At 37.4% G+C, this 144,179-nt stretch overlaps 1 protein-coding gene across 2 annotated transcripts; it reads left to right on the forward strand.

Annotated features, from left to right (window-relative positions):
* The first annotated feature begins 31,300 nt into the window (after positions 1-31,300).
* MAP3K7 (mitogen-activated protein kinase kinase kinase 7) lies at positions 31,301-100,228 on the forward strand. 2 transcript variants are annotated; one of them, XM_032409256.1, is made up of 17 exons: positions 31,301-31,650; positions 45,035-45,145; positions 47,873-47,938; positions 48,437-48,482; positions 49,593-49,731; positions 58,026-58,150; positions 61,168-61,296; positions 63,085-63,215; positions 65,183-65,264; positions 67,812-67,942; positions 68,603-68,732; positions 72,349-72,429; positions 81,399-81,463; positions 93,347-93,452; positions 96,824-96,885; positions 97,775-97,890; positions 99,989-100,228. In XM_032409256.1, the coding sequence occupies exons 1-17, from the start codon at positions 31,531-31,533 to the stop codon at positions 100,167-100,169; spliced, it is 1,821 nt and encodes a 606-aa protein (XP_032265147.1). In that variant the 5' UTR covers positions 31,301-31,530; the 3' UTR covers positions 100,170-100,228. The 2 variants fall into 2 exon arrangements, with proteins under 2 accessions (XP_032265147.1, XP_032265148.1); XM_032409257.1 differs by lacking the exon at positions 72,349-72,429 and having other exon boundaries at positions 31,305-31,650.
* Positions 100,229-144,179: the final 43,951 nt, after the last annotated feature.

The following is a 144,179-nucleotide window of genomic DNA, read 5'->3' on the forward strand; positions in this document are numbered from 1 at the left end:
ATAAAACAGCTAAAACCAGTTGAGTAAATTGTCAATAAATGAGGTGAATGAATGTATTCTCATATTCTTAAATAAACTTAGAAACAATATGTCAAAGGCTTTAAAAGTATATGTAATAAATATATATTTGCACCAAAATCAATTTGATAATAAATGATTAGAACCAAAGATATCTTGGTTGATAAGAATGGAAATAACTGTCTGAAACCTCAATACAACCCAGAGTGCCTGGGTGGCTCAGTCCATTAAGTGTCTCACTTTTGATTTCGGTTGAGGTCATGATCTCAGGATCGTGGAATCAAGTCCCACATGGAGCCCCAAGATGGGTTCCACACTCAGCACAGAGTCTGCTTGTCCCTCGCCCTCTCTGTCTCCCCCATGATCGTGCTCTCTCTCTCTCTCTCTAATAAATAAAATCTTTAACAAAATTTTTTTAAAAATTAAAAAAATATATCAACACAACCCACATTAGAACTGGCAGTATATTGCTCCCAATGCTTGAATCTCATAATTTCCTACTATAAAGAAGGCTGGAAATCAAGGAATAATGGATCCAGTGGTTTCTCTGTGATTTCTCACACAAACTCAGCATTGTGGAACCTCCTTGTGGTTTTCAGCAGTTTAGTGGTAGCCAGGATTGGAGGCTGTGCCAAGGAGCCTCAGTGCATTGACTGAAAACCTCCCTTTGTCCCTGTTTTCACCAGCTTTCTTTCATTCTTTTATTCCCTGGAAGCAAGAGCAAGTCGTTCCCTTCTACCAACAAAAACCGAAGCCAAGGTTGTGCATATAGCTCATGTATAGACAAAAGAATAGTCAGGAGTCTCCATTCCCTGTCTTTATTCCTCATCTAAGTCAGATATTCCTTTTGCCTCTGATTGTCCTGGGTCTACCGTGTGGTTATCATTCCTGCTTCCTTGAAGCATGCGTTAAGATCCACACCTTAGAAAGCACACCAAGGGTCATCCATAACTGCAGTCTCATTCTATAATTTCTGATTTATAATACCAGGTGTTTTTATTGGTCTCTAAGCATCCACTTCACAACCTCCTACCCTGGATTTCCAATTTTTTATGGCCCCTCGGATTGCAAACCTCTGAGATCTGCTCAGCCCTTCAAAAACTATTGCATTCAAGACCTGCCTCCACAACCATCAGTGCTGGATGCACGAGAGGCAAAATAAAGTGATGATTAAGACATAAACTTTGGAGCCAAAATACCTGACTTTGCATCCCACCTCTTTTAGTAGTAGCTTTGTGGCTTTGGGCAAGTAATTTAACCTCTCTAGACCTCAGTTTCCTCATCTATGAAATAGGAACGAGAATAGCTACCTCAAAGAGTTATCATGAGGCTTAATCATGTTTTTGCAAATAAAATACTCATAATATTGCTTGGTACATAATAAGTGATAAAAAATGTTAGCTATTATTAGAATAGCCAATTTAACTTTTTCCTTGGTCATAATGGCAGAACAATAAAAAAACAAATTAATTTTAATGATTCAATCTTAGCTTCTATTTTTTATAATAAAGGTGCTCATAAATCCTAGTTCCCCAGTTTATACCTGTCATCCTGGGGTAATTATTAATAGCAACCTCTTTTATTTTCAGTGTCCAGATTTGGACAATAAAGTATATAACCACCCTAATTATAATATAGAATACTCAGTGGTTCTCCTGTACAATTAGGAGAATGAATTAGATGGCCTCTGAAGTTAAGTAAAATATGAGGGTTTTCATTAAAATATATAGGTTATAAATGAAAAGAAATATTTGAATGGTTTATAAATAAAGTCTAAAATATTACAAAATGCTATTAACTTTGGTTAAGATGACATACTTTGATGGCTTTTTTCTTTTTTAATAGAGTTTGAACTTACACATGGAGAGCTACTTTCATTTCACTTGTTCAAAAAGCATGAGAACCTCTCTGGAACTATGCCCTCCCTTCCCTTTAATTTTTCCTCTCCTCTTCCCTACTTAGTTTCACTCCCTGTTCTCCCACTAGACATAAGTTGGAATGGGGAGTGGGCAAGAAGAAAGAGGGCTTTACCTCTCTCCTTAAACTCAACTGTTAAATCAGGGTTCTCAAAGAAGCTGGCCAGTCTCTAACCCAAGCCTGGTAAGTAATCACTCCTAAACAAATATTAACTGAACTTCCTTAAATATAGGGAAGGAAAAAATAGATTTGTAAGCATCGTCTGTCACTGCATGATATCTACAGAATGACAATATCGAACCTAAGAAGTAATAACATCTTCATTTAGTTCATTACTAACATTTTAAAGTACTGAAAGCTAGAAATATCTTCTGGAGGATAACAGGACTTTTAAAGGTTAGATTAAAATACAACATATGGGAATTGCTTTTATTTCTTATCTTTTTTTCATCATACAGAGTAGCTTTTCCAATTTGAATATTATACTATTTATGTCCATCTTTAATCACATTGTTTTGTTATAAGCCATTGATTGATAAAAAAAATTTAGGCCAAATAGATATTAGTTATAAAGGATATACTGCAATCAATACTACTTACTTAAAAAGTTGATTGATTATATAAACATAGCTCACAATTATGAAAAATAGAGATTTTTATATACCTCAGTAGACATGCAAAATTTAATCTTAAATATGAATCACACTATAATTGCTTGATTGTTGCAATGAGCTGAAAGAAAAAAAAAACAAAACACAAGGATCCTGCAGAGAACAAGAAATTGTGAAAGCAATCATAGAGGGAAATAATTGTTACATTTATGATTCTTTCAATTATGGATTATGGAGACGACTACACAGCAACCTCTTCAGTTTCAAGACAGCATGGTGTTTTATATAATAAGGCTCTGAATAAAGCAACTATTATCAATAGTGTTTGCAACTTAATTGGCTACCTTTGAAGCTAAAGAGTTCTTTTTGCTTTCTAACTTTGATTCCCAGCTATATTTTAAAACATTTGGCATTCTGTCCAGCTGTTTAACTTCCATTTATGTTCTTAGATTCTCTAGAGGATAGTACATATACGTTTTACTAGAGCTGAGAAACATTTTTCACTAGGGAGGAATAAGCACAGAATCTGTTAAGCATCCATAAATTTGTGTGTTTATCCAACAACATGCCTACTCTACACCTCTACCCTATTATAATTACATTTAATTTTAAAAGGAACATTACCTTAAACCACAAGTAGAATTTATTAAGTTCTCAAATAAAGCCAGCCTCTAATGCCTAGCACATTTGCCAGAATAGTATTAAGAAGGATGCTTTCCCCGTTTAAACGTTTCTATAGAAGAGGCCTTGCCTTAAATAGGCTTCGGCCTGATACAGGCTGATGTTCTCAAAGGTATCTGTACCAAGAGAAATGCCAGTTAATGAGGATGGCAGTTTGAGAAATGACAGTTTCACTGCCCTGGTTTAATCAACCAAAAAAAAAAAAAAAAAAGAGTCTTGGTGTAGCCAAAAAAGGGGAAGGCTTATTAATGTAATACTGTAATGTAATACATTAATTAATGTATTAATGTAATTCAGGAAGAAAAGAGGGTAAAAATGTACACCTCACTATTAAAAGTAGAGATCAAGAATTATATGACCTAAAATCTTGGAAGGTTAAATTTGGGAGAGAGAAACATTCATCTCAGGCTAATTTCAATAATCTGTCCCATTTGATTTTCCTATAGTGAGGTCTCAGCTATTATATGACAACATCCTCTTTAACTTATGCCATTGAAAATAATTGTTTATTTGATGTCTGTTAAGTGTCTTTTGATCAGTAATACTGATGCAGAAAGTGTAAGAGAGTGTATTATTAGAGATAACAATATTTAAAGAACAATATACTGATTCACAAAGTGAGCTTTCCACATCATGATATTACCTCAAATAACTCAGTATTTTGACTCATTCCTCTAAGACTATTGTCTGTTTTTCCTGGATAATCTGTGCTTATATAAAAACATTTGGAAGGAAGTAAATGCAGTTCTGGGCCATAAGGTCCTAGTCCTGGTTCCCACTTCATCAGTCCCTGCAGGAAAGGAGTCCTTCTGTCCCTCCCACAGTTCCTCCTGCTCTTGGCCCTACACCCCGCTGGCCCTGAACAAAGGTATGTTATAATTTCAGGCATTGAAAAGCTCCCAAAATACCTCCCCAAGAAATCCAGTACTGATAAATTCCCACTTTTGTGGCTTTTCCTGTACCTCAAAGGACTGATTCCAGAAAGCCCTTCTTAAAATACAAATATGTTACCTGAAGACCTAACACTTTATCATCCACTATGATAGCAACACCAACTTTGTAAATTCATAAGCTCTTTGTTAGAAAAGGCATTGAAAAAATGAGGTTAGTATTCATTCATTCAAACATATATTGTCAATCTACCACAGCTAGACTAATGGCTGGGATTTCAAGATAAATAAGACAGTATCCCTATCATCAGGGAGTTTACTGTCTAGTGGAGAAGATGGATATATATACAATCATTTTACTGCATATATTAGATGAGTCTTAATAAAGAATCATTTTTAACAAAAAACAGAAACTCAATTGGACAAGTTAAATAAAGAATATACTAGCATAAATAGCTAAGAGTTTCTAAAAGGCAACTACAGTCTCAAGAGGGACTCCAATAAGAACTGATAAACCAATGAGAAACCAAGACAGCTCCCCACTTGTTCTCTTTCTTAGCACATCTTTCATATGTGCTTTTTCCTGCAATTGCTCCCATTTTCCTACCTTTTCCCATAGATCAACTTTCTTGCCTTGCCCATATGACCACACCAACCCTTGAGACCATAAGACCTTACTCATCCAACATGCATAGCCAACTAATTCACTCTCTATCCCCATATCAATACTTGGAAAGAGAATCTGACTTAATCCTACCCTGGTCCAAGGACAGAGTCTCCTAAAAGGAAGTGTGGGAATGAGGAGGAAATAACTGCCACTTTTAATTCAATAAGGTAAATTACAAGGTGAGCCTTGAAGGAAAGGCAGGCATCTTTCAGAGAAACAAAGGGAAAAATGCAAGCCAAGCAGACAGACTGTCATGTTCAAAGGTATGGATGGAGCAAAGCAGCCCTTTTAAAAACACATGTGCAAAGATCCATGGTCAGGTAGCAATTGGTGATGCTGGGAAGATAGTCAGGGACCAGATAACAAAGTACTTTTTATGCTCTGCTAAGGAGTATGATTTTTATCTGAGAGCCAATGCAAGTGGGGTGTCAAAATTTTGAACCAGAGGAGAGACAAAAGCAGACCTGTGTTTTAAGAAAAAAATAGATAAAACAAAACAAAAACTCTAACAGCAGGTGAAGGATGGGCTACAAGAAGATCTGAATGTACCAGTCAAGAAGCTATTGCAGGGGCGCCTGGGTGGCTCAATCTTTAAGCGTCTGCCTTCGGCTCAGGTCATGATCCCAGGGTCCTGGGCTCCCTGCTCGGCAGGAAGCCTGCTTCTCCCTCTCCCACTCCCCCTGCTTGTGTTCCTGCTCTCACTGTCTCTCTCTCTCTCTGTCAAATAAATAAATAAAATAAATTTTTAAAAAAGAAGCTATTGCAGTAATTCAGATAAGAGATGATACAGTCTCAAAATAAGACCGTGGCAAAGAGGATATAGAGGAGTGAAAGGATTCAAAAATATTATGAAAGTCGAATCTAAAATGAAATGGAGTCAGTTTAGAAAAGCAAAGAATAACAAGCTTTGACCCACAGAAGAGAATGAAAGTCTAAACCAAACCCAAGGCAGGTGCTAAACGGTATAAGAGACATAGGAAAAAGAACACACTGGAAGAAAGGATGGGCACAGAAGACACACTTTGCATTCTTTCCGATCTTTCCTTGGGGGTAGCTTTTCCTATGACCTCTGAATATTTTAACCTAAATAAATAAATGCAGACTCTAAATCTTCAGGATGTAAGCACAGGGAGCAACAAAATAATTGGTAATCAAATCTTAATCAAAAGCATACTCTAGTTATCCTGTCATTTTATTACAATGTCTGTCAATTCAGCCTATCACATAGAAGGACAAGAATCCACTCCTGGTGAAGCCTAAACTCACGGGTGCTGGGCCTTGTCTCATTATGTATTTAATTAGAAGTTTTCATGGTGTTGTTTTCCTTTCAATTCCAAGAATAAAAAGTAAAAAATGAGAAATGCGAACTTCTCAGATGATCCTATGACTTTGAAGCCACATATCTGAATATATGATCTCTTGCTTTTGCATTTAGAAGCCCTGGGGAGCAACATTATCAGACTGATTACGAATGCATACATTTTCATAAGAATATGAATCTTAGCCAGCTCAGCACAGGACACTGAAGTGACTAAGTATCAAATTAAAGATTATTCTTTTTTGTGTGGAATTCACTCCAGCAAGAAATTGAACAAGGGGATTTAAAATCCAAAAACAGTAGGACCACCTCCTGAGACATTATTAATTATTAGTGGGCCCAGTCTTCCAGTTTCTTATCTCCCTATACACCCAATGCTCCCATTGCTTTAAATTATTATCATTATTTGTTAAATGCCTTCAATGTGCTTGGTACCCTGGCAGGCACAGAAAAAAAAGGTACCATATCTGCCCAGGGGCTTTCTACCTAAATTGCACAGATATAATTTAAGTTTGAAAATGGGTTGTAGTTGTCAGTTACAGTCTTTTCCAAAAGCTTAGAAGCAATAGAACAAAACTAAAAGTATGTAAGTTCCTGCTCATCCCTTTTTCCCCCTTGGGCCTTCTTTATATTCCACAGCCTGGTCTACTAACCCAGAAAACAATATCGTGGAAACGTGCCACAGGTCAGAGAAGCCATCAAGAGCTCAGAGAAGATTATCAACACTTAGAAACAATCCTGTGTGTCTGACTTCTCACCCCGCTCCCTGCTGTCCTGGTCTGAGGGTGGGCTGCAGGGTGAGGGAACCTGCTGGGCAGCTTGTACTCAGAAGAGAGGTGAGTGGAGAGTAGAGGCCCAGAACTGACTTTTTCCTCCCTATCCTTGACTTTCCCCACCCAGTCCAAGCTGCGACATTGCCAGCAGAGCCCACACCTGCTCCAAGTCTTCACCATCCTCTCCGAAGCCTTGTCCTTCCCTGACGTCTACTCCAACTCCTGTGACAAATTACTAAAGCGAAGTCTGAAACTTAGCCTCTGTTAGATCCTTCTATATATATTTTTCATTCCATTAAAATTAGTTGTATAAAAAGAAAGAAAAAATGGGGATACACTCACACCTCTAGCTGCCCCCTCCTTTCCCATCATTACTAATAAAAACAATCCTTTTTAAAAATAAAAAATGCTGTGTTTGCCTCAAGGTCAGATGGGTCACAGGGCAAAAGCAGTGAATCGGGGCTCTATTCCACCATGGGATGAAGAAAAACCCACACAAAAACCATAGGAAACAGATGTGGAAAAGGAAAGCAGACAGACCAACACTTGGACCAGTGAAGAAAACAACAGGATTGGTGGATGGGAGGGGGTATTAGGAAATGGTCTAAGGCTCTGGAGAGTGACTGGGAGTTTACTAAAAAGTTTCCCACCCTATAACCCCACTGCCACTGCAGTCACCACCAAACCGATAACATCCCCCAAGCCCCACCCCAGCTTCCACTAGTGGCCTTGGGATCTACCACCAATGGTTTGGCATTCGGAAATTCCCTGTTTCCACCATCCAGCAGAGAAGAAAGGGAGGAGCTCTTCCTGATTGCACAGAACCATGAAGTTCAATGACTGAAAGTCATTTCCTGATACATCATTACACATAGTGAATTATCTAAATTCGAAAACATGTTTTTCCTTTAAAATACATATTCCTTGAAGGCAAAGCTCTTATCTGAGCATAAATAAAGTGACCGGTGCATATGTATACATTTCCAAAGGATAAGCACTCATATATCCACAGCATTATTGCCTACCGGCTTTACCCTCTGCTTTAATTCCCAGAGCCAGTTCCTCAGTCATTGCAACCCAGTAAAGTACCACCAATTATGCCCACTTCTACAATTAACAATGTCCAATTCTGCCACCTCCTCTGGCCTTCTCTTTTCTGTTTCTTATCTGTATTCATTCTGTCCTACATTCCCTCCTGCATGCATGTGTTACACAAACATTCATTATTGATATAAAAATTATTCATTGAATGCCTACTATGTACAAGACATTGTGCTGAGTACAAAGCATTGGAGTACCTGGAGTTTTAGCATTCCATTCATGTCTTCTCTAACCCACCAATTTCTAAAATGTCAACCAGGTGTTAGTCCACTGATGCAATATGAACCTGAGTTCTTATTCCTCATACTCCTGGTATTTGTCTAGAGATTGTTGAAGGCATGCATAGTTCTTTTCTTACTGATCCTTGGTAGTCTTATTATGTAGACCACAAAAACCTTAGCTCATTTTTTGAGAAGGAACCTCAGTTGTTCAATCATTTAAATAAATGAAATTGCCTTCAATAGATAGTTCTGTGTTTTACAGAGATTATATAAAAGTAACCTTTTAAATGGTTATATTCAGAGGTAATTCTGAGGAGATAAAGGGAACAAAAGATGAAAACTATAATAAAATTAAAATAACTAAAATCCTGAAAGTAAGAGGTATAACTGTGCCATGTGTACTTGAAAATACAGATTTTTGGAGGTGGGGGGGGAAATTGAAGCAGAGGTGAGTTTTCACTTGACAAAAAAATTTACAGTATCACTTTCCAATATGAATAAAGTATGGTTCAATTAGTAAAAATAGAATACACATGCTTATTTTCTGGTATATATGGATATAGCAAATCTGCAGTTTTTATAACACTTTACTCAACATAAGTTTGTTAAATAATGTATGCCCACCTTCTCAATTTTTAGCTCCTACTTCATCTTCAAAACCTTGCCAAATATCTACAAAAATAAGAATAACCAGGTGAGAGCCATATTCTAAGAACAGGTTAAATGATTTAAGATTGGATCAGTCCTCTGCTTCTTCTCAGCCACCCAGACAAAAGCTAATATATGATTGTCAGATCTGGAATCCATAAATGTCATAAGCACAAAGCTGGATAATCCATATCAGTGTGCAGGGGTTGGGGGAAGGTGTGAAAAACAGAGGATAGAGAGGCAGAGAGATTACATTTAAAAGAAAAAATTTTATAATCATAGTTTCTAAATGTTGGTTAAAGGAACATTTTAATCTGATTATAATGTATTTTTCCTACTTTCTACACTGCCCAAATTCTTTCTATTCAAATTACTGCTTAAATGTTATTCTTCCTTGCTAGTAAATTCCTTTTTCTCCATCTTTTCTATAGATTTTTACGTTTCTCCAGATTTTCTTATCCTTGCTTCTTTTTCCCTTTTCATTAGTCTACATAGTAATCTATTCTTCTCTCAACCATTTTCTCATTTTTTTTCTCATGTTAAATCTGATTTGTATACAATCAGATCTATAGATAACAGTAGTAGCTAATACAGGATGCTACAAATAAGTATAAGAACAAAAGTATCATTCTAGTTTTAAATTTCTTTGTAAATCAACTTTTTGTTTTTCTCAAGGCTTTCTACCTTATTTTCTTTTTATTGTTAGAAGCATCTTTACTTAGTTAAATGTATAAATGTGAACCAGTGTTTCCAACAAGAGCCCAAACCCCAAGCTAGAAACCCAGAGAATTCAGGGTCTGTAAAAATTTGCCATTGCCTCCACTTTTTGATGAGAACAGATTTGGGTCTGGATGAAGTCACCGATGTGTCTCTGAAGAAACAAATGTCAGCACGACCTATTAAAGTCAACCCTGAGCTAGGTAGCAACAATGAGCTGGGGATTAGCATTGACAGCTCCCTTAATGTGATTCTTTTGGACAGGGATTAATTTAATGTGTTGCTGTCAAATGAAACAAAAAACGAGATGGATTTACTAATGACTCTATTCTATACCACACACTTTTCCACCCCTGATCTATGTCAGAATGAATCTGACAGCAAAAGAAAATAATTTTTAAGATGAAAAGAAGACATTGCCTTCTTGACAAACTTCCAAGAAAGGAGTTTTACTGGGCTCCCAAGAGGGAGGATGAGCATAGGGTGGGGGGCCAAGTGAAGGGAGACAATGGGAACAGTTGGCCACCACTCCAACAGAAGCAGCGCACAAGGGCGGGGACCTGGTGTTGGTCCCATGCTTTGGCGCAAACTTACAAGATGCCCTAAACTTCTCCAGGCCTCTTTTACCTCCTGGGTGAAAGTAAAAGGTTGTATGTGCTAGGAGGCTTCTAAATCTCCTCTTACTTCTAAACTGCTAAACTCTGAAAGAGAGGGACCCCAAAACCAACTGGGAGCATTAGCCTTGCAAAGACAACCCTGCACTGAGGCTGTGACAGAGAGGGGGCGAATCAAAGAGCGAAGGTTGATCTTTTAGCAAAACGGTTTGCCTGACTTCAAATGCTAAAGCCTCCTTAAAATAATTTGGATTCTTCTTTGTTCTCCCTAACAAAGAAACTTTAATTCGCAGTTCTCTGCGAAGAAAGACAATGCAGACAAGCCATTTTCAGGTGAAAGGTGTCTCGTCAATTAATAATCATTGAATAATCACTAAGAATTGGCAGGAGCTATTCATCAAATGGGATGCTCATAACATGAAACTGCATTGACTTACAATACAAACTGGGCATTATTCTTCCTTGTGATTGTTTTGTTTTTACCTCCTATGAGGTGCACAGGTCTCTACTCACGTATCTGTGTATACTCTTGTAAGTTACCATGAGGCTAGTAAATACCCCTGGCTTCCCTGTGTCTGAGTCTGGTCTCATTGACAGGTACGCTCCACCACAGTGTGAGCCCAGGCGCTGGGAAACACTGCCCTCGGAGCCCTGCCTGAGGCGTGTCGTTAATTCGGCACCCACCCCGAGCAGCGCCCGTCCGTAGCCCACCAGTCGGTGGGTCCAGGTGGGGGTGGAGGTGCAGGCCGCGAGAGAGAAAGTGGGGGCACCCCCGCGATGGTTTGATTGGGGGACCCAAGTGCAGAACGATAAGAACCTGGATGCGACGGTGAGCGGAGGGATGGGACGCCTCTCCCCTTGCAGGAGCCCAGTGCCGCTCGCCCCCGCTCCTCTGCCCAGACTCCGGCTGGGGAGAGGATGGCTAGAGATGCCCCCGGGCTGCGCCCCTGAAAAGCGCCCTTGCTTCGGGAGTTATTGACCGCTCCCCGCCCGGCCCCCTCCGCTGCTAGCTCCTGGAGCGGCGACTCCAGCACGGCGGGTTCTGCGCTTTGCCCGCCCTGCGCGCCCTTTTCCCTGGACCGCTGGCACGATCCGACCAGACCCTGGATCCGGGTGGAGGAGGAGTGAGAATCCTGCCTCTGGTATTTAACTCGGTGACCTTGAACAGTTATCTAGCCTCTTAAGGTCGATGTTTCCCACCCGTTAAACGGGACCGAAGATGCCTACTCCGCGGGCTGAGAGACTGAGAGAAACGAGAGGACCTATGCACAACCTCGAACTCCTAGTGCCCTGCCCCGTCTTCGTTCAATTCCGCTTCTTCCTCCTTTATGTTCTCCTTCTCTCTTCCCTGGCTTTTGCTGTCATTTTTGATCCCGTGTTTTCCCTTGATTTTGTCTCCCCAATCTCTCCCAGAATCCTTTTACTTCTCTTTTCATTTCTTTTTCTTCCATATTCATTATTGTAGCCAACAAATTCATCAAAGATTTGTTTCCACTTCCTAGACTCTAGGATTCCCAAGGCAAATCCCTATCATCTCCATTGGCGTGCTCCCCGGGCCACCCCAAATAATCAGGCAGTCAAGGAAGAGCTCTGCTTACTATGTAAACGGGGTCTCAAGATACACGTGCCCTCGCCCCACTTCCAACCAGTAATTTTCTGCTATGCAGGACCGCTGACACCAGTGCTGCCCTAAAGGCAAGTGCCACGGTGGCATCTTTGTCATTGTGTCCCCTCTGCCAAGCCCAGAAATCTATGCAAGGGCTCAACAACGACACAAGCTACCAGCAGGCAGAACCGGGAAGCTGAAACTGGAACCCAGTCTTGTACTGACTTGCCCTGATTTCTTACTACAGAGAAAAACATATATGATGTTCCATATTCATATATGAACATATTTTTCAAATCTTCAAATAAGCTGAAAGATAAAGTGTAAAAAGAAATAGCACAAGATCTACTCAAGTGTTTTGTTGTCTTTTTCTAAGCCATGTTCTGTAATTTTTAGCTATAGAACTGAGGTTTAAGATCAAGGTCTTTATTGAGATTGGTTAGAAGAGGGAGAAAATTGAATTGCCTAAAAATGAGGAGTTACATTTATACTCATTTATTGAAACATTTTAAAGATGTCTGATAATGCTATTTTTTGTAACAACAAAAACTGCTACTACATACACTATCATAGTATATATAGCATAAAAAGTATAAATAAAATACCAAAAACTATAACCAAAGTTTGTATATGAACTTTTTTTAAAAAAAGCAAAAACCAAAGGGGAAAAACTCTTCTAGAGAAGGCTAAATAGAGAATTTTTAGTTGCTTGCCATTTACCTCAAGCCTAAAAGTATCAAGTTTCCCTTAAAATTATTTCTCATTTTTATTAGAATCTAATTGTAGATCACCTATAAAATGTTGGGGGAAGGAAGACAAGTGGAGAAATACCATTCTGTGCTTAGATTTTTGAAAGAGTAAAAGAACCACAGTACCACCTTGTGGGGAACTGAGATTTTTTTTCATCTATATTATGGCTGTTTTATTTCCCTTCACTATATAGTCACATACACACACATACAAATTTCAAATAAAAATAAAACCATTTATAGCACAGAACAAAAACTTGGGCCTATGTGAATAAATTATGATACTATGCCTTCTCTATTATTTTAAACACACTAGCATGTTTATGTCAAAATAACTTTCAAGTTTTATTAACAAAGTAGCGTAACAATATATGGCATTAAGAAATTTTGCTTCTAATACTAATCCCAGAAATCAAATGTTAGGCATGAAACACTAAATATAAAATTATGTACACATCCCAAAAGAAGAATAATTCTTTCAAAATTGGTTTAAATTTCGCTATTAAATAGTATTTATGCCTTTTAAATTTAATTTCTTTGTTCAGTTGCTTGGACTTGAAAGAGGGATATTCTTAGACAAATACAAAATAACGTTTTACTTTTTAAAGCTGTTTGTTTCATTACATTTAAGATTGGCAGAGAAGCCAGACATGTATAGAACCTATATTTGTTAGTTTAACAACTCTTCTAGTCATTTAGTGGATATAAAAAGGGCATAGATCATAAAGCTTGCATTTTAAGATTATAAGACTCCAAAGCCAAGAAATGCAAAATAAAAACTGTGTCTCTTCTATTATACATCTGGAACTATCTTACATGACATGAATGTCTCCTGCTTCTAAACGTGTTTTCTGCAAGGCAAGAGAGAATTCTGGGGTTACCTATAGGCATTCTTTATTCTCTGTGCTTTAGAATCACAGAGCTAGTATATCCCTCTGACCTTCAGGAAGGACTAAATCAAAAGCATCCCGGGAAGAGAACAGTGTATTTCAAACTGTGTTCGGCAAGCCCTAGGGTCTGTGAAAAGATTATAAGGGGAGGGGAATACCAACAGAGGCCCCTCACTCCCAGGTTCCACCAACTGACTCTGATTTCATCATTTTCACTCTGATTTTCATCATTTAAACAACAGGCTCCATGGCTTTAAAAATGTTAGAAAATCACTAACCTAACCTACCCTATTTTGTAAGAGATCAGTAAAGAACTGCTACAAGAAATGTCCTGATGCTTCCTGCACATTTATTAACTAATGCATTTTAGGAGCAGTCCACCATGTTTCCATATAAAACATTCTTTTTCTTTAAAAAATAGTTCATTACAAAATGAACTAAAATTTAAAACAGTTTGGCTGTTTTAAAAATTTTTCAATTAAAACATAAGTATATTAAAAAAAAAATCTCTGTATCACCACCTCAACCCACTCACTTCTCAAAGAATAACACAATTAACAATTTGGTTTGAACCCTCCCAGACACTTTATCCCTGTGAGCACAGATACAAATATATGTGGATACACACACACACACACACATACACACACACACACAGTGTTTGTTTAAAAAAACAACAGGATTTTATCATCTGTGTTTTCACCCTAAATAATATAATAAAGAATATCTTTCTGTGTCAGTACCTACAGAACCACCTCATTTCTTATAATTGACTCCATCTTATAATTGACACCATATATACTTAATTTCATCTCAAATGTTGAATATTTGGATTTTTGTTTGTATATCATGTATTTCCACTTGCTCTTCCCTGTATCCAAAATGTTTCCTACACTCCACCTGGCCAACACCTACACACACAGGTTTCAGTTTTTTATGTTACCTCAGAGTAACCACACTACCAACCTCTAAGAAGCAACAATTTCAAAATTTTAAGACATAGTTTCTTAATACAACATACTTATCTTCTCTACCTGAACATTTTAAACACAATAATACAGGATTTTTTTAAAGCATATTAATTTCTTCACATGAAAACAATAAACCTATATCCTTTTTAGATTTTCCTACTACCTCAAGAATGGGATTTATGCTCTTTAGAGAGCAATCTGGCTGCACCTATCAATATTTAAAATGTGGATGTCTGTTCTCATGAAAGAGTGGGAAGAAGAAAAGGAAGAAGGAGGAGGAGTGGGGGAGGGGGTGGGAAGGGGAGGAGAAAGAGACAACAACCCAGGGAGGTTATATGATACTGGGATAAATCTGCACTGGATAAATAATCATATAGTATTGTGTCATTATTAATTTTGATAAATAGTAATAGAAAAAATACATTATGATAAACTATTTTAACATTGGGTTTTCTTCTCAAAGAGCTGCAAAATGTTACAAAACCTCTCATTCTTCTTTACCTTTTAAACCCAATCTTTGGTGGTATATTTCTAAAACATCCCACATATGTTTTTTTTTTAAAGATTTTATTTATTTATTTGACAGAGACACAGCGAGAGAGGGAACACAAGCGGGGGAGTGGGAGAGGGAGAAGCAGGCTTCCCACCCTGGGATCATGACCTGAGCGGAAGGCAGACGCTTAACGACTGAGCCACCCAAGCGTCCCTGTTCTCTTTTTAAAAAAAAAAATATATATATATCTCAACATAAAGACAAGCCACTTTTAAGTCTAATGAATCTTTGAAATTGGTAAATCATTGCTTTCATCTCATTTAATCATTATAGTCTTTGTCCTAAATTTATTATTAAGATACTTAGGCCTTTGTTTTTACCAGCTCATTCATTTTTCTACTGTTAATTCATTTTTCAAATAAAGATAAAATATAATTGGATATTCAACTATTAAATAAATACCACTACTTGGATAAAGCCAAGGAGATAGGCAAAGCTAAATTTTTGGTTGATTTCTAAATCATTGCTGATAAGATGGTGTATAAGAACCCAAATTCAATGTGCAGAAGGTAGTTCAGGTGTGTCAATGTTTAAATGTCTTAAGTCTTCACTTTAATACATGAAAAGGAATGTATGTAAGCTAAAGGCCAACATAAAACATAAAGTGTTTTCCATGGTATTACAGGAGTAACAACTAGAAAAAAGGTGTACCCTTCTCAGTGGTTTAGTTTTCAAGGATATCATTTGTAACAGTAGCAGCAGACACCAAGATAAAGCTAAGCTATGAACCCACAGAAAATTCAGACATGTCTGAGTATATATATCTAGAAGACAAGTGGGATTTGGTTACCAAAGGTCTATTTCTAAAAGAGACCAAGGATGCTCCTGGGAAATACATCTTTAGTTCAGCAGAGACTTTAGGAGTACCAATTTAAACCAAGTGAGGGTAATAAGCTACTGTTAACACAGAGAGATGATTTCAGTCATGTTAGCAAGATTATATATGACATGTATGGAGACTTTTTTTTTTTTAAGATTTTTATTTATTTATTTGACAGAGAGAGACACAGTGAGAGAGGGAACACAAGCAGGGGGAGTGGGAGAGGGAGAAGCAGGCTTCCCGCAGAGCAGGGAGCCCAATGCGGGTCGATCCCAGGACCCCGGGACCATGACCTGAGCTGAAGGCAGACGCCTATCGACTGAGCCACCCAGGCGCCCCTGTATGAAGACTTCTTAAAAGCACTGGTAAGAATTTAAGAGACCAGAATGACCTTGGAGTGGCCTGGGGCAGGGGGTGAGGGGAGGATGCAGGGAGGTGATAACCATAGAAATACTGTTTCCTTTCTATTAAAGTGAACTTGTAACCCTTTATCCTATCTTTATTCTGTATCTGGTGCACCCTGAGACAATGTGAGTTAGATAACACAACACTAGGCCCCAACCGATGAAATTCATTATGAAGCATTATGTGCCAAGTTTTTTCTTTCAAGTTTTGATTGATTTTTAATTTTTGGAAGCAGAATTTTTATTTGAATCATGAGAAGAACAAATAACTACTAAAGAAAGATTATTTAAGGGCTCATTAATGACCCTAACTTGTATAAGCTGATGTCTCCAAACTATGATAGGGAAAAAATAAAAACAAACAAACAAAACCCAAAAAACAGAACAGCCCTGGCCTTTGAACTGGTAAGGGTATAAGAGAATTTACACAGATGATGGCAATGTTTTATACCTGAATAGGGTTTGGATTATATAGGGGTATTCATTTGTCAAAACCCAGGAAATGGATACTAAAGATTTGGACATTTATTATATGTAAAACTTACCTCAAAAGAAAAAAAATGTAAAAAAATACTGAACTCCGGTTAATGATATGAATGTTGAAGCACTTAAAGGAAATTGTACCAATGTCTACAATTACTTTCACCAGTGAATACATCAAAAGTTAAGATATATTAATAGGTGGATAAAGGGCTAAATAGAGATGTAATAAAACAAGGAAAGTAAAAATGTTAATGTTAGACTCTAGGTGGTAAATATTTGGGTTTCACAGTAAAATATTTTCAAGTTTGCTGTACATTTGAAAACTTTCATAATGAAACATCAGGAAGAAAAATTAATACCTTGGCTCTAAGAAGGTTTGAAGTCTAAAAGGGATCAGAGTAGGCTGATAGGATCTGTTTATACCCCATCTAAAACAACCAGTACAGAATGGGAATAGGAAAGAGCAGTATGTCAGCTCATATCATTTCTACTGCCTCCAATTCCCCCAGCATCTCCCAGCACCTCAGATTATTTTGATTCCCCACCTTTGCCTGGTTATCCAGCCATTCTGTGTGTCAGGCAGTCAGTATGTAAGTAGTTACAGCTGTCTTCCACACCACCTCCAACTCACACAAACATCACACTCCAAACAAACAAGTTTAGAAGCTGACACACTTGCCCATATTCCCAGTCTCATCACTGGCTTCCATGTTGTTGCCTGAACCTCTTTAGCCCACAGTCAGGTTTGGGATTCAGTGCTCCCATAATGACCAAATTACCCTGCCCCTTTCAATTCCAACTCTGAAAAACTCTAGTTGAAAGGGCGGGGTTTCTGTTTTGGTTCCAGTTATCTCATCAGGTTTCTGTAGTCACTCTCCCAGTTTGGTGCCTGCAGCCCAGCCTATCACATAAATAGATGATGACTGCTATACCAGAATGACCTCTAGGATAAGCAGCTTAAAGAAGAGGGCTACAAAGGGTCCTTGACTTGGAAAGCATGAGGCTCGAAGAAGGGTTAAGACAGTAAAAGCTACATCTAAAGAGGCTGGGGTCAAGCCACATAGTTATGCAATAAATATATTTAAGTCCCTACAATGTGTTGGGCACTATGCCAGGCACTGAGTAATTCAGTGGTAAACAAAACAAATATAGTCTCTGACCTCACAGAGAGGGAGAGGTAAATAAACACTAAAAAATATATATAAATATAGATACATATTAAGTTTATTATAAATACTATGAAAAAAGAGATCAAATATTAAGGAGACCCACTTTAGGCTGGGTGGGGAGGGAATGTCTCTCTGAAGAAGTGTCATTTAAGCTGTGACCATGTGAAGCGTCAGGGGAAGAGATAGACAAGATGGAGAGAAGATGTGAATGTTTGTGAGAAAGATGAATGTTCAAGGGAGGAAAGAAAGCTTGTTTGCCTGGAGCAGCATGAGTAAGGAAGTGTAAGTTCTTGGATAAGGTTTTAGACAAGTGAACATGGGCCAGATCCATGCAGTACTGGTAAGCTTGTTAAGGCCTCTAGATTTTATTTAAGTACAGTGGGAAACCATTGGGTTTTAGGCAGAGGAATTAAGTCTTCCTGAGTGCCACCTGCCCCTAAAATGGCTCCAGTTCTGGGTACCAAGTCTTCTGAAATAACACAAGAATGTCAGCTCAGAGAGTTCAGAGACTTTTATCTGTATTGCTCATTGCTCTATTCCCATGCCTAAAATAGCAGGAACTTGGTATACATTTGTTGAATAAACAGTGTATCTCTAAGGATAATAGGTCTTCTTTATGATTGCAGATTCAGGTCATACTCAGTTTCAGTAGCTCTGCTCTCCTTCAAGCATCTAACTATGGTTTCAACATCATAGACTCTTCTTATTGCTTCACAGAAAAGAAAGCTTAACTCTAGCATATATCCCAAGAGCCAAAAGATTTTTAAAATATAAGTCCATTTATTTGGTGTTTTTATCACAAAAGTCTTGCTGGAGGAAGGAGAACAATGGCTTCATATAGTGTATATAGTATTACAAAACCTACTGTTGCAAGTGAGAAAAAATGCAAATAGTTCAGGGGTGGAACTCCAGACACCTCTGAACCCAGATGCTCAGGCATTGTCATTAGGATCCCGTCTCTTTCCATCCATGCTCCAATTCCCTTACAGGCTTTGTTCTCAAGCAAGGTCTCCCCAAATGGTCATAGGAACAGTTAGTAGTAGCTCTGGATATACAAACTACCAGTCTAGCAACCCTAGCAGAAAGAGAATGCCTCTTTCCCATAGTTCTAGCCAGAGTCTATTGGTTCTGATTAGCCTGATTTGGTTTACATATCTACTCCTGAACCAATCACTGTGACCAAAGGGAGGTATTTTCTTCGTGGCCACACCTACATGGTTTTCCCACCACTGAAAGTTGGGGGCGGAGGGCGGGGGGGAGTAGTCAACCTCACCTGAAACCCAAGTACAGAGAGGGGTCATTCTCCAAAGGAGAACTAAGATGTTAATGCCAGAAGAAAGGGAAGTATTAGGTGGACATGTAAAAAGCCAACTACAGAGTGTTAAGAATCACTTCTATGTGCAAAAAATATTAAAGGCAGAGAATGACTAATAATTATTTTTTTCAAAGGAACACACATATTATATGAGTACAAACCTTTAAATAACAGACTCTATGTGTATAAACTTCCTGCTATTTCCTCAAGGTTCAGCTGAGCGCAAATTTCAGGTGAACATGCATACACTTGAAAAAAACCACAGCTTTTAATTTATAAATGTTTACCCTGACATGTGACAGGAAAGCAATAACCATTTACAAGAATTTTATGCATTTCTAAGGAAGTTTTAACTTAATATTTTTTAAATTAAGCTAAAATGTGAAAAGCTAAATGTGACACTTATTTCAAACTACTATATGCTATTCTGCATAGTATTAAGAATTACTTGTGTTTTGGACCACTTATTTACTTAATAAAAATGTATTCAGCTGTAAGCATTTTTATACTTTATCAAAAACTTTAAAAAAATCTTAAGTGTAAATATGGCTAAACCAAATATGATAACACTGAAAAATGCTAATTGCAGTAAGACATTACTGGAATAATAAAGACCTCGAAATGGAGTCTACAGTAATGAAGTCGTTCTTGAAAGAGAATTCTTGAAAGAGAAGAATGTCTGAAACTGAAGAGGAAAAAAAAGGACTGATTAAGTAGACCTACCAAATATGCAAAATCAGTAAGCAGGAATCAATATGGAAAAGCATAACAGAGGAAATGTATTACAACTTTGAGTCTTGCAATGCGAGTACTAGGGAAAAGTATTAAACACATTGAGTAAAACCAATAATTTATTAACAACTATTAAGATTTGTAAGAATAGTATGTAAACAACAAAATAAGCTCAACTTTAAGTTTCCATAAAAGGGTGGAGAGTCAAGACTAAGTAATCAAAAAAAAAAAAAAAAAGACTAATCAATAATCTTATTAATTGCTGTATCTCTAAAGCCTCGAAGAGTACCTGACACATAGTGGATGTTCAATGTATTTTGTTCAATTAAAAAAAATGGCATATGTAATCATTCCATTCAGTTACTTCCATTAATTAAAGTGAACAATTTGGTGGATCATTTGGTGAATCCAATACAGCATTTACTTGAATGTGAATTTACAATCAAATATACCCAGTAAGATTCTGCCAGTCATATATTGGGGTATATAAGTTTTCAGTCCTGAAAAAGTAAAAAAAAAAAAATCATACCTACTATTTGAATTTTGTAGACTTGCATGGCTTCAACCAAGATTCTATCTTTATTGTTTAGAGAATACCAAGTTCTTAGTTGGGTTTCCCCTAAAGGCAAATCCTGAGACAAGGATTGAGTGCACATGGTTTATTTGAAATAGTGACCTTGACAGGGAAATGAGAACATAATACAGAAAAGGAAAGGCAGCTAATACACGGTGCATAAGCCAAATACCACAGTGGACACCGTAGGAAAGCTCTAGAATTATTCCAGTAAAGGGGTGAAGAGCCTCGTGTTTATCCCTCTATACCATGTTCACTGGGGTAAGGGCCATTACCTAAGGAATATTACTTTTCATGCATTTTCAGACCACCCAAGCATGTCAACAAAGTGAGTTTTGGTAACCCAAAGTTAGCCCCAATGAAGATGTAATAGCTTGACCTTAAAAATCAAGTTGGCATGCTTGGAAATACTAAAAGAATCTGGGAGGGTATGACTGGCACTCATAGTTCTGCTACAACAGGCAAGAAATGGCAATTGGTATGTGTAACTGAAGAGGCTCTAGAATAAAAAGAGAAGATATGAAAATAAAACTCTTCATAGCACCATGCTAACTAGCCTTTAAGGACACTATAGTATAGTAGCTACTACTGTCTATACTCAGTAAATCACTGCTGCTTGATGGAGGAATGGATTAATGATTTAGGACTGAGCTATCCAGGAAGAGATACACCACAACACTACACACAGCCATAGCAGCCCACTTGCAGTGAGCTCTCAATTTTATTTTTTAATGTTTACTTTTGACCACCTAGCTAAGAGGGGATGGCTTTGACGTAGGACTTTTTCTTCTAAGAGATAGTTATATACACTATTTTAGCCATAAAATATCAAAAATAAAAATAGATTAAACCCCAACAATTTCTCCTAATATAAACACAATTATAAAGTCAATTAAAAATCTAAAGTAAAAAAAGCATCTTGAAAGAAGTGTTGTCATTTAACTTCTTATTCTCTACACGTCCTAAATCTCCCTCATTCTTTCTCAAAATATAATGGCATTTCAAGACTAAATTTTTAACCCAGATTTCACATCTTATTACAGTCCTCCAGCTAAATTTTGCTGCTTTCAGAAATCTTTTGTATGTCAGTTCAATATGATTCAACTGGAGCTGAATTATCAATTTTGATGATAATGCATTTTTTTTGGGGGGGGGGTAAATTAAGCTAGAGACTCAGGAAATAATGTATTCTTTGTTTTCCAAAGGGGATCAGTCTGAGGTTTATTAAAGTTGATAATGAGTCTTTTAGAAAAAGCAGAAATCAATTCTGAGCAAGAAAGTTAAGGTAAGCAATATTATATGAAATTGAAACCAAAGATGACTCCATTTTTGTTAGTTTAATAAAGACCATACGTCAATTCAAATATGCTGTTGTCTCTCTTTTAATGAAGATAGCTTATATTGATTAATAAACTTTTGAATTGTCTGGATATATGAGAAGGTATAAAACTTACTCTCGTTTAGATTGATCAAGAGTTGCTTCATTAGATTTCAGAATGAAATTTCCCTTTAGGCTGTGAATCCAGTTTGATCAGGATAATGACATACTAACCTTAAGCAAGTGCCATTTATCAAGGAAACACAAGTATTTACTAGGAAAGTTTTAAAAAATTAAAGATTTAAAACCCTAACATAAACTGAATGATAATATTTTTCATCATCTCCAAATTACAAATTTCTACATAATGGCCATGCAGTAAAACAACATTATATTTGATATACTCATTACAGTATGACCATATTCCTAAACATCCCTGAAGATTCATTCTTAATGATTAATTGAACTTGCACTCTTTAAAATGTTTTACTCTGCTTAAATTTCAACTTTAATTTCTTCTCCCTGAAACCAAAGAATCTCACCACACCACCACCAAGTTTTAAAGCATAGTTGGCCTTACATCCATAAATGATCAGATAAGAAAAGAAATACTATTAGAAAAATCATAGTGATGCAATCCTAAAGTATAATTATCTCATCAAATAAATAAATAGAAAAGGCTCCATATTTTTCCAGAGAAGGCCCATATTCAAAAAACATCCTGCAAACAAATAAGGTTACAATTAACCTATTTTTCTTAAGGGATCCCAATATACCCAAAAGCAATTTGATCATCTGATAGTTCAATACGCAAAAGCCTAGAACTGGATTGTTAGCAGCTACAAGTAATAGTAGAATCTAATTCAATAGCTCAATAGAAGCTAGGACCAGTAATCTGGCTCTAAACTTTCAGGTAAATAGGTTTTGGTGATTTTACAAAGAACCTCAAGGGTCCATTAAAATGAGAAATCTTTCTACGGTTACAATGCCAGTTACTGTCTTTATAAAAGTATTCAGAGAATGTTGGTAAAATGATTTCATAGGACACTGGTGAGTTCATCACAACTGCACCATAATCTTTAAATACACCACCCCTTTCAAGCTTCTTTTGTTAATCTACTCTATTATTAGAGTCCCCCGCTTTAACTAGGCTCCCTTTCTCCAGCCCCTCACTCAGAAGGACCATACTATAGTACTGGCTTTTAGTTCTTATGGTCACTAGTGGTTTTGACAAGCAGGAATCTAAAGCCTAATCAGCCTCTGAGTGAACCAATAAAATTGATTTATTGAATTTATAAAACCAAAGATTTCAGCCAAGATCAATGTGTCCCCACCAAGGTGAATTGTTCCATAGATGCTACTGGAAACAGTCTTGAACTGTGGCCAAAAGATATGTATTATAAATCAGAACAGAATCACTAACATCAACTTTCTTATTTTCAACAATAGAAAAATAGGCCCAAGATTAAAGTTGTATAATTTTTAGTTCTTCAAAATGAATTATTAAAATACATGCTATTACCTATATGTGACCTTAACTGTTCTCAACTCCAACCAGGCTGGGAAATAGAAACTAAGGCTGCCTCAGTCACATTTTAGACATACCTGATCAGATTCTCCAGGAGTAATACTCACTGACAGAACTGTAGGCTGTGGCTAACTTGTTGTCACATCATGTCATCTACTTCTGTTCCTCTATCTAGTATTTCATTCATATTAACATTGCTGAACACCACATATTTTCTAGGCACTGTACTACATACTTTCACATACCGTTTCATATACATTAAGATTTAGAGATGGATTGACATTTTAATATTTAACAACTTTGATATGATTCATATTCCTAACAACATGAACAAAATGTTGTAATATTAATAGGAATATAGCATAACTTACAAGGTAACTCATTTAGCTCAATATTGACAGCGTGGTCAGTCAGACTTCAAATAATAAAAAATTATTGGATTATTTCTTTAACAATTCAAGCTAAAGCTCCCGGCGTGAATTTAATAATCCATGCTAAAATTGCACTACAAGTAGGAAATTCCATTTAAAGAATAATCGTCATAATTACATTTCCTGAATTTTTCTAATATTTCCAGTATTTCTTCAACTATCTGAGCTTTAAATATTGATTTCCCAAACTTATCAAATATGACAGAACAAGTCAATATTGAATATCAAGCTAAAACACCACTGGGGGATGATTTTCGTTTACACTTATTTCCCTTAACTTTCTGAATGCCTCTGGGCATAATTGAAAGACCCTGTTTCTTTTCCTGTACCATGTGTTAAAGTTTAAGTGCGTTACATAATTGAATTGATTAACAATTTTTAGAAGATTAATTAGCATCCCAACAGAAATTTAACATAACTTTTCATTAATATCTTAATCTTGATAGTACCAATTTTCCTCTCAGAACACTATGAATTCCCAGAGATGGCTTCTAAATACGGATCCTCTATTTACTTAATGGAGATTTGCACCACTGAGAGTAGCTCTGTGGGGTGCTGGGGAACTCAGAGGAAGATGTGAAATGGGCTGTTTACGAATAAGAATGCAAAGTAGGCCCTCTCAGCCTTGCAGGTTTCAAGCACTATATATCCCTTATCCTGATTGCAACTTCAGCAGAGTGGAGTGGTTTGTTTGTTGAAATAATGAACAGTAGATGGCATTCATTTTAGTGGAAAGTTTTAATTTGTGATTCCCTGAGGCTGTGTGAAATAAAACACCCTCATTTATTCCCATAAATGAAGCCAACTTGTTTCTGGAATTTCTTCTGATAGACCATCTAAGAACACTAATTTGACATATTAGTCTGTGAAATAAAATATTTAATGAATGCACTTTTGTAGTGAAGAGCAGTACTTCTATGAAGATTATTTTTATTTCTGAAGTATGTTCTTATCTGATTAAGTTTTTGCTTTTAAAAACGAATGCTAAAATATATCATGATGTTTAAGCTTGCCTCAGAAGCTCAAAAAATAAAAATCTGCCTATTCTGTTTGATTCTACATCTGTTTTATTTATTTATTTTTTTTTTTAAGTAAGCTCTATGTCCAACATAGGGCTTGAACTCAGGACCCTGAGATCAAGAGTCTCATGCTCTACCGACTGAGTCAGTCAAGCACCCCTGATTTTATATCTATTTTAGTTAAAATATCAGTTATTTCTGAAAGCAATCATTAGCATCACAGTAATATTTCAATTTCAATAAGCAATTTAAATGCATTAAATAGTAATGAGTATTTGGAAAGAAGAGGAACTAAAGTTTATCCTTGCAAAATCTAGAAAGTGAAATATCTTAAAAATGAATAATTTTAAGATTGGAGAAAGATTTAAATTGACCAGGAAAACAAAGCATTTTCAAAACTCTCAAATACTTAAGAAATCTCCATGATAAATAATTGAAACGATACTTGTATATCAATTTAGCCGTTTACTAAATCTTCTCTCGATGATACTATAAAAAATATGTGATTAAATCATTCCTTATACCTGAAATAAATTAAACAGTATTTACTTAGAATTAAAGATACTCATTTACATTTTAGAAAATTTTTAAATGTCTACTACATTTCAGGTGTTGTTCTAAATCCTGAGACAGTGGTGAGCACAATGCTTATAATCCCTGTCCCAAGTGGAACTAACATCCAGTGAGCAGGAATGGGGAGGGGTGGGAGGACAGAAAATAAACAAGGAGGCAAATAATTAAATAAGATGATGTCAGATAGGTAAAGGGCTGGAAATGAAACTGAGTAATGGATAGAAAGTGAAGGGGTATGTTGCTGAAGGGAGGCTAACATCACTACCTCTGGGATGGTGACTGAGTTGAGACATTGTGGGAAATTTGGGAAATTGCAAATCCAAGTTGAGAACAGCTTACCTGTAGACTAGTATGTAGGAATAGAAACCTAACACACAAAAAACAGACCTTCTCCTAATATTTGTGGGTCCAGGGCAAGAATACAAATAAAGGCTCACATACTACATGTCTAAATATTTATAAGTTCTAACTCAAGACAACAAGCTGGTAAAGGAAATATATTCCATCCTCCTACTTTGATATTACCTTCACTAGAATGTGGTAATATGAGCAAAGCCTGTGTTCAGCTCCTGACCTAGACCCCTCTTCTCCTATTTTGGACTCAAGTCCATACTGCAAGGAATCTTACACACCCACATGTGGACACCTCATGTTTAACTTCCTGGAAGTATTGAGCACTGAAACATCCTTTTATCTTAGTTCCCACAACATCATAATTTTTAGTTTTCCACAGATTTCTTTAACAATTCCTCTGCATCCACCCACGCCTTAAATATTTTATTCCTTAAGGCTCTGTTTTAAGTCCTATTCTTTCTCACTTGACACATCTTCCCTAGGTGACCTTATTCATTTCCATGACTTAAATTATTGTCAGCAGGCCAGGATCTGTTTCCCTAGTGCCATGTTTTTCCCTAAAACTGTCTGATAATTCCACTTAGAAGTCTCTCAGGTACCTCTAGCTCAATATGTCTAAAACTGATTTCTTTATTCTTTTCTCCCCCAACCTTGTCCTAGTCTTCTCTGCTTCTGTAAATAGCATCCTTCCTATCCAAGTTGTACAAGTGAAAAGTTTGGGAATCATTCTTTATTTTGCTCTTTTCTTTCCCTCTTTCCTCCACATCCAGTCAATCACTAATTCCACCAATTCCATTTCCTCAGTATCTCTCAAATCTATCCATTTATCTATAACTCTTATGGCCACTATCTATACTGTTCAAACTACTTATTTCTTGCTTTAACTACTTTAACAGCCTCTTAGTGCTTCTTCAAATTTTTCATGTAGAGAATAACACTGTAAGATACTCTGAGATGAACTGTGAAGAATTTGGAGGTATCTATTTGGGGCATAATAAAAGAATGTAATTGCTTTTCTCATACTATGTAATTTTAAAAAATAAACAAAACATTAGAGATGATGTTAAGCATTGAATTTATATAAATATCAAATATTTTTCAAAATTTTAATAGGAATTTTTAATATATTTTTCTTCATAAATTTCACTTTTTAATGTAAGATTTTCTGCTTAAAATGCCCACTATCAATTCCTGATCAAGACCTTTAAGGATGTCCCTTTCAAACTCTTGATAGTCATCATCAAAGAGAAACTTTATTCTCTTTGATGAAAAGAAATGAAAAAAATGTTTAAATATTTTTAGAACCATTTTAAAATTTGCAACAGTTGAAATCATATTTAAGACTCTAACAGCTCTTCCTCTTCTTTAAATGCAAATGTAATGTTCAAATTTCTTGTGATAATATGAATGAATTTTGAAACCAGTTGAACTTTTTCTTATCAAATATTCAAAAACAACAGAGATTCTATCTGTAGGACATAAAGGCACCATCAAGGCAGTTGCCTTGCAGCCAGCTTAGCTGAGGGAGTAAAAACTAAAACATTAGTTAGCTACAAACAGAAATGTCCATTATATGTAATGTCGAGAATGCTTTGGAACTATACCCGCCTCTACTCCCCCCGCGCCTTCACAGGCCTAACTTTACCATCCACATTATGGGCATCTGAAACACAAACCCCTTCAGCAGCCCCATGGGCTGCAAAAGACCTAGGATAAAGATGTGGGGAGTAGCAAATATGGAATAAATTCAAATATTTGAGAAATACATGAATTTGGGGAGCTGCTCTCCAGCTGTGTCACTGAATTGCTAAGGAGTTGGCTATCCTTCATGTATTGCAGTTTTGAATATTTGAACAGAAAACTATTTCTGAACTTCCTGGAAAGAATAATATTTGATCAGGTTGGGCTAGTTTGGTTCTAGAACAGGCAGTAAAGATAATACTTTCTAGATACACAGCTCAACCAGAATAGACATATGAATAATGAACATTTGTTGGTTGCCAACCAAACAAACATTCCCTGCTTTGCTCCTCCTAGGAGTCTTCAGATTTTTCTTCTGGTTGGGAGTTCCTCCTTCTCAAAGCCCATGATTCCTGGAGTCCTCAGTCTAAGTTATACAAGATATTTTCAACCTCAAACCTCCTGTCTCCTATTGCTCACTCAAGGTACAGTTGCCAAGGGCTTTTTGAAAATGGAAGTTCCTTGCTCTTCTGAAATAGCTACCAAAAGAGACACTCTCTGTCATTGTACTGGAGAGTGTGTATGTCACATGAAAAGCGAAACTGCTAGAGCCTACATTCTCAATGGGGGTGAAAATTGGGGAGAGAAAAAAAAATCTTACTTTTTTATGTATAAAGCACAAAACAGGCATAAAGTCCATAAACAGATATGTACCATATCTGTGGTATTAAAACTGGGGGGGGGGGGCGTTGAGAAAAAAAATCTTAAAAGGCTCTTAGGGAAGCAATAAAGAAAAAAGGGTTGAGAAACACTGTTCTAGAGCAATGGCAAATACCACAAAAGGCAGAAGACAATAATGGAAACTAAATTATTGATACCATTAAGTTTATGAATCAGTTTCTGACACCTAAAATCTGTCCTAGCTCTTGACTTTCCACTTAACTAGGCAAATAAATTCCTTTTAATGTTTAAGCCATTATGTGTTGAGCTCCTGTTATTCATAACAAACGTCATATTAACTGACAAAATATGGAACTCGTTATCTGATGTATTATACATGCCGATGCAACAGAATATTAAAGTGTAACTATTTTAGTCTGTTTCTGCTAAGTCTCCATGAAAATAGGTGCCAGATATCCTCATATCCAAAATGAGCCAAGTAAGATGAGATCCCACTTAAAACATTCAAAGAGATAGTGGGAAATTGGTATCAAAACTCTTGGTCCTCATCCCATGGATAGTGCAGAAGAGTTAAAATTGAAGACAGGGTTGAAGGTTAAAGAGTAGTTATTAGGACACTGACACGAGGGTGGTTGGTGGAGAGTGCTCAAATTGGGAGGGACTTCACGAAGACTCTTTAAAAGCCTTGTTTGTATCTCTGGAAATTTGTGTAGACACAACAGACTGGTAACCAAAGTTTAAATTGTGAGGTTCAACCTTCCATTCTTAACTCATTAAAGTTAAAGAAGTTAAAGGGAATACAAAGTAAAAGTTAAGGTGAATTAAGATAAGTTCAGCCCCCTTCCCTCATTTCTCTGGATTCAAACTGAATTACTTAGGAATCTTTGATTGCAAGTGACAAAAATACAACTTGACTCAGCTTAAATGAAAACTGGGAATTGACATAATCAAATCACAGGAGGTGAACTGGACTTTGGGGATGACTGCATCCAGACATGAATAATGCTGGGACTTTATCACGAGCTAGTGAAAAGGTTCCAGGCAGACCTCCCTGCCCCCCCCCCCAAAAAGGCAGTCTGCAAGCACATTGGAGAACTGACTTTAGTATCAGTCTCATAAGTCCAAATCAATGGATAAAATATAGAAGCAGAAATATTGGAGATTTCAAAATCATGTAGGAAGTTCACTTTGAAATGCATCCAACAAAAAAATGATAGAAGTATGTGTGCATGGGTAAATAGATGGACAAATATAGAATAAAGCAAGTATAGTAAAATGTTAATGTTAGAATCTTCATGGTAAGTATATAGGAGTTCACTGGAAAATTCTTTCAACTTTTCTGTGTTTGATTTTTTTCCTAACAATATGTTGGGGGCGGGGAGAGGAAGTCAAACAGAATAGCATCATGGCTGTAAGGATTAGTCTCTTGTCAGCAGGATATTAGTTCTAAACTGAAGGTACAGAAAACAGACCTTACACTCCAGGCAAAGGGAGAACTAGCAAAAGCTATTCATTTAACCAGAACATGGAACAAACATTTCTTGAGCTTCCACTTGGTAGACCCACTGAATTAAGATCAAGGTGTTAACAGAGTAATGACCTGCAGAGTGATAGCATGAGGTAAGAGGTGACTATCTTAATTTGAGAAATCCAGAAATGACAGGTGAAAATGACAGTTATCCTATTGACTTAATCTGCTTCTGTTTAGTTATTAGTGCACTAAACATCATTTTAAATGTTGAAATAAAGCCCTGATTTCGCACTTGGACAAATGAGTAGATGGAGGGTATCCTTCACAGAGATAGAAAATGCACACGGAAAAACATTTGTAGTGGCTAACATTTGCATTTGCTTTTGGAATCTTGAGTTTAGGTGCTCAAGTTACACCTAAATAGAGATGTTCAATAGGCTGGGAATTCAGGTAATATTTGAGCATTGGGAGATTGGGAGTCATCATAAAAGTGGTCTAGGTATTCAAGACACTGTGTATCATCCAGGGTGTATATGGAGAAGAAATTCTTTCATTCTTTTTATAGCCATTCACCAAACTATGATTATTACCAGAACTACAAAAAAATGACAGATGTTTTTCAGTTCAAAACTTAATTTCCAAATCCAATGACCCATTTGCTATCCCAAATGTGTTTAACCTACTTCTGTACAGCATTTATTGGGTTGGCTACTCTTTAATTGGAAAGCTCTCCTCCAGTGATATTCCCATCACCATTCCTCTCACTTCCCCCTGACTGTTCCTTTTCTGTCTCTTACCCTACTGAGTCTTAGAATTTGACATTTATAGGGTTTCATCTTTGGTCCTTAAGCCTTCATTTCTAACTCCAATTTCCCCAGTTAGGCTTTAGGTCAAATCGACTAAATAAAGTTTAAAGGCTAGTTTAAACTAAAAATTGTATTGATAGCACAACACAGGCAACACTATTCACCTTGGAGCTACACTGACCTAGCTTCTACTAGCCTGTGAGGTTCATAATCTTTTTCATCTCTCTGAGCTTATTTTCTCATGTCCTTAAAATGGTAGCCAACATATTTAATTTGCAAGGATATTGATGATTAAATTATAAACGTAAAGCACCTGAGTGCTCCGCACTCTATAAGTACAATTAATACAACCCACAACTTCAGATGAATACAAGTTATGCCAAGTTATAAATATCTACCTTACCTAATAATAACTTCTGTTCGTGTGCACTCAGCCTACACAGTGTTACTCAGGTTACATGCGTTGGCTCGCTCTGTATTATTCTCTTTAGAATCTCTCATAGCATCAGGGACTGGCTCAAAGTAACAGTAGCAACTGCTTACTTCCATACACCGCATTGAGGGAAACACATTTCCCAAGGCTTCTTAAATAGTTCAGTTTAGCTTAGAGGTTAAACTAAAAAGCTTCGTCACAAAAACTTAGTCCAACACTAACCCATCCGTCCGCAGGTCTCTGAGACAAAAGGGAGCGGAGCCCTAACACAGTTTACCAGAGTTGAAACCTTAGTTTTTATCTTTCCCGCTGGTCTCTGAACGACCAACCGCATTAATATTCCGTCGTACTCCGCGCCACTTCCGTTCGCGCATTTTAATTACGTCAGCGCATCAGCTCTCGCGGTATCACCCGATGCTGAGGCCCTTTAATAAAGATCTCGCGAAATTTGTTCTGCAGTTCCAAGCCCGCCACTCACTCTCACCCACCCCACCCCCAATCTGTCCTTCCTTTCCCTGTCTCAGTCACAAAATTCTCCCCTCCCCTTTCTTGAGCTCACAGCCCTCCTCCAATTTCCGATTTCAGGCCGGAACCGGAAGTTCAGTGGGCGGGGCCCGGCGGCGGAAAACGCAGCGGAGCCGGAGCCGGGACTCGGCTGTGGCCACTGTCCGTGTACCCGCCACGGATAGCCGTGGCTTCAGTCTGAAGGTCGGTCCGGAGGCGGGTGGGCGCGGGGCTCCCCCGGAGTGTCCGGGTGGCAGCCTCCCCGGGCCCCCCGGGCTTCGCGAGGGATCATGTCTACAGCCTCCGCTGCTTCCTCCTCTTCTTCGTCTTCGGCTGGTGAGATGATCGAAGCCCCCTCCCAAGTCCTCAACTTTGAAGAGATCGACTACAAGGAGATCGAGGTGGAAGAGGTGAGTGAGGCCCGGCACGGGGGCACGGGAACCGGCCTTTGCGTGGTCCCGACTCTTAAGGTGCCTCCCCCGGCCCGTCTGATTCTCTGGGCCCCGTTGGGTCCACCCGGGAGTCCCCACACAGGCTGAGTATAGAGGAGATTTTGCCTTCAGATGCTCTGGGAAAGCTTACTTTTTCCTCGCTTCGGCACTTTTGTGTTTGGTCCGGTGCCTGGAGTTCGATCATCTGAAACAGCAGGATGAACTGGTGAGATGGTGTGGTCCACCAGTTCTTAAATATATGTATGTGGTAAATTCATCGAAGACCATGGTCGTTTTGGAGTTGCAGTTCACTGAGATTTGGTGTTCTTAAGGGGCAGCGATTGTATTATGTTCGACTTATAGCTCAGTGCCTGGTACGTAATGTGTGTTCAATAAATGCTTGATAAATAAATATATCATCATGTCTAAATAAAGTGTTTCCCCAACTACCGAATGGTTCTGTTTCGCCGATTCTATAGAGCAGTAGTCATAATATTAAATGGTCTGCCTTCACTTGGACTAATTTGGATAAATTTTACCATTAGTAATGTAAACTACGATGAAAAAATGTTTCAAGGTAGCATATTCCGAAGAGATAATGATTTCGGTGACAACCACAATATAACACCAAACCAGAAATCGCTGTTAGAAAATCCAAATCATTTTTTATTCTGTATTAAGTTATCTTAGAGAAAGATAGTAATGTGCTTTTAACATGTTGTTTGTTTTCAAATATACAGAGTAGATTGGTTCTAAGGACCACAAAATTTAGAAAAGTAAAAACTATATATATTTTAAAGATACACTTTAGAAAGTGTTAAAGCTTTAGTTGAACATAGTATCAGTTACCATTTATTCTTCATTTTTAAAATTTATTAAATACTTTGCAGTATATATGCCATAAAGAATACTGTGTATCCTATGTTATAGACTTTCAACGAGTTATCTCTACTTTAAAAATCCAAAATTATTTTTAGGCAGTGGCAAGCTAAAGTGGTGAGATAATTATCATTCAACAAATAATTTTTTTTTTCTATGCATGTTTTGGAAGAAAATGGATTCCTTAATCATATCTTTTTATGGCATAAAGTAATCATTGAGAACAGCCTCATTTTACAAGGTAGCATAAACAAGGCCTTTGGAGTTAGAAGGTTCAATATATCAGGTATACTACTTATTAGCAGTGTGATTTGAAGCAAGTTTCCTAACTAATCCCTTTGAGCATTATAGCTTTATTCCTTAACTATAAAACAGGGATAATAATTTCTATTTAATTTTATCTGTATACTTCCTTATTAGGCAATAAAATCAAAACACCCAACATGGTACCTGACACTTACTACTAGAAAACTGAGTTCCAGAGAGGAACAGTGACCCTCTTTAAGGTCACATGGCTAAAAGAAGGACCCATATTTTGGAAAGAGGAGGGAATTTATTTGTGTGTATGGGGTGTGTGTTTTCTATTGAGGCTATGATAAATTCCTTTTTCAGAAGTGGATAGTTGATCCACTTTCATGGCTAACTTTCTTTTTTAAGAAAAATTCAATGAGTCAGTATAAAAGAATTGCAGTTTTTAAATAAGCATTTACGTCTACTCTGTGGCAAACTGCTGTACTTGTAGACTACAAATTGTTATATAATAATAACTTGTACTACTAAATGCTTTCACAGACTTACATCATTTGATTCTTACAACCTTCATTTTCTCACACTACTTTCTAAAGCATTTTACATTATTGCCTTTTGGAAGAATGGAAGTTACTGAGGGGACATTCATCATTTTACTGCTCTTTGCGGAAAGCTATTTAACTTCTGATGAAGTTTTATGTTTCTAAAGATTTTTCTTTCAGTTTAGATATTGTTTCAACCTTTCTTTATGAGTATACTTAGGACATTCCTGAGGAGTAAATTTTTGTTTTCAGATGAAAATTTCTAAAATTAGCTGGTTATTTAGTTTAGTTTTCATTTTTTAATACCCCATTTATTTTCACTTTAAAGATTGAATTTGGACCTTTCTAATGTTGAAAACATTACATAATTCCCATTACATTTACTTGCACACATTAAAACAGTGTTATATAATCCAGAGTACTATAGGCATTCAGTTAATAACTATTTCTCAACTTAGATTTTGCTTCTAGATTAAAATCAAAAATAAGAGAACAAAGAAAATGACCAGAAACAGAAAGTATTTTACATTGCTTTTAGTATTTTAAATAGTACAAATACATTGTCTATAAATAAAATTATATTCTGTATTTCTTAAATGACAATGTAATTGAAGCAGCATTATGTTGATTCAGTTAGAAACTGTGTAAGAAAAATACTCCAACCACAGACCAAATATGCAGTCATTTAGTAGATATTTTAGTGCATATTTTTAAGGCATCAGCTGATTGTAATCCTTACATTCCTAATCTTATGACTCAGTAATACCAGGGCTGCACTTCCTAAATTCAGTTCTGATATCAAATTATGTGAGGTCTCAGCCTCAGAAACCAGAGACCTCAAATTATGTGAGGTCTCAGCCTCAGAAACCTTAAAAACTTTTTTTTTAAGCCACCTAGTTTTTACCATTCTGGAAGAGAATGTTAGAATAAATTGTGAGGTATGTACATTGAAGACTAGGTTGCAAAAAATGGTAAAGGCAGTGCGGTGTGGTAAAAAGTGTATTGGGCTGGGTATTTTAAAAAATTGAATGCCATACTGATTCTACCATAATATATTTCTGTAGCCTTGAGCAGGTAACCTAGTTTTTCTGGGTGTCTGACTTCTCATGTGAAATGAAGGATTAAACATGATCATTTAAGGTCTCTTCCAGTTCTAAAATGAAAACACATTCATTATTTCCAGTATTTTTGCTCTGTTTCCACAGTAAGCTCTACATGATCTCTTGTGGAATGTAGTTGGTGACCAACCAACCCTGGTTAGGCAGGACAAATATCCCCATTTTACAGATATTGACAAATGGTCATAGAGTTTGATTTACTAGAAACCTCATGTCTAAGTAAATGGTAGAGCTGGGAATCGAATTTGAGATTTCTCACTCATGAGTTAGTTGCTCTTTCTTCTAGATATACAGTGTTGCTTTACTTCTTTTTGAAGCGCTCTGACCAAACCTTATTCTGGGAATGGAGAAACAAAATACTGATTTTCTTTACAGTGGTTGGTCCTACACATTTAATGAGCATTCTCTTCTGTGTAGAATACAGCTAAGATACTGTGGAAGATGAATAGAAGAATGCTAGGATTCTCTTGAAATTTTTGACTTATTGTGAGACTAGAATAAACACAGAACAGTTAATAATTAACATTTTCAGAACCATGAATTTAAAACTGTGGCTATAGATAACTGTGCATTGAAGCCATAATTTGAAAGTAGGGTTAATCACAGAAGACTTCATTGAATGGAAAGTAGTTTGAAACCAGATTTTGAATAAGGTAAGCATCATAGATTGGTAAAGGCACAAAGGTGAATTGTCTTTGCACTTGTTCCTCTGCCTAGAATGCTCTTCCCCCAAGAACTTCACATGGCTGGCTCCTCTCACCAAGTCCCACCTCAAATGTTTATTCCTTAGGGAAACTTGCCCTGAGTAACCTAGATCTTCGTCAGTTCTGTTATCCTTTGTGGCACTTAACCAGTAAGCAAAATTGTGTATCCCCCAGCAAAATGTAAGGTGCCTTATTCACACTTGTAAACACCAATGTGTAGAGAACCTAGTTTTTCTATAAATATTTGTTGAATGAGTAGTTGAAGTTATCACTGCATAATCATGTGGATTTAGTGCTCATCCAGTTCTTTTATACTGCATGTGATAAAACCAGAGGTTACAGTAAGTATGTGATTTGGCTAAGGCAGCATTTAAACTAGAAATCTGATTCTCTATCCAAATGTTGATTCCGTTATACTCCATTATACCTAGCAAATAAGTTTGTTTAGCAGGGGTTTTAAAAATGCTGTAAAGGGTAGATGCTATAAGTAAACCATGTATTAGTGTGCTTTCACTAAAATCCTAAAAAGACCCTCTTTGGCGTGGCTGCTTTTTAAAAGGGAGACCTACAGTGCTGACATAAAGTATAATATGAGCAAGGCACATATAATCAGTACAGTATTTATATGTTGTTAAGCTTCATTATAGAGACCCAAACGTTTTGTTTTAAAGGGAAGTGTAGAAAGAACTTTGGCAACGATGTATATTTTGTAGTTTTAGAAGTATATGGGCAACTGATAATGGAGAAAAACCTTGTTTATAGTGGCGTGAAAAAACTGAGTCTATAAATGTGTTAGTATTTAATTGTGGATATCCAGAATTATTAATAAACTCTTCCATATGAAACTTAATGATCATTGGTTTCATTAGAAATCTGAAATTGTTAGCAGTGAAGAGAGAAGCACACGATAACTTATATTGTGTGTGTGTGGCTTAAAAGATGACATGGGCATATTATTTGAAAGAAAGGCCTACTAACTGGGTCAGATGTCTATGGCAGGTTTTAAAAGACTGCGTGAAAATTCAAAAGTAAGTTTGAATAATCAAAGCTTTACTTTTATGTTATCAACCCTGTCTTGTCAGCAGATGGGAGTTCTGCTCTGCCACAGTTTATTAATAGATATTGAAGTTCTAAGTTCTGAAATAGTTGGAGGCTCTAAGTTCTAATGAATAAACGTAAGATCTATGCTTGTTCTGTCATGTTCCATATTTCTAGCCAGAGCAGTGGCAGCATAGCCAGGGTCCATTCACATAGTCCACCAAGCAGGGCCAAATCAAAGTGACAACTATAGTCACTGAACTAAAAATAACATGAATTGGGGACAATTAAGAAGAATTACTTCATAGTAAATTAAGAGCATATGGGCATCCTTTTCCATTTTGTATAACTTAGGTGGGTTTTTTGTTCATTTGTTTTTATTTTTTAAAGATTTATTTATTTGAGAGAGCGAGAATGAGAGAGAGAGACAGAGTACATGAGAGGGGGGAGGGTTAGAGGGAGAAGCAGGCTCCTCGCGAGCAGGGAGCCTGATGCGTGGCTCGATCCAGGGACTCCAGGATCATGACCTGAGCCGAAGGCAGTCGCTCAACCAACTGAGCCACCCAGGCGCTCTGTTCATTTGTTTTTAATAACATGACTTGGATGAAGGAATAGTCTTCCATCCTAAAGAAATTAGTTATTAAAGGAGTTGCTTTCTTTAAACACACACACAGAATGAATTCTGATTTTGATATTTATGTTTTTTAATATTAATTGCATGGAAATATTCACACTTTCTCTCATATTCTTCTGTTCTATTTTTTACTTAAAAATTACATTTAAATCTGCTTTACTATATGAAACTAAAGTTTTGGACCCAGAACCTAGAAGACTACACCACAGGGGGAAAGATGCATATCATAAGAGAATTAATCTAACAACATTTTAATTTAGAAAACATTCATAAATTTAGGAGGAAATATTTCTAAATTAACTTCCCTTTTAAAACCAAAGTCCTCTTTGCATTCCTCTGTTCTATTTTTACAGATGAGGGATTGTGAAAAATATCTAATATTTATTTCTGGGTTTGCCGTTTTGTATGGATGTGTGTGATGGGGGAGATAACTTGTAATTTGGATGTGTGCCCTTTTTTACACACTTGCTGAAAATTGGTCTTTGGGGAAAGCAGTCATTCAAAATAATTGTTAATGATAATGTGTTAAAGAAACTTATGTTATTTGGATATGAATGCAATCCAAAAAGCATATTTGATTTGTCAACTTGAATTAGAAATTTGGTAGTAAGTAAAAAGTGACTTCCTTTCCTTGTTTTGTAATTTGAATATTAGGTTTTTCATTGTTTACCTCAGTTGCCAATGTGTATCAATTTGACATCTGTGCCACTCATTTATACTGACCTACTGTATGTCAAGAAGAACATTGGGTTGCTCACAAGAATTCCCCTTTTCCTTTCTTCATGCCCAAGATGGCCTCTTAGTGCTCTGGACAACTTTCATAGATAATATCAACTGGTCTCTGATGGCTTCCACCAGAGTATTTTGTTTCACTGTTAATTATGTTTTTAATATAACCTAAAGTTGTTCTCAAACCAGAATCACTTGAAGAGCTTATTAAAACACAGATTGCTGGACCCTACCCTCAGACTCAGCACTTCTGGGTTGGAACCTTAGAATTTATATTTCTCACAAATACCCAAGTGATGCTGATGCTTTTGATCCAGAGACCACACTTTGAGAGCCATTGAAGTAATGCTTTTGCTGTTTTCGCATTTGCTTTCTTTTTAGAAGTCTTCCCTTGGCTTCTTGTGACACTCTTCTGGTTTGCCTGCTACATTATTGACTGTTCCTTCCCAGTTTTTGCTGGTTCTATCTCCTCTGTGTTCTAGATGTTGAAGTTCTTCAGAACTCAGTTCCGAGGCCCCATTATTTAGATACTATTTTTTGGTAATCTGACCCAGTTGATTGACTAGAAATAACCAACTAAATGCTGTTATTTAGTTGCTAAATGTGTTATCTTAAAAAAAAAAAATCTGCTTGCTCCATTCTTTGTTTTTCTTCATTAAGCTGTTGCCTAATCTAGACATTATCCTTGATTCATCCCTTCTCTCCACCCATCTTGCTTTGTGCAGACCATCAGCAAGCTCTTTGTTTTTTTTCTTTTTAATTTGAGACAGAGAGAGAGAAAGAAGCGTAAGTGGGGAAGGAGGAGCAGAGGGAGAGGGAGAAGCAAACTCTCCACTGAGCAAGGAGCCTGATGAGGGGCTCAATCCCAGGACCCTGAGATCATGACCTGAGCTGAAGGCAGGCGCTTAACCACCTGAGCTCCCCACTCACGTGCTCACGAGCTCATTTAACCCTAACTATCAAACATATCCCAGATCCGCCCATTTTTCTGCACTACCATCAGTCTTGTCCTCACAGCTACTCTCTCTGGCTTAAGCTGCGATAATAGCCTCCTATCTAGTCTCTCGATATATTCTAGCTTCCCTACAATCCATTTTTCATGTAAGAGCTAGAATGATTTTTTTAATAAAAATCATATCACATCTTTCCTTCTTAAATTCCTCCTGTTGCTTCCCATTGCACTTAGACTGAAATCCAAACTCCTTTTTGTGATGCAGAGAGCCATTCAGGATCCAGACTGTGCCTGTCTCTCCAGCCTTATCTTGCATCACTCTTCCCTTCTCCCACTATGCACTGCCCACACCAAACCCTCCAAGTGTTTCTCTAGGTCATCACTAAAATGTTACCTTTCTCAGTGCAGCTTTACAGGACTACCCTGTTTAAAATTGGCAGGGTGGGTAGTGCATACATGTGTGTACACACAAGATTTTTCTCCTTTTCTTCTTAGCACACTTGTTATTTACTAAAATATATGTGTTTTCTTGTATATCTTGCTTCCTCTTTGTTTGTCTCTCTCCACAAGAATATAAGCAGTAGGAACAAGGATTATGGTTTATTTCGTTCACTTCTGTATCTTGAGTGTCTAGGATACCACCTAGTCTATAGATGGAGTTCAAATATTGTTGAATAGGGAGTCAGGGATTATTTCCACCCCTCCTTAGGGCCTTCACATTACTTGTTTCTTCTTCTTTGATTGGTTCCTTGTATCATTCAGATATCAAGTTAGTAACCTCCTCAGATGGCCTTGCATACTGTCCATCCCAAAGTTTCCACTAGTCTCTTTGTCCTATCATCCTCATTTTTTGTTTTCTACATGGCATTTTTTTGCAATCTGATATTTTTCTCATTCATCTTTTTGTCTATTGACTGTCTTCCCCCCCCCCCCACCTCCCTTCATTAAAAGCACATTCCATGTAGATCAGAGCCTTTGTCTTATTTATTGCTGTATCTCTGGTATCCTAAATCATAGCTGGATATAGTAGACATTCAAAAACTACTGGTGTAAGGAGTAAACAAATGAAGTTCATTATTCTCTTGGCATGAACCTCACCATTACCCATTTTGAAAGGAGAACTTACCTATTTCTCTCTTGTTTACTGACTAGGCCTTCCCCCTTGGCTTTCATTGATTCTCCAAAACTCAGCTGAGCTCTGCATTTAGCTCCCGGTGTTTGAGTTATCTACCATCCCACAGCCTGTGATGATAGGTTCCAACAGTTTGCTCTACAATAGCCTCCTTCCAACAGTTCAGAAAACTCTAATTTTCAGTTGCCTCACTTCTCTCTTGGCAAGAGTTTTTTGTATCATTTCCATGTTCTCTTGGGGCTGAGAGAACCTGAGTAGGGCCTCCCTTTGTCTGTCTGCCTTGCATTCTCAATCATCTGTAGCTTCCCTTGTTAGCTAAGCTGCATGAGGCTGCCCTCTCTTAGGGATCTCTTTGAGAAGTGGGAGGGATAAGTCCTTTCTGCCCTCAAATCCCTAAACCTATCCTGAATCCCTAAGCCTATCCCTGAAGGGGAGGGGGTGTTTCTTCAACCACTATCACAGACTCACCTTTGGCTCACTTCAGCTGTTAAGTATTTAAAAAATTATTTTAACACTGTTGTTTTGTCTTATTATTTCTCTATCTCACAAGGTCAGTTCTTTATTTTTATTTCTTGTTACTCCTAATGTCTCTACATTTATGCCTTTTGAGAAGATGGGAGGTTTTTTTGATACTGCATTCTGAATGACCAAATAGTATATTTCTTATATATATTTGGCCTTTTTCACAGTTCCTGGCTCACAGCTCCCAAAACCCTCAGAAGTTCCTAAGTGAAGAGAGATATAAAAATGTTTCTCTCTCTATCTCTCTCTCTCTTTCTGTTATGTTAATGAGGCTACTTTTGAACCCTACCAAAGGATGGGAGCTGGTGCTAGGAGAACCTACTTTGTGATTAGAAGGTTGGAACTTTCAGTTCCATACCCCTGACCTCCAAGGAGGGGAGAGGAGATAAAAGGAGAGAGGCTGGAGGTCAGATCACTTGCCAGTGACCAAAGATTTAATCAATCATACCTGTCTAATGAAGCCTCTATAAAAATCCAAAAGAACAGTGTTTAGAGAACTTCCAGGTTGGTGAACACGTAGAGGTGCTAGGAGAGTGGCTTGCCTGGAGAGCTCACGGAAGCTCTGCACCCTTTCCGCATACCTTACCCTATGGTTCTCTTCATCTGGCGGTTCCCGAGTTATATCCTTTTATAATAAACTGGTAATCTAGTAAGTAAAATGTTTTTTTATGAGCCATTCTAGCAAATTAAGTGACCCCAAGGAGGGAGTCATTGGAACCTCCAATCTGTAACCATTGGTCAGAAGCACAAGTGACACCTGGGCTTGTGACTGGCATCTGAAGTTTGTGGGAGGAAGGGGCAGTCTTATAGAACTGAGCCCTTAACCTGCAGGATCTGATGCTATGTCCAGGTAGGTAGTGTCAGAATTGAACTGAATTGTAAGATACGCAGCTGGTATCTGAGCATTGCTTGGTGGTGTGGAGAAAGTCCCCTTCATTCACTGGAATTGGCGATCAGAATCATTAGATACACAGAAATTTAATTCTTTAAGCATTGACTCTGTGCTTCTAACGTCACTCCTTTGAATTCATAGCAGTTATTTTTTTTTATCATGCATTTCAGTTTATGTATACAACCTTTAGATATCTTATACTTCCTTTACTATCATTTTGTATCTGTTGTTTCACTATATATGTGAAGTATCTTATAGCCCTAACATGAGTGGAGGCTTCTTAAAGCCATGGGCCCTCATCTTACATATATATGCCTGTTTTATATTTCAAAGTATTCCCAAAAATTGCTTCCTTAAGCAAATGGAGGAAAGTTTATCATGTCCTCATTTGTCCACATTATGTTCCCATGATTTTAAGTTGAAAATTCAGACTCAGCCATTATCTCAGCACTAGATGGCACTTGTGGATCACAACTAGTCATACAACACCTAACAGTTTTTGTGACAAGTGAATGATCCACAAATGTAATGTTTGGAATTCCTGCATGGACGTTCCTGAGAATAGGAAAATGAAACAGGAGGAGACCTACTAAGTACCAGTTGCTGTGAGGTATTTTTAAATACATGGTTGAAGAATATTTTAAATTCATAATCATTATCTCATAGTAATATCAATAGATAGTCTGGTCTCCATCCATACCTTCTTAGCCTAATGTTGCCATAAAGTTGAAATTTGTTTCAGGACCTGTTTGCTATTTATTATGGCTAATTGTGAGAGAAATGAATAATATAGCTCCTTACACTGATTCATACCTAACTCTAAGCACTTATTCTTTTGTAGGATTTAAGAAAATGCATGGCTTTGGCTTTCTTATGAACCCTATAAATATCACGGAGGACACTGTAAGCATCTTCCTTTTACTGTTGAGAAAACAGAAGCGCAGAGATGTTAATCTCCCCAGCATTAATAGGTAATAGGTAGACAGAACCTATATTCAAACTCAAGTCTGTTGGGGTTTAGAGCCCAGATGTGCTCTTTCCCTTACTCTGATGGTGCCAGGTTTAGCCAGTACCCATTCATGTTAAAGTAACTGGATGACTAGTGCAAATGACTGATGTTGGTTTCTTTCTCTTACAAGAGGTATAACTCACCACCCAAAAACAACCCAATTAAAAAATGGGCCAAAGACATGAACAGACATTTCTCCAAAGAAGACATACAGATGGCCAAACAGACACATGAAAATATGATCAACATGACTCATCATCAGAGAAATGCAGTTCAAAACTATAATGAGATATCACCTCACATCTGTCAGAGTGGCTAAAATCAAAAACAACAAGAAAGAGCAAGTATTGGTGAGGATGTGGAGAAAAAGGAACCCTCATGCACTGTTGGTGGGAATGCAAACTGGTATAGCCACTGTGGAAAACAGTACAGAAGTTCTTTAAAAAGTTAAAAATAGAACTACCCTGTGATTCAGTAATTGCACTACTGGGTATTTACCCAAAAAATATGAAAACACTAATTCAAAGGGATACATGCCCCCTCCAGGTTTATTGCAGCATTATTTACAATAGCCAAGATATGGAAGTAGCCTAAGTGTCTATCGACTGACAAATGGATAAAGATGATGTGTGTGTACGTATACACACACACACACACTGGAATATTATTCAGCCATAAAAAAGAATGAAATCTTGCCATTTGCAACAACCTGGATATAGCCAGAGAGTATTCTGCCAAGCTAATCAGTCAAAGACAAATATCATATGGTTTCACTCATATGTGGAATTTAAGAAACAAAACAAACGAACCAAGGAAAAATAAAAAGACAAACGAAGAAACAGACTCTTTTTTTTTTTTTAAGATTTTTATTTATTTGACAGAGAGCGAGACGGAACACAAGCAGGGGGAGTGGGAGTGGGAGAAGGAGGCTTCCCGCCGAGCAGGGAGCCAGATGCGGGGCTCAATTCCATGACCCTGGGATCATGACCTGAGCCGAAGGCAGACGCTTAACGACTGAGCCACCCAGGTGCCCCCAAGAAACATACTCTTAACTGTAGAGAACAAACATGGTTACCAGAGGGGATGGGTGAAATAGGTGACAGGGATTAAAGAGTACACTTACCATGATGAGCACTGAATAATGTGTAGGATTGTTGAATCACTATATTGTACACCTGAAACTAATATAACAGTGTATGTTAACTATTCTGGAATTAAAATTAAAAACTTAAAAAAATACTTAGAGATGACAAAATAAAATAGAGAAGAATGTGTTAATGCATGAAAAGTGCATAGACTAGTACCTGGTACATGGTTAACCATTTGGGTAGTTTTATACATTATTTAACATGAGAAATATCCATACTGCTTTGTGTAATGTATGAAATAGAATTTGAGCTATGGCTAGAGTAGCCATACATCCCAGTTTCAAGCTACTGTCCTGGTAGTTATTAGCACTTTCTTCTTACTCTAAAAAGAGTTCTGATGTAAGTATAGCCAGCTTTGTTACAGAAGAGCTTTGTGCCCAGGGATTTGTTCTTGTAAGTTTGTCTAAAGTGAAAATTTCTCCGAGGAAAGATAACTGGTACTTTTCTGACATAGAATAGAGATATATGTGTGTATATTAGGATCCTTAACATTCTGGTGTTAAACTGTCTGGCATCAAACTGCTCTTTACTTGGACAAGTTAGTTTACTTTAAAACTAGGTTACTTTATCTGTAAAATAAGAATAGCATTAGTACCTATCTCCTGTGGTTGTGTAAATGAGGTAATGTATGTAAAGCACTACATAGAAAGTACATCATAAATGAGAGATGTACGGAGAGGTAGATATTTCACTTAAGGAAAAACATTGACACAAAGTACTTAGATACATTGGAAGCTGAAAAATTGGAGTAGATGACACTTAACTAAGATCCTTTACAGTGATAAAAATCTAATGATTTTGTTTTACAAGGATCAAAACTGTTCTTTTGTTGATTTTATTTTATGGCAAATTTCAAACATATGTGAAAGTAGAAAACATAGTGTGAGAGAGCAATGAACCCATGAGGTACCCATCACTTAGCTGTCAATAGTAATACAACATATGGCCAATCTTTACTTTAGAACTTTCAAAAATAACTTTAATGAGATATTTTACATATCATAAAATTCATTCACTTGACCTGTTTAGCCATTTGTACAAATTTACCAAGTTATGCAACTATCACCATAAATCAGTTTTCAGACATTTTCATCCCCTTAATTCATATTCATCCTACCCATTTACAGTTAATCCCAGTTTTCACTGTCAGTACCAAGCAACCACTGATCTACTTTCTGTTTCTGTGGATTTGTCTTTTCATGTCAATGGAATCATACAGTATGTGGTTTCTTATGTCTAGCTTCTTTCACTTAGCATAGTGTGTTCATCCACATTGTAGCATGTATCAATTAGTAGTTCATTTATTTCTCTTGACGAATGTATTCTGTTGTATAGGTGATACCATGATTTGTTTTCCTTCACAGTGGCCAGTCTTTTATCATCTGTATTTTTATCCTTTCACCTCCATTTCATACCCCTACTGAATTATTCAAAAGCTGTTTTTAAATAGCTTAAAAACATTGATTATATGTTCTTGCTTTTTATATTTATTTTCCCAAATATCATCTTTCTATCCTCTCCCTCATCTTGCCTGTTTTAATTTGTTTCCTTGCTCCAGGAGTCTTTGTTGTTTGTTTGGTTTTACCTGACAGTGAAGAGCTGTCTAAACCATAAACTTTCAAAAAGATAGAGATAAGTTCATTTCATTATTTCTTCACTTTATTGAAACTTTATACTTGCTCGGTGGCAAATCCAGATAGTGATGATTTCTAAATCTTTTAATAAGTCTTTCACGTCGGCTTCAGTGTTTATATGTTGAGCAGGATCTATTTATTTCTGATTCTCATGGGTATTTTTGTTTTTGTTTTAACTCAGGTTGTTGGAAGAGGAGCCTTTGGAGTGGTTTGCAAAGCTAAGTGGAGAGCAAAAGATGTTGCTATTAAACAAATAGAAAGTGAATCTGAGAGGAAAGCTTTTATTGTAGAGGTAAGTTGAATTGTTGTTTCTAATATATAATTCTTTACCTAAGATACTCTGTGAATTTAATATTATGAAAAAGTTGTTTCCCAGTTGTCATTTCTCTGTATACTTGAACCTCAGCAATTTGGTTGAACCAAAGATAATGCTGTAGAAACATTTTTCATTCACACTCTTAATTCTGATTAAAAATTGGGGGGCGAAGACTCTTAACTACATAAATGAATTCATCCCTGAATTAAAATACAGTCTCATCCGTGTAATTCAGATCTATTTCAAGGCATAGGATTTAAATTTTAAAATAGAAAGGAAATGGTATTCTCTCCCATTATCTAAAATTAAGAAGGGAAATTTTATGCATTCATTTTTGACTGAATATTTTTAGAAATTCAAATGAGATCACTTTACAGGGAAATAATTTCAAATTTAATTTTTTTCTCATTTAGCATGAAAATCTAGAACTCTGTTCTCTTACAGATTTGATGATGAAGGAGAATTCAATAATCAATAGTAATTGTATTGTCAGATTTATTCTTTATTAATTTTATACTATTCTGTATAATAGATGATGGCAGTTCCTTAAATTTGTGGGTTTTTTTCCTCATTGGCCAATGGATAAGTGGTCTTTACCTTACAAACCTTTCTGAATTTATATCTGTGATTGTATTTAATTATAACTTGCAAATATACTTTATGATATTTTTAAATGTATAATATGGAGAATGAAAACTTAGGATACGATAAAGTGGATTTTTGTAATTAAGTGAATGAGTTGAGAAATGCTGATAGTTTGGGGTCCTCATGAAGAAAAGATGATCTCTGGTACTATGCTCCAAGAGTGGCCTCAGCCTTGCCTTATTCATGATTTTTGTTTATGGTTTAGATAAGGTTTAAAAGTGCATTGGCACTTTCACAAAACTAGCTAAAAGCATATGTGTTAAATGCTAAGAATTAGGAGTCAAAAAGATTATAATAGCTTGGATGAAAAAAATTTTATCGAGGTTATATGTACAGGTAATTCAGATTGTCAAATAGTTCTCCACATAGTCTTATTTTAAAAACTTTAATCCCCTAGACCTCCTCCCATCAAGTTTTCTGCTTCTCAGAGGCAACTACTTTGAGCTCATCCCTTAGTTTTGTTTGGTGTCCCCCAATCCAGAGACTCTTTGTTATACCAAAGAATCAACCTCTAATTGTTGGGATGATAAAGAGGCAGTCACTAAACTGAAGTCAGGAAGGAAGAGAATCTCGTCTGCCTTTCAACTAATCTCTCTGTTCCTTTGTTGGCTTATTTGCATAGGTACCTGGTACTACCACCAGTCCCAACCCTTTGGAGGTTTTATGAGCTTAATCTAGTTTCTGCTCACTTCTCATTTTTTTTAAGTCTGCTGTGTCAGTTATTGCTAGTCATTTGCTTTCCAACTTCCAAAAATGTGTGCTATTTTCTCATTTCACATTCTTTTCATCCTTCTGAATTTGTGCCTTGAAAAAATGCCTTTAATATCTTGGTGGGATTTGGGGAAGGAGCAGAAATAAATGCTTACATAATCTGCTATCCAAAGCTCAGTGCTAAACCTTTAGAAGATGAAATATAATAAATATATGTTTGTGTATAATAAATGAATATAATAAATAGTGATATTAATTGTTGTGTTAGGACTGAAAATACACAAATGTTCACTGTAGAGAAATACAGCTTTCTAGTAGCATATAGTAAAAAGGTTTACCTTAGTGGACTTCATATGAGCCAGCAGTATAGTGTGGATAATAGAGAAGAAGAGGAAGAGAGGGGAAAAGACAGAAAAGAGAGGAGAAGAAAGAGAGTAAGGTGCAGTTTGGAGGGACACATTAATAGAAGTTTCAGGTGTAGAGCAAGAGAGAAACAGTACAGCCAAACCTCTCACTGACCTCGGTGTGATTCTTTGGATTGGGGAGGACTATTTGCATAGGTACCTGGTACTACCACAAGGAAGTAGGGAATACAGCTAGGAAAATACCCTAGTAATTACTGCCGCAGTTCATGTTGGAAGAATTACTAAGGCAGTGATCGTGGGAATGGACAGAAGGCAGTTAATTCAAGAGATGGGAGAAGGACATAGAGAAGACAATACACATATGCAGAAAGAGTGCAGATTTTAAGTCAGATGGACCAAAGTTCAAAGCCTGGCGGTAGCTGTAGGATATTTAGCCGCTCACTTAACCCTCTCTGAGCCTTATCTTAAAGGTCCGTTTTTCTTAAAGGTAGAAATGACAATACCGCTCTTGCAGAGTTGTGAGAATTAAACAGAATCTATCAAGTGCCCACCAGGGCCTGGCACAGAGTTAGGTAGACTATGCAGCCATAGCTCTGAAGGTGATGACAGTGACATAGATTCTTCTGCCTTGGATAACTAAGTTCAGTGCCATCTCTGAGATGGTGTCCTAATGTTTCTTGTTAAAGTTTATTTTTTCTTATTTGTACTTACCGTGGCTTGTTCATAACTCCTGTTACAGCACTTTGCATTTGGGCTTAATTATTTATTTACATGCCTGTCTCCCAAGTAAAGTGTGAGAGCTCTAGGGCAGGGAATCTTTGCCATTCTGGGCAGCCATTTATACCACAGTGCCTGCTACATAGTAAATAATGATTGTTGAATGATTAAACTGATGTTTTGTACACCCTGAAATTGTAATGATGTAATGTAATCAGTTCCTCAAAAGCTAGCATCTTTTAAAAGAAACCTTAATTTGTTACAGCTTCGACAGTTATCCCGTGTGAACCATCCTAATATTGTAAAGCTATATGGAGCCTGCTTGAATCCCGTAAGTTTGTCACTTTTTCATTGTCACCTGTTTATAACCATTGACATAGTAAATGTTTGCAGGTGTGTAGTTTATGAAACTATTTTGATCTGCTATGTTATTTTTTTAAAAAATTAGATTTTATATATTTGTTTCTAGTCTGTTAGCAACACAGTATATTGGAGGGGAGTTATCTTGGGTGGTCTTATCCAATAACCTCATCTTATGAGGCTTATGATGTTCTGCGACAGCATCTACTCAGCACTGGAGAAAGTTCTCAGAGGACTTGCAATTATGTTTTTACATACACCCCCACTCTTAGACAGTGGGCCCCTACAAGACAAGGCCTTAGATCATAGATCCCCTTCTTTTTCCGTTAGTACCATTCACATAGTGGGGACCAAAAGAATAATTTTTAATGCATTTATAAAATTAAAGATTGAACTCAGTTATCTCTCAAGTCACCTAAGATGTTACAGCCCTGTGGTTAATTATTATACTGACATATGTTTCTTTTAGGTGTGTCTTGTGATGGAATATGCTGAAGGGGGCTCTTTATATAATGGTGAGTGTCATTAGACCTGTCTTTATCTAGCAGAGTAAAATCATTGAAGAGCTTTTAATACAAACCGTTAGTTACTTAATGTTCTTCACAGTTTACCTTCAGAATCTCAAAAGGAGGTAATTTAAAAAAAATCTAAAATTAGAAATGAAAAAATGAGATGCTACAACATTAGTATGTGAAGTTTAGAAGTCTAAGTATATCAATCTTTTCAATTGATGGTACTTTTCATGATGTTAAAAGCATTTAAGTAAAGTAAAATTTGCTTTTTAAATAGATTTTAAAATCTCTTCATACTTTTAATGTTTTTCTTTTTGCCCTCTCTTAGCTTTGAGCCTCCTCATTTGAGAACTCTTTAGCCATACTTTCTTCCATTTCATTTTGCTTAAATTGCTGTCTTTACAAAAAATAAAATTGTGAAAACTCACTTCACAAAACATTTTAATTATAACAATGAAAGAAACTAGGTCATTTAGTTATTTTTATAGAACAGAACTAACTTTTTCACTCTTAAGAAACACCAGCCATATAGTAAATATATTAATTGTTGCCTTTATATGAAATAAATGGTTGTATTTTATTTTTTAAATTAACATTTTACTTAAATTTTTATTTATATTTACTGCTCATGTGTTCATCATTGTTAATGGGTATCTCTAATACTCCATTGTCTTACTTGGTTGAACTATTTCTAGTTTTTAGCTATTGTAGAAAGCATAATTGTAAACATCTTGATACACTTTGTTTTATTTCTTTTTGTACTACTTCTCTGTATCTCTCCTACAGTAGCATGCCATCACATTGCTTATAATTTATATTATTGTGTGAAAGACTGTCAATGTGGAAAAGTGTGGTAATTCATATTAATTTTGCTAGAGTGTATGTATAACATTTAATAGAAGTACTATTACATTTTAGGTACTTATGTGGTAGTTACCCATTTGAAATTATTAGATATTTCCATCTTTGTATTTAGAAAAGAATTAAAAGCAGGACTGATGGGAGCATGTGTAGAAAAATACCCAGTCATGTGTTCCAATAGTGCTCACATTCACCTTGTGTCTTTTGTTATATGCAATAAAGTTCTTTTTAGTTTGTGCCTTTCTTTTGCAGTGCTGCATGGTGCTGAACCATTGCCATATTACACTGCTGCCCATGCAATGAGTTGGTGTTTACAGTGTTCCCAAGGAGTGGCTTATCTTCACAGCATGCAACCCAAAGCTCTAATTCACAGGGACCTGAAACCACCAAAGTAAGTTCTAATAGTGTGGTGTCTATCTCTGTCTCTCCCACCCCCTCCAAGCCCCCCCGCCCACTTCCTAATTCAAGCTAATTGTTGCACTTGACTTTCTCTTTTCTCTTCCCTTTTGGCTTGTTTGAGAGTGTTTATTTTTAACTCACCTTCATTATTTAGTCATTTATCTAAGCTTGTATTTTAAAATGTTGTCTTTAGTAGGATTTTAATTTTAGTCAGATTTTTATTTTAATAACTCCTGCTGTAGATTAGCATACTTCTACAATTGGTTAGCCTATAAATCTTATTTTGTGCCTGCTGTATATATTGTTGCCCCCAGACAGTTCCGTAAGAGCAGAAACAAATTTGTCTTATTCCCCACTATATTCCTAATAGCTAGTACAATGTCCACATGTAGTAGACATTCTTCACAGAATGGTTAAAATTTACAGAGTGGTTATTATTTGCCATTTTAGAGGAAGGCAAAAGGATATTTCCGGCATCTGGGTAGAAATTGAAATATTCTGGATTTCCTCATATTAAGGATCCTAGGACTTTGAAAGAACTTCAAAACTCCCTAAATAAGTACTTTAAAAGGCTGAAACTTTGGGGGTTTTTTGTTTGCATGGGTACTCAATTAAAGGAAACATACATGTGGTATTGTCCCCTTTTCTCTCTGATTTTATTTCTTCTTTATCCACTTGTGACAGTAAAAAAAAAAAAAGTCCACATGCCATTCTCTCTCTCCCCACTCCCCCGTCACCACATCAGTCCTCATATAAGAGGTTTCCCGTAGGAAATCAGTCTCAAGTATTGCATTCTCTTGATACAGGTAGCTTTAAAGTATCCCTTCTGGGTACAACTTGTCACTCTCATGTCTAATCTGATACATTCTACATAGGTTTCAGCTCTTGGAATGACTGTTCTCACTAGTGTACCGTATTTCTACTCTCAGGCTTAAACTGATTTCTCTTTCCCCAGGTCCCTGGTCAAATAATGTTTAAGACCCAGATTCATGACACTTTTATTTTTTTAACTTGACTCCTTGAGGCTATTGGCTTAGCTACCTATCTTGGCTAGTGAAGAAGAAATCACTTTGTCTTTTTTTCCTTTTTATGAAGATTCAGTCCTCTTTTGCTCCTCTTAATAACACACAGCTGAATTATCAAAACAAATTCATGAGAATCATAGCTCTTATCCAGCAACAAATTGACCAGTAGCATCAGGTACAAAGCATCTTTTTCCTGGAAGAGCCAGAAAACTATCAGATGGGACTCTCAGAAGTATCCTTTTTCTTCTGCATTATGTCATATCTTGGCTTTGGAATAACTGACTATTGTTAAACAATATACATGAAAATATCTCACAAAAGGAGGTCTTTTCAGTTTTCCAACATCTTTTCTATTCATAATTATACAACTAAAATGACTACCTTCATTCTCCCTCTACCCATACCCCATAAATCCATAAATATTAGATTTATTTAACCAACCTAATTGGACCAGTTATGTCCTACTAAAATCATTTGTAGATACAGACTCTTCCTTTTGCTAATAAATACCATCAGTATATTTACAGAAAGTCTGGCTTAGGTCATTCATTCCTCTTGGGCATCCTTATGGTTGCACTCATCCTATAGTATTGCAGATTGTCTTTGGGACATCCAGTATACAAACTGGGCTTTAGGGTTAGAATTGATTTTTCAGAATGTACTGGAAAAAAAATTCTTTGAAATGACTATGTTTTCATATATAATTATATATATACAAGCACACGTATTATGTTATTGTCACTAGAAAACCTGTGGATTCTGTGGTCAGGAAGAATTCCTCATAGTGGCATATAAAGAAGGCACCTGATGATTTGGTTGGGTATTTTACATAATATCAACTTGTGCTTGTGCCCCTATTTTATTCATCTTTTGCAGGTTCATTCGCATGTACTTCGGAAATAAAAGTGTGTTTTTGGTTCCAGCCCTGTGAACATAAGCCTACAAAGATCATTTAGGTTCATATTTCAGTGAGCCTTGAATGTCATGCTCATGGCTGGTGACCTATTAAAATCTTAGTGAAGGAGTACTAATTCTGAAATAATAATAATATAAAAGTCATTCAGAAAATTATCTTGAATCTACCAAGATGAAACAAGGAAAACCAGTTACAGTTCTTTTCTTGGGTAAAGAGTAGTTAGAGCTGGAACAAGAACAGTAAAACAGGATATTTTTTGTTGCAGTGCATATAAAGGTAAATTGCATTTAGCATTCTTTACTTTTTTTTTTTTTTAAGATTTTATTTATTTATTTGACAGAGACAGACAGCAAGAGAGGGAATACAGGCAGGGGGAGTGGGAGAGGGAAAAGCAGGCTTTTCAGGGAGCCCGATGCGGGGCTGAGCAGGGAGCCCAATGCAGGGCTCGATCCCAGGATCCTGGGATCATGACCTGAGCTGAAGGCAGACGCTTAACGACTGAGCCACCCAGATACCCCTAGCATTCTTTCCACTTCAGTTATCATAGGAGTATTTGTCACATTATGGAGATGTGTATAGCACTTTATCTGGTTTATCATAGTCATGTTGGACTAAAAAGAAACTAATTTCTAAATAATCTCTCCAGTTAGCATTTTAGTATAAAATTATATACAAAGACTTTATTAAAATTTTAATTTCAGTGGACCCCATATACCGCTGTTGAATATTACTACAGTGTGATGGTACAACTTATCTTTATTTCTGTTTGTCATCGAGAGGAAAACCTAAATAAGGGTATAATACTTGGTGATTTTAAGGACTATTTTTTTCCTTCTTCCTTATAGGTTTATTTTACTTTTTTCTTCAATAATTATATGTTGTTATTTTCAAATAATATATGTTTGTGATTAAAAACAAATTCAAATAGTTAGAAAAATATAAAGCAAGTCTTCCCTGCCTCCTATTCCTCAAAAGTAACCACTATTTTGTTTTGTTTTTTAACCATGTATGGGTTATACTGTATATAATGTTGCTTTTTTTTCACTTACATGGACATCTTTTCATATCACTGTATTCAAATACTTACCTCTTTATTTTTTTAACCTCTTTATTTTTAATAAATAATACTCCCTATTACCTCTTAAGTAAGTACTTGAAACTATTCTTGGTCTTATAAGCAATCTTAGACTTGGAAGACTTGATTTATAGAGCTGTTTTTAGAAAATACAATGCTACTGAATCATTTTATGTTTTGAGAATCTGAAAAGTTTTTAATGTCCTAAGTTGGTGCTTCTCAAACTTTCCTACCCCCCAGAACAAAGTTATGATATAATACAACCTCAGCAGTTCTAAGACTAGGAAAGAGCCCAAATAACCCTCCTTTAGGAATGTTGCATGTAAATTTTGCATTCAACTTCATATATTATGTAATTTGTTTTAAAGTCAATGTTAAGATGTTGAAAATACTTAAAACTTAGTAAAAGTGATGGCCCAGGGAGAACTGCGAGCTTTAACCTAGGACTCTGTAGGCTTCCTGCCACTTATCCTGGCATACACTGATACAGTGCCAAGGTTTCATAACCTAGTTTGAAAAGCACATAAAGTTAAGCCATGCTATCTATGCATTTAAATCCTAACAATATGTGTTTGTTGGTAGAGATTGTATAGAAATGTGGCTTTGATTCTTAGGCTCACATGATAAGAATTTTGACACAGCATTATGGCGAACCAGATCAACTGAAAAACCATCCTACAACAAACACCCAGAGATACTGCATATGACAACAAATATCCTTTTACATGAATTAGGTGATTTTACAAGAAAATAAGGGAAATCACCAGGACAAAAAAATGGAAAGCACTGAATCCTGAGAGAATTTAATCCAAGCATGGAAGCTAAGGGACTCTACTGTGAGCTTCTGTCTTTATCAAAAATGTAGAGCCCCCGTGTTAATGGCTCTTATGTAATTGGAGATAGGTCCTTTGTTCTGCACCAGGTGAAGTAGCAGAACTGAGATCTCCATAAATTTAGGATCCCTGGAGGGAACAACTTAAAAGTGGGCTAGAGGGGCACCTGGGTGGCTCAGATGGTTAAGTGTCTGCCTTCCGCTCAGGTCATGATCCCAGGGGCCTGGGATCGAGCCCTGCATCAGGCTCCCTGCTCAGTGCAGAGCCTGCTTATCCCTCTCCCTCTGCTTGTGCTCTCTGGCTCTCTCTCTCTCTGTCAAATAAATAAAATCTTTAAAAAAAAAGTGGGCTAGAAACATTATCAGTTTTCTGACTTGGCAAACGTTTATTTCTTAACAGAGGCCTCCCCACATGTTGTTGTGAGTTTGAATTTGCCCTACTTGCACAATCAAGAAAAATCCCAACAAAACAGATTAAAAAGGTTTGGGATTGGTAGTGTCCCAGGGCATCTAATAGTAAGTGAAACTCCATTTTAAAGTCCTGTGTTTTCAGTTCAGGCCTTTAATTATTCCAGATTAAAATCAATCCGATATAAAGCCACAATAAAAATTACCACATCCATAAGGGTCCAAGTTACCATGAGTAAAAGTCAGCAGAAATAACACAAAGCAGAATTAAGCCCTCAAATATTAAGACTCCCGTTATTTGGAATTATCAATATGGAATATAATGTAAATATGCTTATATTATTTACTCAAAAAAAGAATTAAAATGTGCAAGGAATAAACTATTTAAAATGACCAAAAGAATGAAATACAACATTTAGGAATAATTAAAAATTTTAAACAGCAGATCTGAAATAGGTACCAAGAGAATTGGTGAGCTGTGAGGTAGATCTGTAGTTACCCAGAATGCAACACAAACAAATGAGAAAAATGATAGATTAAGGATCACAGGGAAAGGAAAGACAGGACAGACAACACAGAACTCCAGTAGAAGAAAATAGGATGGAGAGAGTTTATAATTCAAGAGGGATTGGCCAGGGATTTTCTGAACAAAGGTATGATTTCTAAACAGGATAAATGAAAAGAAGTCTACCCTATGACACACCTTAGGATACAGAACAACAAAAACAAAAGGGAGATTTTTAAATCAGCTAATCAGAAAAGAGATTATCTACAAAGGATTGACAGACTGAAGTATAGTTTCCAGCACCATTAGTGGAAGCTAGAAAACTGGAATCATAACTTCACAGAGCTGAGAGAAAATAGTGTACTGGCCCTAAATTAGTTTTTAAGGAGGAGGGTGTGAGTTAAAGATGTTTTGAAACAAAACCCGAGAGAATTCACTATAAATGGACCTTAATTGAAGGTATTTGGGGAAGAAAGAAAATGATTACATAAGACAAGTATAAGATTCAAGAAGGAATGGTGAAACAAAATAAACATACATTAAAATAAATGTTGGCTATATAAAACAAAAATACCTTTTTGCATGTAAGAGAAGGTGGTTGAAGGGGATTCAAAATAAAGAATTATTTCTACTTGTTTACAGAAAACAAGTAGAATTACTTCTACTTGTTTACACATGACTGTAAGCTTTTTAGGTAATCATATAGAAAGTGTTTTACACATTTATTTTTAAATGTTTAACTCTTTAATAAGCTAATAAAATCGTCTTTTACTTTCATAGTTCTTTTTACACTTTTAAAATGCCTTATATTGATTTCAGTTTTTATAGGAGTAATAAGTTACATTGGGATATAAAAAACTAAGACTCTGAGTATCAGTTCCTTTAAAGGAATCATAATAGGAATATTAGTTGTTTTAACACCAGCTGCTGTAGCTAATACTGGGCTTATCACAATAGAAATTTATTGCTCATGCATGTGAAATCCAAAACAGGTGTTCCTGTTTGGCAGATGATCTTCCATATTGTCATTCAGGGACCCAGTTAAGCTCCCTCCGTCTTGTATTTCTGCCATCCTCCAGGACTTTGGGAACTTATGTATTCAGCCAGCAGATAAAGAGAATGGAGATCACATACGAGAGGTTTTTTGAGCCAGGCCTAGAAGTGCCCCTCCCGCTACCCACATATCAGTGGCCACAACTCAGTCTTAGGTATAATTACCTACAAGACAGGTTGGGAAATGTCTTGTATGCCCCAGAGGAAGAAGGGGATGGCTTTTATGAGCAACTGGCCAGTCCCAGTCACCCAGAGTATTTACTACTCTAACCACAGGTTAGAACCACGCACTGCTCTTTGCCAGTTAAATATCCCAAAGGCTCTTGTAGTCACCATCCAGTTCACCATCCAGGATGAACATCTCAGGATGACATGTGGTCCTCCAGCTGGTCTGGATGTGGCCTCTCATAGTTTGGAAACAAATGAATTAAAAGGACAAGTTATCTGTCACCTCTCTCCCAACTCACACAGTACATAATAGCAGAAAGACAGGACAATCAGTTAAAGTTTCCACTGGGAACAGGGAAGCATGGAGGCATACAGCAGTTACTAGTCTGTAGGGTTGACTTCTTGGCATTGTCTGGTCCCTCTGCCCTGGATTTATGAGAGGGGTCTTGATCAGACCTTCCTTTGGCCCTTGAAAAGGAACTCCCTTATCCATTGTTCATGACTCCAAGCTTCACCCTTTTGTAGGTTTCTCTTTGTGCATTCTTCATACCATGTCAGATGTGGGTATTGGCATATACTCTCCTCCGAAGCTGTGCAGTTTTCACAGCTGCACCTTGCTTATGTAGATCGGGGGTCCTGAGGATTGTTGTGAGGACTCAAAACAGTCAAAAGTCTTTTAATTAGAAATTTGTGGTTCCTTTGGCAATATTAATTTCCTCAAAAGTAGGCTTGTGATCTCCCTGTTCAGTCAGTTTCATGTGCCTGTGACTATTACCAGAATTCATTCTTAGACAAAATCTTGAACCTGGTTTATTTGATTTCTGGCCACATTGCCTTTTCTCAACTGAACAGAGGCACCGTGAAATCATCAAGTGTAGGTGGGAAGTACTTTCTCTTAATTTGTTCTTTGCTGCAGTACTGAGTCTTAAGGGCCTTTGTCAGTCTTATTTCCTGCTATTTGGAGTTTAGAAGCAGTCAGTTTTTCCAGTCCTTCAAGGCCACAAATTATCATGGGAGACAAATTTTACCAGACGTTTTGCCATGTCATTACATGGATCTCTATCTTTCCAGCGTCCAGTTTTAGCGTTCTTGTTCCCTACTGCTAAGCTAATATAAAATATATTAGATTTTTGTTATAGCAGCATCCACTTCTATACCAATTTCTTACATTGGTTAGAGTGGCAGTGTTATAATAGGTAAGCTCTGAAATCTCATGGCTTTACAAAATACAAGTTTATTTTTTTTACTCATATGAAGTCCATTTTTTTACTCATAGGAAGTCCAATTTTTTACTCATATGAAGTCCATTTTTTTACTCATATGAGTTTCTCACATGGTGGCTCAGGATCCCAGGCTCCTTGTAGTTTCAAAATCCTCTGCATTCAGTGGCATATGAGGAAAGGAAAGGAATATATGTATGTGGGAGATTTTTATGGCCAGGCTTGAAAGTGAAGTACATCACTTCTATCTACAACCCATTGGCTAGAATGGTCATATAGCCATCTAACTACTCAGAAGTCTGGAAAGGGTAATCTTTTATGCCCAGGAGGGAAAGGAAATGGGGTCAGTGAACAGCTAACCAGTCTGGCAACAGTAGGCTAAAGACTTATCTCTGTTCACCGTAAGGTTAATAAGAACAAAACAGGTTTGCAAACATTTGGACCATGATCCACAATAAGAAATACTTCACAGTCTATCATGTGTGCATATTAATGTGTATAAAACTGAAACAACATACATCAAACAGTATTTAATTTTACTAGTTGTGATGCACTTTGATATTTTCTATTCTATTTTTTTAAATGCTGTTATAGTCTACTGAATGAGTTTTGTGACTTAGGTTTCCAGATCTCTGATCTAGATTTTTATGATTTAAATTTTATGACTAGGTTTCTGCCTGCAGCTTGAAAAACACTGCAATAGGTAGATTGAGTTTAGGGGACAAGTGATTTACGAAGGTATTGATATCCATTTACTTCCATTTTAGGACACGTAATGTTGACCTACTAGGACTTTTTTAAACCCTATGTTTTATTTTGGCCCAGGGAGATGTATGGTCAGGAAAGATTATGGAGATAGAGATGGAGACATCAAAATGTGGATCTAGCAGTCTCCCTAAGAGAACTAGGTTAAGGTCATTTATTTTTTGCTAATATTCCTTTGAACCATTGAGCTATTTGGGTGACCAGGAAGCATTTGACAAAAGTTGAATGATGACCTTTTGCTTAACCACAAATGTCTCTTCTTTTACTGTAGATATCAAGTATTGGTCTTACAACCTTTGTTTTTGTTTTTTGTAAATAGCTTGCTGCTGGTTGCAGGCGGGACAGTATTAAAAATCTGTGACTTTGGTACAGCCTGTGATATTCAGACTCATATGACCAATAACAAGGGGAGTGCTGCTTGGATGGCACCTGAAGTTTTTGAAGGTAAATGACAAAAGCATGTTGTGATTGATAATCTGCCTTCTTACTCCATGTACATCCAGTGTGTGTTTATGGCTTTATCCTGTTTCAGTGGTTTTATTTCTGCATAGTACATATTAGAAAAAGGATATACAGTTGACCCTTGAACAATGCTGAGGTTAGTGGAGCTGACTGTACCATGCAGTTGGAAATCCACATGTAACTTTTGACTCCCCCAAACCTAACTACTAATAGACAGCTGTTGACCAGAAGCATTAGTGATAACATAAATGATCTTTTAACACATATTTTATAGATGTATTACTGTATTCTTACAATAAAATAAACTGAAAGAAGAAAATGTTATTAAGAAAATAGTAAGGGAACTACATTTATAGTATTGTACTGTATTTCTCAAAAAAAAAAATGTGCATTTAAGTGGACCTCTGCATTTCAAATCAATATTCACAGGTCAACTGTATTAAAGTCTAATAAGGAGGTAGTAAATAAGTACAGCCCTAGACTTAAATCTCATAGCAGGATTTGTATTGTGTCACATAGCAGTGTCCTATGCAAGTTCAAGTGTATGTACAATCAAGCCTTATTTTCATATTCTGCCTATTACAGCTGTAAAACGTGCCTCTTTTTAACCCTAAAATCAGTATTCATGGTGCTTTCATGGTTATTTGCAGGCATGTACAGAGCAGGGGAAAATTTTGAGTCATCCAACACATGTTCCCAGCTGAGGAACAAGACCACACACTGCCTTCTTATTTCAGCTCTCATACTATGTCATTTTAATGATCTACTTAGTGCCATGTTTGTTTGTTTGTTTTTCACTTTTTATGTGCTTTTTGTTGGTGATTTCACTGTTTAAGATGGTCTCCAAGGGCAGCATTGAAGTGCTTTCTAGTGTTCCTAAGTATAACAAGACTGTGATATATCTTAACAGAGAAAATACATGTGCTAGCTAATCTTTATTCAAGCATGAGTTATAGTGGTGGTCCATGAGTTCAATGTTAATGACCCTATAATATATATTAAATAAGGTGTCTTAAACAGAAACACATATAAAACAAGGTTATGTACTGATCAGTTGACACTAAGAGGTCCACAGGAACCTAACCCTGTTTGCCCCTACGAGCAAATGACTGCATTCACTAGTCCAGTCTTCACAGAAACTTTATAGAACATAAATACCAAGAATAACTGTGCTTTGTATTGGTTTCCTAGCAATTAAAAATTGACAGTGTAAATGAGCATGCCTTAGAAGGAATGCAAGTTATTTGGCAGAAATACAATACTAAGAAAGACAAGTAAAGGATAAGCTTATGTTTAATTTCTTTTACATCTCCGTATCTCTCTCAAGTTCTAAAAGAATGATCCACAAATTTCATAATAGGTTTCTATATGAAAACATCAAATTATCTTTTAAATGAGAAAAGTTGAACTGAAGATGTGTGATTTGTAAGGAAATATGACTGTCCATAAAATTCAGATATGTTTAGTAATCAGATTCTGATTATGGCTTATTTCTTTTATTTTTGATGAATTTAAAGTTTTTTTGTTTCTTTGTTTTTAGCCACCTGCGAGAAAAATTTGCCATGTAGTTGGTCACTTGAGTGGAGCTGTTTTGCCATAAAATTCAATTAAAAAATGAATGAAACCAGCAAATGTTAAATTATACAAAATTAAATAATGCTTCCTGTTTTTAAGTTCATACAGAATACATTGGTTTAAAACTGTTTTTTTTTAAGATTTTATTTGACAGAGAGAGAGTGCGTGCGTGCACGCACAAGCAGGGGGAGTGGCAGGCAGAGGGAGAATCAGGCTCCCCATGGAGCAGGGAGCCTGATGTGGGACTTGATCCCAGAACCATGGGATGGTGACCTGAGCTGGTCAGACACTTAACCGACTGAGCCACCCAGGCACCCCTAAAACAATTCATTTAAAATGCTTCTCTGTGAGTTAAAATCACATAGTATTACTGTAGTGTAAAGAGCAAAAAGATTTATTTTATACAAAAGAGGCCAGAAATAAAGGTTACTTTTAAAATTTAGAGTAATAAAGTTCATACTATAAGACTATGCAGATTTCTTCATTTCTGAAAGATGTCAGCCCCTATAACCCAAATTCGATTGTAATATCATTTTCGTGCTTACAGTGCACTGCTTAGTGCCTGTGTGGTACACATGCTAAGTACATGTGTGATTATCACTATAATCATTCATACAGTGGGTTTTGGGGGTTTGGGGGTTTTTTTTGGCTGTTTATTGTGCTGATTCACCCAATTTAGTGATCCTGTAAATTTTGCAGCATAATTTGTTCACTATAAATTTGTTATCCATAATTTTCATTGCTTACAACTTTTAAGTTTGCAAATTAAGAATTTTTGTTTTTTTAAAGATTTTATTTATTTATTTGACAGAGAGACACAGTGAGAGAGGGAACACAAGCAGGGGGAGTGGGAGAGGGGAGAAGCAGGCCTCCCGCGGAGCAGGGAGCCTGATTCGGGGCTCGATCCCAGGACCCTGGGATCATGACCTGAGCCGAAGGCAGACGCTTAATGACTGAGCCACCCAGGCGCCCCGCAAATTAAGAATTTTATCTTGCCAGATATTGAAAAGAAAGTCTTGTCATTAAATTAGAAATCTCTTCTGCTGTGATAGTAGAGTAGTTCTAGCAAGAGAATGAATGGGGGAAGAAAATTTAAGATTTAAAAATCACAGAAAGGGAAGTACAAATGTTTCATATTCTGCCCCATGGAAAGTGTAAGTCAGAATAAATAAAAGAGAAATCCTGTGCCTCTCGATGAAAAGGTAGAAAATGACCCACTTTCTAAAGTTAATCATTAATACTTAATTCATAAATAAGTGTTTTGTTGCAGAGACTTAAGGTACTTTAGAAAGTAATTTCTCAGTTCTACATGCTGCATCTTCCTGTTTTTGTACACAGTGCTCATTCTTAAAAATTTATGTAGGCATTTGTTCCTGTAATTCATGTGGAAAAGAATCTTAAAATTATACCACCTTTTTCTCTAGGTAGCAATTACAGTGAAAAATGTGATGTCTTCAGCTGGGGTATTATCCTTTGGGAAGTGATAACACGTCGGAAACCCTTTGATGAGATTGGTGGCCCAGCTTTCCGTATTATGTGGGCTGTTCATAACGGTTCGTAAAAAGAAATTTTTCTTTAATATATTTTCTGTACTTTCTGTCTGGACAATTGTATCTACCTTAAACAAGACCATTTATCCCTAACATTAAAATGTCCAGTTCTTTGTTAACAGAATACTTTGCTGTCATCAATCACCTACCGTCCCCCCTCACCCCCAAAATCAGGTAGGGCAGGGCTGAGAGTGGTCCTGTCCTTTGCCCAAGGCTGAGGAGGTCTGCTGATCCTGCTAGTTAGGGAAAGGCCATCAGTAGACAGCCAGAGCCAACTACCTAGGTTGGCTTTCTCTAGGGGATAGAGAAGCCTCAGATTGGACTCTGTGGAGAAAATAAAATTTAAAAAATAAATAAATAAAATCTTTCTCAAGGTTCTTAAGGTTAATTGAGGAGGTATAGCCTTTTCTCCTGAGGGAGCAAATAATAATAATAAGAATTGTTAGTTCAGCTATTCATAAAGGCAAAACACAGAATGCTTCACATATGCTTTCTTTTTATCTTTTCATTCATCCTTATAAGGGGTGTACTGTTATTGCTTCATTTAACAATTTTACAGAAACCGAGACTTAAGAGAGGGAAAGGAAGTTGTCCAAGGTCATCAGATTAGTAGGTGGTATTGCTGGGATTCCCATCCAGATCTTTCTGACTCCCAGTGTCCATATTTTTAAGTTATATTGACTTATGAACTCAGTGTCCTTTATCCCTCCTGCTTCTTTTAAACATGTAGCTGTATGTTTCTAACCACTCAGGATGTTAGAATACATGTTCTTCATTAATCAAGTTATTTCACATTTGATTTGGGAAAATAAACTCTTCATGGAGGGAAATTGCTTAACCTTCCTAATTTTTATATCATTCTCTATTATTTAATTTCTATCAATTGGTTATAATCATTCTGATTATGGCATTTTAATACACTATTCCACAGATCATACAAATACCTGCCTAACTAGGTGATTCATAGACTTGTCAAACAGTCCCATCATCTGAGTAATCCTAAGTGGTTTTTTTTGTTTGTTTGTTTCCTGTACTACTTTTCATTTTACTACCTTTAATGTCATTGTAGAGAATGCTAGAGCATTGACTAAGACAGTGTGTTTTGTTTTTCTGTCAATTGTCAGTAAATAATCGACTGTTAGTGAAGTACAGAATAAAAGAACTAACTTGTTAGTTGGTAGAATTACAAAGATTTCATTATATTTGAGGCTTTCTTTAAGTTAGGGACCTCACTATATTAGTCTTGTTAATTACACAAAGGTTGACAGTTTTCAGTTGGGGAAGTGATGGATTCACAGCAGCCAAAAAGGTCTGCCATTGACAAAAGAGTCATTTAGAGGTCAGTGAGTATAACACCGTAGTTGATGACTTTTCCAATATGGAAGGTGATTTTTCAAATACATTTGAAATTTTTACAGTGAATCTGAAAATCTAGTTCAAGTAAGATTACCTCAAACCATCATTTTATTTTACTTAATAAAGCACCCACTAAGCCATTATTATTTGTTAAAAGAACAATGTTTAGAACAAATGAGATATTATTTCTCAGTCTTATTTTTACTATAATGAATATAAAAATTTTAATTTGACTTCGCAAAAGGTGTACCATCCCCTTTATGAAAATGTAATGTAAACCTAATAGACAAAAAAAAGTACTTTTATTATTCCAAAATAAATCTTAAATTACAAGATCTATAAAATAAATACTGTATTGGAAATACATATAAAAAGCTTACACCATTCTTTGGGTAAATACATTCTTTCCCCCCCTCCTCTAATTTTCAATTATAGGTACTCGACCACCACTGATCAAAAATTTACCTAAGCCCATTGAGAGCCTGATGACTCGTTGTTGGTCTAAAGATCCTTCTCAGCGCCCTTCAATGGAGGAAATTGTGAAAATAATGACTCACTTGATGCGGGTATAATCCTTCTTTTGAGGGGCTTTGGATTTAGGGGAATTTGATATATACTGAGTTTGAATGGGGTTTTAAAGTAAAAAGACATTATTGCTATTTTTTGCTTTATACTTTTCTGTATTGTCCTAATTAGAATGGGCATTTATTACTCATAATCAGAGGAGGAAACGTTATTTTGGGGGATAAAATCTAGTTCTTTAGAATGGAAAGATAGCTAGACTAGGTTTCTGAACTTGCTTTTTCCTCCTGCTTAACTTAGTGGACAGATGTGTTTTGGGGCCTGTTGCCTCATCTATAATGTGAGAGAAGCTAAATTAGATGTCTTTATACAGGACTTAGGTATTTTCTGACTCTAATACTTGCCAAACTAAATTTTAAATTTTCTTGAGTACAGATCTTCATCAAGCAGTCATTTATGCAAGGCAATAGAATGGTTGTATTCCCAGACACGTTTATTTAATGATTTTTACCTTCTGTTGTTTCACTGCATATTTTTAGCTTTTTATTTACCATTAAAAAGTTAAACTTCTAGGATTTATAGATAGAATTTTTTAATTTAGAAAAACCCTTTCAAATGATTATCAAAATTTCTTAGTCTATAAACAAACAGTTTTAGAATTATTTGAATAATTTTTTTTAATTTTTTATTGTTATGTTAATTTTAGGCTTCTAGTTTTTGGTGCATTAACAAAATCTCCCAAGTGGTACTTTGACTTTAAAAGTTCACATACTTACGAAAGTGTGTGAATTTTAGAACAGTAGAACAATTTTGCTCAGTAGAAGAACCTTTCAGTCTCCTTAAATATAGACTTCCTAAATGGCCAAAGATTTGTTTATTCTATTGAAAATGATTTAGGGAAACCAAGATTGAACTAATCTGATTAAAACTTACCATCATATGTGGGTACCAGCTATATTTAGAATCCTAGGCCCTAAAGATGTGCCCATAAGAAAACAACTTAGTCTCCATAGTGAGATACCCTAAAACATTGGGATATATAAATTGTTCAAATTATAATTATATGTGCTTTGTCTGATTTGAAAAGAAAGCCTTTATTTTTTTCCCTAAATTCTAATTTTTGTCCACCAAAAGTTTCCAATATTGTATCTCCGTTTTATAGAGGAACAGCCATAATCTATCTTTGATATTCAAAATATTGGTTCTAACAATTATTCTATGGCATACCAGCCTCAGTTGTCAGACTGACAATAATTTCTGCAATTTGGAAGTTTGTATCAGTGCTATGAGAACATAAATCCATTTTACATAATTACAAGGAATACTATTATATTTGATATGTTCCTCTAGAAAAATAAAGCTGTTTTCTTGAGGACTATCTAGGCTCTGTGTAAAATAGATACTTAAGTACATACACAGCATTGATCACAGTTGAAATTTAAGAGTAGCACATTATCTTCATCTTTGTAAAATCAAAAACTTAAGGCATCTGTGAATTGTGTAAGACTGATGAATCACACAGACCTGTACCTCTGAAACAAATAATACATTGTATGTTAAAAAAAAAAAAGATAGTAGGAAGGGAAAAATGAAGGTGGGGGAATAGGAGGGGGAGACGAACCATGAGAGACTATGGACTCTGAGAAACAAACTGAGGGTTCTAGAGGGGAGGGGGTTGGGGGGTTGGGTTAGCCTGGTGATGGGTATTAAAGAGGGCATGTATTGAATGGAGCATTGGGTGTTATATGCAGACAATCACGGAACACTACATCAAAAACTAATGATGTGTAATATATGGTGATTAACATAATAAAATTTAAAAAAAACTTAAGGCATATACTGAGTTTAGACATCTATAAATTCAGTATATGCCTTAGGGAAAATAAAGCACCATCTCTGCTACTTTCACATCCCAGGACAAGTAAATAATGTGTATTCTTCAAGTTAATTCTTGCAGGATTTATTTTGTATTAAAGAAATTTTAAATTGTGATTTACTTTTTCATATATAGTACTTTCCAGGAGCAGATGAGCCATTACAGTATCCTTGTCAGTATTCAGATGAAGGACAGAGCAACTCTGCCACCAGTACAGGTAAGTGGGTAGATTGGAAGAGTAATAACCCTAATTTTTTGTGTGTCTGTTCCCATGAAATTATAATCAAGAGGCAATGAATGATGTCTCCATTTGCATTTTAATTTCTTTATTTCATATGATTGACTGCAATTTGGGTTTCCAGGTGCATCATTCTTCATGAAGGTACCCAGATTAAAGAGTTACTAAAGACCTGCTTCCAAGTCTTAGAATTCTTGCATAGTTAAATATAAAAAGATATGGGATATTGTATTGCTGGGAATGTCATTCTTTACTTGAAAAATAAAATCGTTTTTTACACAGATACAGGTAGATCACATAATATTAGGAATCATTGTAAATGTAAAAAACAGCATATTTCTTCATCATGAACACTCTACTTTTTGGTCCTTGTAGAAGAGTCTATAGAAACTCTTATTTAAGAACTCTTATTTTTAGTTCAAAGTTCATTAGTTTTCTAAATACAGAGTAGTAGTGGAATCTGTAGTTTGTGGTCATCAAAAAGCAGAAATAAGTCTCTAAGAAAAATTGTGCTTTTCAAAATATATGGCATTTTAAGCATTCATTATTAATTTAATTACAACTAAAAGGTACATTGTATGTGTACACATATATTTATCTGGTACTTAAAATTTTATTTTTACTGACAAATTTTTTTGCTCATCTGTTTCCCCCACCTCAAAAATAATTACATTTATTTTAAGCTGATTTAATAGTTACTCCCAAATTCTATTTTTACTGAAAATCTTTAAGTTGCTCTGAATTCTAAAGTGAACTTCTCCATTATTTGTTTCTACCACCACCTCCAAACTGTTTAAGTACTGTGACCTTCAGGCCTTTGATCCTTCCATCTTTTCACTGAGCCACAGTTCTCAGATCTTTGCTTTCATCCTCCCTTCACTTAATTCCAGATAGTTATTATAATTTCTTGTCTTAGGCTTATTTGGCTAAACCACAGGTGGTTAAATCTGACACTTGGCTTGCCCTTGCCTGTACCAGTGCAGCTGAATGTGGCTGGAAACAACACATGTTTACTCTCTTCAAATGCCTTAGTGATTTAGTGATGCTGGATGGTTGTACTATAGTTTAGTCTATCTCCTCTCGCCTAGATGACTTAATTTTATACTTTAGCCTCTCTCCTCAAACTTCAAATATCTCCTCTTCACTCCTCACTTTCTGCTGATCCTATTTGCCTATTTCTTAGAAAAATTGGAGCGATCAGAAGATAGCTTCCAGAAACTCCCCTACCTTCTTCCCATCTACCTGTATCTGTGCCCATCTTCCCATCTACCTGTATCTGTGCCCATCTGCTCTCCATTCTTTTCTGTTACTACGGCTGAGCTCTCCATGCTCCTCACCAGAGGCAAGTTTGTCTCCTTGTGCACTGTATCCCACCTGCTCTTCCCAGCAGTTCTTCCCTCAGTCTCTTGCATCATCAGCCTTTCCATTGGAATCATTCCCAGGGCATATATAGTCTGTATTTGCATCCTCTTAGCTTCTCTCTTCCTCATTCTCTCTAGTGCCCAGTCCATTCAGGCTTTTATTATACCACTACTCCAGCATTGCTCTTATCAAGGTCACCAGTTGTCTCCACATGACTAAATTGAAATGATTTTCAGTTCTCATTATTTTTAAGATTTATTTATTTGAGAGGGAGGGAGGGAGAGCATGCACAAGTAGGGCGGGGCAGGGGGGCAGAGGGAGACAGAGAAAGAATCTTAAACAGACTCCCTGATGAGCACAGAGCCTGACTTGGGGCTCGATCTCATGACCCTGAGATCATGACCTGAGCCAAAACCAAGAGTCGGACGCTTAACCAACTGCGCCACCAAAGCGCCCCTAGTTATCATCTTTTTTGGCTTTTAGTAACATTTGACACAGTTCATTACTTTCTTTTTATATGTAGCACTTTCTTTAGTTGGTCTCTAGGATACCATACTAGCCTGGGTTTCCATTTTCTATCTCTGGCCACTTTCTCTGATAGTTTCCTTTGCTGGTAATTTTTTTTATCTTCCCAACCTATTCATGTCAGCATGCTTAGGGCTCAGTCATTAAGGCTCTTTTGCTTATCTCTCTACACTCATTTGCTCAGTAATCTTATCTAATATCATAACTGTGTATACTTCTATTTGCTGATACTTTGCTCACACCTGACCTGAACCTCGTACTCCTGTATCCAGCTACTTACTTGATATCTAATAGGAACTCAAACTTACTATTTTCCAAAAACTAAGCTCCTGACATTCCCCTCAAACTTAATTCTCCCATGGTCTTCCTCATCTTAATTAAGGATTTAATCCCTAAACTGTGATTTACTAGCTCAGGCTGAAAACCTTACAGTCATCCTTGACTATTCGGAGACTAAACATTTTGGTTCCCTTTTTGTACTATCCTTAAATGAGTTTGGTTATCTTCATTGGCTCAAAAAGTCTTATTTTGTTTCTATTCATGTCTTGTTAGTTTCAAAAAGAATTTGAGTTACGTATTATTGAATGAAGGATCTGTATCATTCCCAACCTGTAATCATAAATATTTCTGCTTTCCTAGGCTCATTCATGGACATCGCTTCTACAAATACCAGTAATAAAAGTGACACTAATATGGAGCAAGTTCCTGCCACAAATGATACTATTAAACGCTTAGAATCAAAATTGTTGAAAAATCAGGCAAAGCAACAGGTTTGTTTTGTTACTAAAAGTAAAATCATATGATGACCTTACTAGTAGTCATAACTTTATACTAACTGAAATTATTTGTCATCTTCCATTATACAAATGCTGAATCTTGTTCCTAAAGCAGACAAAATAGAGACATAAAATGAGATTTTCCTACCGTTTATCACCAAATTGTTTTCCCTCCTAATGATTGCTGCCTTTGCCACAGTGCAGCTCCATCCCTGTGAGGTTCCCTAACTTTAATGTTGATGATTAAAAATGTAAAATACTAAAAAAAAAAAAAAGTAAAATGGTTATTTCTTGGTTCTACTACCCAGTTAAAGGAGTTTGTCCTAAGTCTATCATTTCGTATTGTTCAGATTTATTATATTTTTGCTGTTGTTGATTTAAAAGTATTTTAAGTGATTTTATTCATCTTACCTGAGGCATTTAGGTTAACTAATAATTGTAGCCTTTAACTCCCAGCTCCAGTGACTGCCCTTTCCTAAAGGCAGCGTCTGTAGCTTTCTCTCCCTTACCCCTGCAGCGCCCTCTCCCTAAAACTTCCCTTTTCAGAACAGAATCCATTAAGAATCTCAGGTGATATCTTCCTCCTCCTAGGCTGCCCAGGATTTTTCAATTTAAAGAGCTTCAGTAATTCAAATTGACCTATAATTTTAACAGAGTGAATCGGGACGTTTAAGCTTGGGAGCTTCCCGTGGGAGCAGTGTGGAGAGCTTGCCCCCAACCTCTGAGGGCAAGAGGATGAGTGCTGACATGTCTGAAATAGAAGCCAGGATTGCTGCGACCACAGGTAAAAAGGAAATAAAAATCTGAAGAGGAGTGGAAAGAGTAGTTTTAATTGTTTCAGTAGTGGGAATGTCAGGTTTTTTATGTCATAAATTTTTTTAAAGCAGGAAGTAGGCTTACAATATACTTTCTAAGCTTCTAGCAAATAATTTGTATGTTTTTCTCCAGTTCCAAATAAAGCAGGTATGACTTGTAAAATTATTTGGATCATAAAATATATTTTTATCAAATGTAATTCTTTCAGCTCAAACGTGAACTGAAAATTTAAGTGGGAAATTGAAATTTTGCCAAAACCAGAATGTTTTAGAGGATTTTTAGTGATTCTACTAGAATTTGTGCTGACTTCAAATAATAGCAAATATTTTGTTTTGAAATTAGCAGAAAAATGTACTCTAGATCCAAATATGATTTGGCCTTACTGTCTGCCCCTCTTCCTTCCAGTAGCAAAAACAGCTAAGTTGGGTGTAGCTAGTTCTTTTAATTGTTATATAAAAGATCATGGTAATTTTATTCAATCTTGAAAAAGCCAGCATTTGAATTCCATTTTTTCAGTTCTTAAAATGATTAATTACAGAAGGACTGGTTAGCACAAAAACAATTACAGTTGACCCTTGAACATCGCCCAGGTTCAGGGCATCGACCCACCATGCAGTTGAAAATCCACATGTAGGGGCGCCTGTCTGGGTGGCTTAGTCAGTCGAGCGTCTGACAGGGAATCTGCTTGAGATTCTCACTCTCCCTCTCTCTCTGCCCCTCCCTCGGCTCGTTCTCTCTAAATAAATAAATAAGTCAAACCTAAAAAAATTAAATCAAAGAAAGAAGAAAGGAAGGAAGAAAAGAAGAAAGAGGAAGGAAGGAAAGAAAGAGAAAGAACATCAATCAGTCAATCCAGGGGTGCCTGGGTGACTCAGTCAGTTAAGGGTCTGCCTTCAGCTCAGGTCATGATGTCAGGGTCCTGGGATCAAGCCCCGTGTCAGGCTCTCTGCTCATTGGAGAGCCTGCTTCTCCCTCTGCTCACCCCCTTCCCCCCCCGCCATGCTCTCTTGCTCTCTTTCTCTCGCTTTATCTCAAATAAAGAAAATCTTAAAAAAAAAAGAAAGAAAATCCATATGTAACTTTTGACTCCCCCAGAACTTAACTACTACTATTGATCTGAAGCCTTACCAATAACAAATAGTTAACACATGTTTTGTATATTATATGTATTATATACTGTATTCTTAAAATAAAGTAAACTACAGAAAAGAAAATGTTATTAAGAATATTGTAAGGAAACTAGGGGCACCTGGGTGGCTCAGTCGGTTAAGTGTCTGCCTTTGGCTCAGGTCATGACCTTAGGGTCCTGGGATCCAGCCCCACATCTGGCTCCCTGCTCAGCAGGGAGTCCGCGTCTCCCTCTCCCGCTGCTGCTCCCCCTGCTTATACTGTCTCTCTCTCAAATAAATAAAATCTTTAAAAAAAAAAAAAGAATATTATAAGGAAAACACATTTGCAGTACTATACTGTATTTTTTTTTAAATCACATATAATTGGACCCACGCAATTGAAACCCATATTGTTCAAGGGTCAATTGTATATGTTTTATTATCTGAGTGAACATGTAACCTTCTTTCTAACCAGGTTTGAGCTTAGTAATGCTGGTTTGTTTTCTTTCCAGTTCTTCCAGGGGTAGAGGGGAGCTAATTATAAAAGTAAATACATTTCTTTTATGGAAAATGTGAAAATGGAAACAACCAAAAAAAAACAGTTTTCCATAATTGTCCCACTTAAGAGATAAACACTTAACAATTTTGTGTATTTACCTCTGGTCTCTTAACCATATATGTGTATACATGTGTATTTTCATGTATATTAGTATATATATTTTTTAACTTAGCTAACCAGGTTTGTTTGTTTTTTTTGTTTTGTTTTTTTTTAAGGTCTTTTTTCTCATTCATTTGTTGTTTTTCTTTTTTTCTAAATAGAAATTCTCATTTTTTGTGGAGCTCTTTTCAGAAGTTTTCCAGAGGACCAACATATTGTACTTGTCTTCATCTACTAATGAACACTGATTATATCAGCACTAGAATCGGCTAGCTATAACAGAATATTCAAAATAGCAGTGTCTTTAACACATAAGCTTTCTTGTTCACACATAAAGAAATTTGAAGGTAGGCTCTATGATCATTAGGCAACTGAGCTCCTCTGTTTCTGGGTCACAATCCTATTGTGTGGCTTCCATCCTTAAGGTAACTTTGTGCTCCAGAATAGCTATCATAATTGCAGTTGTCACATCCACAGTCCAGGCAGCAAGAAAGGAAAATTAGGGGAAGGCCAAAGGGCCCATGCCCAAGCTCTTTCAAGGATCTTTACCAGAAGTTCCCCCTAACAACTTCCATATAGATGCCTTTGGCCACAGTAATATGGTCAAATGACTACACCTGGCTGCAAGGGAAAAAAGGATCTGTGATCTTTTATCTGGGGACATTGCTGTCCTGAGTAAAGTCAGGGTTCTGTTGCTAGAAAGAGGGGAAGAATAGAGATTGGCAGGGGACTGGAAGTCTTTACCACACAGATGGATCTTTATAAATGATCAGGTTGAATGGAGCTCATCAGCCACTAATAAGCCCTCCTGGTCTCTGAGTCGCAAGTGTTTTCCTGTGGAGTGAGGGCATCTCAGTGTAGTGGCAGATGAATAGTGCACACAGTGACATATCTTCACACTTGGAGAACCTTTCCACTTCAAGGATATCATTCAAGTTAGATGTGCTAAATAATGACTACTACTCTAAAATAAGAAGTGGTGTTATAACAGTTTTATATCTTTGCTAGTGTCAATTTTCTAGTCAGGTACTGGTTTATAATTATTCCTTACAGAAGTGATATTTCACTAGGTTAAAAACAACCACACACATTTAAATTATCCCACCCTCTCTAAATGTAGAACAGATGCCATTGAACATCACTGAATTTTATACAGTTCAGATTTTTTTTATGAATTGTCTTTGAAAAACTCATATTCTCCAGCTTTTAATACTGTTCACATTTAATGGAAATGTACCTTGAACTTTGGAAACTACAGTAAATATTCAGTGTAATAGAAGTATGTGTAAATACTTATTTTAAAAAGCATATACATTTCACACTTTGATTCAATAATTATCATTTAATCACAAATTTTATTTATAGCACACTTCAAGAAACACCTAATTTGAACATATATTCCTGTGTTTGTGTGATTAAAACAAATATGGCAGCTTATTTCGTTTTAACTCCTCTCTCCCTTCCCACTTTCATCCTAGCCCTTCATTGCTTATCAGCGATTTCACTTAGGTAGATTGTTTCTCTGAACATGTTTGAAATTTAGCTTCCTCATTACCCTGCAGCTTTGTTTGTCTCTGTCCTTTTTATTTTTTTTCCTGCTAATTAAAACCAGTATGTGAGACATCTTTATTGATATTTTTCTCCTAAATCACGCCTTTTCTAAGCATGTATGAAAAGTTAGATAGTTCTGCATGCCATACTGCATGAAGTATTATTAACATAACTATTTGAAAAGTATTCTGTTTTTGTAGTTAATCGTTTTCTGTGTTACTGTTTGTGGTTGTTTGCATGTATACTGTATATATATGTTTTTGCAGCCTATTCCAAGCCTAAACGGGGCCACCGTAAAACTGCTTCATTTGGCAACATTCTGGATGTCCCTGAGATCGTCATATCAGGTATCATAGACCACCTGAGTTGGTCTAATAGCTGTGGGACCGGAATAATGATCCCTGGTACTTATAAAATGCTTCTTGCTCCAATTTGTTTAGGACATAAAAAGAGATACCTTGCATGCAGAGATTAGGAAGACAGATTGAAAACTATACATTTATATATACTGAAGCAGACTTGACAGGATACCTTAAATCTCCAAAAATGAGGGTAGAATAGAAGGCAAAGTAAACCTTTTCCCAGAAGGGAGAATACTAGCCTAGAATTTTACCAACTTCCTCCCTGCTTTTAAGTGAGCAGATGAGCTGAACCAAGACTTTATTTGCACCCAGCAGAAAGAGGAAACAACTATTTAAAAATATTTGTTGACCTTGGCTCCTTTCCTTCCTTAGTTTCTACTTCTGGGGTTCCCTCTAGGCTTCCTATCCAAGCCTCTTTCTGTTGGTAGCAAGTGAAATTTGAAGTTGAAAAAAGAGAATTGCTAAATACCATTTTGCCTTAACTAGAAAATAGAAACAAAACTAAATGAGATTTGCTGTTTTGCATGGTATCTTGCCAAAGAATCATGGTCAATTCTGATTCTTGTATGTTATCAAGAGAATCTTCTTGCAAATTACATGTTTTTATACCTAACTCACACATGGTACTTCAGTCTTAATTGGTAAATTGCTTTTATTTGTTATAGTAATAATTTCATAGATGACTCTAAATCACCATATTAGGCAGAAGCTTAAGTGGCATATGTGATCTTCATTATTGGTTAATATATGTCATCAAAATTATCATTTATTTCTCCATCTGCTTTGGGTTTTCCTCCACCTCTTCCCCAAAAAGAAATACACAGTTTTTCCCACACACATTCATGGGTGTGATTTGGGTAAATTCCTCAGCACTCTATACACTGCCTGTGATTGTGCTTTTAGCATAGTATTGTATCGTAGTTGAATACCTAGAGGTCATTTTCTCCTCTAGTAAAATGAAAACAGAATATAGAGACCATGTCTTTGTTACTTATGGTTGACAGTATCAGCAGTTATCTGACAGTGCCTCACACATAGTGTGTAATAAATATGTACCTCTTAAATGAACAAACTATTATTACCTCCCATGGCCAGGAACTAGGATACATATAAAATCTGTATAAATTATAAATATGCATAAAACATAAATAATATAATTCTTAGGCATTTTATCTGTAGAAAACCATTTTATATTAAAGTAATTAATTTTTATTCTTTCAAAGTGCTTTATTCTATAACATCATCATTGCTGTTCAGAGAAAAGAGTTAACCCATTTCTCACATAGTAATTTCATTTATTAAGTCATGGCGTGCTTACAGAATTAACAAAGTACTTGAGATCATTTTACCTCCATGCTGAAAGGTACAGTGTTTAAGAGAATAATATTTTGACTAAAGAAGTGGGAACACTTAAACATGCATACTGTTAAGTGTGATTACTTTCAATGTTTGAGTGAATCAGGAGAATTTAGGCAAATGGCAGTATAATCTTAATCCATGTCTATGAGTAAGCATTAAGAACACATACAGACACGTACTGAATGCTGTAGCCAGTACTGTACAAAATAATGAGGGAGAGAAAAGAGAAAGAATAGTCTTAATGGTTCTCAACCAGGATGAATTTGCCTTCCAGGGGATATTTGGCAACATCTGGAAACACGTTTGGTTGTCACAAGTGGCAGATGGCATATATATGGTGGGCAGGAGCCCAGGATGCTGCTAAACATCCTGCAGTGTACCAGACAATCTTCCAAAAGCCAAGAATTACCCAGCCTTAAATGTCAACAGTACCGATGTTGAGAAACCCTGCTTAGATGCTCTTGTGTGGCCTATAAAGTAGTTCAGAGTACACATTCTTAATTGACCTCTATAGCAGTCTTATAAATGGGTTACCAGATAAAATTATGGCTATTTTATGAATGAGGAACTTAGATCTAATGGGTTTTGAGTGGTTTTCCCAGAGGCACATAGCCAGGATCCCAACCTAGATCTGACTCCAAATCACGTCCATTTTCTCCTCTTTTGTTTGAGTCAGAGAAGATAGAGTAATTCTGCCTTGCTCCTCTTTAGTGTTCACATTAAAGAGAGCTCTTTGGCCAGAAGACCCTCTCTTGACACTGGGTCCTTATTGGAGTCAGGAAACCTTAAGTCTGCTCTTAATTGCCAGAGCAACAATGCTATTCAAATAGAAATGGTATTCAATAACACATTTTATTAAATATTCTTGATGACTTCCCCCCCAGATATCCAAACATTAACCTAATCAGTTTTGCTTTCTTTAATAAAAGAATACAAGCACTGAAATTAACAACAGTTGGACATAAAAGCCAGACATTAATGTGTTCTTAAGTTGTATTTTTAAAAATTAAATATAAAAATATAACCCATACTTTGAGACTATTTCAAATGGTCTTACATGGCCATTTTAAATTATAAAGGAAGATGATACTTAATTCCCAAAATTTCTTAGTACCTTTTAGAATTTGTTTCTTCAAAGTCCCATTTCCCACAAGTTCTGTGGTATTACAGAACCTCTTGATACACCCAAACAGGTACTCATTAATATTGGATCCCATTTGTAAGTATTTTTTTAAATATAGCAATTTTTTTTTATCTTACTGTAATGAATAAGTATTTTGAATAATACTTTCCTTTGGCCAAGTCCAGTATACTGGGTCTAATGTACTTCTTGGAATGAACTGCCTCTTGTAATAAAAAAGAGTGTTCCTTTAAGCATCACAAAACTTTTATGTGTACTTATTGGCAATGTACAAATATATCTTTTTGAAGGTGTGTCTTGCTTGAATTTTTTAAAATTTACCAAGTTGTTTAAATTGTAAAATGACTGAAATGCCTAGTCTAGTCACAGGTGGACAAATTCAAGTCTTGTTTTTTGCTTGCTCTTTGCACTGTTTTATATTCTGCCATCATTCAGATGAGGAAGAGCAAGCAATCTAAGGCTTACAATGACATTCATTAATGTAATAGTCACTCAGGTCATGCAAAAATAGACCTTTAATACCTCAGGAGTTCCTATGGATCAAGCTACACAATTTTTTATACCTCTTGTACATTGACGGTGGCTCTGAAGAAGTATTGGCAAAGTTTGCTGCTGATGACTCCCTTCTACTTTTCACTGCCCACAAAGAGTGGCTATAGATCAATGTGGCTTTTTATTACAAAGCAACACGTAGTTAATAGGAGATTGCCAGTAGAGTATGACATTTTGCTAATTCTTCATTTGTGGAGAGGGCCCTGTCAAGTAACAGGGTTCTATCTAAGCAAAGTAAATGTAAATGTAGAAGTTTCTTGCTCAGGATTTAAACTGTTTGACCTACCATTTTCTAATCTATTTGTTTATTGAACATGATAAACTGATAAATTGAAATGAACTTTGAGAAGAGGAAATAGACTTTCTTAAATATTTTCCAAGTTTTAAAAGCATAATCATTTCTCCCTTTTAGCCAGTTCCTTTTTTTAATTTGTTTTACTTTTATTTAAAGAAAAGGTGAATGAGTGGCATATTATTAGATTGCTTTAAATTTACTAATTTTTTTCCTCCAAGATTTTAATAAGAATACGAATTTTTGTTTATTTCGTTCTTCTACTTGGATTTTCTTGACTTTCTCACATTCGTTTTTGTTATATCCAGGCTTCCAAGGTTCCTGTTTTTCCCCCATCTTCATCTCATATACTCAAATGAAATAGGGATTATGAATTATGAAACTGTATAATACATTCTGATAATATTTACTGGTGTTAGAATACCTAAATTTTACATTACTTTCAAAAATCCCAATATAAAAGATAAACAGGTAAAATGTCAAAAATTAACAAAACAGGAGCAACAGCCTTTTCCCGTTTAAAGCATGGAGTAAGAGACTGAGTAGTTAATGCAGATTTTGTTCATGGCTTTAGTTTCAGTAATCGAAAAAGATTAGCAGTTCTGCTCTGGAGTCCTTGTGTGAATAGTTACAGCACTTAAGGAAATCAACTGCAATAATAATGCATTTTGAAATCCACTGAAAAGCTACTATCAAATACATATATACCACTTGTAAAAGATTTAATGGAAACATTAGTCTTCTGTAGTTCCTTACTTTCTAAAATGAAATTCCTTACACACAATTTAGACCAGATTGATTACTATCCTAAAATGATATATATTTCCAAATATTGCAAAAGTAAATTTTTCCAAATACTGATATTGTAGGACTACTGTAATTATATTATAAATACATCTTTAAAAAAATAACCTACAAAGTTTTATAGAATATTTAGTTTAAACAGTTTTTTTGCTGTTATACTCAGTTCTGAATTTCTTAGTTCAGACTAAATTATAATGCTTGAGTTCATTTAAAACACTTGAAAATTCTCATTTATTCCGTAGATAAAAATTGCCTTAATGTGCTTCTATTTGAGAGCCTTGAACAGTGGTGCTTTAGTATACCTTTTGTAAGGCAAAAATAATATGGCATAGCATTTTAAAATCATAGAATGCTTTAACCAAAGATGATTTTCCGTCTTACATACAGTTCTTAAGGATATAATAAAGATTGAATATGCAAATGTTTTATAGTCAGTCATATAAAATGTTTTTGCCCAGGTCCCTGAAGAGCCTGAATTTAACTGCTATTTTTTGTTTGTAATACTGTTCTTTTTTTTTTTTCTTTTTTTATTGTTATGTTAATCACCATACATTACATCATTAGTTTTTGATATAGTGTTCCATGATTCATTGTGTACAACATGCAATGCTCCATGCAGAACATGGCCTCTTCAATACCCATCACCAGGCTAACCCATCCCATCACCCCCCTCCCTCCAGAACCCCCAGCTTGCCCCTCAGAGTCCATCGTCTCTCATCGTTCATCTCCCCCTCCGATTTTGTAATACTGTTCTTAAAGCTGAAAGAAACTTCAGGTGTCCTTATGATTTCAGCTGCAGTTAGATATCTTAACTGAGAAAAATTTAATGAATATTCACTTTTAATTTCAGTCAGACACATTTAGCTCTATATTAGTTGTTTTCAAGAGTATGATGAATAGTTAGAGTAAGTAGAGTATGGGAGAGCCCAAGCATATTTAACAAAAATAAATGGGTAGTTGAGTTTCTCATACTTAAGTCTTTTCCTCCTTCGAAGTTTCAAATACCTGAAGTAATTGGCAAACAGATTGGGCTGGTGGGGGGGCAGTGCAGTGAGGGCTTTGTAGAATGCTGGACAGCTGGAGGCTGCAATACTGTTCAGAGACACTTGGGCACTATTTGGCTTTCTCCTGTCAGGACAAGAATACAACCTTTTAATACTATATTTGGTTCAAGAACCAGTAGATACTATTTATAAACATTACTTTAACTGTAAGTACATAAATTACTGGTGCAGTTTTTTCCCCCTGAATAGTGCAGTGCTGGTGTGAAGAGACAGATAAGAAGGAAACTCCTAGATCTGGCAAGTTCCTACCTTGGACACATTGTGTCATTAGCAGCTATAAACCTTTGAATTAGGGACTCTGAGGCCCAAGGAGAGCTATGCTGAAATATTTCTGTTTCTGCTGTGTGTAGCCACCTCACCTTACTAAAATTCTGTATTTGTGGCTAATTAAATAGGGAAGTTCATCTAACCAACATTAAAGAGAATGTTTAGTAGTCTTTACATATCGTAGCCTATCAAGATCACATTTTGCAATCGAAAAAACTGAACTCTAACCTAATGAAAGCTAGTTTGTTAGAAAACAAAACATCAATAATAATTACTTTCCTTTGATAGGAGGAAAAAAAAACTCACCCTGAAGGGCCTTCTAAGGAATGAGGTAGGATTTGTTGAAATAAATAAAAGAATATGAAATTTGTGGCAGCCTAAATGAGAACATATATTTTTTAAATTGCACAGTTTACTATGAAGCAGTGATATAATACTACAGTGTATAGTGCTGTACAAATTTTTTTAATCTTATGTATTTTACACATGAAAACAATTTTTAATATTTTTAATATTAAAAATTTTAATATCCAGTTTTTTATATTAAAAATATTATTTTAAGGAATATTTTAATATTAATATTTTATTTTCTATATAGTTTGTATTATTCATTTTTATATAATATATTAATATTCATTGATATTATTTTAATGAATATTTTAATATTCAAAACTTATGAATCTCAAATTTTTCAATATTTGTTAAGAGATGTCTCTAGGAAAATGTAGTGTTGATTTTTACATGAAAAGACTCTTCAGGAAGTTTGGAAAATAGAAAAATAAGAGTAATTAAGTTTGGAAGATAGAAAAATAAGTAATAAAAATGAGCTTACTTAAACCAATAAGAAAAGCCACAGGAGTGACTAGGAAGGACTCTGTTCAAATACCAGTTCAGTAAATAAGTTGTACTTAAAAGAACAGCTTTTTGAAGAGATGGATTCTGTTTTTGTGACATTATTGTAAGAACAATTGAATTGGCCTATAAGCTGCTATTTCAACCATACTTTCTTTTTGGAGGGAAAGGGGGTATGTGGGGGGTTATGATGGGCTAGGGATATAGTATATTCCTTTTGTTGCTCTTAGAGAAGTTGTTCTAAAAAATATCACTTGTTCCCTATCGTAAGTCCTGAAAGCTCCAGAATTTATTACAAAATGAAATACTCAGGACGTCATTTGCAGGTTTCAGATTCCTTGATCAGGCATCGGTAGACGTCGTATTGGCCCTTGATTCTACTTTTTTCATTTACACTACCATGTGTAGTATAGGTATGCACATATCAAAGAACCATGAAAAAATGTAAAATAAGTGAGTTTCTAAATTAGTATTCAGTTGCAAAAAAAGTCCAGACTCAAGCTAAATTTACTGAGAACACACCCAGTAATTTTCATTTGCAATAATAGGAGTTTTATTTTTTTTTACATTCACATTTCTAAATTATGACTTAAAACTTAATATTGGAGCAACAAGTATTTGTTGATTGCAGTCCTTTTTTGCTTTGTCTAAACTATTTGCCAGATGGTTTCTGCCATGGTTATGCTAATTAAAATGCATTGCCTAATATTGCTTGCTTTGATTCATGTTGTAGCTTGAAGATTTCTCATTTTATGGCATTTGTTAACTGTGTCACCTCTTATTTACCCTACTTCCTTAAAAGTTTTTATTCCCCTTCCTTCTACCCCACTTAGATTTTAGTGTTTTTGTTGTTATTGCAGTGGTGATGTAATGATTTTTAGACACATGTGCTGGGTGGTTCCCCAGATTCACAAATGTTGCTAATCTGAAAAGAGAATTCCAGACACTTTTATAAGCCTGTCTCATCTAAGCTAATTTTAGAATGATTGTGTTGAATGAAGTGTGCCTAAAATTGCTTATTAGTCATGGTGGTAGGGATCTTTTTGTTCTCAGGAAACAGCGATAGTTAAAAATTTTCATAAAAGTATCTTAGTGTGCCTGATTCAACAAATGTGTGTTATTTGTGTTATTTTAATTTGTATCCAAAAGTTGGAACTTGCGGGGCGCCTGGGTGGCTCAGTCCATTAAGCGTCTGCCTTTAGCACACTTCATGATCCCAGGGTCCTGGGATCGAGTCCCGCATTGGGCTCCCTGCTCAGCAGGGAGCCTGCTTCTCCTTCTTCCTCTGCCGCTCCCTCTGCTTGTGCTCTCTCTCACTCTCTCTCTCTCTCTCCAATAAATAAAATCTTTAAAAAAAAAAAAAGTTGGAACTTGGAATGAAATGAAATTTGAAGTAAATTTGAGCTAAAATTATGCAGAGAATTCTAAAACATAGCTTAAAATGAAAAAAAGCGATGATGTCTTATAAATTTGAGTGTGGCTATAAACTTGAATTTTTATATTTACTACATGTATTACTGCATTAAACATTATTCTGTTGTAAGGTCCTTTGAGTTTACATACAAAATAATAATGGGGTCACATGGATTAAGATGCTAAGGTATATTGCTGATTGGTTTAAAATAAGATCTGAGGATTATAGAAATATAAAATTTTAAGAATGAATTGTCTGCTAATCGGGCCAAAACTGTTAAAGTGCATGTTCTGAGTGCTACCTACTAGTTGAAAAATTATATAACATGGCTTTCAGAGTCAAAAGAATTTTGAGTATTGTATCAGCTGTTTCTCACAATATTTTGGTGTTTCCTTTTAGACAGCTGATCTCTCATCTTAGAAGATACCATACAACCAATTCTGTGCCCAAATAAAAGTATTGAGTGATACTCTTGCTTAATTCATTCTATTTTGTTTATATTTGTAGAAATTTTTCGTAAACTGATTTTTAGATTAAATTATTATTAGCATTGATGTTCCTAAAGCAGGATTAACACAATAGCCCATTTCAGCAAGCTCTACATTTGAGAATGGAATGAGAATCATTCATCTTCAGTAGGAAATTAAAATAGTTGTTCACCAGTAATAATTTACTAGATTCTGACAAAAACTAATGGGATTAAGTAAGTGTGACTCAGTATAATAAATTTAAGCCTAAGCATCCTTTTAGGCCCTGAATGAACAAGGTACTGTTGTTGGTTAAAGGCAGTCATGTCAGTACTACCTGCTGGCTAGCTGTCTTGCTGAAGAAACTGTAACGTAAGGCCCTTGAAATAGATGCCATCATCAGCCCCAGCCCACAAATATTCATCTATTTAAATACATGACAGAAGATGGTGCAAGAGAGTTCAACAGCTATTCATGTGGGGTAGGAGTAGGACCTACTTTGTTGTAGGCCAGCAGCTTTTGAGTTAAAATTCTGCAGCTGTTTCTCTTCCTTTCAACATTCTCTTCTTCTTCTTCTTCTTTTTTTTTTTTTTTTAACAATAAACTGACTTAACTATTTTTCCCACAAACATTTTGTGTAGATCCAAGGAGGAACAAATTCCAGCTTCCTACTGTAGCAGTAACAACTTTGTTGTCTGTCTGAAGAGATCTCAGTATTCTACTTTTTTTTATCTTTTAAAAGGCAACGGACAGCCAAGACGTAGATCCATCCAAGACTTGACTGTTACTGGAACAGAACCTGGTCAGGTAAGACTTAACATTTGAATTCCCTGTCTTTGAAGAATAATAAGGGGCAGAAATCAAGAATTAACTATAACATATATACTCTGCAGAATTAGTTTCATGAGTTGACCTAAAATTGTGGTAGAGGGGTTCATTGGCATTTGAATTTAAATACTTTGGAAAAAAAGTATAGATGCCATTATTAGTTTAACTTGAAGGATAATTTATTATAGTAGGTTGATTAATTCAGTAGTGCTCCATGTGCATTACATGGTTTTTATATATGATTTAATAAAGAAATATCAACTTTGTAATTTAACAATTTGTTGGTATCCTTATCCTCTAAAGTGAATCCTTAGTGCTGCCTCCTTTTTACTAATGAGGTAAAGAAAAAATTTTTTACTAATTATTTTACTGATTACTAATATTTACTAATAAATATTTTCCCAAGAAAATGTCACTCCTGTGCCATCACATAAGGCACTAACATACCTAGATGTCTCTAACATCTTTTAATTTGTCATATCTTACTGGATTTATATTTTTGTGAAATATGCTTAAGACAATATTTACTAAGCAGATGGATAAATTCTGGAAAGGCTTCTATCACAGTTGCTAAGGTTTTCTTCATCTTATATTTCTGGATGTTCTTCTAAACTCCTCTTATCTCTTTATCACTTTCTTTATAAATGATCCAGACAGTGTTATAATTTTAGCCATTACTGACTAGTACAGAGTTTTAACAAGTATATAAAAGTAGAAGCTCAGCCAGTGTTTTTTTTTCTGTTATTCAGATCAGTATACTGGACGTATATAATTCATATGATATCTTTAAAATGAATGAGAACTAATTGTGAGGTATTTGTTGATTTATTTTCACTTGTGTTGCAATAAGTGTTATGAGTATAGCATACATCTGAAGTAATAAAAATGTCACATTATGGTCCATATTCATGTAAAATTATAGGATTATGTATTAGAAACAAAGTGATTTAATTCATGATGAAATGTACTAGTACTTTTAGAAAGGTATTTTATTATTTCATATTTAAAAAAATTTTTTTTTAATTTATTTTATTTGAGAGAGCACAAGCAGGGGGCATGGCAGAGGGAGAGGCAGAAGCAGGGAGCCTGACACAGGGCTCCATCCAAGGACCCCAGGATCATGACCTGAGCTGAAGGCAGACGCTTAACCAACTGAGCCACCCAGGCGCCCCCCCTTTTTTAAATAATATTTTAAATTTTAGAGAATCTTTGTAGTTGTTAATAAAAATTTGAAAGCCTTTTATAGCTATCAGCTTAACAAAAAGCACTTGAAATATTTATGATAAATATCCTTGATCTTCATTTATGTCTGGATATATTTTTATTTCTCACAATGCCTAATCATTCACTTAAATGCATACACACACATACATACATTATACGTATAAATTTATTGTATATGGTATTAAGTAACCCTAAATCTGAAGGTATTATAAATGAATACAATCATTTTATTTCATTTATTTTAATGGCTTTTTCAGCATATCTGCTTTTGTGAAGCCCCGGAACTTTTGAATGAAATTTCCCACTTTCTTCCCCTCAAATACTTCAAGTGTTAATGAGGGCATTTAGTAACAGATAGTTTAGCATCTGGTATTTGCTTTGATTCCTTAGAGGCTTGATGAGCTCAGCCTTTTTAACACTGTTTACTATTGCCATTGATATTCCAGTCATGAGAAACTCTAGCCAAGTGTTCTCCCTTTGACTGGGAATGCGAAGCCTGCTCTAAGGCAGTTCAGAAGCATCTGCTAGTGGAAGTGCTTTTCTTTGTACTCTGTAGTAAAGGCATTGCTGTCATTCAGGACTGACCTCACCGTACCAGCCTTCCTTATTTCATCACAAATTCTGTATTACTTGAGATTATGATTTTAATTTATAATACCTTCTGTAGGAAAACATTGGAACTGAGGCAGACTGTGGTTGTGTGATAGTCATTTGCATGAATTGTCATGGACTACTACAAAAGATTCGGAGTGAGGGGGAATTTGGTGTGGCAGTACAACCTTTTCTAAAACAGGTGATAGATAGCCATTGTGTAGCCAGTTTTTAACACTGATCCACCCTTTCAAAATTACTTAAGTATTATAAACTTAAAATGCCAGTTTGGGATGAGGATGGTAAATAGTAATTCTGATACACTGGGAAAACATTTTCCTTCTGAAAGTGTTAAGATAAATGACCATTAAATCTTTTTAATACTCATGAAAATAACATTATTTGAGAAAGAAAATTATGCACAGTATGGATTTTCAAAATTGAAGGTATAGTTCTTTTTAAAGTCTGGCTAAGCAATGATAAAACAGATGTATGGGTTTTTTTTTTTTTTTTTTTTTTTGGTTGGTTGGTTGGTTGGTTGGTTGGTTTTGGCCATGGAAATTGAGAAAGAACATAAAGAAAAGAATTTGCCCACCCAGTACAGTCCTCAGAGGAAGACAGAAAACTTACTAATGAAGCTTAATAATACATCTCATAGAGGAAAGTGAACTGATTGGAGTTTATACTTTGGCTCTTGATTCAAGACCGACCTTAAAATCACTTAGACTTTATATCTTTAAATTAAAATTAGGTTGTTTTTATACTGCCATTGCTGTTGAGCGGAATAGTGAATGAAGCAAACATCTGAATTAACAGTAGTTGTGATTTGTCTGAAATATTGCATCCTTACAACATACAACTCACTTTTAAATTAATTCAGGTTTTTATTAAGCCAGGAAGCTTATTAAGCACACGTAGTGAATCTGGCCTCTTAGGTACTTTGAAAACATACTGAGAAAGAAAAAAGTTGCCCCAGGATGTCCAGGAACTGATCTGACGCTGAGGCCTCAAGTACTGTTAGAAGCTGGACATAAACAATTTCTCAGAACACCAATAGACAAGATTATACTGAGACCATGATAAGATGAGACAAAACAAGAACATTTTATAATGTCTCAGCACAGACAAAACAGGGTCACTGTGCCACACACAAAATACCAGACATTGCCTTTTCCCAGCTGATGTGAGTGACTGTGCTTCTTTACCAGCTGCAGCTTTATCCTTATCCGAGTTTATCTTCCCTGGAGAATTGCCTCTGTTTTCTGGCAGTAGCCAATCTAGAGTGAACCCCTCCTTCCTTAGAACCTCCCCAAAATCATTCAACAAAAGCTCCAAATCTACAGTAAGCTCTAAAATCTCTTCAGAGAGACCCCACATTATCCCATAGCGAGCACTCTGCCTCACTGCAATGAGTGTTAAACTCATCTCATCCCACTGTGGGTATGTTCCTGGTGGTCTTTGGCTAGGGAGCACTGACAGTGCCAAGAAGGCCCAGCTTCCCCTGATGTATTTGAGCACATCAGACTTAGGCCCAGATCAATTAGAGAATTGCAGTAATATCTGTTGTGCACCAACGTTGTGCCAGTCAGGCCTTTATTTTTTTAAAAGATTTTTATTCATTTGAGAGAGAAAGCATGCGAGAACAGGAGCGGGGGGGGGCAGAGGGAGAGGGAGAAGCAGACTCCCCGATGAGGGAGCCCAGTGCGGGACTTGATCCCAGGACCCTGGGATCATGACCTGAGCGGAAGGCAGACGCTTAACCAGCTGAGCTACCCAGGCGCCCCACTAATGTATGTTATTTAAATCATAACCCTGTAAATTTGGTACTTTTATTTTCCTCATTTGCAGATGAATAAACTGAGGGTTAGAGAAACTTTCCAAAGTCATCTTCCCTTGTACTACCAGTAATTGCTATAACCAAGTTATTAATCCAGATCTGATTCCAAAGCGCACAAACTACACTCTGTCATTCTGTGTTGCGTGTGAAACTGAGTGTATTGCATGCTAAAGTAGTCCTAGATCTCTTCAATTTCAAGTGTTTTGACTTCTGATAGTCTGCATCATCATTAAGTATTTAAGTAGTTTTCAATGATGATGAGTTTTAGCTGTATCATATTATTGAGCAAGGCTAATTCACCTTGATAATAAATTTCCATAGATGGCTGCACAGGTTTATTTTTTATACATCTGGGTAGCCTTTCTGTGTTTCACTAAAATTACACATTTTCGTGTATGTCTGCATGCCCCTTCTGGAGTTGTATCCAATATAGATCTGTTTTCATGTCTCTTGGGGGGGGGGCGGACAGCAGTCAGTGAAAATCACAACTGCAAGATAGATGATGTGATTATGATTGTTTAGAGAACGAGGCATACTATATTTTTAAATGGACTTTAGAATCTAGTTTTATTAGTTAGATATGTGACTCTAGGTGAGTTCTTTAATTTCCCTGAGCTTCAGCAATCTTATGTACCAGTGGGGACCGTAACACCCACTCCTTGGGGTTCTTAGAACATGTAAAAGTACCAGACAGACTGTAGATGCTTAATAATGTATACCTGCCTCCCCGTAGTGTACCTCCCAAGGTTCTTACTACTTCCTTGCTCTCATTATAGTTTATTACTATCCAGAAAATAAAAATAGCACTGGGAAAGAAGTAAAATCCCTTTGGCATTCGGTTCCTGTATTATAAGACAAGTTTGTTTTAGGGATCATAGAAAATATTGGCCTTAAAGGCCTTTTATATATCAGTTGTTATTTATTTAAGGGATATAATTTATTATACTACTACTTCTGTCTGTCCTCAGTCTGCACCTCCTTCAGTATAAATAATTTTCTGTTAAAGCTCTAAATCAGAGGCTTATATAATAGTTTTAAAAAATTCCTGGTTCATAGTTTACCTTTCTGTGGAGAACTTAAAAACCATGTAAGAATAATAAAATTCTAAAATTTCCTTATAATGAACTATAGTGAAGCTAGAATTAGATTGATCCTATACCTTCAGATTAGAAAGAATGTTTTCAGTATTACCTGTCATGTATAGACTTAATTGAATTATCTGTGACTATCATAATGGAGGAAGTACCCTTATAGATGCACATCACTAACTTGATACCCATTTCTTTTTAATGTTTGCATTATTCAGATGTTACTTCAGCAAAATTATCATATAAATCAACATTTAATCTCTGTGTTTTGTGCTTGTATAATTTTAGCAACTGAAGGTTTTAAATAGCTTTTAAATGTCAGTATAAATGGTAGCACTGGCCATAAATCTTTTACTTACGAAAATATTTTCCCAGTCATTCAGGTGAGACATAAAAAGCAAAGCTTTATTTTTGTCTGTAAAATAACTCCCAATTCCTTTTTATAAATGTAGAGATAAAGTTCTGGGCAAAGTCCAGTTCTGTTTCATGTCTACCGACGGTTAATTTGCCCTCTGGTTTAAATTTGGCTTAGTATTCTTCTGCCTTAAATTTCAGTGTGGCTTTTCTGTACTCTTTATAACCACTTTCATATCCAACCTTGTGGTAAGTCAAGTTTCTCTATCTCTCTTAAACTTTACAATTTGTATAAGAATAGAATAAAGTAATTGTAAATGTCTTGAAGAAGGATCAACCCAAATGAAGGGTTTTTTTTGTTTTTTTTTTTTTTTTACGTAGCTTGACATTTATTCTTTTCTTTTAATTTTATTTTATTATGTTATGTTAATCACCATACATTACATCATTAGTTTTTGATGTAGTGTTCCATGATTCATTTTTTGCGTATAACACCCAGTGCTCCATTCAATACGTGCCCTCTTTAATACCCATCACCAGGCTAACCCATCCCCCCACCCCCCTCCCCTCGAGAACCCTCAGTTTGTTTCTCAGAGTCCATAGTCTCTCATGGCTCGTCTCCCCCTCCCAGTTTTGAGAGCATACATGATCATAAGAATTTGACCAATGATTTTTTTTTAAATAGCTACTATAAAATAAAACTTCTTCCGTAGTAGTTTGCAAGCAGTAACATAAATTTAAACCATAAACGAGTTTGACTTTTTTCTTAATTGTCAAATATTACCTGATCCTCTTATTTATACCCTAATTTTTCAGGTGTTCAAGAAATTTGATTATGGCTTGTTTTTAAATATTTCTTTAGCTTTTTTTTTTATACGAACATTTTAGCATATTGTTACTTAATCGAAAAACCAATTTCTTGAAATATGAAGACTTTTTTTTTTTTTTTTTTTTTTTTTTTTTTTTTTAAGATTTTATTTATTTATTTGAGAGAGAGAATGAGAGAGAGAGAGCACGAGAGGGAAGAGGGTCAGAGGGAGAAGCAGACCCCCCGCCGAGCAGGGAGCCAGATGCGGGACTCGATCCCAGGACTCCAGGATCATGACCTGAGCCGAAGGCAGTCGCTTAACCAACTGAGCCACCCAGGCACCCGAAATATGAAGACTTATTTAGTTAATTTATGGATGTAAATTTAGCTCATGATGGCTTTTCTTGTAGTTTTAAGGAAAAACTAGTTTTGAAACTTGACTTAAAAATATTAGCCTTGGGGCGCCTAGGTGGCTCAGTTAGGTAAACATCCGACTCTTGATTTCAGCTCAGGTCATGATCTCAGGGTTGTGAGATCGAGCCCCGTATCAGGCTCTAAGTTAGGCATAGAGCCTGCTTAAGATTCTCTCTCTGCCACTCCCTCTCTTCCTTCCCCCCTCCCTCTCTAAAAAAAAAAAAACGAAGAAGAAGAAGGTTTAAAGGACTCAGGAATAATGTCATAGTATCTGTACTTTTTTTTGCCAAGGGTAGCATCATCTGAAAGAAAGAGTTAGGAATTTCATCACTGGTTCTTTTTGGTACATATTCTTTCTTGTATACAAAAGGTAAATAAGCCAAGCACCAGTCTTCTATCTGAGTGCCAAGAGTTTATGTTACATTTTATTCAATGAGTATTTATTTTACAGTTATTATATATTCAGTAATTTCCTAAATACTGGAGAGTATAATATAAAAGTACACATGATCTCTGCCCTTAGTATATTACAGTATTTTTGAGGAATAACAAACATTGAGAGTAATATAAACTATTACAGTATCAAGTTGAGGTTTATGTAGTAGCAGACTATAGATACAGCCAAAAGGAAAAAAGTATCTTTGTGATAGGGTTTAGTCACTATGTTTTATTAAAAGAACTGTAATTTTGATCTTGAGAGGGAACTGTTAGGTGCTGCAAGTTCATTCATATATTCCCATCTTAGATTTACAGCCTAATAATCAGCCATTTAGTGAACATTTTTATTGTGTCAAAAAACACTTTGGGTACTTCATTTCATTTGATTTTTTTACAAACTGATGAGGCAGGTAATACTGTCCTCATTTTACTTATTGAGGCTTAGAGGTTAAATAACTTACATAAAGCCACACTGCTAATAAATAGCAGACAAGAGATTCAAATTCTGGATTGTATTGTTTCTAGTGCCTGACTTCTTAACTATTACTACTGCTCAACCACACTTGATAAATGAGGAGCTTAAGACTCCAAAAGGCAACTTATTCAAGTTCACACAGCCAAAAATGGCAGAACTGAGATTTAAACCCAGGTCTCCACAAAGTATTAGACTAAATCGTGTGAATTTGCTGATATTCAACTGTTTTGATGTATAAAAAGGTCAGTTTCATATAGTTCAGTTGTCATACTTGCTCTTTGCACTAGACCATATAATCCTTGAGTGAATATGGGGTCTAGATTAAAAGCAGGAAGAGAAAGAGGGGCATAAGGAATTGTCAGAGGAGAGATAATCTGGATAGGTAAGGTAACACCTGCCAGTGGAGGGTCAGGAATGCCAGGGTGGGAATTTCAGGAATGATCCATTAAACAACCAGTAAATGAACATTTGTATTCTACAAACTGCTGCTAGAATAAAGCAGTCTTCAAACACAGGGTCTGGCTTTATGCCCAAAGAACCAAGGATGTAGCAAGAATGAACATATGATATTGAAGGGAATCTCAGCAGGGCCCTAAAGGATGAAGAAGAATTAGGAAGGAGGAGAGAAGAACAGAATGAGCATTGTTATACACAGGGCACCTTTCTAAGCGTGGCATGAATAAACTAAGGTTTTAGAAAGACCAGTCAGATATGGAGTTGAAAATTGTTTATGGTGTAGGAAAGCTTTTTGGAATTTCTGAAGCAATTTCAATAGGTACCCAAGATGAAAGTAATATTCCATCAGTCTTTTCTTCACAATTATATTATGATTAATTTCCAAAATTGTTATAAAAGTGCCTTTTACTTTTTAGTATCCTCAATCCATTGTGAGTTTTCAAGGCTTAAAATAATAGAACTCTGGCAGTGAGTGGATAAAATACTAAAAGTTACCACATCTTTAACCCAGCCCCACCCCCTCTCTAGATAAAGAAAGCAAGACTTCTTGAAGTAAACTAAATCAGACATTGTACCATAATTAGAACTCACATCTGCTAATTTCTACTCAAGGGAACTTTCTACTACTATTGCCCCTCATTTTACTTGATGCAGTCTTTGAGTGTTTCTGTTGAAGATTTTTTTGAATTTATGTACTTTTTATATTCTTAATGCCATATTCTTTTTTGAGTCTCCTACAGAGTGTTCAGTAACACTTTAAGGAAAAAAAGGTGCTTTTTTAAGAAAGAATCTTACAAAATCCATTTAACTCATATGTCCTTTGAGAGTTTTTAATATATGAAATATTAATACATAGAGCATATGTAATATGTAAGTTATGAAGCCTGATAATAAAACGAACACTCATGAATCCGTCCACCCAGCTTAAGAAATGGAACATGATCAATTCCCATGAGTCTCCCTGTGTGCTTCTTGCCTGTGACTTCTGTCATCCACCAGCCTACAGTGCCATTTTCTGTGCTACCACATTTCTAGACTTTTTATAAATACCATTTCTCTGGTTAAGAAACTATCTTCTCTTAAATGGAATTCAAGTTTGTTAAATGTAGTTTCATAAATGGTTGTTAAATGTTGTCAAATGCTTTTTTATGCATCTATTGAGATTTTTCTCCTTTTATCTGTTAATATGATGAATTGGATTAATAGAATTCCTAGCATCCTCAACTTTTCAAATTATCTTTGTTGTTTTTACACTGCCAAATTCCGTTTGCTAATACAATATTTAGGACTTTGACTTTTGCATCTATTTTCATCAGTGAAGTTGGCTAGCAGTTTTTCTTACTCTGTCCTTGTTTCTTAATCAGGTTTACTGCCTTTACAGAATGAGTCAGGAAGTGTTTCTTTTTTCTAGAGTAATTTCTTTAAGTTGGAAAGTGTTTTATAGAACTCACCTGTAAAATTCTCTGGGCTTGGTATTTTCTATAATGTGTAGAAACTTCAGTGATCTAGGGGCGCCTGGGGGGCTCAGTCGGTTAAGCGGCTGCCTTCGGCTCGGGTCATGATTCCAGGGTCCTGGGATCGAGCCCCATGTCGGGCTCCCTGCTCAGCGGGGAGTCTGCTTCTCCCTTTGCCTCTGCCTCTCCCCCTGTTTGTGCTCTCTGTCAAATAAAGAAATAAAATCTTAAAAAAAAGAAAAAGAAACTTTAGTGATTTATATATTTTTTGGAATTTGTCTATTTCACTTTATGAATTTTTTGTTTTATTTTTAATTTACTAACCACTAAATTATAGTATTTTCTCATTCTTATTTTGTTATTTTTGAGGGGAGGCTGATGACTTTGTTCCTTTTCTAATTTTATAAGTTAAATCCCTATCTTGTAAATTGTCACTGCTTCTAATTTTTTTCATCTAAATACTTGGAATTAAGTATTTTTTCTCCAAGTGCCTCTGTAGTTGCATCCCACAGGTTTTACTGAGTTTCATGGTAAAAATCAGTTCAAATACTTTCTCATTTCCACTTTGTTTTCTTTGAACAATGAGTTATTTAGAAGTGTTTTTAAATGCCCAAATATATGAGACTTTTAAGGTTAATTTTGAGTCAATACAAAAATATATGGTTTATATAATACTAAATTTTTTTTAACTTTTTTGAGATTTGCCTTATAGCTAATACATGATCAGTTTTCATAAATGTTCCATGGTGCTTAAAAAGAATGCATATTCTCCAGTTTTTAGGTATAGGGTTCATTGATATGTTTAGATCAAGCTTTCTCCTTACGGAGTTCAGGTTTTACTGGTGTTGTATTTTGTTTTTTTGGTCTGCTTTTATAAATTATTTACAGAGGAGTATTAAAATACCGCACTATGGTAGTGAATATGTCCCTTTCTCCTTGCAGTTTTATTGCTGTATCTGTTTGGAAGCTATGTATTGATATAGTGTATCTTGTAATAGGTAGAGCATATAAATTTTGAATTGTTGTTACATAATGAATTGACTCACTAATCATTTTATCTCTTTCTCTAGTAATTTTTTTTTACCCGAAAATGTATTCTCTCTCATATTAATATAGCTACATAACTTTATTTTGGGTAGGTTTACCTGACTATCTTTTTTCATCCTTTAACTTCCTGTTTACTCTGTGAACTAGGTCTGTCTCTTAAAAGAGCATTTAATCCAGCCTGACAGTCTGATTTTTTAAATATCTTAACTGAAGAATTTAATCCATTTATATTATGGTTACTGATAAATGTGTTCCTTCTTATTTTATGTTTTCTCTTATTTCCCTTTTTTGCTCCTTTTTTGCCTTCCTTTGAATTGAACAAATATATTTTTCATTCCATTATTTGTCTTTCTAATTTGGGAATCATATATATTATTACTTTTAGTAACTACCTGTGAAATTTTAACACTCATACTCAACCTAAAGTTAATATCTTTACCCTCATCTTCAACAATATAAGGATTTTTAAATCAGTGCTTCTCTTGCTTATGCTATTGTTATTCAGGCTGTAATACTGTCTTATTTATTTGTTTGCTTGGTAGTTTTGTAAATTAGTCATGTTTCCATTGTTTAATATTTTCTGTGTATAGATTCATCCTCATGTTTACCAGTATTCCTGATTGCAACTTGGCCCTTCAATCAGGGAAAATTTTTTCTTATCCCTAAAGTACATGCTTCAGAAATTGTTATGATAAGAGCTTATGGACGGTAGAATCCGTTTTTGCTTGTCTAAGATTGTTATTTTGACCTTATTTTGACCTCATTCTTTACGTTTTTGTTGGCCAAACAATTCTAGGATGGTAGTTATTTTCTTTTAGCAGTTTAAAGATATTCCAATTTCTTCTGGCTCCCTTTTTGCTATTGAGAACCTAACTGGTATGGTTTTGTGGGTAATCTGTCTTTGGCTGCTTTCTGCCATCTTCTATTTGTCTTTGTTTTCTAGAATTTGGCTATAATATGATCCATGTTTAATTCATTATTGTAGTTTTTCTGTTATTTTTTCTGCTTGGGATTGGTTGTGGTTAAGATTTGTTGTATTGTCCAGCAATTATGGAAATATTTTATGAATTCACAGTGGATAACATTTCTCCCCTCCACCCAGAGCCACTCCCAACACAGACAAATTTATTTGCTATCTGCTTTTATAGGATAGATCTTTCTTCCTAGTTCACTCTTCCCCCAAGACTGAAGCCTTTCTTAGGTTTTAGCTTTAAGCACAGCAGTTCTCCACTCTCATTCCCATCCTACAAACGCCCAAGACTTTATGCCTATTCCTCTGAGTGCAGAATGTAGTCAAAACAAAAGCTCTAAGTCATTGGTGTTCAGTTGAAATTCCCAGGGCTAACAGTTTAAGCACTTACTGGACTCCTAATCCTTTATTTCTGGTCTCAGAGCATTTCTCTTACTTTCTTGAAAGCTCATCAAATTTTAAGAGGTATTATGCATGAGTGCATATAAATTTTATATGTGTGTGTATACATATATGTATACACACGTTGTGTGTGTGTGTAAAAATCTTAAGAGGATTTATTTATTTTTTGCAAGAGTATTTCAGGACCTCTAGTGATAGAAATGGAAGGCTATCCTTTGCTTTGTAATAAAAATTTTCTCTTATCTTTTTTTTTTTTTCACTTTTAAAAATCACATTTTGTTCCTCCAATCACTTCTTCCTATAGGTAAGCAGTAGGTCATCCAGTCCTAGCGTCAGAATGATCACTACCTCAGGACCAACTTCAGAAAAGCCAGCTCGAAGTCATCCATGGACTCCTGATGATTCCACAGGTGACCAGTGTATTTCCTCACTATAATTAAGAAGTTGAATTCATCATATTTGTTTTCATTTATTTGTGTCATGACTCTGATCTTTATAAAGGAAGGCATTTTACAGTAGTTTAGATTTTCATATTAATAAAATCAAATATTTAGCAATAAACTTAAAGATGAGTTTTTGAGTACTGAGATAGATTGTCTTGCCTTCTGCATTTTTTCCCCCCAGATACTAAACATGTGTATTGAAGATGGTTTGGTTTGGGGTCACTACAGACAGGAAGATACTGTATTCTTGATACTTAAGTCTCTGATTTTCCTATTTTTGGTCCATCCTACGGATGATAGTAGTAAAGTTCATTATCTTTTAGATAACTAAAATCAGAATGATAAAAATAATCATCGTAATCTCAGTCTTTTGTTTTAAAGACACAAGATACCATGTACTTCAGTGAAAAAAAAAATTTCTGACCATTAACTTTTTGAATCATTTTTAACTGGTAGGGAGACTTCATTTCGGTTACATAAATTTCTGTTAACTAGACCTTAAAAAGCCTGTTAAATTACAACTCCCTAACATGAATGACTAACTGGTCAAAATACTAGTATTAAAATCTAATGATGGAATAGTTTTATTATGGGCAAGCAGGAAATTACATGCCATAGTGGAATTAACTTTCCCTTAGCATTAAGAGAATTTCCTGATAAATACTCATCAGTATGGTTCTGTAAAAATTTATTATTTATATGTTAATATGTCAGGGAAAGATGATCTCTTAGACCTTGGAAGATTAAACCATTTGGGATTTTATTTAAGATCAACTATGTTATTAATAGTGGCAATTAAATTGAAATTAAAAAGTCAGCTTTCTCCCTTTACAAACTAAAACACTACTTATAAGTATTTACAGATATCTGGCATGGCTTAGTCAAGTCCATAATTTAATTTAAAAAATTAACTGAGTAGCTTTTCTCAGTTTCACGTAAGATACAACTATGTTTAGCCAGTGGCGTACTCTCTAGTTTTAGTAAGTTTAAATTTAGTGGTGGCAAAAAACTCCTCCAAGTTTCACCCCTAGCATAGCCCAACCTAAGATTGTCCAGAACACTACTCAGCACATACGCAGAATTCATCACAATGTGCTTTCTCCTCAGAGGTAGATAGGGAAATGCTCTTGACAGATTTGATCATTAACATTCAGATAAGATTAGCTCTTTTTGGTTCTTCAACCCTCTGGTGAGGGAGTACTTGCCCTGACATTACAGCATTTGCTGAGACCTAGTGCTCAACTTGGCGGGGCCTCCTGACTTCAGCCTAAACTAGTCTAGCCATGCCAGTCAACATAATTGTGAATTCGTGAAAGTAAAATAAAAATTCTCTTATGTCCTTCTCACTTAACTGCTTTTTTTTTTCGACTTCATGTGTTCTTCCAGCCTTTCAACCCCAATCTCATTTTTTTATTTTCTGGGACCTAAAATACCAATAGCTGGAAATCATGCCTAGGTCCAAAATTCAACTGAATTTTGCCTTTGCCTTAAAATATGGCAAGTATGTGGTTATCATTTTTAGATAATTTTGAATATAGTTTTAGAAGTTGAGACAGGTTTAAGCTTATATTTAATGAAGTTCAGCTTTGTACTGTTTCTAAGAAAAGTACTGATACTCAAGCTAATACAATAAATTACAGGGAAGAGATATTGGTAAAGCCTTTTTCTTTGAAGGCCCCCTGAATCAGGAAAAAATTAGAAGTGCATACATAAGTTTAAATAACCTAATTAATTAGGTAGTTTTATTTTAAAAGAGGAGGAATTTCTATGCATTTTCAGAGAAAAATAAAAAGCGTATCAATTTAATAATCATAGCATATAATGAGTGTTCTTGGATTTCTATTTATAATATACTGTGGATAAAGAAAGACATACATACCCAAAAGCAGTTAGTGAGAGGGATGACTAGACATAGTAGAGGGAGCCACAGAGAGGGAAAAACCCACCAAAGAGTTTTTCTTATTTGCAAAGATAGAAGTATAAGACATGGCCCACTGCTTACAGTCTTATTAGAGTCATAATACTGACACATTAAAAATAAAAATAAACTCATCATGCTTCATGTAATAAATTTAAGAAACTGCTAAATTTGCAGTGCATAGCTGAGTGTTTTAATAGTTAATAGAACAATCCTTGGATTTTTTTTTCCATTCCCTGAATACTGTGAAACACTGATATACTTAATTTTAAAATACATATCAGAGGGGCACCTGGGTGGCTCAGTCGGTTAAGCATCTGCCTTTAGCTCAGATCATGATGCCAGGATCGAGCCCGGCATTGGGCTCCCTGCTCTGCAGGAAGCCTGCTTCTCCCTCTCCCACTCCCCCTGGTTGTGTGCGCTCTCTCACTTACTCTTTCTCTCTCTCAAATAAATAAATGAAATCTTAAAAAAAATAAATAAATAAAAATAAAATACATATCAGATACAGGGTGTTTATTTAATAAGATCTATCAAGTGTGAGAGATTTAAGAAAGAGTAATAAGAAAAATGTTGAAAGAGTTCAAGATACTTAATTTTTCCTATAAAGTCAGGAGGCATAAATGTTAATCCCATGTGACTCATGCAAGTTGTTATGTCAGTTTATCTCTTTTGAAATACAAGCAAAAGCTGTCTGTTCAAATACTTTGGTAAAATCGACTGGTTGGTTGATTTAACCCATTTAACTGTTCCACGCATGACATTGCGCTACAGTTTCCATACTCTTCATTACACCTGTGTTCAGTATACTCCCCTCAAAAGCATCTTTCATTTTCTGCAGTGATTCTCATTAGGAGAGGTGGGAAGGGGTTCACACTAGAATCTATATATAAATTGAAGATAATCCACTGGAAGAGAATGTGTCTCTCCCCCCCCCCCTTTTTTTTTCATTAAAGAACACTAATGTTCAGGAAATTGACACAGCATTATAGTAAACAACATGATCAAGGAAAGAAAGAGATAGGAGGTTTGAATAGGTAGGGTCAGTGAAGACTGAATTTGAAGTACAAAGGTCCCATACCACTGTTTTGGGTTTTGTTTTCTTTCAGGATTTTATTTAAATTCAAGTTGGTTAACATATAATGTAGTATTAGTCTCAGTGGTAGATGTTTTTGTTTTTAATTGAACAAGGGCTTATACCCTTTAATGTACGAGAGTATGGTTGCATTCTGATTATCTGGTGATTGGATATTCTCTTTTTACCTTTAGAATTCAGAAATAGACTTTCTTCATTACCAATAGAAATAATTTTAATGTATTATTTACTTTAGGAAAAAAAATGCCAATATTCATGCATGCTTTCTTGCTTTTTGCTTGTAATTATTTATGATAGAAAATAAAATACATACTTGAATTCCAGATACCAATGGATCAGATAACTCTATCCCAATGGCTTATCTTACACTGGATCACCAACTACAGGTAAAAGAGTACTTTCTCCGTGAATGTTTACTTTTTCCTTAGAAAAAGTTTAGAGAATCATCTAGAAAGCAGACAGTTATGTTCATATCTGTCATCATATATTCATTTACTTATGCTTTTAGTTGGCCTCCTTAAACTTTCTAAAATCAAGTTAAAATGATTCGTTCAGCTAAGTTAATCAAATCTAAAATTGGTAAAATCATATGTTCTTAACAGTTATCTTAAAATACTTTCATATCTTTGTTTAAGAATGCCAAGAATGGGTGAGGGAGGCACCTGGGTGGCTCAGTCGGTTAAGCGTCCGACTCTTGATTTTGGCTCAGGTCATGATCTGAGGGTCATGAGATCAAGCCCCACATCGGGCTTTCCACTGGGTGTGGAGCCTGCTTGAGATTCTCTCTCTCACTCTCTCTCTCAAAAAAAAAAAAAAAAGGAATGCCAAGAATAGCATTTCTGCTCTTTAATTTTAGTGCTATAGTATAAAATTTACGTGAGCTCATTTCTACTTAATAGATTTCATGATAACTGTAATGTTCATAGTGACTGAAAATATAAGTAATACACTTCAGTGTCTCCTCATGAGTATGAGAGCCATAAACTTCTTTTTGTATAATATGGTTTGACAACCTGAAATGTAAAGCCAGAGGCCAGTGATACTCTGGTCATGATTCTCTGTAATAGCAAAAGTGTTAAAACAGCAAGGTGAATTTAAGCTCTGAGTTAACTCTGACAAAAGGACACTGAAATTTTCTAGGCCATGGTTTAACACTTATTTTTAAAAGACCATTGCTTTAGTGCTATAAAAACATATCACAGTCACTGTCTTAACTCTCAGCTTGATATTAAGATTTGATTTAATTATGTGTTAACAGTCCTGATTTATTTTCAGCCTCTAGCACCGTGCCCAAACTCCAAAGAATCTATGGCAGTGTTTGAACAGCATTGTAAAATGGCACAAGAATATATGAAAGTTCAAACAGAAATTGCATTGTTATTACAGAGAAAGTAAGTTATCTTTTATGAATAAAAGACATTAGTATTTTGAGTTTAAAATATGTTAAGGTGAAATATTGTTGGGAGACATGAAAACTTTGTAATTTTTAGAACTAATCGTTAAGCATACAGTTGACCCTTGAACAGCTTGGGGGTTGGGGTGCTGAACCCCCACTCATTCAAAAATCCAGGTGTAACTTTTGACTCCCCAAAAATGCTAATGGCCTACTGTTGACCAGAATTCTTACCAATAACATAAACAGTCAGTTAACACATATTTTATATGTTATATGTATTATGTACTGTATTCTTAGAATAAAGTAAGCTAGAGAAAAAGTTTTATTAAGGAAATCCTAAGGAAAAGAAAATACATTTACAGTACTGTACAAAAATCCCTGTATAAGTGGATCCATGTAGTTCAGACCCATGTTGTTCCAGGGTCAGCTATATTTCCAAGTTGGAGGTTTTATGTGTATTCATCTTTAAGTTTGAAGCAACTTTTGGCTATTTTTCATGTAAAACTCAACCCTTTGACTACATATATTACAATTAAGGAAAATAAACTGTGTTATATAAACATGTTTTATGTTCTAAGAATTTTAAAGCTAAAAGCTGTTTAGATTTATAGTTATAAAGATTTATTATTTCCTTGGACATAGACAAAATAATTTGATTTACTAATATTCAGCTGTGCTTTATCTTAAAAGTATTTTATAGATATATTTTTTCTAGGTATATGTTTAGGAGAGTAGAATTACTTTATTTTATACCTGTGAGTGTTTTTCTGGGGAGTTTTATACTCACATGTGTTTTTCTGAGAGTTATAAAGAGGCTGCCTTCCTCCTCCCTTTTTTAAGAAAGCCAATTTTCATGCTCCTTTATTTGAAATTCTTAAAAAACAGAGCAAAAACTTCAGTTTTCTTAAGCATGATCGTCATGAAATTTTATACCTCTGAAGCTGAATTATTGTGGTAACTGAAATGAAGTGCTATAGGACAAAATCATGGCAACTATATGTGTATATGGTAATAGGATTCTCTCTGTTAATTTTAATCTAAATAAATGAAAATTTCTTGTTTCCTGAAGTAATTTGTGGGAAGTTTTGTTTGTTTGTACTTAAAAAAAAAAAAAAAAGCTCCTTAACAGTTTACTGTTAAAGTGATTTCAACTCAGTACTTTAAAGGCTATATAGGAAATAAATATTAGAGTCTGCAAATTGTGAAGCTAATTGTGGAACTGTTGACACTTTATGTTAAAAAAAAAACAAAACACCTCTTTCTTTCACATATTTAATCTGTACTTTTTTCATATTTGTTCATTTGAAAGAGGAGTTCTTTGCTGGAAAAAATAAATGATGGATTGAGGAAATGTGATAACTGTGACAGTTTTATTCAATTTTAAATACTTTAAATGAGAAATATGAGAAAATCATGTAGAGGCTTTTCATTAATTATTCAGTTATATCCAGTAACTTCACTTTAGGAGTAAGTATTGAACATCTCCCAAAGTTTATCAGGCTATAAAAGTCTCTAATGGTCTTTCTTGAAAATGTTCAGAAAAGTGAATAACTCATTTGAAAGTGGTACTTTGTATTGTTCTCACTTTTAAAATAGGAAATAGATTTAAGTTGATAGCATCTATTTTAATTAGCTTGCACATGTTTTATGAAGCCCCCACTTTGCACTGTAGTTAAAGAAGACTGTGACTTCAAAACATGAATAAAAAGTTCAAGAGTTAAAAGTGGAATGTGAATGAATGATAAAACATCATGTTATTTTCCTGTGGTCAGAGCCCTTCCCCAGCCTTTTTTCTTCTTCCTGCACAAAAGGGATACCAAATAAAATGTTTTGAAACTTTTATTATACCATTTTATCTGCATTCACTAATTGTCTAAGTACAGTTACTTAGAAAAAGATTTTGGTGTTTGTATGGGTACACAGAAGAGTGAGTGATAGTTTCCATTCTAGCCTACAAGTGTGTTTGAGTAGTGTATGTAAGATGCATAATGATCAACCCAGAATAAAAGTCCTAATAAGTTGAGCTCATCAGTTACTAAGGTATGAATTTTTCTATCATGTACAATATTTTATTATGTGGTATTTGTTTTTAGGCAAGAACTAGTTGCAGAACTGGACCAGGATGAAAAGGACCAGCAAAATACATCTCGTCTGGTACAGGAACATAAAAAGCTTTTAGATGAAAACAAAAGTCTTTCTACTTATTACCAGCAATGCAAAAAACAACTAGAGGTCATCAGAAGTCAGCAGCAAAAACGACAAGGCACTTCATGATTCTCTGGGACCTTTAAATTTTAAAATATGCAAAGAAAGACTTTTTTTTTTTTTTTTTTAAGCAAACAAAAGCCCTTATAATGACAATTCATGAGTGTTAGCTTTTGGGCGTGTTCTGAATGCCAACTGCCTATATTTGCTGCATTTTGTTTCATCGTTTATTTTCTTTTTCTCATGGTGGACATGCAATTCAACTGTCTCCTTGCATAACATGGGGGCATCTGTGACTTGAATAAGCAGCAGTTCTCAACTTCAGAACAGATGCAGTGAACCATGGCTGTATATGCATGCTCATTGTGTGAAGGCTGGCCTAACAAAAACAGGGGGTATCAAACTAGCTGCTATGTGCAAACATCGTCTTTTTTTCGAGGTGGAACCTCAAGAATGATTTTGTTCTTGTATCTCATCTCAAAAAACAATTTTTTTTTCCAAAAGATGGTATATACCAAGTTAAAGACAGGGTATTATAAATCTAGAATAATCAGTGGTACATTAATAGAAATGCAGAACATTTAGAGATAGTTGCAGGTGAGGGCTCTGATGCCAGCATCCTTCAATCAGTACTGAACTTAGTTCCATCCATAAAATATTGAAAGGTAAGTGGCGGCTGCTGTATTTAATAAAAGCATATTTCATTGGACTAAAATTTGACTATGATACACTGAACAAAATGGAACCCTTTTTTTTAAGATAAAAAGATTTTTAATTTTGTGATTGCGTGTATGTGTGTTGAAACTGTAAAGATTTTATCACTCTAATATTATTATCTCTTAAATGAAATTAAAAGGTAAATGAACACGATCCAGCTTAAATGATCATTCCTTCCTGCAATGATTATTGGATTGTTTTAGTGTATATTTGAAAAACTAAAGAGAAATAATGGAAAATGGAAATAATTGCTCCAGCTAAAAGGCTTGGGCTTAGATTTCTTTTATGATACCAAAAGAGTAAAAAACCTGGCAAATCAGGAGAAGTTAGTAAGGAAATTAAAAAAGTAAATATAAATTCTTCAAGTATACTATTTATCAACATTGGAAAATTGATTTTCCTTGCAAGCCCATCCTAGAATGCCTGCTGCCTTTCAACACTTTCAAGGGAATTTCGACACTTATAAAGAGAAAATTTATATTGTTAACAATAACTTTGCTACCAACTTACTTTGAAAATAAAAGTAATAAAAAAACTTCATTGAAATAATAGACTATATAAGCTCTATTTTTTCAGTTGGTATTAAAATAAATCACATTTTGATACCAGTACAAGGTGTCTTTTAAACAAGGATGTCATCAACCTCATTTTTTATAGCATTAATGTTTTATGAAGAGAAAATTAAAAATGAAAGCATAATTGCTGTGATTATTAGAATTATATCATGATTGTATTGTAGTTTTGCTCTGTTTCAGATAAGCAAGTTGATCTAAGAAGTTATCAAAACTATTCTTAAAAATGCTAAAGCAGGTAACTTTTTCTTCTGTTATTTTTTTCCTCCTCCCACTGAGTTTTATAATGTATTCCTGTGTATACAAGCAATAAAGGTAAAAGACAGTTTGTACTAAACTGTGTCATTTTTAGCTTCCTCAGAATCTATTATTAGAAAGTTTTCAGTAAATAAATGTCTACCATTACTTTATTTAAATAAAAGAAGGGCTATCATTCCCAAATAATTTGATTACATAATTGAAAGTATACTGGTCTCAACACATCAGTAGTAAAATAAAATTGGCATAAAAAATAACTGTAGACTAAGGAAAGGTATAACTCATTCATAACATTGCTGCTTGTGATATGTATGTGTCACTCCACCAAAAGGGACCTAGTCAGTGTTCATAGACTTTTCTGATTATCTCAGAGCATGAGATATTCAAGTGTGGATGCTAATGCTCGACCTTTCCATTAGGATTTAGCATTATAGATTTCAGATTTTATTCCTAGTCATTAATGTGTTTTTGCTATGTATTACATACTTAAAGGGAAAATATTATTATTACATGTAATCACTTCATAAAAATCTCCAGTAGGAAAATGGAAGAAAATAGTAGTGTTAAGTCATGGTGCCAAGTGCAAAAAAAGGCTGTTGAGCACTTGCTTGTTTGTTTACAGTAAGTTCCTGGGGATTCTCATACTGTGTCCTAGACAGAGTGTACTTCAGCCTACCTGGTTTTAAAGTAGTTGTGTTGCAAAGCTCATAGTTTTTAAGTCCTGATTATCCTTAATGGGAGAAAAGGGCAGCAGGGATAATTAAAATCCACAGCCAGTTTTATCCAGCATCCTCACCCATCAAACCTTCAAACAGATTTTAACAAGGAGCCAAATTTTTTATTTGTAAAAAAGTTTTACTTTTTATTCTAACCCTCATTTTTGGGTAGAAATGGTGAACCAGACAAGCAAGTGGATTAAAGGCCCTCATGTAAGAAATTCACAAACAATCCCTAATTACATTTCATTTTTTCCTCGAGGGAAAGATAACAAAGTCTAGAGAGAGACACTCCTTAGCATTAAAAAATAACTTTTTTTGAGTCAAATGAAAATCATTTAACATTACTTTATAGCAATACCACCTATTGAAGAGATTTGCTTAAAAGTTGTTTACAAATGTTTGACTCTTTTACTCAACCATTTTAGAGTATTTAATATGTGTTTTTTCCTCCCAAGTTTCTTCCGTGTTCCTAGTTTCAGCTCCTGCTTGTAGCCAGATATCACAGGCCTTGCCTGTGAAACACTTTTCTTTCTGTAAGTGTGTGGTTTTCAGCAGTCAGCTCCTCTCCAAATGGTAGGAAGTTCTACTTCTGTCATTCGGAACATTTTATGTAAAACAATGTAATGCAGAAATCCTTGTGCATACTGTATACTTGAAGGAAGCTTTTTAGATTTATTTTTGTTTGTAATAAAATTCAGATTGTTATTCTAAACTTGTTTATAAAAATGGTTAATGATTTATATCAGCAAATGAGCTATGAGGTATTCTGCTGTAGCAGTGTGTTTACCTTACACAAAATCAAATAAAAACTGAAAAGTGAGTATTCTTAAAATACTCAACACAGTTGTAACGTAATCATGATTTTTGAGAGGCTAAGTGACAGGCCAATTAACATATCCATCTATAACAATTCACATTTTTTTGTTAAATGGGTACTCTTCACAGTTTCATTAAATAATGATTTATATGAAGTACAACATGGTATATACATTACTGAGTGATTCTTCTCATTAGAAAATTGATTTCCTGTAATATATCTACATTACGTTAAGTATTTCATTCCTTTATCAACCTCCTAGCCTCCCAACCATCACATATGCACACACACATACACTCACAAACTCGACCTTCACTTTAGTAAATCAGCCCATTCATCATTCACTCATTCCTTTAACAAATATTTATTGAGCACCTATTACTATAAGTGAAGCTTCTGTGGCTAATGCCAAGTTACATGTTCTCTTTAGTCACATGGTAGTTAGCTCGTATTCGCATTTCACAGATGGAAAATTAGGCTCCTAAAGGTTAAGACTTTTTCCTGAGTCTGCTTTTCCCCCATCATCTGTTTTAGGCAGAATCTCATGCAAGGGGACTCTGTGGCCACTATCAGCCCATGATGTGAAGAGGAGCATGAGAAATGCAAATGATGGGGGGAAGATATGAGGTCACTTGCAGGCACAGAGGCTTTGTGACCACTCTATAGATCACAACAAAGCCAACACTGAGACCCACTCATGTCTTCTAAACCCAAGTCTGTGCTCTAAACCACTCTGCCATACTGTAATTTAAAACTTGCTGAGTGCTTCAGCTTTCACATCCATTTATTCGATGAGTGGGGTGTCTTCTTCACCCTTCTACTCCCCTCAGCTGAAAAACATGCTAAAAATGGAAATACAAATAATGATATTGTGAGACTTGGCCTAGAAAGAAGACTTGTTCCCCACTCTCAGGAAAGGCTTACTCCAGGCTTTTTCATTTTTGGTTTGTTTTTAATATTTTTGTTTTTACCTTTTTGTTTTGTTTTGTTTTGTTTTTAATTGGGATACAATTTTTATACAAGAAACTGCATCCATTTAATGATGTTTAATGCAGTTTATTGAGTTTTGACATGCTCTTACACTTGGGAAGCCATCCAACAAGCAAAATACATACTGAACATTTCCTTCCCCCCTCCCCAAGGTCCCCTATGCTCCTTTGCAGTCCTTCCCTCCCTTTACTCCATGCCCCAGACAACAGTGCTTTCTAACAATAAAAATTTGTTTGCATGTTCTACAGTTTTAAACAATGAAATCATTCAGTATGTACTTTTATTTTTAAGCTTTTTTTCTCCCTCTTGAATAGTTGTTTTAATTCCTTTGACAGGAATTTTAATTAAACCATTCCTAGTGATACTTGAGAATCTTTCAGTATCAGTGTTCAAGAGAAAATGGGTTTGAAGAGGCAATCGATGCATCCATTGTGGCCAGCTTGTGTCGTGTCATCTTCTGAAACACTTAAGATCACTTAATTTTTACATTTTTACAGAACCCTAATACTTTGCTTACAAAATCCCTTAGGTTGTTTGTTAAAGTAAGCCTGTTCCTCTCTGCATTTAGGTGTTAGAAATGCAACACGGACGTGGACCGTGGTAGGTTCATGGTAGGTTCATGGTAGTTTTCAGCAAATACGGTTGATCAGTGTAAATTTTTAAAAGTTCTACTTTTCATTTTCATTTCGGTTGCGGCTGCTGTTTTGCTTGCTCAGAAACCTGGGAAACTATATGTTAAGTAACCAAACAGTCTTCTGTATATAGTATTTGATATGGATATCTCCTACCAATGCTGTCGGTGGTCCTGTCTGCTATAGAGGTGCCCATGGAAATAAGTAAGATTACACTGGTAGCTCATGTACTGCTTACTGCCAGGGCCTGTGTTCCTTTTCTGTCAGTAATTAGTAACTGCTCTCAGAGTTTCTCATCCCTACTGCCATGAGGTCCCACCAAAACTGAGTTTGTGAAATGAACTGCGCTTCATGTCAGTTCTCAGTGAAGTCTTTGAGAATCAAATGCTTGTTTAACTTTGTCTGAGTTTCCTGGTGCTTTTTTAAAGGTTTTATTTATTTGAGAGAGAGAGTGCATAAGAGGGAGGGCAAGGTGAGGAGGGGCAGAAGGAGAAGGGGAAGCGGACTCCCCGCTGAGCAAGGAGCCCGAGGTGGGGAAGGCAGACGCTTAACCATCTGAGCCACCCAGGCACCTCCATGGTGCTTTTATATTTCCAAGTAATGAAATGCATTTTTTATCCTGTAGTTTAGTGGTCAGTGATCTCTTATAGATGCCATATGACATCAGGATAATTGCTTTGAATACACCAGAAATCACTGAGCAAATGCTGGATATTTATCTTCTGAAAAACAAAAGTAATGTACAAAATGCAGTTAACTCCTCAGACTTGTTTTTTGTTTCTCCTTGTGGATACCTCTTCTTTAGTTATTATAGGAAAAACTGCATTAATCATTGATTGATAAATTTACTAAATTCAAATTAGAGCCTGAAGAAACCTGAAAATGGGTGTAACTTTTTTTATGGTTGAAGAAAAAATGGTGATATTACCTCACACACCTTTTTGACTTTTAATTCATTTCCTACAAAGATACTACCTAATATCCATCTAAAATGTCATGAGCATATTACTTGCAAAAATCGATACCGCTCTTGTTTCTTCCATGAGAACCTTTTAACAGATACTGTTTCTTTGAGGATTGGAAACATGTCTTTATTCTCTAAGCTGCATATGAAATTGATAATCTATATGCTTACAATCTATTTCAGTACATTTGGGCTATTATATATTAGTACATTGCCTCACAATAGTCTTAAAAATTCATACTAAAACTCATGTCTGACTACATAATTCTGTCTTCCCATTCATGATTCCACATTTTATGTACAGGAGACTTTAGGAAGTGGTACAAAGTTCCTTGGCCTAAGCTGAGTATTTCTTCCCTTTTTACTTTCTTTTGCAGCCATATCAGAAAAGTCTCTAGTCTCTGTGCTCCATGTACCCTGTGATTCATAAGGACATAAGTTTGGCTGCTGCCCAGAATAATAGCTTAAACAAGATAGCAGTTTCTTCTTTCTCACAGAAAAAGTTTAAAGTAATATAGTAGCTTTGCTCATTTGCCTCATAGCCAAAGAGGAGAGGGAAAGGGCAAGAGCAGCGAAGGTGCAGTCACTCACGCTCCCATCCATTTGCCAGAACTTCGGCACATGCATTTACCCTACCTGCAAGGAGGCTGCGAATGTCTGTATAAATGGACAGCCATATACATAACTAGAAGGTAGGAATTCGGTTACAAATGAAGGATCAAAAAGATTTAGAGGACAAGTAGCCTTCACCACACCCTCATAAGGAAACTAGACCACGGCCGCCTCTACGTCCTCTGTCCTCCCCTCTCTCTGTAATATGGGAAGTAGGCAAAGCTGGCCCCTCACAAGAATGCACAGTAGTGTCAAAATCCAATCAGTATGGTGTGCTTAAAGATTTCCCTGTATTTGTAATTGGTGCAGCTTAGAAAAATAAAACTTCAAAATGTGAAGTTAGAGCACTAGTAAAATGGACAGCAGTTCAAACCCAGTTCTTCTTAGCTTCAAGGCTTACAAAAATCTCCTTTTTATTAGTTTAGAATTTAGAATACATTTTCTGATAGACTTAATAAAGGGGAGGAGAACTAGGTTCCTAAGCATTATTTTATAAAAGTCGATTTGATCTTTAATGGATATGAAATAATGTCATTGAATGGAATAGTTCCAACAAAGACTGTGCGAGAAAACAAAAATGATGTGGTTGTTGTCTTCAGATATTGACATTGTAGTAATTTTTCCCTTTTAAAAGTTCTTTACCTTTTTACTGTTTTCTGCACAGTAAAAATTAAAACGAGGACACCACCTTACACATCACTCTAACCATGTTTCTTCGGCAGGAACTCAGGGCCCTTTGCCATGGGCACAACCATTGGAGCCCTTGCATGAATCCCACAGGGGCAGGAACTTCCTTTCTGCTACTGGCCCCAACCTGGATCCTTGCAGGTAGGGGTGGACCCAAAGGGTGGGGATTCCAAAGGTTCGCCTATGGATTTTGGTGAGGATGAAGCACAGTCTCAATAAGAGGAGTAAAAAAAATAAGTCAGAACTTGAATGGCTTTAAATTGTTTTCTTATTAATACACATTCTAGGGACCCCAGCCTCTGAAATTCTGCTTAACAATGACAGGCTATTATTCAGGGATATAAACTTTTTTTTCCAGTTCCTGAAGTGATTCTGTTACACTGGCAGATTGTAGAATTACCTACACCATAGAGCAGATAGAAGGAGTGTTGCCATTGTAAATTTTCTAGATTCTAACCCATCTAGTGTTGTGAAAGCTAAGAGAAAGAATATGATATTGTGATGTATAATAAATCTATATTCTCTCTTCCTGTTCTGGCACACAGCTGGAATTTCTTAGGTGGTGAGAACAATAAAGATGTCTTGCTTTGTTAATGAGGTGATTTTTTGGAAAGCCCCTAGGTGGTAGGGATGGAAGTTCGTTGCCAGGGGGGCCAACGACCTGGTTAGAAGGTGGTAACTTTCTTTCATCCCCCCGCCCCCCACTTCGGGGGGGAAAGGAGGGCTGGAGATGGAATTCAGTCACCAAAGGCCAGTATTTTAATTGGTCATGCCTGTGTAATGGAGCTCCCATAAAAACCCCAAAAGAACAGGATTCAGGTTGCTCCTGGGTTGGTAAACACACGAAGATTGGAGAAGAGTGATGCACACGGAAGGCATGGAAACTCTGCGCCTTTTCCAGATACCTTGCCCTGTGCATCTGTTCCATTCAGCTGTTCCTGGGTTATATTCTTTTATAACAAACTGGTGATCTAGTAAGTAAAATGTTTCTCCCAAGTTCTATGAGCCACTCCAGCAAATTAATCAAATCCAAGGAAGAGATTGTTGAGACCTCTGATTTATATAGCCAGTCAGGTCAGAACAACAGATGACAACTTGGACTTGGAATTGGCGCCTGAAATGGGGGCAGGAGGTAGTCTTGTAGGACTGAACCCTTAACCTGTGGAATCTCATACTTACTGTATCTGAGTAGACAGTGTCAGAATGGAGTTGAATTATAGGACACCCAGCTGGTGTCGAATGGCTTGGTATGGGGGGGAAACACCCACACATTGTAACTGCAGTCAGAATCATGAATGAGTCAGTGAAAGATAAAATCTACCATTTCCCTGAGATTCACAAAACATAGGAGCATGGAGGTAAGGATAAGATTAGGAAAGATGCAGAGCTAGAGCTTCAAAAACTATAGGAGGGCAACTCAGTCTTCAGGTAAGTAGAGCCTGGGAGAGAAACTGCCTTTGTATACAAGGAGTGATACCTGAACATCAGAACTTCAAGAAGTTTTGAATATACAAACTTTGTCTTTTCCACCACTCCCATCTCTATGGAGGAAGCATAGAAAATAAAGGTGATGGGCGCCTGGGTAGCTCAGTTAAGCATCTGCCTTCAGCTCAGGTCAGAACCCCAGCATCCTGGGATCAAGCCCCGCATCAGGCTCCCTGCTCAGCAGGAAGCCTGCTTCTCCTTCTCGCTCTGCCTGCTGCTCTGCCTACTTACGCTCTCTCTCTGTCAAATAAATAAATAAAATCTTTAAAAAAAAAAGTAAAGGTGAAATCAGAAATCATTTTACAGGTATACTGCTACACAATTAATGTTTATCACAGCATTGAGTTGTTTTTAAGATTTTATTTGAGAGAGAGCAAAGGGAGCAGCAGAGGGAGAGGGACAAGCAGACTCCAAGCTGAGGGCAGAGCCCAATGTGGGGCTTGATGCAGGGCTCAGTCCCGGGACCCCAAGATCATGACCAGAGCCAAAACCAAGTCAGACACTCAACCGACTGAGTCACCCAGGCAGCCCAGCATTGAGTTTTTAAAAAGCAATCTAAATAGCCATTAATCCGTGTTAAGTAAATTATAGTAGATCGACACCAGGTAATACTATATGTCCATTAAAAAGTATTATGAAACTGAATAAAGGAAACCTCATTTAAAATGGGAGGGGCACTTGGCAGGCTCAGTCAGTGGAGCATGCAACTCTCAATATCAGGGTTGTGAGTTCAAGCCCCATGTTGGGTGTAGAGATTACTTAAAATCTTAAAAAAATAAAAATAAAATAGAGTCAGGAAGCCAGAAGGGGGAGTTTTCGTTCACTCATCACCAGTGCAGACCCCAAAAGGAAGAGACATACCTTGTATTCCCAATTGGAAGAAACCTCCTTGACTACTCCAGCAGAAGGAAGAAAAAATTTCTCCATGCCCAACAACTAGCCCAGCCATAAGAAAATACCACAATTCAGCCAATGAGAAACCCTCACCACCCTGAGCTCTCACTTTCCCCCAATAGACTGGTTCAAAATAGCCCCTCCCAACTTCCTCCTTTTCTCTAAATAAAGTACCGTTCCTCTCCTTTGATCTGATTTGGCTGTGGTTTGCCATAGCTTACATGTTCTGAATTGCAATTCCTCTGCTATTTCCAACTCCATTTTTCTGGTAAAATAACTTTTAAGGTTGACAGTGTGATATAGTTCTACACTTGATAATATAAATCTGTCTGAATTGAGTGCTTCAAAATATTAAAAGATTGACACATGAAGTAGTGTTTATAACAAAAATGCAACATTTTAAAAAAATCAGTATAATTCAACTGTACAGTTCTATCAATAGATGCCTAAAGGACATTTGATAATATTTACAAATAAAAGAAGGATTAAAATGGAATTTCCCAAACTTGATAAAGATAACACATTTAAACCAACAGCATATTAAATAGTTAAATGACTATCATTTTCACTAAATCTGAAACATTTTAATTAAAATCTGACAGCAAAGGTGCACTGTCATTCAACACTTTTTTTAAGTTCTAGCTGATGAAAAGACCCCAAAACAATAATGAATATAAACACTGGAAATAAAGAAACAAGATTATCTTTACTTGCAGAATGTAAAATTATATCGAAAGCCCACAAGACTACTTAAATTCTAAAAATTAGGGAATTTGCTAGAGTGACTATATGTGATATGTATCAAAATTAGTTTTTTCTCTATAAACAATCAGAAGTAGAAATTAGATTTTTTTTTACTCCAACTGAAATGGCAATAATACTATAAAATACCAAAGAAAACATTAAACAGGAAATAGGGCTGATGAACACCATAGCCTTAATAAATAATATAAAACAAGACATGAACTTAACATTTTCCAAAATGAGAAAACAACATAAAATTGTTATGTAGGGGCGCCTGGGTGGCTCAGTCGTTAAGCGTCTGCCTTCGGCTCAGGTCATAATCCCAGGGTCCTGGGATCGAGCCCCATATCGGGCTCCCTGCTCAGCGGGAAGCCTGCTTCTCCCTCTCCCACTACCCCTGCTTGTGTTCCTGCTCTCGCTCTCTCTCTCTCTGTCAAATAAATAAATAAAATCTTTAAAAAAATAAATAAAAAATTGTTATGTAGCTACATATATGTATAGATTATTTGTTTAATGTAATTTCAGTCAGAAACCCAGTGGAGTTGGGAGTAGGTTTGTTTTGAACTGGACAAAGTGATTTTAAAGTTCTTAGGAAACAGATGCTCAACAGTTAATGTATAATTTTCATGCAAATTGCACATACTTGGGTGTACAATTTGATAAGTTTGCAAGACGTATACATCTGTGAAACCACCACAGTCACGATACTGAGACTTTCCCCAATTCCAAAAGTTTCCTTGTACCACTTGATAATGCGTCCATCCTCCACTCCCTTTCCCAGACAACCGCTAATCTGCTTTCTATAACTAATTATTTGTCATTTTCTAGAATTTAATCCTATAGAATGTAATCTCTTCTGGTTGGTTTTTTACTTAGCATAATGATTTTGATATTCACCTAAGTTGCTGCATATATGACTAGTTTGTCCCTTTATTATTTTTCAGCAGGGTTGTTGTATAGATGCAGCAAAGTTTGGTGATGCATTCAACTACTGATGGATATTTGGGGTTTCCAGTTTTTGACTCTGAACAAATAAAGCTCCTATGAACATTTGTGTGCAAGTCTTCACATAGACATGTGTCTTCATTTCTTTGGGGTAAATACTTGGAAGTGGAACAGCTGAGTTTTATGGTAGGTATATACTTAACTTGTTAAGAAACTGCCAAACTTCTCCAGAGCAGCTATATAATTCTACATTCCCACCAGCAGTACTAGAGCAGTATCAGAATTACAGTTGCTCCACATCCTTGTCAACATTTGGTGTGATCAATCTAATTTTAGCCATCCTAATAGGTGTGTAGTGGTAACCTACAGCAGTTTTAATTTGAATGTTTCCCTGACAACTAATGATTTTCAGCATATTGGCATGTGCTTAGACGGCTTTCGTATCATTTATTTTGTATAGTGTCAAAATCCTTTGTCCATTTTTTAATTGGGTTATTTCTCTTAATACTGAGTTGTAAGATTTCTATATACTTTTGTTACAGTTTTTTGTCTGATATTTGTGCTGTGAATGTTTTGTCCCAGTCTGTGGCTTGCCTTTTTCATTTTCTTAATCATATTTGTCAAAGAGAAAAAGCTTTTTTTTTTTTCCTACGAAATTGTTTAATATTCTTTATTCAAGTGTAATTAACATACAGTGTAATGTTGCACTGTTACGTTACTCTACAGTGTTATATATTAGTTTCAGGTATACAATATAATGATTGAACAATTCTGTGTATTTCTCAGTGCTCATCAAGGTAGGTGTACTCCTAGTCCCTTTCATCTATTTCTCTCATCCTTTCACCCATTTCTCTCATCCTTTCACCCATCTCCCCTCTGGCAACCACCAGTTTACTCTCTGTATTTAAAAGTCTTTTTCATTGTCTCTTTTTCTTTATTCATTTGTTTCTATTCTAAAATTCCACATATGAGTGAAATCATATGGTATTTTTCTTTCTGTGACTTTATTTCACTTAGCATTATACACTCTAGGTGAAATTCCCTGAATTAATCTGCATGATAGACCCCCACCCTTCCCCCATAGGAAAGTGACCTTGCCTGAAATAATCCTTTTTTTTTTTTTTTTTTAATGACTTCCTTGCCCATATCCCATTCTGGCTATAAAAGCCTTCCATTTTGTACAGCTCCTCAGAGCTCCTTTCTATTTGCTAGATGTGATGTTGCTCAATTCATGAATTGCTGAATAAAGCCAATTAGATCTTCAGATCTACTCACTTGAAAATGGTTTTTAACAGGGCAAATTGAAGAAGTGGACTGAGAGCGGGGGGGCGGGGGGCGTAAGTTGTTCATTTTGCTAGAAGATACATTGGATTTTAAAACTAAATGCACATATCTCCTTAAAAAATAAAATGCATCTTTAAAATGCATATACGAAGTCAGGCAAATTGTCCATTTACTTGCGGAGGTGTCTTCTGCTTCTTTGCTCTGAAGCTCCTGCCCCCAGCCTGTTGTCAGGCCGCCATGGCTGTGCTATACAATCAAGACCCTTAATGAGCTGACCCAGCAGGCGGAAGTGGAGGAGGCGTCAGCATTTCAGGGCTTGTGTGGCCCTCTAGTTAGCAGAGCCAAGTTCTGAGGAGTTTTAATTAAGTTCAAATTGGGAATGAAGGAAGGGGAGGGATTGGGAGAAGAGGAAAACCCTACCCCTTGTTCCAGCTTGCCTTGTCATACATTATTGCTTACATAGCAATGATCAGCCCTACTCAGCTACCACCAGGGAAATTATCATATGTAAATAAGAAACTCGGGATTACAAAAGGTCCTTGCATGTTCAAAGTGATTAATGTTCAACTTAATCTTCAGGGATTAGTATTTATGCGAAGTTAATAACTGAAAGGATATTCTGTAAATGACTCATTTAGTCATAGCATATACTTAGGGTTTTACACAAATAATCACTACAATTTATGGTGATTAGAGTATTAAGTTCAATTTCCACTTATGTTTGGAGGCAGCCGTTTCCCTCAGCGTCCCTCAGGTTTAATACAGCAAGACTTAAAATGGGTCATATGTTGTATCAGGCAACGCTACCCTGCCATTTTATCGGAGAGAGACTCTTTCCATTATGCTCGTCTTGCAAGCACATCTCTTGTGCAGAGGAGCAATAATTTGGCCCAAATCCAGGACTCTCCCTACATTCTTAAAGATCTATGGGGGGCTTGACTTTTACATTCATTCACAGAACATGATTCCTAAATCAAGGTAACATTTTTAAAAGCACTATAAAGAATTTATGTTAATGTCGTTACTGTAAACGAGAGGACTTAGAATCTTTCCTGAAAAGAGTCAACAAATACACATTCAATTCTCTTTCCCGTCCCAATATTTTGATTCATTCTTTCTAATCATCAACATCTTAAGTATATGTGACAGAAGAAATGAATTTGCCCTAGCGGGGAAGGGGGAAGGTAACATTAACAATACCGAGATAATAGGCATGTAGAATTGGATCTAGGCCATCCTCTGTACTCAGCATAGAAACTGGCTGGGCCTCCTGACTCCCAACAGTAAGGTGGCATCTAACCAGGCCCAGAACCAGTCTTCTTCCTCCAAGGAATTGCTTTTCCTTCACACAGTCAGCTATAACCCTCTCGTTTTCAGGCTCCAAAGCAAAGCTCATTGATGACTGCACCTCCTTCCCCAGGTCCAGGAGCAATTTGATAGATGGTGATCTAGGAGAAAGCGGAAATGTACTTGTTACCATTACATCTATAGGTGGCATGCCTAGCCTGGAATTACAAATAATAAAAACTGGAGATTGTCATGTCAGTGAATAGTCTGACCTTGTCCTCGCTACTGTGGTTCTTTTCTTTTTCCTTCTTTATATATTTAAAAAAAAAAAAATCAGTAAAAAAACAAGACGGCTATCCACCAAAGGAAAGTGAAGAAGTATATCCACATGTTCTTGAAATCAGTTTGTAGGGGATAGTCCTATGAGATGAAATGTCACATTCTAATAGATAATAATATGCCCCATTCCTACCAGCCAGCAGAATAAGAGAATTTGGAACAAAGGTGGTAAAGGAAATCTTTAACATATTTAATACTTCTAAGCCCCATTTGACTATTTTTAAGTATAAAATAAGACATCTTACCCAAAAATAACCAAAGCACTGTGTCTCAGTAGGAACAAGTTTTATTCTTTCATTTTAATGAACCTGACTGTTGCTCGTACGTGGAACAGTCTGCTGAAACAGACTACTTTTGCATTGCGGACCAACCACCTCCGCATTTGTCACTGTGACAGGCTGTTATTTAAGGGAAATGGCAGGTTGTTCAGATCCTAAGTGAAGTTCTAAGGAACAATTATAGCAATGTTTAAACATTTCAGGCAGCAGAACTGGCTCAGGTACTAGCTTGTTTAGGCAAGGAAAAATATAAAAGCTGATTTCCTGTATGTTTCAATCTATCAACCTACCAAAGAATGCGTGCTTCCTTTCTGTTCCTTTTAGGATAGTCACTTATGGGGACGCCTGGGTGGCTCAGTTGGTTAAGAGTCCGACTCTTGATTTCAGCTCAGGTCATGATCTCAGGGTTGTGAGGTTGAGCCCGCATCTGACTCCACACTGGGCACTGGCTTGGAACCTGCTTAAGATTCTCTCTCCCTCTCTCCCTCTGCCGCTCCCCCCCCCAAAAAAAAGTCACTTTTGTTAATAGCACGTAGTTTTAACTGTGATAGTTGGCATAGCTAATGTTGGAAAAAGTAGACTCATCTGAGGCTTCCTAAGTATGAGAATAAGCTAAAGTAGCTTTAAAACTAAAGTATCTCTCTTCAGTATTTTCTCTAGTCTTTTGTCACGACCCCAAGTGATTGACAGTTTTGGCAAGGCCTGGATAGAAGCACAGCAGGAAACCCCCTTTATCCACTTTAAAGGAATGAGTAAGCAAAGTTAAAGGACATTTCATTGCTAGTAAAGGTATATGATCATGAAAAGGACCCAACTCCTTTGGTTCCTGGTTTCAGTCTGATCACATAGGCACAAAGGTGCTTTGCTTTGTCTATGCAGAGTTTCTGTCTACATACGTATTCTGTTGATGGGAGTTTACTCACAACTGTCTAAGCTGAGTGTCTCAGTGAGATTGGGATTTGTTCCTCATTGATTTTTGAATTCACCTTCATTTCTTTCCCTCAAGGAAGACAATACAACTTGAAGCTTTCCTTGTGTGCTTCAGATCAAAAATCTTATTGGGGTGCAGAGAGATTTAGGATTCATTATGTGTGGCTGCAGTGTACTCTGAAAAACTGCTAGTTGCAATTTGTTCTCTTCTAGATGGTTATAGACCAATTCATTATGCTGTGCTCTTGTGTTTTCCCTCCTTCCCTCCTCATTTATTAGTCTTTGTCACTATTTACAGACTGCGGTAATCACAGAAGATCAATTTAAAAAGAAAAGAATATTCTTGATTATCTAAAAACAATTATCTTTGCAGGCCTTCATCAGGTTAGTTACATTAGGTATGCTATAAATGCCTATAAATTTTATGAAGCCTTATTCATCTGATACAACTACTTTTAAAAATATATAATTTTTAAAAACATTTATTTTAAAAATGTAAATCACTTTTTTGTAAACCAAGAAATTCATATTCTTATGCAGAATCTTTTAGCAAATGCACAAATACAAATCTGTAATTCCCACCATCCTACAGCAACCTGTGTCCCCATAGACCACCGTACCTTCAGTGCATGACTTCCCACTGTTCTGTCTCCACTTCTGCCTCCTCCTTCTTCAAACTTAGATTTTCAAATTACAAAGTTATCTATTCTCATTAAACATGCCGAACAATTCACAATTACATAAAAAAGGTAATAATCTGTTAAGAGTATCCTTCCCTACTGTTTTCAAAATACATGCAGGCTTTTTTCTTTTGCTTTAAATTTTTTTTTTACCAAACAGCATTATATATCTGCTATTTCATGTAGCAATAGATCACGGACATCAATCCAGATCAGCATATATAGACTTAATTCAGTCCTTTAAAAAAACTACATAATTTACATAATTTAATCTTTTCCCTATTAGTAGACATTTTTGAGGTTTAGGGTATTTTTTTAATTAAATATTTTTGGTCATTATGCAGTATTTGAAGTAACTTCTTTGTATATATCCTTCTATACAGGTGCTCTTAATCCTTAGATTCCTCAAAAGGAATGTTCTATCCAAGAATATGATTTTACTTTTTATAGAGGCTCCCAGACTATTCTGGAATAAGTTTAACAGAACATGAGAAATAATAAGTATTGGTGAGGATGTGGAGAAAAAGGAACCCCTTGTTATGCATAGTTGGTGAGAATGTAAACTGGTATAGCTACTGTGGGAAACAGTATGGAGGTTCCTCAAAAAATTAAAAATAGAATTCCCCTATGATTCAATAATTCTGCTACTGGATATTTACCCAAAGAAAATGAAAACATTAATTCAAAAAGATATATGCACCCATATATTTATTGCAGCATTATTTACAATAGCCAAGATGTGGAAGCAGCCTAAGTGTCCATTGGTAGGTGAATGGATAAAGAAAATGTGGTATACACACACACACACACACACACACACACACACACACACACACAATGAAATATTACTCAGCCATAAAAAGGAATGAAGGCTTGCCATTTGCCACAACATGGATGGACCTAAAGTGGCTAAACAAGCCCTGAAATGCTGACGCCTCCTCCACTTCCGCCTGCTGGGTCAGCTCATTAAGGGTCTTGATTGTATAGCACAGCCATGGCGGCCTGACAACAGGCTGGGGGCAGGAGCTTCAGAGCAAAGAAGCAGAAGACACCTCCGCAAGTAAATGGACAATTTGCCTGACTTCGTATATGCATTTTAAAGATGCATTTTATTTTTTAAGGAGATATGTGCATTTAGTTTTAAAATCCAATGTATCTTCTAGCAAAATGAACAACTTACGCCCCCCGCCCCCCCGCTCTCAGTCCACTTCTTCAATTTGCCCTGTTAAAAACCATTTTCAAGTGAGTAGATCTGAAGATCTAATTGGCTTTATTCAGCAATTCATGAATTGAGCAACATCACATCTAGCAAATAGAAAGGAGCTCTGAGGAGCTGTACAAAATGGAAGGCTTTTATAGCCAGAATGGGATATGGGCAAGGAAGTCATCAAAAAAAAAAAAAAGGATTATTTCAGGCAAGGTCTGTTTTCTTTTTTTTTTTTTTCAAGATGGATTTATTTATTTTAGACCAAGAGAGCACGAGCCGGGGGAAGGAGGGGCAAAGGGAGAGGAAGAGAAATCCTCAAGCAGACTCCCTGCAGAGCAGGAAGCCTGATTCAGGGCTCCATCCCAAGACCCTGAGATTATGACCTGAGCCAAAATCAAGAGGCGGACGCCCAGCTGACTGAGCCACCCAGGCGCACCAGCCACTTTCCTTTGGGGGAAGGGCAGGATTCTGTCATGCAGATTAACTCACTAGTGTTGATAAGGATATTTCAGATGGGTTCCAAATTCCATTCCTGAAGGAGGCTAGAACTTCAGTTAGGTATTAAGTCTTGGTCTGCTGGAATGGGGATTAGTACAGGTGACTCCATTTGGGGCCTGTTGTTTCTTTTTAACAACTCAATACTTGTAAATAATATGTACTGCTATTACGAATTTTGCATGCCAAAATTTTGACCTCATTTTATGGTAGTGGAAGATTTAGCCAGTTTGTGCACACCTCTCCCATTTTCCTTAGCCTTTCATCCCAAGGTCACAATTTTAGATTAAATCAGTCAATATTGCATTATGACTAGATAACTAGCGTTCACAGCTGAGCCAAGTAAAATGACCATAATTATATGGCCTTTCTCTTAAAACCATTTGTTTCTCCTAGTATATTTTTTCATTTGTCTATAGATTTATCACCTTATTTTGGTCAATTTTATGGTTTTATTAACACAATACGACATGTGCAGAAGCTGTCTATTCATTTTCTTTGATGCAAGCCTGGCATTGAGATTGGTGACTGATGGCCAGCTGAACTGTTCTTTCCACAATGGCTTTAGGGTTCTTGGAGGAGATATGTGAGCAATCTCTGTACAGTAAGATTTGTTGCACATTTGCAGCACTTCAAGCTGCTTGACAGTGTGGATGAGGAAGTCCCGGAAGCCACTGGGCAGCATGTGCTTTGTTTTCTTGTTGCTCCCATAACCAGTGTTGCGCATCAAGATCTGGCCCTTGAATCTTCTACCTCTGAGTTCCCACCAGCTGTGCTTGATTTTGATATATCACTAACTGGTGCCAGATGGTCCTCTTTTTAACGACCTTGGGCTTCACCAGAGTGAAGTAGAAGATGGCTGCCACCTCTGCAGGCTGCGCCAAGGAAGAGCTAGATTTATCACCTTTAAAAAAAAAGTGCTCCAGGGCGCCTGGGTGGCTCAGTTGGTTAAGCGACTGCCTTCGGCTCAGGTCATGATCCTGGAGTACCTGGATCGAGTCCCGCATCGGGCTCCCTGCTCGGCAGGGAGTCTGCTTCTCCCTCTGACCCTCCCCACTCTCATGTGCTTGCTCTCTCTCATTCTCTCTCTCTCAAATAAATAAATGAAATCTTTAAAAAAAAAAAATGCTCCAACAGATTTATCACCCACACCTATTAATAATTTTTCATATTCTCAAACACAGTTGCAGATCCATTTCCTCTCTAGAGCCATCATTCTGCAGACCCAGTACAATTCCCCGAGCTCCCATACAGATTTGGTACTCTCCAGGCCAGGGCTGAGCTGTCATCCTGTGACTTCCCTTTGGTGCTTTCTTGGGCTGGATCCCTGTTTCCTGGACGTCATGTCTTTCTTTTTTGTGGTTTACTCCCTCATTTTGCTAAAGTGTATCATCCAGCAACTTCTTCAGAAAAGGCACAAGTGAGGTAAACTTTTTGATTGATTAATTTGTCTGAACATGTCTTTATTCTACTCTAGATGCTCAGTGGCCCCTACATTTCTCCCCAAGGTGTACCCAGTTCTGTAGTATGTTTGTCCCCTGAAGACTGAGCACCTCCGGGTCAGAAGACCCTAAAATGGCCTTCTTGCTCAACTGTTTTCTAGACCATTTTAGGCTGGGAGAACTGATCTTTTCAGTTTTCAAGTCTCTACCCTTTTAGCATATAAGGAAATTCATGCCTCACAGTTACATACTTTTTGTTTTTATTATTATATCCTTAGGCCTTTTCTGTCCAAGGACATAGACTGGGATGAGGAGAGGCAGAAGTCGTAAGTGAAAACTCAACTGCCTGAAATTGACTCTCCTTGGCCCATGAGAGTTGGGCAGTTTTCCAAGACAAGGAATGTCGGGTAGTATTCTCTCAGGCTGCCATCTGTCCAGCTGTTGGTATCTCACCTCACTATGGGCTGCCAGTTGTGGAGCAAGGCTCACGTGCCCTAGCATCTGACCCTGAAGAATAAGGATTGGTCAATCTCAGAGAGAGGGATGAATTGTCCATGAGAAAATCAATACCATTTTTTCCTAAAAGGAGCTGAAGCAATTTAATATTCTTCTGATAAGGGAGAGGGAAGGGGCATCTAGGGTGCTGCTCAAATTAAGGCGAAAAGGAGAAAAAAAATTTACATTAGACAAAAGATTTATGTAAAAAAGATTTCCAGTAATCATTATCTTTACCACCCTTCTCTCTTGCCTCTATGGAGGCTAGAAACAAGAGATTTGCATTTTGAACTTCTGTTACAGGTTGGGGTGGCTGGATAACCTACATATGGCCAGTGGGCAGTGGGGGAAAGACTGCTGGGGATGGTGGGGGCTCCTGTAAAAGGCTTCCAGACAGGCCTAGAAGGAAGCAGGCTTTTGCTTCCATCTGTCCTTCCTGCTGAAGACACCATGAGGACCTAATACATGGAACCATCTTGTGATGATGGTGACAAAAAGCCCACATGTAAGGGCGATGGAGCAGAGGATGGGAATGACCTTGACAAGCTGCCTACCAACCCTGAGATCACTCTCTCCAGACTTCTTATTAATAAGCAATAAATGTCCCTACACAGGAAGCCACAGGAACTTGGGTTTTTGGCCACTTGGAGCAGATAGCTTACCTAACTGATACCACCAATCAGGGAGAGCCCTTTCCTACTACCACATCCCTGCCATGGTCCATGTGACTTGACTCAGTCCTGTCCACACCCTGGGAGTGTGGGCCACTCAGGGACTCAATGTAAGGTCCCCTTACTGCTCCTCCGGCTGGGCTTATGCCCTCATAGAATGACAGCTTCCCTTTAGGGCTGGAGTCCTGCCTTGATCTTGCCCATTGTAGGCCCTAATCCCATCAACACCACCATCAAATATGTTAGCTGATCCAACTCAGGTTGTCCAATTCCCTACCTATCCAACATCCAAATATGGTCTATTCCCAGAGGTCCCATCCTGTAACCCATGATACCCTGCTGGAACTTTCCAAGGTCAGCTGCTTGCCTAAATGGCCAGTTACCTTCCACTGGTCACCTTCCTCTCTGGGCACCAGGCTCCACCTACCTGGCTGAACCGCCTTCCTGACCTTCAGGGGAGTTTGCTGATCCTTCCTCTGCCAATCCTTGCCCAACCCCAAGGAGGTGTCTGGCTCCATGTCCTGCCCCTGAGTAACACATGTGCCAAGCAGATGGAATCTAGGCCATCAATATCCTCTATGGGTGGCTGGTCTGCATTTTAATCTCTTATTCTATTACCCATTGTATTGAAGTTATGAACTGCTTCTACTTTCTGAGGCAAGCAGGGCATAAATGCTCCCTAAATGTTAATCGGAAAGTTGATAGTCAAAAAGTAGCAATGGCTCAGTCATGTTGATTTTGCTCAGCTAAAGAAAAAAGTCACCTTTTCTTGAGCTAAGCAAAGAAGTATTTTGCATTTCAAAGTTTTCCTCAGACTGTCTTAGATTTTAGCTTTTTCTTATCAATTAAGTCTTTAAAATGAAAATTAAGTTAAAGTTATCAGGAATGTTATTTCTTTTTTCTTTCGGTAGAGGATGATTTTTCAGTCTAGGCATTCAAGAGAATTTTTTTTTTTTTAAAGATTTTATTTATTTATTTGACAGAGAGATAGCGAGAGCAGGAACACAGGCAGGGGGAGGGGGAGAGGGAGAAGCAGGCTTCCCGCGGAGCAGGGAGCCTGATGCGGGGCTCGATCCCAGGACCCTGGGACCATGACCTGAGCTGAAGGCAGACGCTTAACCGACTGAACCACCCAGGCGCCCCTCAAGAGAATTTTTTTATCAGTTTAATAAATGGGAGGGTACCATGACAACCAAACCAAGGTCCCTAGGGCTGTTGTAGCTTCAGAAAGACATGTTCTGTGGTCGGTGGATTGCCGGAGTTCACTACGCAGGCAGCAGCACACTCTTCCCAAGTTAGCTCTCTCCAGCCCGTCCCCACTCAGCACAGAAAGGAGAAAGGACCAGGTGGAGTTGTGCAGACAGGAGCTCTCAGCTGCCGTAGCACACACAGCCACCCCCCTCTGTTTCCCCTTCCTCAGAAGGTATTTGTTGCTGCTGCAAACTCCAGCCACTGTTTAAGTGTATTATAAGTATTAACTTGTCTAGTGTTCACAAAAACTCTGAGGTAAGTACCATTAGTATCCCTAGTTTACAAAGGAGGGCACAAAAGCATGCAGAGGTGAAATAATTTGCTTGAGGTTACCCTCCTAGCGCATGGCAGAGGTGGGGCTCAGGACAAGCTGCTTGGGCTCTTAACATTATGCTGAAGTCTGAACGGCGCTCGGGGAAATAATAGGTGAATGTTTTCCAGAAATGGATAAGGTCCTGAATAACAATGAAATGAATGTATCTTTAAAATGGGCTCTTCAAGAGTAAAAACTTGACCAGTACTTGCAACATGAGGGTTAAATGTCCATTAGAACAATATGTCTTTATTTAAAGATCAGTTATTTATGAATTGCTAGTCTTCAGATTAAAGAGCTAGAAGTGTCATGAAAAAGGAAGGAAAATGTACTGAAGAGTGTGTCGGCATTATGAACAAAAGCGATGGTGAGAGGCTTGTTCACCATTGAGAAGTCTGCAGAACTAAAATGTGATTGACACTGTCTAAGGAATTCAGATTCCACTCTGAAAAGTGGAAAGAGGCAAGCATTTCGACAAGGGACAGAATCTGTGGGAGGGTGGGAATGGAGATCTTTGGAGAAAAAAAAAGAAGTGATGTTAACCAAGAATTCAAAGCAGACCTCTGGGGGAGCCACCTTGAGTTCTGACTCAGTTCTCGTCAAAGAATTCATCTACCACAGTGGATGGTGCAAGGCACCAGGACAAGGAGTTCCTGCCTGGAGGCATTCATGGGTTAATGGAAAAAATCAAGTCGGGTAAAACAGGCAAAGGCCGCCCATTGTGGTATGTGCCATCATAGAATTAGGTCAGAGGGCTGGAGGGAGCTCCCAAGGCGGGCCCTATAGTAGTCTGGGGCCAGGATCCTATGAGCCTTAGCTGCATACTGCAGGTTGAAGAGAAGTTGGCCAGGCAGATATTATGGGGAAATGTTTCAGGATAGGAGCATAATGTCCAATGGCCTGGAGTGAAAGAGACTATGGTACCTCTTGAGTACCGAGGGCCGTTCCATATGGCTGCAGCAGAGGCTATGGGGTGAGCAGGGTGAGGTGAGCCAGGGGAACTGGGAAAGGATAAGGTCCTGATGACAGATGTGTCCCTGGAGGGATATGAACCAAATTGGCAGCCCCAGGGAGCCTTAGTCCAAGTCGCTTCTGTGCATTGCATTCTTCCTACATCCCAGCTCTGCTCTTTTTCCCCTGTCATCCATTCCTGCAGAAATCGAAAGTCATAACATGCAGGCTACTGTGACTGTCCCTGGTTTAAAACCCTTCAGATTTCCCATGGTATTTGGGGTAAGATCTGAGACACTTGATGTGTCTACAAATCCTTACCTCATCCTGCCATGGCCTTCCTCTTCAGTTCCATCCGCACCCACTTCTTGCCAGCGGCATCTTCTCACAACCTGCTCCCAGCTAATTCTTGCTCAGCTGGGACCTTTAGGTGCTTCCTCAGGGATGCCTGGGTGGCTCAGTCAGTTAATTGTCTGCCTTCGGATCTTGTTATGATCTCAGGGTCCTGGGATCGAGTCCTGCATCGGGCTCCTTGCTCAGCGGGGAGTCTGCTTCTCCCTCTGCCTGCCGCTTCCCCTGCTCGTGCTCTCTCTCTGACAAATAAAAATAAAATCTTAAAAGCAAAAACAAACAAACAAAAAAAACAAACTGTGCTTCCTCAGAGAATCCTTCCTTGATCCCATCTAAAATTGGCTCCTTTGTTATATTTTGGGGGGTTTTTTTGAGGTGAAATTCACATAATGGAAAATTAACGATTTTAAAGCACACAGTTCAGTGCCATTTACTACATTCACAATGTTGCACAACCACCACCTGTAGTTTCAAAACATTTTTTTTAAGGTTTTATTCATTTATTTGACAGAGAAAGAGCGCACAAGCAGGGGGAGCGGCAGGCAGAGGGAGAAGCAGGGTCTCCGCGGAGCAGGGAGCCCGATGTGGGGCTCGATCCCCGGACCCTGGGATCGTGACCTGAGCCGAAGGCAGACGCTTAACGACTGAGCCACCCAGGCGCCCCTAGTTTCAAAACATTTTCATCACCGCAAAAGAAAACCCTGTACCCATTACCAGTTACTCCCTATTCTTCCCTCCTCCCGCTGCAGGCAACCATCCGTTTTCTGTCTGTATGTTTTTACCTATTCTGGATATTTCATATAAAAATTGTATGATAGGTAACATTTTGTGCCTTGCTTCTGTGAAGCAACTCCATATGACTAAGTAACTTTCCACTGTTGCATAGATACCACCGTGTTTTGTTTCTCCATTCCTCCCCTGATGAACATTTGGGTGGTTTCTATCTTTTGGCTTTTGTAAATAATGCTGCTTGAACAGTTGTGTACAGGTATTTGAGTACCTGTTTTCAATTCTTTTAGGTATATACCTAGGAGTGGAATTGCTAGTCATATGGTAATTTTATGCTTAACTTTTTGAGAAACTGTCAAACTGTTTTCCACAGTGGCTGTATGCTTTTTTTTTTTTTTTAATGATCCTATTTATCTCTCTCTTTTTCTTACCTACCTTACAAACTGTAAATGTCCTGGCTGTATCTGATTTATTTACTCTTGTGTCCCCAAAAATATTGGTTGGCTGCACAAAGAAGTGAGTGAATGTGACAAAACTGATTCACAGTTTAAACATCACTCAGGGTACAGGTGATGGATGGATGGATTAGAGGGGTCAGATGTCTGACAGAAAGCAGGGGCTGGCTGCGTTCATCAGGAGCCTGACTAGACCCGAAGACCCTCCAACTTGTCATCACTGCATGCGCAGAGCACAGCCCAGCACACTGCATTATACCTGTTTGCTTGCTTGACGTCTTCCCCCATTTGTCTGTGAGTTCTTCAGGGCAGCCACCACCAAGTTTTTCTCCATTGCCAGTTGGTTACACGGTAGATCCTCAACCACTGTGTGATAAATGAATGAATGAATATGAATGGAGAAACAGATACTAACTATATGATCTTAGGCAAGATACTTAACCTTTTAAGTCTTTGTTTCAGTGGTAAAATGCAGACAGTGATGGTCTCTGCCTCATAGGATTCCTGTGAAGAGTGAAAGAAATGAAGCCACCAAGGCTCTTGGCACCGGGCTGCCCGTGGCCGGCACGCACTAATGGCATCATGCCCTCTTTATGACTGCAGGCATAATTAGAACAAATGAGCTTAAGGTGAAGGAGCAAGATTTCAGCCTAAAAGAACAGTCTAATGTAAACTTCATGAGCAGGACCACGTCCGTGTTGTTCCCTTTGGTGTCTCCGGTGCCCGGCACAGGCCAAGACAAACCCTTGGCTGAATGTGTAGAAAGTGAGACCGATCAAAGGTGGAGTGGGCAGCCTGGGAGGTAGAGAGCTCCTCAGCAGTGGGAGTAATCAGGCAAACAATGTCCACCTGTCAGAGATACCTGCCAGAGATACTGTCCTACTTTGGTAGGACAACAGAGGAGTTGGCCACAGAGATCCCTTGTGATTCTGGGATAATTCGTGTTCTTCGATTATCCTGGTGAGACAGCAAACTCCTCCCAGGCAAGACGGGAATGAAGTAATATCTCTAGAGGTAAGGGCTACCGAACATAGTACTTTTATCATCTTTCATGGGAAAAGGGAAGCATTTTAAATGCTTCAAAACTGAAGATGACGAAAGAAAGTGAAATTTGGAATTTTCTTGGGAGTCTGAGTTTAAGGATGAGCCCTCATAGGAGCCCAAATCTCAAAAAGATATCTGTACTCACATGTTCACTGCATCATTATTCACAGTAACCAAAGCATGGAAACAACCTAAATGTCTATTGGCAAATGAATGGATAAAGAAAATGGGGTGTGTGTGTGTGTGTGTGTAAAACAGAATATTATTCAGCCTTGGAAAAGAAGGAAATTCTGCCATTTGCAACAACATGGATGAAACTGAAGGACATTCTGCTAAGTGAAATAAGCCAGACATAGACAAATACTTCATGATCTCACTTGTATGTGGAATCTAAAATAGTCAAACTCGGGGCGCCTGGATGGCTCAGTCAGTTGAGCATCTGCCTTTGGCTCAGGTCATGATCTCAGGGTCCTGGGATCGAGCCCCGCATCGGTCTCCCTGCTCCGCGGGAAGCCTGCTTCTCCCTCTCCCACTCCCCCTGCTTGTGTTCCCTCTCTCGCTGTGTCCCTCTCTGTCAAATAAATAAATAAAATCTTAAAAAAATAAAATAAAATAAAAAATAAAATAGTCAAACTCATAGAAGCAGAAAGTAGGATTGTAGATGCCAGCGCCTTAGGGGAAATGGGGGAAATGAAGAGAGGTTTGTTAAAGGGTACAACTTTCAAGTATAAGATAGTAAGTTCTGGAGATCTAATGTACAGCATGGTGACTACAGTTAATATGTATTGTGTACTTAAAATTTGCTAAGAGGGTAGATCTTAAGAGTTCTCACCACACCAAAAAAAAAAAAAAAAAAGCACCAGCAGATGGCAACTATGTGGTGGTAGATGGGTTAATTAGCTTGATTGTGGTGATCATACCACAATACACACATGTATCAAAACCTCAAGTTGTACACCTTAAATATACACAGTTTTTTATCTTTCAATTATACCTCAAAAAAGTTGGGGGGAAAAGCTAGGAGCCTAAGACTCTCAGATAATTATGTTTTGCTTAATATGCGTTTCTTCAGCAATTGCAGAAACTTTTGTATTTTCCAATTGGAAAACTCTAAATAATATTTTCATTGTGGTAAAATATACATAACACAAAATTTACATTTTAACCATTTTACCATTTTTAAGCATACAGTTCAGTAGCATTAAGTACACTTGCATTGTTATACAAACTTACCACCATCCATCTCCAGAACTTTTTCATCATCCCAATCTAAATATTTTTAAATACTAATATTTTGCCTAAGAAAGTTGGAGGTAAGCTGTTGATTAGCAATTAGCTTTTTTTTTTAAAAAAAAAGAAAACCCATAGAATGTTATTTTCCCAGTATAATCACATGAAGTTGCTTTCATATGAAATAAAGTAGCTGAATTTCTTGAATAGAAGAGGTGCTTTTGAGAGATTTTCTACGTATATAAATTGATTTAAATGTCATTTGTTTGAGGGTTCAGAAAGATTAAAAACCATATAGATTTCATGCATACCAATCACCGTGGTCAATAAAAACTCTCAAAACCTTCTATTCCAAGAGTCAATAAATGAAGCTTTACAAACATAGATGCTACCGGAGAAATGAAAATCACCAGCCTCAAGTAATTTGGTTACTTGCTTTATTTGCACCTATTTGAACTACAGTTGCTTTCACAGCAGGGATGTAATAAGTCCACCTGCCCACATCAGAATCTCATAGATAAGACATGAAATCCATTAATAAGAAGTCATTTCTGACAGCAGAGGTGGTTTCTGTTTCCTCTTCAGCTGACCTCACAGGGCATCTCCAAGCTGCTGTGTGTGCTGGGCTCCGCTGCTGGGGATCGGTGCCCAGGTGGGCCTGGGCCTCACACATCACGCTGTCACCCGGGGGCTCCAACAGCCCACGACAGCTCCCCACAAGAGTGCACAGCAGGCCCAATCAGACCGATTATAACCAGCTTCATTTTGTTTTATTTTACTTCCTCCGTTTGATTGAAACAGAATCACCAAATTCAAAAGATTCCTGAACAGCAAAGGTGAATGAAACAAACAGCTAATATCAGACACCATTTCAAAAGCAACTGCCTGGATAAGCCTGTAATAGAATTTCCCACTTTACAACTCTGAAGATGAACAAGGCAAGTTACCATGGAAACAAATACTCTCTTTAAAGAGAGACAGGCTCCTCTCTTAGTCTGAGCTCTTTCCAGAAGGGAGGAGGGGACGGAGGGGGGGGCGGGGGGGGGGAAGGCAGGCCAAGGTCTTCAAGGAGAACAATGAAGTTTTCTTCTCATTATTGAAATTTTACCTATGAAATTTGCTTGGAGGGTCAGTCAGCTCAAGATTATTTCATTTTCTTGGCTGTACTATTAAAAAAAAAAACCTCAAGTCAGGTATTTTAAGATACTTAAGGAAAATGACATTTTATTGATAATTTCTTTAAATTTTTTTCTTTATTCAATTAGTGACACATGTTGGTGACAAGTGAAAACTGGCAATATGTGACATAAAAGGCAAAGAGATCTCACTTTTCCTGGTCTTCTCATTCCCAGCACACACTCTTTGAGGTAACACTCTGTTGGCCATTTTTTTTCTGCCTCTGCCTTGTTCGTGTATATATACATTTAAAAGATTATATACAAACAAAAGACCCAAGTAACCCAATTTAAAAATGGGCAAAGAACTTAAATATCTCTTTCTCCAAAGAAAATATACAAAGGACAAGTAAGCACATGAAAAGATGCTCAACAATAATAATAATTAGGAAAATGAAAATGAGATACCATGATGAGAAACCACTTTATACCTACTAGGATGGCTCTTATAAAAAAATAAAGAACAAAATTACAAAATAATAAGTATTGTTGAAGATGTGGAGAAATTGGAACCCTTATGCACTGCTGGTGGGAATGTAAAATGGTACAGTCTCTATGAAAAACAGTATGATACTTCCTCAGAAAATTAACAATTACCATATGATCCCCAAATTCCACTTCCAGGTATGTACCCCAAAGAATTGAAAACAGGCACTTGAACATATTTTTGCACACCTATGTTCATAGCAATGTTATTTACAATCACATTATTATTATTTTTTAATTGAAGTGTAGCTGACACACAATGTTACCCTAGTTTCAGGTGTATATCATAGTGACTCAACAAGTGTGTACGTTACATGACAATGGCATTATTTACAGTAAGTAGAAGCAACCCAAGTGTCCACTGACAGATGAGTGGATAAACAAAATGTGGTACACACATACAATGGAAGATTATTCACCCTTAAAAAGGAAGGAAATGCCGACACATGCTACCGTACGGTTGAACTCATGAGAAATTACGCTAAGTGATGTAAGCCAGTCATAAGAGGACAAATACTGTATGATTCCATTTATATGAGGTGCCTAAAACAGTCAAATTCATAGAGACAGAAAGTAGAAGGGTGGCTGTTAGGGGCCGAGGGAGGTGGGATGTTAGTTTTAACGGGGTACAGCTTCCCTTTGGGAAGATGGAAAAAGTTTTGGAGATGGATGGTGGTAATGACTGTACAACAATATGAATATTTGTACACTTAAAAATGGTTAAGATGGGGGCACCTGGGTGGCTCAGTCGGTTGGGCGGCTGCCTTCGGCTCAGGTCATGATCCCAGGGTCCTGGGATCGAGCCCCACATCGGGCTCCCTGCTCCGTGGGGAGCCTGCTTCTTCCTCTCCCACTCCCCCTGCTTGTGTTCCCTCTCTCGCTGTGTCTCTCTCTGTCAAATAAATAAATAAAATCTTTAAAAAAAAAAAAATGGTTAAGATGGAAATGTGTCAGTTATATTTTTAAAAGTTCAAAAAATGGTTAAAATAGTAAATTTTATGTTTTGTATATTTTAACACAATAACAATTTTTTTTAAGTTACATGTCTCTGTACAAGGGTGTTTTTGTGTCTATAGCAGACCTTTGGACAACACAGGTTTCAGCTGTGCAGTTTCACTTATACGCGGATTTTTTTCCATCAATACAGTATAGTACTGTGCATGTATTTTCTCCTCCTTGTGATTTTCTTAACATTTCCTTTCTCTAACTTATTTTTTATAAGAATACAGTATGTAATATCTATAAAACATACAAAGTATGTGTTAATCGACTGTTTATGTCATCAGTAAGGTTTCTGGTCATCAGTAGGCAATTAGCAGTTAAGTAGGTAAGTTTTGGCAGAGTCAAAAATTATATATGGGTTTTCAACTCTGTGGTGGGTAGGGTGGCACCCCTAACCCCCTGCATTGTTCAAAGGTCTATGATACAGAGAGATAGATGTACAGGAATTTCATTTTTGCTCTTGATTGCTTACTTTTACTAAAAGAGAATGATATTACACACATATTCCTCATATAACAAACCCCAACTCTTAATAATATAAAGCAATCATTTAATTTTGCTTAGAATAAGGGATTCTATGAATCAGGAATTTGACCCAGGCACAGAAGGGACAGCTGTCTCTTCTCCATGGTGTCTGAGGCCTCTGGAAAGAGTCAAAGGCTGGAGATTGGATCATCTGGAGGCTTCTTCACTTACACGTCTGGCAGTTGATATTGGGTCCTCATTTGGACTGTCAACTAGGACATCTACGTGTGGACTCTGTACATGGGCTGCTTCCTTGAACTTCATCATAGCATGGCCACTGAATTCAAGGGGTGGTATCCCAAGAAAGCAGAGCAGAAGTATATGACATTGTTATAATCTAGCCTCAAAGGTCACATTGCATCCCTTCTGCTATACTCAGTTGGTTGAGGCCATTACAGAGATCTGGCCAAGTTCAAGGAGAAGAGCTCAGTGGGAGGAGCGTTAGATTCTTTGGAAAAGGAGTCTGTGGGAGGGACAGCGGTGTTATGGCCATCTTTGGAAAATACAGTCTGCCACAACACATTCATTAGTTTGCAGCTTGCTTTTACAGCATTTCAGTGACATCCCAAAAAGCCCCTAAAGATATAATTCTTCAATTTTTCTCATTTATAATTACAAAATTACTTTTAAATTCCAAAAGTAATATAAACATAGTAACAAAACTTGGAAAACATGACAGAAAAATCTATCCACGATCCCCCACCTTCAACCAATCACTGTAATTATTTTTCGTCTTTTTACTCCATAGTTTTCTTATAATGTACACAGAGTTTTGTGTTCCTTTTTTATTTTCCCTTAGCATTAAGCCCCCAAATTCGCATTCCAGTACTAAGTTATCTTCTTTATTTTCCTAGTGTGGACAAAACAAAAATAAGAGGTGGGTACACCATGGGATAAAGTCCTCAGCTCAAACCTTTTGCTTAGCCCAATCCTACCTCAAACTCCCTAGAAAAATCACACCAAAGTTTCAAGTCTTCGATCTTCTTTAATGAACATAAAGCAGAGACATACCACACTGACTCTGGAAAAGTAATGGCATGAGTGCCTCTGGCCACAGTTACGTAAGGAGCAGGCCAGTGACTGGCCGGGCGCGGAATGCCAGCATGCAAGCTTGCACTCACTTTTCTGCTACAAAAGCTTGGCTTTGGGATATCGACAAATACGTGGAGCTAGCATATTAAAGATTGGCAAAGCCCGTATCTATCTCCCAAACACTGCTCCGAACAATCACTCCTTGTCATTGGCCTGCTGTGAAATGAGAAAAAATAACGAAAATGTGAGTGTTTCATAAAGCTAAATGTATTCCATTTTTTAAAAGCCAGGCTTTCTTCTGGGATCATTTATTTAAATGTCAACATTTATTTTCTTTTATGACATAATTCTGATCATGGATGTTCTTAGCATTTCTAGTTAGCAAAACAAATCTGGCAATTCTAAACTTAGTCATCCTTACACTTAAGTTTCAACAATTTTACTTCTCTGTGACATCCCAAAGTCTAGGAAACACTGATCCGGTCCCGACTGCCTCCTTACAAAGAACCTTCGGGTTTGGTGTATAATGTTTGTCAAAAGGGATGACCTTCTGAGGTAGGGGGAAAGACTGGTTGACACGAAAGGAGGATCCAGAATGCCAAATCCTGCTTGTTGACAGTCCAGTTGTGTGCATGGAGCGGCTCAGTTATGCTCAGAGTTTCTTCTCTCAGCCATCAAGTCCTGTCAGTTCTGCCACCTTCTCCCCACAGGACGAGGAGGGGGGAAAGGCTTCATCGTGCCAAGTGCAGAATGCCGTGTCAGTGCTGAGCGTCTGATTGTGCCGTGTGCTGTCCTCCGCGGAGCTTTCCCTCAGCAGGTCCTGCCTGCAATGGCTGGTGGAAAAGTGTGAGGAGGGATACTCGCACATTCCAAGTATTTCCCTGGGAGTTCTTAATTTCAACGAGAAGAATATTCTCTAATTAAAATGCCACTGCAGAATTTTTTTTAACAAATTGCCGTCTAATTTCTCTTTGATCTGCTTTTTCCACTTGGGTTGCAAGGTTTTACAGAATTTTCCCCAAACGCTTTGAGTCTGCAGTAATTTTATTTCACTCTGATTAAACTTCAAAGGACAAAATGCCAAGCCAGTAGAACAATCTAAGCTTTTTACCACGTCACGTATGCAATAAGCATTTTCAGGGCATCCCTACAATGCGCCTGACATTATGTTAGGTGTTGGAGACACGAAGAGGAATAAATATGACCTGGTCCTTGCGCTCACTGGGTTCACTGTTTCCAGGACGTGATCAAACCATAAACAGAACACTGTAATGCCATGTGGTGCTAATAGAGATGCCATCACACAGCCTTTGTGTAAAGGGCCTCGTGAGAGCAAAATGGCGGTGCTGGCTGAGCTATTCATTCATTTTTTTTTTTTTTTTAAGATTTTATTTTTAAGTAATCTCTACACCCAACGTGGGGCTTGAACTCACAGCCCCGAGACCAAGAGGTGCATGCTCCACTGACTGAGCCAGCTAGGCGCCCCCGAGCTGACACTTTAAATGAAACTTAAAGGAAGACTAAAATTCAGCCAAACAAGGGCATGAAGGCATCCCAGGCAGAAGAGACAACATAAGCTCAGGTCCCGGAGTAGGAAATGGCATGGCCCCTGGTGTGTGTGTGCACGTGTGTGTGTAATGTATGCCCACGTACGTGTTTGCGTCTGTGTATATGTGTCTGCCTTTGTGTGTGTGATTGTGTTTCCATGATCGGAAAGGCCTGGAGTAGGTATGGCCTGGGAGACTTGACCGAACGGCAGTGGGGACAAGTGAGTTAATCTGAAGCAAGCTAGCAGCATCCTGGATTACTTGTGGGTCTTGGAGAAAGAGATTCAAAGGTTTGCTTTAGACAACCTAGAAAGAAGACAAAACTGACTCCTACACAGATAAATTTGACTTTAATGCTTGTTTTGAACACACCTATTGGAGGCTTTGTAGAAACCAGTGCTCACCCCTGGAACGAAGAACCCAAGTTCTCCTGTAGAAATGATTTGCGGGGCCCTTGTCTTCTGGGAGCCAATCCAGGACTTCTCAAGGCTTGATGTCCATGTGAATCACCGGAGATCTTGTTAAGATACAGATTCTGACTCGGTGGCCCAGGACTCTGCATTTCTAACAAGCTCCAAGGTGATGTCGATGCTGCTGACCATGGAGCAGACTTTGAGTAGCAAGATCTGATGCACATGTGTCGCAGTCTTGATCACCTGCCAACCTAGACGGACCATAGGGCACTCACGACCCTCAAATCACTAGTCAGTGGTGCAGGGTCTGCCAGAGGCCCATGTTTGGATCCTCCATGTACCTGGGACACAGGGCCCCATCTGGCAGCAGTCCAGGCCCTCAGGTTTGGCTCCACAAACCTAGAAGTGAAGGGTGAAAGTGGGAACTAAGAAGGTAGGAATGGTGGTATGGGGCTGGCACATGCTCCGAAAATGGGCCCAGGTACCTCCTGTGACAGGCATTAAGATACTAAGGGGCACAAAAAGGAAGCAGGAGCTCAGGCAAGGGCCCAGGTAAAGCCTCAGAGTCCAGGTACTTAGCACTGCCTATGTGCCCGCGACCAAATTTACGCTTTACGCAGATGTCACATTTCATCTTCATCCAAAGCCTTCGCAAAGCAGACTATAAATCCCTGCTAACAAATGAGGAACTTGAAGTGCAGAGCAATTCAGTGCATCACGCAACCTCCCAGCAGACACACCGTGGAGCCACAGTTCACACCCAGGTCTGCACGATCTGAAAGCCCAAGGCTTTCAGGTACCACACACTGTCCACTGTCCTTCATAATGCTGAATAAGATCCAGGCTCTGTGCCTGCACCTAAGGTATGCTAGGGTAGGGACCCTTGATATATTTGAATCCAAAGCAAGCGATGTCAGCCGTGAATAAAGGAAGCACTAGGTCAGGAGGAAGCAGGTCAGAAGAAGCTGGCATCTGAAGGAGACCTGGTATCTGCAACTGGACCACTCTTGGAAAAAGAGTCCTGGCCCTCTTGGTGCTGAAGGTCATGTGCCTCCATGTAGACCAGCCAAGGGTAAGAGCCCTCGTGGTCTTGGCATATGCCCAGGTAGACAAACTGGTTGGTAGGCATCTTAAAGCCAGCTTGAATAGAAACTTTGGCAGAAATGGAATATTTATCTGAGAAGAAAGGAGACAGAGCTCTAAATGGGAAGACCATATAATATGACAGAATGTCTTGAACATAGTAAGCCATCAGTCATTGGGAGCTGCTATTACTATTATTGTTGTTGTCGTGGGGTGCTATGTCAGCCAGCGAGATACTAGGAACATTCTCAGGCATAATTCAATATAAAATATTCCCAGGAAGCCAAAGCCTAAATGAGTCCAACCAAGTGACCAAACAAACCAGTTGAAGCTTCTTAAAGTACTGTGGAGGAGCATGCGCTTACCACACTGTGTATCACTAACATGCGGATAGCAGGATGCTGTGGGCACGTGGGCACTGCTTATGCCCGCTTGTTCCTCCTCGATCTCACAGTTCAAAAACTCTGTTTCTAGATGCCAGGAGCCTTCCTATAGAAAGAGCCTCAGCCTGGAGTTGAAAGACCCACTCTGCTCCTCACTGCCATACTCAGTCTCCTCACAGGTGGAGCCAATCCCCGCGGTGCTGCCTACCGCAGGACCAAGTGAGATGAAGTATGTGAAAGGAGCTAAAAAACCCCACGGAGCCCTCCACGCATAGAAGCAATGACATTACTCCGCATGTGTCTTGCCATTCTATTCTAATTTGGGAACTTACTCTTTATTAAAATCTTATTACTCTACCCTCTGTGTTTCCTCTAAACTGCCTCAAATCCTTTGAGGAAGCAGGAAGCATTTACTTGCATACACACCTCCATACAATGAAAGTCTATGTGGAACCTAAAAGCGAAATTCCATGTATAAATCTAAACGCACCTACAGGTATATAGATACATGGATGTATGCATACAGACACACATATATTTCTAAATCTAGATACATAATTTCTCCTCTGTACTAAACTCAAAGGACCACTTGTTAAAGCAGGTGAGACATTTGCACAATTAGTCTAAAAGATTATTATTTAAAAACAAATAGCTTGGAGCGGACGACTGGAAATCATTCCTTGTTGCAACTCCAGTGAAGGAAGCTGTCTAATTCTTGGGAAATTTAGACATTCTGCTAGTAATTTAGCACAAAAATGGGCCTGGCTCAACCTGCTCTTCACATTTTGGTAATTTAAAAGGACATAACGGAATTTTATTTTAATGGTAATTGCAAACTCATGCAGAAAATGTAAATGCACATTTCATGATTAGCTTACAGCATAAACTATGGCTTCTATTAATGTATTCCAATTTGTAATTCTTTTCACAGTATGAGATTTGAAAGCTGTGATTAAAATTAATTAGGTTAAGTAAAGTTTATCCCCCCTGAGCACTGCTATTGGGAAAAAGCAAGAGGAAAATGCGAACTACATCTGGCTCTGCAGGAAGCTGTATCTTCACAAGAAGTCGGCTGACTTCTTTTCTCCCCACAGAGGTTGCATGCTGCTTATTTGGCATATCTCAAGCACCATGTATCTCCTCAAGGAGCTAATTGAACCATTAAACTATTCTTTGCTGGCTCACAAAAACCACATAGACTGTGACTACATCATCTTCAAATAAGGGTATTAGGTAGATCCATCAATTGTTTAAACACAATAAATCTAGGGGGGGAAACACGTACATCTGGTAAAGCTAAGGTAATGGTGGCTACCCAGAATTCAGTACCGTAATTGCTGTGAAAAAAGGTGCCAAATGAGGGACCAGCAATGAAGATAATGACTAATTAACACCTGTATGGAGCTCTCTAATTTGCACATTGTCTTAAATATTACCTCACTTGATCTCCTCAACTATCCTGACAAGGAATCCTTACCGTTGTCCCATTTCACAGATGAGGATACTGATGCTCAGTGAGGTGCCCAGGATCAAAAAGTGCTGGAGATTAGACCCAGTTCTAATCCTACATTCCTATGGTTCAGCTCTACAGCTACTCAACAAAACAAAACAAAACTTTAAACCTATGTCTGGCCTATGTTTTCACAATGGAGTGAAAGTCATTACTCAGTCTCATATATAAGATGTGGGACATGTGGCCTCCAACCTGCAGGCAGGTGCAGTCTAGGGGATGAGTGCAAATTCACTGTCCTGTGCTACAGGTTAGAGGCAGCAGACTATCATGGGAAGTTTATAAACCAGCTTCGATTTTTATATTTGTAAATATTCCCTTGTGAGCATATGCAACACCTGATAAGTTTTAAAAATTAGCTAAAAGTATGTTTACAGACTATTAACTCTTAGGAAGGATTTTTGAACCTATTACTTCAATACACCTCCCAAATTTTATGTTTTGGGGACTCAGCATGTTCTGGAGTAAAACTCTGGCTTAATTGTCACTGAATTGAAGAGAAGACCACCCACAGAGGACAAGGCCATGTGAATATTGTTTGATATTTTAAGGTAGCTAATACAAGGGAACAGTCCCACATTCTGAAACCAACAAGTCTCCAGAGATAAAGAATATTTCCCTGAAATTCAGGAATTAAATGAAGGACTGATTTTTTTAAAATGACAGTTAAATTAAAAAAGAACAAACAGCATGTGCTTAGAAGTTGGAGAACACAGTCGGTGGGTACTGTTCTCAGACCTTTCCCTTCTCCAGATAAAAATGTCCATTTTCCACCTTCTAGAACCATAATAATCAGGGGTAAAGGGGATCTTGGAGAGTATTTTGTCCAGTCCCCACCTTTCACAGCAAGAAAACAAGTTCAGAGATTCACATGGACTCTAAAGTCCTGGTTTTGCCCTGCCTTCTACGAATCAGACTAAATCTATTTAATAGAAACCCCTTCCAGTAAACCCTTCCCAGTACAGGCAATATTCAGGGGTGTGAGAAACTTTTCAGCAAGCTCTGAATGCTGCACTTTGGGTCCAGCATTCCCATCTCCCAGTCAGCAGAGGTAAACTGACTTGGGGAAGGAAGTAAATAAAGGTTACAGTTTCCAGCTTTGAGCTCAGACGTCGCATTGTCGCAATTTTATAGAACTGGCAACTCCGAACAAATGACCTCACTAAGCTTGAGTTTCCTTTTTAAATAATAGAATCAACTCATAATGCTTTTGTGAGGAACAAATGCAACAGTTTTATAAAAGCAATCCACAAATGTTAACTGATTTTATATTAATATTATTATCAAATTTGACTATTCTGAATTTGTACCATGAGTCTGGGGATTTAGAAATAGGCAACCCCTACCTCTAATGGGATACGTGCCCTTGAGGGCATTACGTCAGCTCTCCCAGCCTCAGCTTCCTTATGCAAAGGGGTGCTCACTTACCTCTCAGGATTGCTTTGGGGATTAAATGATACAGCGTACGTAAATGAACCATTAGTGCTTGTATCCAGTAGATGCTGGAGAGCTGTTCATCTGTACTTAAGCAAATCATGACAAGAGTCCTTTCAGGAGAATCAGGAAATCCTGTGACACAGGGCAAGAAGGTTAGTGGCCTGTGTCCGGGATTCTCCATCCTGCATGGCCACACTCTTCTGAGACACCCTGAGGCAGGTGTATTTTAGAATTGTGGTTCCTCCCCAAACCTTGATAATTTTCCTGGCAAATGTCCCCTTCAACTTGAGTTTATGTGGCGGCTTCAGGAAAGGATCTGCTTTGTATGCTCAACTTCTCTTATCTAAGCCAGCTCTTGAGATATAACCTCCCTATGCCTGGACTACAGCTCTTACAGCCAGAGAAAGGGGCCAGACCCACCCAGACCTGTGGTGCCCAAAAGGGGCTGTATTCAGTCTAGGGCATAAGGGTGATGATACATTATGTATTAATTTCTCACCCTTTTAGGTTACCTATTTTTGCAAATGTTCTATAATATACATGATACACACACACACACACAAATATTTGTAGTTAGGCATATGCTTAAAGTGATTTTACAGATAGGCATGCACAATCAAGCAATTTGGGAGACCTCTGCCTAGAGGTCAGCTGGGGCACAGGACCCACTCACAGCCACAGCCAGCCCCATGGAAAATGAGAGGCAGGGACTGAGCTTAGGAGAGCTTTGCAGAATCCTGGGAAGATTTCAGAGATCAAAGAGGGGCTCACCCAGGCAGGAAGTTGTTCTGAGGATGTCTCCACCCAGGTCACACAGGAATGCCCAGGGCCCGGGCTGAGGCTGGGGAAGACAAGCAGAGCCCTTGGTCTCCACCTGCAGGGGCCACCATTCGGCATAAACTCTGTATGTTCTGTCTGCTGTCAACCCACCTCAAGAGTGTGTATTGCCCTTTAAATGAAGTTTTATCCTGGTAAATGGGTGACTGTGAATGGCAGGGATATCCACTGACTCTTTTTATTATGAACTCTCTCCATGAGCACATCTTGGGTTGGATCTTTCCCACTTTTTATTTGGTTTTTATTTTTTATTTTCAGCACTATCAAGGGAGGGGGGTCTCCACTTCCTGGGGAAGAAGAAGAGATTGGCTGGTTGGTTTTACTGAAGGGTGGATGTGGGCATCGGGGTTTGGAGAGGCAGAATCCAGGTGAAATGGGGGAGCCCGATGTTAGAGGAGAACATCATGCAATTTATAAAAGGACTTCACACTTGAGCCTCACAGCCACCTAAACCCTGCTGGTGTTAACTTCCACTTTCCTAAGAGAAAATGGAAGGTTTAAGACACTTCTCCAAAGGAGCTAGTGACCCAAATGAACTCAAATGACTCCCAGGCTGGTCTTTTGGCTCTACCTTGAATCTCAGTGTTTCAATGCTTTGGGGGGATGATGGGATTAAATTAAACCGGGGATTAACTTGCAAAGCTGAATAAAATGTTCATCTTACAAAATTTCCATGAGGAAGATACCGGCTCTTTGTAGTAACTGCACAGCTGGGTCTGACTGTCGGGTCCGGAATCCTCCCCAGACCCGGTCTAACTTCTTGTAACCACTAGGTGGCAGTACAAGCACAGCCTTCCAGGGAGGCCTTACCATCCACTCTCTGTGGCAATGACAAGTGAGGGGTTTCCTAATCAGGCTGGGCTTAGTCAACCCACAACTCCAGTGTCGTGGTATCAGTTTCAGTGTGCTTGGTTATCTGGAGTTTTCTCTGAGTTCTCCAACCTTACCAGAGGCTGCATAGTTTTGCTGGGGGAGATACCAGCAATGGGACTTTCTACTGAATTAAGTACAGTGAATAAGGGAAGAGCTTAACTGGACTCCCCACCCTTCGAATACCAAGTAGTTGCCATCCCTGTGAGTAAGCAGGGCTGCCTGGAATCCTAGAAGGAGATATCCCAGGTCCCCTGCACTGTGCTGCAGAACCAAATCCTCAGGCTGCTTAACGTCCCAGTCACTTCGGGTGATGTGACCAGCTACGGAGGAAGTACTGTTCCAAGGAAATCAGAGACTCAGAGGTCGCAATTTACAGGGAGCAAATTTCTTCCGGAACATTGTGTGTAGCATTCACATGGCAACGAAGGGCATCTTTTGGGGTGAACCAGGCTGTCTGGTCCTAGAAAGGAGCACCCAGCACTAAAATTAATTATATGATTAAGACTTGTTAATGCATATGGAGCACACAGTAAGTACTCCATTACGCACTTAACATCGATCACCTCACTTACTCTATGACTGAGAGGTGTACACTCTTACTACCCTGATCTCCAGGACACTGAGGGGTAGAGTTGAAACTATTTGCCCACGCCCTAGAATTAGAGTCCAGGTCTCCCTGATTGAAAGCCTATACTTTATCTCAAGATAGTCGTGAGACATCCTTTAGCAGTGCACCTCTGCCACAGAAAGGGGGCATGCCATAGCGCCTCAAACTCTATTGCAGAATGTTTTGGTGAGTAAGAGCAAGATGCCAAGATGGAGGGCCTGGACCAATGCTACAGGCACGGTGTCAGTTCCTGCAGTCCTGTCTCAGCAGAGGTTCATGTAGATGGGCTCATCCCAAAGGCCGGGGAGGCTTAGCAGTGATCCATTTTGATTCTGACAAGCAAAGGAAGACCGAGGTAGTCCAGATGATCAGGCAGGTGGCTCAACAACACAGCCAGCATATGTGTGGTTATTCCTATGTACTCATCTGGGCACACACTTTCGCTTTTTTTTTTGTGAGAGAGAGAGCATGGGCAGGGGGAGGGGCAGAGGAAGAGGTAGAGAGAGAAGCAGACTGCCCGCTGAACCAGCCTGATGTGGGGCTTGATCCCAGGACCCTGAGATCATGACTTGAGCCAAAGGCAGACGCTTAACCAGCTGAGCCACCCAGGCGCCCCTGGACATATGCTTCTTAGTTTTAGCAAATCCGGTTTGATCAAGTGGCAATCACCGCTTCTCTTTTGTGCCTCTGGATGGAAATCCTTAGGTCTTAGGGTCAATTTGGAGATAAGACAGTGAGAACCCAAGGATCTTGATTTCACTCATGGAAACAATCCTGGAATTGAAAATGTTCCTCAAGGTTTATTTCCCAAATGTTTGTTCATGATGACCCTTTCCTTGGTTGGCATCAAAATGAAAACAAAAGGATAATGTGGTCAGTTTACCATAAAGCTACATTTATTAGATTTAGAGGACGATCCCTAATGTTTAGATTCTGTCTTTCCTATTTCTTTGTGGTTAAAATGTTTCCCTTAGGAAACAGTGGAAGTTTATTTGTATCTTAAGCCCTAAGCAGGGCTCCCCTTTTCTTTTTCTCTTTAAAAAATTTTACAGATTAAAATCTGGGAACCCCAGCTCTGGGTAGTCCTCAAACTTCCTTCCCCTGAGCACACTGGGAGTGTTTCATATACTGCCATCTAGTGGTCATCCTAGCACACACTCACAGACCCCTCTCCGAACATAAATGGTAGGCATGTGAACACATGGTGTGTGTGTGTGTGTGTGTGTGTGTGTGTGTGTGTTCAATTAGGTGCCGACAAGCGGAGATGTGTTAGCATGGAAAAATGCAGGTTTTGAAAACCGTGTAGAAATATTCGGAGTGAACAGACCTCCTACTCCAAACCCATGTGGGCAGAATTGAAAGCAGGTGTGTGGGATTAGCACTCTGTATTTTTTCCAACATCCACCACCGAAAGGGTAGCAGCACAGAAACATTTGTGCTCCGGAGTGCTATCAGCTAATAGGACTGCCTATGAGAAGTTGTAGAGGAAAAGTTTGCAAAACTAAACTTGAACCAAATGTGTTCACAATTTAACTCATACCTTTTGAACAATAGAGACATCCCTTCAAACTCTGGGAAGACCCATCAACCTTTCAAAAATGGGTAAATATGTATTTCTGCAAGAGCCCAGTGTCCTTAGGGCAGGGGGGATGTGGGTTTGCAAATATCAGACAGTCTTCATCTTTTGAGTGACCTGCATTTGGACCTGGCCTGTCCTCTAGCAGCTGGTGTATCCCACTCGTGTCTTCCATGGCCACCTGCAGCCTCTGGAGCTCTCTATCCTCAGCCTCCCATTGACCTCCTCCTCTGAGCTTGCTGCTTATCCACTAGACAAAGTGGACTCCCTTTCAGACTGCAAGAGAGAGAGAGACAGAGACAGAGAAGGGGAAAACGGGAGAAATGCAAAAAGCCCCAAGTCTAAGTCACACAGGTGATGACTATTGGACCCTTCGAAGGCCTACATCTGCACAACTGTATGGTACTCTGTAACTCAGCTGAGTTGTCCTGAAATGAGTCCTGGAAATTCAGGTTCCGGACACCAGTGCACGAGCAGGCAGTCTGTAACTTGCTAACAGGTGCACTCTGAAGTGTTACATGTATGTCGGCTCTATTTGAAATGTGAAATACATTTACACATAAAACCAATAAGCTACAGGGCTTAGGTTCCCGGGCTGGCTCAGGAAACCCATTTAACCTGTTCTGTGCTTCTGAGCTACACTTCAGACCCCCCCCTTAAGCCACCTGAGCTTTCCCTGAGCGGGGCGCGTGGATGGGGATGGGAGGGTCTGCAGAGCCTCAACATGGAATCTCTTCCTAATTCTCAGTAGAAATTCTTAGCACATCAGAAGAGTACCTGGGGGGACGGGGAGGAGGGGGGCTAGAAATAAAGAAATAAATCTGAATATAATTAATCACTGTTGCCAAGGGGAATGTGTTCAAAGACTTCTTAGAGAAGACTGCAGCCAATAGCTCAAGGGGGAAACTGCGAGGATACACACAGAATTGTTACCGTGCCCTTGCTCCTCTGGGCTCTGGACACCCAGGGCCGACTTTTGCTCCTTTCAGTTTCCTCCTCGACTGTCTGCCTTCTGGGCTGTGTGCTCCAAGACAGCTCTGCGCCCCTGGGGTCTGGCTCACGCTAGGTGTTCATTGAGCATCTACCAGCAGGCATCATCTGTTTCTCCCATTCGTTCCATGTATATATATTCAGTGCCTGCTATGATGTAGGTGTGTGTTAGGTACTGGGGTCAAGACGGAGCAGGGGAGATGGGGTTCCTGCCTTTGTAGCATGTGGCAGGCCACACGACGGGTCCACCAAAGCTGTCTTCATCCTGACCCATGGAAGCTGCGAGTGTGTTGTTGGCAGAAGGGACTCAGCAGAAGTGACAAAGTTAAGGATCTTAAGATGGGGAGGTCATTCTGAATTATCCAGTTGGGTCCAGTGTAATCATAAAGGTTCTTATGAAAGGTCACAGTAATGCAGGGCCACAAGCTGAGGAAAACTGGCGGTCTTTCGAAGCTGGAAAAGGCAGGAAACAGATTCTCCCCCCGGGGGCCTCCGGGAGGCACACAGCCCTACAACACCTTGCAATTGCCCCAGTGAAACTGATTTCGGACTTCTGACCTCCCAAACAATAAGATAATAAATTTGCATTGTGCTTAAAGCCACTCAGTTTATGGTCCTTTGTTACAGCAACAATGGGAAATGAACACAAGCTGAATATAGCTGTAGCTTATTAAACATTTTGCAGAATGCTTAACAGACATTAAAAAAGTAATCCTAATAAATTGTGATAATAGAGGGAAGTAGAGAGTGTTGATTAGCTCGTTCACCTTATTAACTCTTTAGATTGGCTTAAAAATTCATTCTTCTCTTTGCCAATCAGAGGATCTCTCTGAGGCTGTACTTTTCTGGGGCAGCAGGAATTCACTCTGGAACTTCCGTGTCAAATCCTGAAGCTTCAAATGCTTATAAAACCATTTGGTGGATGAATCCCTCCCTATAAGGACAACAACTTTCACATAGAAGGAATATTATTCCTTAATAGACAATCAAGTTCAACTTGGTTTTTTGGTCACGGCACCCTTAAAAAATAGAGAGGAGATCTTATTTGCACCCCATTTCTCCAGGGGGGAAACTGAGGCTTGGGTCTGATCAAGTTTACTTTGCCACCCAGGATCAAGAATATGAGCTCAAGGGGTGCCCAGCTGGCTCAGTCAGTAGAACATGCAACTCTTGATCTCGGGGTTATAAGTCTGAGCCCCATATTGGGTGTAGACATTACTTAAAAATAAAATCTTGAAAAAAAAAAAAAAGAATATGAGCTCAGCTCTTTTGACACTTCAACCAAGGGCTTTCCCTTGGCCTCTGCTCATTATTTCCCAAGGCATTAAGAAAAAAGAAGGCATTAAACACGCAGCAGGAGGGATATAGTTGACTAGCTTGCTACCAGGAGAGGAGAGGAATTCTGGAGAAAGACTAGTAATCAGAATCTATGGAATAAGAAAGCCTCCAGTTTTTAAATTAAAACTTGGGGGAAAATTTGACAATTGGAGGAGTTTCATTTTGAAACTCATTTAACCCGAAAAGTCAAAACGAAACTCCAGAGGTGTGAACCCACAACAATCAAAATAAAAACAAGTTTTTACAAGCCCATTGCAAAGCTAAATATAGATTTTTCAGATAGACTCACTCACCTCCAAATTTGTGACTTTAGAACTATTTCAAACATTATTTTACAAAAGAGTGTCAATCAAAAGAAAAGTAGTTTTGTGTGGGAGGTGGAGTAAAGCCGGGCGTGTATGTGTGTATGTGTGGGGGGAGTGCTGCTCTGTTCTGTGCCCCCCCGCCCCACCAAACTGTCAAGATGTTTTTAAATACCACTTGTGGTCACCTGCACTGGTAATATTTTCTAACTGTGGGCAAAAGAAGCTGACTAAAGGTTTGTGCGTTTGCTCAAAGAGGAAACTGTCAAACGCCGGTGCCTCAGTGTTGTCTGACCTGGTTTGCAGGTGCATTTGTAGGAAGCTGTCTGTGTCCTGACCCAGGGAAGAGCGTACTTAAAACTGGAAACCAAAGACCTCCAGCTGCCGCAGGAAACACGGCATAAGGCCCCGTCCTTTCTCTGCTCACCCCACCTTACCTCCGTGCCTAGGAGGAAGAGGGAGGGGGACTGACAAGTGGGCCCGGAGTCACCTGTG

This window comes from Phoca vitulina, unplaced genomic scaffold, assembly GCF_004348235.1.
Source record: "Phoca vitulina isolate PV1807 unplaced genomic scaffold, GSC_HSeal_1.0 scaffold11, whole genome shotgun sequence".
NCBI lineage: Eukaryota > Metazoa > Chordata > Mammalia > Carnivora > Phocidae > Phoca > Phoca vitulina.

Excerpts from the sequence above, each read along its gene's own strand:
- MAP3K7 (XM_032409256.1), top strand. The coding sequence starts at position 31,531 with ATGTCTACAGCCTCCGCTGCTTCCTCCTCTTCTTCGTCTTCGGCTGGT. Across the intron at positions 48,483-49,592 it reads AGGGGGCTCTTTATATAATG|TGCTGCATGGTGCTGAACCA; the intron begins GTGAGTGTCATT and ends TTTCTTTTGCAG. Across the intron at positions 96,886-97,774 it reads CACTGGATCACCAACTACAG|CCTCTAGCACCGTGCCCAAA; the intron begins GTAAAAGAGTAC and ends ATTTATTTTCAG.